The sequence below is a fragment of the Chiloscyllium plagiosum genome, unplaced genomic scaffold (assembly GCF_037043375.1).
Source record: "Chiloscyllium plagiosum isolate Xiang-an unplaced genomic scaffold, Cpla_swu_hap1 HiC_scaffold_4, whole genome shotgun sequence".
NCBI lineage: Eukaryota > Metazoa > Chordata > Chondrichthyes > Orectolobiformes > Hemiscylliidae > Chiloscyllium > Chiloscyllium plagiosum.
The window spans coordinates 18,436,730-18,580,908 of NW_028270142.1; the positions used below are offsets into that span (position 1 = coordinate 18,436,730).

General features: G+C 39.7%; 2 protein-coding genes across 4 annotated transcripts in view; both read right to left on the bottom strand.

The window, feature by feature from the left end:
- Positions 1-13,189: 13,189 nt before the first annotated feature.
- mrps28 (mitochondrial ribosomal protein S28) lies at positions 13,190-93,529 on the bottom strand. The gene is made up of 4 exons (XM_043689102.2): positions 93,463-93,529; positions 90,762-91,048; positions 72,832-73,013; positions 13,190-13,432 (listed from the first exon to the last, which is right to left on the bottom strand). The coding sequence occupies exons 1-4, from the start codon at positions 93,527-93,529 to the stop codon at positions 13,279-13,281; spliced, it is 690 nt and encodes a 229-aa protein (XP_043545037.2). The 3' UTR covers positions 13,190-13,278.
- Positions 93,530-98,538: 5,009 nt separating this feature from the next.
- tpd52 (tumor protein D52) overlaps positions 98,539-144,179 on the bottom strand; it is a 60,285-nt gene continuing 14,644 nt past the window's right edge. The window contains exons 2-8 of one of the 3 annotated variants that reach the window (XM_043689099.2): positions 127,702-127,817; positions 123,163-123,311; positions 117,636-117,737; positions 102,359-102,385; positions 102,046-102,087; positions 100,376-100,424; positions 98,539-99,636 (exon numbers count right to left, since the gene is read on the bottom strand). In XM_043689099.2, the coding sequence (XP_043545034.1) occupies positions 99,514-99,636; positions 100,376-100,424; positions 102,046-102,087; positions 102,359-102,385; positions 117,636-117,737; positions 123,163-123,311; positions 127,702-127,817 (608 nt within the window). In that variant the 3' untranslated portion in view covers positions 98,539-99,513. The remainder of the gene's footprint in view (positions 99,637-100,375; positions 100,425-102,045; positions 102,088-102,358; positions 102,386-117,635; positions 117,738-123,162; positions 123,312-127,701; positions 127,818-144,179) is intronic. The other 2 variants (XM_043689100.2, XM_043689101.2) reach the window with 2 other exon arrangements.

Below are 144,179 nucleotides of genomic sequence, written 5' to 3' on the forward strand. Positions count from 1 at the left end.
AAGGCCAGCAAAGGGAGAACCTGAAACATATGAGAATAGGAGGAGACAAGGGCAGCATGGGAAAGATTAGAGAGAGCGTAGAGGGCCAGTGGAGGAGGCACTGAGGTTGACTTCTAGGAATTTACCCAAATTGCCTCCAGTAAAATAATCCCACGAGTACCTGCGGGTTAGCTGGGAATCTGCCTTTGGATGCCGACAGATGATTGACAGTTGCTTTCACCAATCACACTCCTAGTTTGAAGATGTAACTAGACACTGTCCATTAGTATCCCACCAATCAGCACTGAGCAAAATGGCAGACAATCTTGATCAAGCCATGACAGGGTGAACTAACTTTCTGATTGAAAGATCATGTGCCTTCCTGTTTGCGATTCTGGGTGTAAACAACATCATTCACATGTGCTAATTTAAGATCCAGTTCCTGGTTGAAAATGTCTCTTTTTAGAAACCAGTGCGCAAATGGGAATAAATGCAGCTTTCAAAAGATGGGCCTTACCATTTGTTCATTGCACAGTACAGTTAAAGGAGAATAGAAGGTTCTGGGATAATATGGCAAACACAAATTGAAATTTTAAAAGATGCTGGTCGTAACATTTCTGTTATCCCCTCCACTCCCACATGGTTAGAAAGCTCTGTTCATTCGTGATCCAGTGTCACCGTGTTTGGAAAATGTCTGACTCAATCCCTGCAGGAAGGCCACCACTTACCTGTTCAACCTTCAAATGAACATGTGAATGCGACAGGATTTGTGTATTTCCAGTACTCAATATTATTTTTTTTGCAATGAGCCAAGCAGATGACCTGTGTTGATGTGTTTTGCCTCTGCCCTTCCCATAGGAACTTGCTGCCATTTGATGTGTCAAGGTGCCACATAATAATCCCACGAGTACCTCTTATCACCTGGACTGCTCAGTACTGTACTGGGTCTGGGACACAGGAGGAGGAGGAGTAGGTAGCTAGGAAGAAAGGAGATAATTGTTCCAGCGTGATTTAAGCATACTCACAGCACTTTACATGTCATCTGCAGGCATTTCCCCTTGTGACTGGATAAGGTTGCAAATATGTGATTTAAGTTAGAAAGAGCTCAAAGGCAATGTGAGTTGACGCGACCTTGCTAATTTATTTAAATATGATAAGGACTTTCAATCGGTGGAACCTTAGACGACTTTTCAAATATATGCTGTAAATCGGTCAGTTTTAGCTGCATTTACACTGCTAGTTAATTACATGCACATTTTTGCATAAAGAAAATAGAAAATCTAATAAAATATAACACAGTTACAACTACCTTATCCAAAATAAATGATTACACATTTACCACTGTATTACTGATTGCAGCGATAGCTTGCATTTTTACAGCACTTCCAACATAGAGAAATAGCTCAAAGTGTTTTACAGAAGCATAAATTGTTGTAAAAGGTAATGGTTCTGAAGGAGTTAATGTTCATAATACATTGAGTCCACACATTCTAATAATGACAGTGTGTGGGTGGAGGCAAGGAGTACTACTCTGGCCTTTGGAGTGAGCATATGTACCTCTACTAGCTCCCGAATGGCCCTGTAATTAAGCCAAACCAAATGTAGTTGTATTTATTGCTATCAGGCATGGTGATGGGGATAGCAGAAGAAACAGCTACCTGATAAGTCTAATGGAAGGGTGAGTCGGAGTTTGTTGGCTTGAAGCAATTTAACACTGATAAATAGGAACAAAAACAGAAATAACTAGAAAAGATCAACAGGTCTGGCAGCATCTGTGGAGAGAAATCAGAGCGAACATTTCAGAATGAGTGACCTTCACTTGACCCGAAACCTTCACAGACCTGCTGAGCTTTTCCAGTAATATCTGCTTTTGTTTATGATTTACAGCATCCACTGTTCTTTTGCTTTTTTTTATACAGATAAGTAGGGATGGGAATTTTACAGTAGATTGGGGTATCAGGAGAAATGTAAGTTCTCAAGGTTCACAGGTCAGAAAGTAATGGGTGAGCAAGACTTGGTGTGAAATAAATTCTAGACATTTGATCTCATTCTCAGAAAATTTGCAAATATGTACAACTTAGTCTTCAAAGTACATTCCTTGTGTAAAAAACCTGAATGCTACAATAATTTGAATTAAGTGATAAATAATACAAAAATGATTGTACTAAAGAATTTGAACTTTCTTGTAAGTTAATTAATTTTGGTGAAAAGTGAAAGATTTACATAAATCAAAACAGGAACAGATTATTTTGTTCAACTTTTGTCTGTAACATACACAATCAATACTATATATTTCCATCCAGTTAATAAGCAGAAAAACTATGTAATACAATCAAAATCTTCCAATAATATAATTTTAGTGTCTTGAAACACCAAGAAGGGAGTTTTAACAAATTGGCTAATCAGTCAAATTTCTAAGAATCCATTTTACAGGTTATTATCCAACATCTCGCTTCTGGTGAAGCACTTAGTCATTGATAAACTATATCTGAAATCTTTCTGGATTAGTGGTGCTGGAAGAGCACAGCAGTTCAGGCATCATCCAAGGAGCAGCGAAATCGACGTTTCGGGCAAAAGCCCTTCATCAGGAATAAAGGCATTTTACCTCTTATGTCTGAAATCTTGCTTTGTATTGCTCTATTTCTTTCTATTCAAGGTATAGGGTATTCAAAGATTTTATATGTGCTTCTCATGAACAATTACCTTACAAATCTTTGATCATCATGTTTATTTCACTTCTTCACACAGCAAAGAGTAACAGATATCCCACACAAGTCTTGTTTGTAAGTCTCCGATACCTAGTATCACTGATGTGAAACTGATCTCTTGTTGTTTAACTTCCTTTGAAGTTAATGGAATTATATTTGTACATTGTTCAGGAAAAACAAAGTATACAGGAACTGTGCTGATAAAGATGGCTGCGCCAGTACCATGTGAGAGGAAGTACATCCTGAACATGGTTACTCTTTTAATAATTCAACAACCAGCATCAAGTTTCTGGAATCCCCTGGAGAGGTTTTATCAAAAGAGCGCTGGAGTACTAATGGTTGCAAAACTAATTAAAATACTGAGAAGACGTTAACATTTTCAATTGTAAATCTCTTCAGATCGGTGGCACAGTGGTTAGTACTGCTGCCTCACAGCGCCAGAGACCCTGGTTCAATTCCCACCTCAGGTGACTGTCTATGTGGACTTTGCACATTCTTCCCGTGTCTGCGTGGGTTTCCTCCCACAATCCAAAAATGTGCAGGTTAGGTGAATTGGCCATGCTAAATTGCCCATAGTGTTAGGTGAAGGGGTAAATGTAAGGGAATGGGTCTGCGTGGGTTGTGCTTCGGCGGGTCGGTGTGGACTTGTTGGGCCGAAGGGCCTGTTTCCACACTGTAAGTAATCTAAAAAAAAGTTACACACTGCTTTGCAAATATATGGTTGCAACTCTGTAATAAGATAGTGACGATAACCAACAATCTGTCCTAGATCTCCCATAGATTCCATTGATGCGATGGTCAAGAAGGCACAACAATGCCTCTTCTTCCTCAGGCAGCTCAGGAAATTTGGGATGTCCACAAGGACCCTCACCAACTTCTATAGATACACCATACGAAACATTCTATCTGGGTGCCTAAGGGCTTGGTATGGCAACTGAAGCAGACAAACAGGAGGCTGGGAGTACACAGCAATCCAGGCAGCACAGGAGGTGGAGAAGTCAACATTTTGGGTATAACCCTTCTTCAGGACTGCTTGGGGCTATGGGGGAGGGTGGGGTTAGGGTGTGGAGAATAACAGAATGGCGAGGTAGCGGTAGGTGAACACAAGTAGTGGATACAACCTGGTTAGTCGATGGAAGGGATGAATCCGGTTGGTAGCTTGAAGGAGGATCGGTAGGCAGAAACAAAGGGGGGATGTCCAGGACTGTAAGAAACTACAGAAAGTTGTGTGCACAGCCCAGACCATCACAGAAGTCAACCTTCCACCCATGGACTCCTTTTACACTTCATATTACAGCAGAACAACTGCTAACATCATCAAAGACCCAACCCACCCCAGTAATACTCTCTTCCATCTGGCAGAAGATACAGAAGCCTGAATACACACAGGTTCAAGAACAGCTTCTTCCTGGCTGTTATTAGACTGCTGAATGCACCTCTCTAATTTCAAATATAATGTTGATCTTGCTTTTGTGCCTCCCCTGTGCAGCTGTAACCTTGTATGCCTCACTCTGTCTAAGCACTCAGTGATCTGTATGCCCTCGTTTGTTATAATTTGCCTGTACTGCTTGCAAAACAAAACCTTTCACTGTGTTTAGGTACATAGAGTCATACAGATATACAGAACGGAAACAGACCATTCATTCCAACTCATCCATACCGACCAGATATCCTATATTAATCTTTTCCCATTTGCCAGCATTTGGCCTAAATCCTTCTAAACCCTACCTACACAAATGCTTTTTAAATGTTGTAATGGTACGAGCCTCCATCACTTCCTCTGGCAGCTCATTCCATACACGCGCCACCCCTGTGTGAAAAAGTTGCTTCTTCAGTCCCTGTTAAATCTATCTCCTCTCACCTTAAACTTATGTGTCCCCCCCACCTAGTTTTGGACTCCCCCACCCCAGGGAAAAGACCTTGTCTATTTACTCTATCCATGCCCATGACTGTATAAACCTTGATAAGGTCACCCCACAGCCTCCAATGGTCGAGGGAAAATAGCACCAGCCTATTCAGCCTCTGCCTATAGCTCAAACCCTCCAACCCTAGCAATATCCTTGTAAATTTTTTCATAAATTTCACAACATCCTTCCCTTGGAGGGAGACCAGAATTGCACACAGTATTCCAATAGTGGCCTAACCAATGTCCTGTATAGCCGCAACATGACCTCCCTACACTCAATACTCTGGCCAATAAAGGAAAGCATTCCAAACACTTTCTTCACTATCCTATCTACCTGTGATGCCACTTTCAAGGAAATATGAACCTGCACTCCAAGATCTTTTTGCTTAGCAACACTCCCCAGTACCTTACTAAAAAGTGGATAAGTCCTGCCTCATTCGCCTTTCCAAAATGTAGGACTTCTCACGTATTTAAACTTCATCTGCCATTCCTCAGCCCATTAACCCATCTGATCAAGATCCCATTGTATTCTGAGGTAATCTCCGCTTTTCACTACACCTCCAATTTTGGTGTCATCTGCAAACTTATTAACCATACCTCCTCTATTCACATCCAAATCATTTGTATAAATGATGAAAAACAGTCGACCCAGCATCAATCCTTGTGGCACACCACTGGTCACAGGCCTCCAGTCTGAAAAGCAACCCTCCACTACCACCCACTGTCTTCTACCTTCAATCCAGTTCTATATCCAAATCTCTATTTCTTATGATCTAATCTTGCTAATGAGTCTCCCAAGAGGAACCTTGTCGAATGCCTTACTGAAATCCATATATATCATGTCCCCACAATCCTCTTTGTTACTTCTTCAAAAACTCCATCAAGTTTGTGAGACATGATTTCCCACACACAAAGCCATGTTAACTAACCTTAATCAGTCCTTGCCTTTCCAATTACATGTACATCCTGTCCCTCAGGATTCCCTCCAACAAACGGCCCACTACCGATATCAGGCTCACCAGTCTATAGTTCCCTGCCTTTTCCTTACCACCTTCCTTAAATGGTGGCACCACATTAGCCAACCTCCAGTCTTCCGGCACCTCACTCGTGGCTACCGACGATACAAATATCTCAGCAAGGAGCCGAGCAATCACTTTCCCACCTTCCCACAGAGTTATAGGGTACATATGACGACAATAAATCAAATCAAATAAATTAAATGGGTAAATTAAGGATGCATTTGCGTAACTGAGTTTTGGTGAGTGGTGGTTTTACTTTGCACCAAATTGCCCTAATTTTGCAGTACTGAGAAGTGAGAAATCTGGAGTGGTTAATACCACTCTAAATTCACCTCAGTTAAAGACCTGATAACCCATTTACTTTCCAAATAACACTAATGAAGGGTTTATGCCCGGAACATTGATTCTCTTGCTCCTCAGATGCTGCCTGACCTGCTGTACTTTTCCAGCACCATACATTTCAGCATAGAATACAAAATGAGGGAAACTATGAAGAACCTTTACAGAAGACTGACTTGGCTTCAACAAGAGCATTGTGTCAAATTGTGAGCTCCCAATATTAGGATATCCAGATGTTGGAATAGGTGCACGAAGATTTATGGTCTGGGCTTGAGGGGAAAAAAATGAATCTTCTTGACCTTAGCAAAGGTTGAGAGGAGACTTGATGGAGGTATTTAAAATCAGGAGCAGTTTAGACAGAGCAGATAGAGAAAAAAAATGGTTCCCATTTGTGGAACGATCAAGAAGTAAAGGACACAAATTTAAACTGATTAGCAAAAGACCCAAAGGTAACGAAGGAAAGAAAAATCTAAGACAGCTAATCTTTCAGATTTGGAATGCACTGCCTGCCAGTGTGGTTGAGGTAGATTAAATTGTGGCTTTCAATTAAGAATTGGATAAACACCTGAAAATCTTGTAAGATTACAGCAAAAGGGCGAGAGTGGGGCTAGCTTAGTTTCTCCAGCAGAACGGATAAGTATCAATGTAACTAGCTGGATGGCTTTCTCTTGTTTTGATTCATAATTGTATGAAAAGGTCAATGTCTTCTGATGTTGCTTTTATCTATCATTCATTAGTTATTTTCTCATGTCCATTTAATTCATTAAATATAACAGCCCAAAGGATTGCCAAGCTTTAAGAGGGCCACAAAATATTTAACTCTCTGCATCGACAAGTGAATGTTTGGAGATGGATGGGTGGACAGAACCATTTTGCTTTTTAAAAGATAGAGGTATATCTCAAACGTCAAGGCTTCCCCAGAAAATGTGTCTTTGACAATTTAATCACTATCTTGTCTGTTCTTTGATTAAGTTTTCTTTTCATTCTTTATGTTGATTAGATTTTCTATGTCAGATAAAGCAACCAAAACACAGTATTTACAGGGAAACAATTACAAAACCATAGAATCCCTCCTCCCTGCCCACCAAAATTGGTTTTAATTTTATTCTTGCCTCAAATGCTCATCATTCTTTCTATTCTGGTAATAAGATTGGTTACTACACGGGAGAACTTTATTTCTTATTAAACAATTATATTGGCTTGGTTAGATAAAGCCTAAATAGAGTTTTAAAAATTTAAAATGTACTCTATGATGGAAAATTTGATGCACGTGTAAAGAAGAAACACTGAAAAGTAAAAGTCGAGATTCTAATTGTTCTATAAATAGAGCTGGCACTGTTTGAAGCAGAATACATACACACTTTGCTGTTTGTTCTTTAATTTATGAACTGTCACCAATTTACCACCAGATTTCTCACATGGAACTGTCCGTCTCTCATTCAGCACACCACTTTCCCAGTGGACACTCCATGCCAGCTGTCTAGGCAGCAGTAAATGTCTTTTCCCAAGCCCCAACCTGTGGGAAAATCTTGACTGGCCAGTAATTGATTCCGCCCTGCCAGCTCCATTACTGACTGTGCAATGAAACTGCCAGAACGCTGCAGACTCCTCCAGCTCGATTATTTACCCTGCACTCTGTAACTGTCATAAAATATGCTGTTGGGCCACAGGCTTGATTACTCAACCTGTGCTAAAATGATTGGTGCTCAGTTAATTAGTCTGTGCTGTACAACGTACCTAAGCTCACAGGCCAAAGTAAAATATTAAGAGCACTGGTATAGTTTTTTAAGTTAGTGACAACAGATTAGTAGAATTGCACCTTATTATCCAATACTTGGAATATCTGACTAGTACAATGCATTTTAAAACTTTAAAATTATATTTAACACATTAGTTGTTGTGTTACGTTAAAAATGTATCCTTGGAGCTATCCATTATACTAAAGAAGAAACTGTTATAATGTTAAACAGCTACTTCATTTTAACATTTGGCATCTCACTCCATATAATTATGATGAATAAATATGACATTTTGTTTTTGGAATAATTCTAAGTTATTAACTCACACCAGCCCAGCATTTGCCGATTAATAATTGACTGTTCATCTGTTTCTCCCCAGTTAAATGAAGCTAAGACCTACCACCCACCATATGCTTAATTGCAGGTGGACACTTGCTGATTTTTCATCAGTTCAGATCAGGTCGCAATCAATTTTAATTTGAGAATGGGAAATCACTTTGATTACACCACACATTTAATCAACAGTTGGTCATATGATAGTATTATTGTCAGCTTTCCATATAATGGTTACGTGATTTTGGCTGGGTTAACAATGGGCTCAGGAAGGAAGTAAACAAGGACAGCAATATAAACAAAACATTCTGAAAATATTTAGGTCTTCCATATCATTCTTTCCGAGGCGATTGCGGGAAAGTATTAATAGGATTAATATTCATGGCTCTTGTTTAGATTATCAAGTAGTTCATGAATATCCTTAGGTAAATTCAAATACAATGTCAACAGCCTTCAGGAACACATTTCTGTTTGTCCAGATGATTTCTGTCCTTCTGGAGAAGTAGCTTGATTATACATGGCTGCAAACTGTTTTAACAGTGCAACTGAGTCGACAGTCTACCTTTGAACTCTGATCAGGTCTCAAGTGTAACTCTCCAGTCTTTTAAAAATGCAGTACAAGTTACAGCCTTTTCAGATGAAAGTCATAGAACATTGGTGGTCAAGCAGGTTAACTGGAATCCTGCTCGAAGACCACAGCTGGATGGGTTAGTGAGAGCAGTTAAAAATTATAAGGCTTCCAATTATATCATTGCTCATTTGGGAAGCTAAGCTTTTCCATGTGTATGAAACTGACTAGCATGAAAATTTGAGCATTAAAAATTAAGATTGAAATTTTACTGGAATCAAGATGCATTGTATGGCAACCCCCAAATTTTGGAACAACTTAACCTGCCCAACTTTCCCTTTCTTGCACAAATGGAAGACTATTAAAATAGAAATTTGGTGTTCTATAACCATTACTTCTCCAAATAGTTTTTAAAATTCGTTTTATCTCTTGGTGGATGGATCCTTTACAGGTACTGTAGATGAAAAATCTCATCGTTCTATTGTAGCACTGTGTTCTCAAATTAGCTGTACAATGAATCCTGCACACTCTTTTTAAAGTAGTTCTGTATTAACTTGCTGTTTCAAAACCTTATATAATAAATTAACAAATACCTTTCAGCAACCGTTGTCTTTGTAGCCATTGTTTTCTAGAATTGTTTTATTAATATACTTTGTTTATAGTCACACAGGACTGGAATAAAACAAAATTTATACTGTAAACCATTACACTTCAGCAGATCTCTTCAGAAAATCAGAAAACAGACGTTTCGACAAAGTTTAAAACAGTCAACTTAGACCACATATTACAAATCTTAGATCAACATGTCACAAGAATCAAGATTGCCAAAAAATATTCTGGACTTAGCGAGATTTTTTAAAAACGATAGGATAAGCATGTAGCAAATTGCTTATTTTCTTTGAAAACAATAAATAGCCACAATAATTTTGCACTATGGTTAATCACAGCAAACACACCCAGAAAAGCATTTTTTCCAATTAAGCAGCTCGCTAGACCAGCTGACAGAGAGGGTAGGAGGAGAGATGTTAAACTACATTCTTTTATCAACATTTCTCATGACTGCAACAGCCTTTATATAACTAACAGCTGAGGAGTGCACTTTCCCATGCCGTCAGGGGTGAGGAGGTTAGGATTTAAGCATTGTGGCAGTTGTTTTTCACACAAGAATCAAGCCCACTGTAGCTGAACTGAAAGAACCCAGCACCATGAAAGAGAAGAACCTCTTCCTTTTATGAAATGGTACGCCCACCACTTGAGTGGGCAGCTCAGTTTAACCCACCATTGATCTGTACAACTTGCAACACTAATTAGGAACAGGGACTTTTTTCAAAGTTGTTGAATCGGTAAATGAAACTGCTGCTCCCCTGTGATCTAGCGTGTGCATGGATGCTCCAGACCAGAGACCAAAGGGCAAGGGAGAAATATTCCAAACAATTGCTGCTCTTTAACAGCTCACTTTATTTTTTCCTACCACTTATTTCATCCTGCATTTGACACAGCACCATGTCTATTTAATGCAAAAGAAACAATTTGGGGAAATAGATGTGGTAATGAAGAAAGATAGTAAATAATGACTATAGTTAAGAAATAGCACTATATACAGTGCAATAGCTAAAGTAAATTAATCAATTTCCATGAAAACTGTGAAATGTTCAAAACAAAGTGTAATATTTTTCCAATTTAGGAACCCAATAAAGAACTCAAAAATGTTGCAGTATCCAAAAAAAATTTAATAATCAAAGATTATGGAAAGAAAACATGTCAATTGAATTCACTATTAACAGCAATGACATGTGGAACCTAACTTTAAACTAATCAGAAGTCAAGGTGGACATTCCAAACAGGAATAAATATTGTACTGTCACAGGTGCCATCCTTCAGTTAGAAAGTTAAAGTCTCAATTGCCTGACTTGGTGGAGTTAAAGTATTTCAGGGCAATATGTCAAAGAACAGAGGGGCTAGCCCCACTGCCCTGGTCAATATTTATCCATTAATTAAAATCACAAAAAAATTACCTACTCATCCCACATTTCTGCACTTCCTACATTACAATCATGACTAAGACTCAAAATGTACTTCAATGGCTGCAAAGGTTTTTGTGATGTCCAGTGGTCTTGAAAATGTCTATATAATTTTGTCTTTTTTGCCTTTTTCTGCTGATAATAAATCTTAAGCATTCATTAAAAATATTAAAGTTCACTTCTTGATTAAATCATCAACACATTTGATATCTCTCGCTGACTTCCTATCACAATTGTTTTCATTTTTTTAAACTACTCAAATTATTAAATAAAACAAGACTGCTTTCTAGCCAGCATAGAATGCAAAAAATTCCTTTACTGCTTCGACTGAACAGAATAAGATAACATTTAACTGTGATGCCCATGAAGTCAAATAGCTTGCTAACATAGCAGACTTCTGTATGAGAAATGGCCATGGGTGAGGGACTTTAGAGTGACTGAGATACTTTGCAACACAGCTCACATTTTGGAATAATTAATTTAGGTGAGATGGAGGTGAGAAAGAACTAGCATTTCTAAAAGAAAATTCAGTTTCCAAACGTCAATTTGTAACAAAGTGCTTTGGGGCAAAATGTTAAGTACTGCTTTTTTTCCCCTCAAAGACTAATTATAAGCAAATATTTTGACAAGTCTGTCAGGCACTTTAAAATGCACTTCATGAGATCTCACACAAATCAGGGTTATCACTTGTGCCATCTTTCAAAAGTTTTTTTTTAAAATGGAGTCGATTTTAATTATCAGTAGGAAATTTTGATTTGAAATAAAAACAGTAGCTAAAGTGGTAAAAACTAACAATCTGCACTTCAGTTGATTAAATATTTCTTTGCATCTTCCTGTAACTTCATAACAGATGATTCAACGCAGAAATAGCCAAACTAAATCATGCTCATTATCATTGAAGTTAACCAAACTTTCAGGACAACAGTTATCAGACACCAAGTTTATAACTTAAACAAAAAGTAACTATTATTAATACTGTAACTTTAGTAGAATAAACCTATATAAGATAATCTAATTAATGTTTGTGATTTAAAACCAATCTTCTTTGCACGTAACCCTGACTCACTCTCAGGCATATACAGTTAAAGGATAAATCAAAAGAGAATAAGTGTTGTAATTTGCCAGTTTGGAAACCGTTTCAATGATGAGCACCCAGTTTTTATGGAATCCTTAAACAATGCATTGTGTTACATGGAATTGGGTCTTGCTTGAATTCTGAAATCACCAGACAACGAAAACAGCTTTAGCAGGATCTAAGGAATATTTACTTTTTTTTTATAAACTGGGATTTTGTTTTCAGAACATTTATCAATTCTTTAGTTGAATATAATACTACAGGTACATCTTAAGCACAGTGTTACAGTTCAGTAGCTTGAGCATACCACCTTCTACCAAAGATCCAGTCAAAAACAGTTCAATATATGGTTTCTTGTTTTTCTGCATTCTCTATGGTTGGCTGATCTACATTAGCCTTCTCTTGGTTGACCAATGCAACATCCTAACAACATCTTAGAATGACCCTGTAATTATCTTTCCAGGTCTGCTCCCATTTGCAAACATCAATTTGTTTATTCTCTTTTTTTGAAATAAACTGCTATTCAAAGTTTGATTTTCAACTCCAGCTCACAGTTCCAAAACATAAAGGAGAAAAAAAAGAAAAAAAAAAGTGATGGTCTCACTGCAGATTTTTTCCACTATAATTTTCATTGTGTAACTATTTCTTGGAATGAAGCGTTTGTCAAATCCTTAGCATTTTGCAATACGTATTCGAAAACACAGTCCATGTCACAAAACCAGACAGTAACGTCATATGTGATAATAATCCAACAGCAAACAATACAACCTACCTCAACAGAATGCAAATAGAATAAGTTACCAACATATTGACTAGGTCAATGACAATTTCACATACAGTACCAACATCAGTTTCTAGATACAGTTTTGGTAGATACACTGTACATTAAAAGACTGTTTGGTTATTATTCCTGCCAATTGTCATTGGATTATTGGATATATGTTACTTTACCATCAATCCCTTCAGTGACAAAGAATAAACTGTTTAAGTGCATCATTTAAGAGATGGAAATACATTTGCTCAAACCTAAACATTGTAGATTTTTTCAGAGATATTAAATGAAAGCATCAATCTGAAATGTTAATAATATTTATCTCTCCACAGACTGTCAAACATGTCGGGTATTTACAGAATTTTGTGTTTTCATTAAAGCAAAACCATTTCAGGTAATGGGCTAACCTCAGTCTAATGGCATGTCCAAGAACATTTCTAAACAGTGGCAGTGTTAGAAAATGCACTTGTATTATTAGCTGTTGTGGAGATGAACAGCCTTTGAATGCAGGAACTTAGAAAAGCTGACCTCTGTGGAGACCAGTGATTTAGGGGGACAATAAGAATTGGTAAGTTTGTTTGAATGAAAGTTACAACAGTGTGTAGATAACAAGGGGATTGTTCCAGAGTGAGTAGGAAAAAGAGAAGGGAAAGTTTTTTCACATTTGCTGTTTCGAAGCAGTATCAATAAAAATAATGTGCAATGTTTGAATTGATTAACACAAACAAGCTCACCCTACAAAAGTTTATTTCTTATAAAATAGTAAAGCAAGAATACATATTCTTTACAGAACCAAAATCACATCATTGCTTATGATTTTCAATCTCTTTGATTTGTATCCTTAACGTCCAACAAACCCAGGAGTGCAGCTTCTGCCTCTAGCAGTGTTGTGTCTGTTTTGGCTCCAAGGAAACGTGATGTCAGCTCCAGATCAACAAGTTTCAAACGCACTCTCACTTCCCTCTGATATTTCCTAGACCAAGAAAAATATAACCTGTATGAATAATGTTTAAAAAACAAACTTCATGGAAATGCTGAGATTTAGATGTAAAATACATGAAGCATGTGCGCAATTTCTAGAAGTTGTCTATTTCATTGGATAGAATGTATAAAAACCAAAGTTATCAACAGTTTTTAACCTTGATGCCAGAATCAAATTTTGTTCCTTTATCATCAGAAACAATAAACATACTCATTTTATACTTGTGCCAATTTGATGAGTGAAAATCTCACATTTTTACAGAAGCAATCACATTTGCTGTAATAAACGTACAGCATCCAGAGATTAGAAAGTAACCAACATAATTATCTACAGTATAACCCTTATCACATCAAAAGGTATCACATTCCTGACATACAACAATAAACAAACATACCAACTTAACATCTTCATCCACAATAGAGTCGACAAATTTCACACATACTCTGGAGTTTTGATAGGGTCATTGGAAATATATTTTGTAACCTGTATTTCACTATGGTAACTCAGCTGAACTATCAGAGTCATCATTACTCTGCTGAAACTGACAGCAACTTTGAGAGTTTAGACATCCTAAGAATAATGCCGTTATTGCTGTAGTTGCTGTCAGTATGTCTAGCTCCTTCACGGGATTTGCTGCAGAGGTTCCCACGCCCTACAATCTGCATTACAGTCATATTTTGATGAAAAATTCAACTTCTACAGTGTCAGTCACATTCTAATAATCCTTGAAGTTACATATTCTTAAACAAGGAGCAACTGGGTTGTTACCAGTTCACCAGCCTAATTGGTTCTGGTAAGCTAGTTTTTATTTGTGGAATATCAAATTTTGTCACAATGAAAAAAGACACATACTTAACAAATTTTTGCCAGCTTTATAAATGGGTTTCACTGTTTGAAAATTTGAAGTAAAAGTGAATGATCTTTAGTGCTTTTAACTTTGAGCTGTTGCACATGAACATTTCAATTTGATTTGTCATATATCTACTTGCTGACACTGTTGTTGCATGCCAAGACATCACTTTGACTTGACACCAGATTTAAACTACCAATAAGAATGTAGAGCCTGCACTGACCACAAGTTTTGGTCAATGTACCCATTGGATAGTGAATTCAGATTGGAAATTTATAAAGTACCCTAATTATGTATTTTTCAAAACTCTGACTTCCAAATATAATGGTAAATAAGTCTCATCATGCACTTTAACTTACTCAGTTACGGAAGATTTGTAATTTTTGTCAAAATTTCAATCTACACTTGCACTACACTGTTCATTATGCAGTCCAGGCTTTCATAAAAGTTGCATACTGTAGCAGCTAATAATATTGTCCTATTACTCCAGTTCTCTGCGGAGTGCTCTCCCTGAGACAAAAACATTAAACACAGAAGTGACCACTGTAGCTTTCCTCAAGTGTATCATGTGCACTCATAATTACGAGGTGGCTGCAGTGCAGACAGGTTTGAGCAAGTTTTTGCAAGATGGACACAGGGAGCACAAAAATTCAACAGAAGTAGAAACAGATTTAAGATAATCTGGTATATAATCACATGAAATTCGCTGTAAGAATATCAGTGACATCAAAATTGATGTTGATCCAGCGAAACACTTTGCATAGACACTATACTTACACGAGATTGCCTTTAACACATTAGTTTCCAGCAGTCATGCTGCTCTGACGACACTAAACTTAGTTTTCATGCCTGTAGGCTTCAGATGGGGCGGCGGATATCAGTGGGTGAAGAGGAGTCAGGAAGAAAACGAGCTTGGTTCCTACTTCTGATTATGGCTTCTGCTGAAAAGTGCGCCTTTGGGCGTAAGTATAGATAAACCAGTTTCATTTTGATACCACTTCAAAGTCAAACAGCTGGACCAACAAGTATTGCCTTATAGCTTACAAACAGCCCAGGGGGGAGGAGAGAGAGAGTCAGAAAAGGATGCTGATAGCTCAAATCAGAAATATATTACTTTAAGAATGTCAGAGATGTGAAGAACAATAAAAAGTTCCTGTGTCTCTGAAACATCTCCATATGCTTCACACAGATGGAATTACTGTGAAGTGTTTATGTTCTAACTCTTTGTGGTTGAAGGATGTCTGAGCACTAACAAAATCATCAGATCAGACAAAAGGGCAATAGTCTAACACAGAGCAATACCTGTTAGAATTTAGCAACCTTTTAGCATCACAATGAAATATTAACCTAGATTATCTGCTCCAGACTGGTGTAGCTTTCTACTTTATAGGATTATAATGTTACCAACGATAGAAAAAAAATGGTTTTACTGGAACTGGATTCTATGGCAAACCTCAGTTTTATTAATGATACATTAATGTGCAAATTTCTGAAAGAAACGCGAGTCGCTGTGTAAGCTTTGAATAAAATAAACTTTTCTAAAATGCAGAGAAGTCTGACCATCTGCTACTACTGATCAAATGTAAAGATCTCTCGAGTGGAACCTTTGTGTGAAGATTAGAGTGGTGCTGGAAAAGCACAGCAGGTCAGGCAGCATCCGAGGAGCAGGAAAATCGATGTTTTGGGCAAAAGTCCTTCATCAGAAATTTCTGAAGGGCTTTTGCCCAAAACATCAATTTTCCTGCTCCTCTGATGCTACCTGATCTGTGCTTTTCCAGCACCACTTTAATCTTGACTCTAATCTCCAAATCTGCAGTACCCAACTCCGCCAAGTGGTATCTTTGTAACTTATGATTATGATCTGAATATTTTTGCTTAGCATTGGTGCTCATATCTTTTTGGATCATTTCAGGGCCACAATTTTTGTTGCCCTTTCATTTAGGCCATGCGATGTATATTTCACTTGTCAGTTAATTGCTATCATCCAGTTGCTGACACTTGGGCATTCGGATATAGGACCAATTCTGGGTACTGGCCCCACACCAAGCTGGCACATAGAGTCACAGAAATGTACAGCATGGAAACAGACCCTTCGATCCAACCCGTCCATGCCGACCAGATATCCCAACCCAATCTAGTCCCACCTGCCAGCACCCGGTCCACATCCCTCCAAACCCTTCCTATTCATATACCCATCCAAATGCCTCTTAAATGTTGCAATTGTACCAGGCTCCACTACTTCCTCTGGCAGCTCATTCCATACATATACCACCCTCTGAATGAAAAAGTTGCCCCTTAGGTCTCTTTTATATCTTTCCCCTTTCACCCTAAATCTATGCCCTCTAGTTCTGGACTCCTTGACCCCAGGGAAAAGAATTTGTCTATTTAACCTATCCATGCCCCTCATAATTTTGTAAACCTCTGTAAGATCATCCCTCAGCCTATAACACTCCAGGGAAAACAGCCCCAGCCAGTTCAGCCTCTCCCTATCCTCTAACCCTGGCAACATCCTTGTAAATCTTTTCTGAATCCTTTCAAGTTTCACAACACCTTTCCGATAGGAAGGAGACCAGAATTGCACGCAATATTCCAACAGTGGCCTAACCAAAGTCCAGTACAGCCACAACATGACCTCTCAACTCCTGTACTCAATACTCTGACCAAGAAAAGTATACCAAATGCCTTCTTCACTATCCTATCTACCTGCACTCCAAGGTCTCTTTGTTCAGCATCACTCTCTAGGACGGTACCATTACGTGTATAAGTCTTGCTAAGATTTGCTTTCCCAAAATGCATGACCAATGATTTTCAATATGTAGGCCAAATCATAGTCAGACGATGCATTTCCTGTTCAATTAGAGATAGCAGACTCTGATTTGGCAATTTAAAGGATGAACCTAAGGGGCAATCATTAATGTGGGAACAGAGAGAGTGAAGGATAGAGGAGGGTATCAAGCCATCAGCAGGGAAGCCTCACAAGCAAAGGCAGACTGACAATTTTCACTCATCTCTCTTTACATTCTTTTGGCGATTGTGTCATAACAGTGAAGCATGCATTTCCCAGAACGCTGCAAGCTCAACCAAGCTGGCCCGGTGTGAAGTGGACTGCAAAGTAAGCAGTTACAGTACAGCCACACATGGACTGTACAGACATACCAGACAGTACAGACATGGACACACTGCTGCAAGGATTTCAGTGTTCTTCTGAGGGCTGACAAGATGACCCCAGTGGCATAGAGCATGACATGAAGTGGCACCAGCACTACAACAACCAACCTACTCACAAGCTGAATTGCTTCAGATTATTAAAAAGATGTGCACCAGAGAGCTATGCAGCCAGGGGCAAATGTCATTTCACGATCACTTGTGGAGGAATTAGCACTGACATCACATGTCTAAGTAACTGGAAGTGGAAAAGGAAAGCAAAATGACCTTAATTCCCTGTTCAGGAAACAAGCTTTTAAATCCCAGGTTGAGGGCTTTACCAAATAGTGGAGTACACCATCTTGCAGTTTTTGGGATGGATGCAGGGAGTGTTTGGGCTTCTGAGCTGTATGCTCGAGGCTGGCCACATCCTTCCTTCTGTCTCTCTCTTTCCTTTTCTCTCTCTTTTCTTTCATCTTCTGACATCTTGTGGAAGCCAGAGTGGAGCTGGAGTGTCATCAACAGCAGCATGGCTGTGCCCAGATTGAGGACTGGCTAGGTAGGCCTGAAGCTTCGACTCAGGAACCTGGTGGTCCGTCATCTGTGGTGGAGCTTGGTATGCAGAGCACGGGTGCAATAGGCCCCTTGCAGCAACAGTTGGGTTATGGACTGTGGCGGTGCTCGATGCTTAGCAGATTGCTGCCTGTGGTGGAGCTTGGTGCCCGTAGCGGGGCTGCATCCTTTGTGGGGCATAAGGTTAAGTTCGATGTGGACTAAAGGCGAGGTCCCAGCATGGTCTGCTTGAAGGACTGTAATGCAGAAATTTTTATTTCTTCATTTTTCTAATTTATTCCTAAGATCCTGTACCTAGGTACCTTTGTATCGAAGATGGCAGCATAAGTCGTGACTTTGTAAATTTTTAACTGCATTCATGTGGGTACATGTGACAATAAACCGAATTCTAATTCTAATAACAATGCACATGTAACATCATTATGCAGTCCCTCAGGAAGTGAGTGATGGTGAGGTGGGAGAACTGCCAAGGTAAACTGAAATGATCTTAGCATCACCACGTGACACAGAAGTAGCAATTGCACCAAAATGTCAGATGGACTTTTTCATAATTTTTGCACTGAAGTGGAAAACGAAAATGGCAAAATTGACCAGCATCAAAATATCGGCAAGTCTTTTTTTAATGCAGAAAAAAACCACTGTTGGTTTTAGTGGTATTTTCATTCGAGAGAGCTTTGCAACTGTCCTTTCATTTAAAAGTTTATATCAAAATCGTGTTTTTTTTTCCCTTCTTAAATGCAGAGAGATACAGTACTTACCGTATACTGGCACTGGGTTTATAGCCTGCATTCTTGGTAGTCATACTTTAATTTTGTTCATAGTTGTAACTTCAGCTCTGAACGCACGTAGCTAATAGGGAATTATGACTGTTAGGAAAAAGACTTTTCAGAATGCCACAGTGCTGTCATCTTTCAACCTTTAGTATCCACTTGTTATCATTAATTAGCTATCACCACTAACTTTTAGTGTACACTTACTTTCACCATTTTTTAGTACCCACATACTGCTTTCTTACTACCATTTGTAATTCAGTGTACTTGTTAGTTCACATAAGATAAATCACAGAGCATGGATTCTTCTTGGGATATGCATCTAAAGTTTATTTACATCACTAACTATTTGCAAGGCTGTATTACACACAGCCTGAATTCTGTGCTTACTGCTGTTATTGACTACATCATGTAGACAGTGTGACTGAAGGTGAGGTGGGTAATTTGGTACCCGAACATCACATCATAATGTCGTGAAACTGTCTTAAAGATAGCGCATATAAAATCAAGTTGCCCAGCTTTAAACAAAAAAAGTAGATTGGTGAGCCACTAACAAAAAAACACTACTTTGCTTGTCAACCAATACTTCCAATTTGAAATCAGAAGGCAGAGTGTGCACATTAAGCTTTGCATCCTTTTCACCACCCTAAAACTCTGGGTGGGATATGGTTGAAAGTAAATATAGATCATGCAAGAGAGAGAGCGAGAGAGAGAGAGCGAGAGCGAGAGCGGTGAAACAAATATTCACAACAGAACTAAGATCTTTACCAGCATTTATAAAGATTCAACACTGAATCGTAAATTTGTCTGTCTTTTCAACAAACATAACCAATATGTTCCAGTGTTTCATGTTTTGTTTTACATTTCTACAATCTGCTCTATTTTGCTTTCATTTATCCTAGCACAGTGCATGACTTTCCTTATGCTATCGAATAAAAGCAGCATTTGATACAAGATAAGGACCTAAGTCTCAGGAATGTGAACGTGCATCAATCAAGTGAGTTTCACAATCAAGTTTTATCTAAATTTAGGCAAAACATCAAAACAGAATTGCTGGCAGCTGACTTTTATGTTTTTTTTCATAATTGCTAGCTAGTTGTGGAGGAATATTGTCATCAATAGCTGTGCAACCATTCTCTCGGATTGAACGGGCCAAACGACCAGTTTTCTTGACATAATTATTTTAAGACTCGTGCTTACAGACGGCAACGATGCACTGCCAACACAGAGACTAAAAGTGGAGACGATGTTTTTACATTTGTTTCCTTTAAAGAACTGTAACTTTATCATAGTGACTGCAAATAGAAGCTATCTCTGCAGATCATCATTTGAAGCAAACAACATAATAATCAGTGGCCCTGTCCAGCACTCCTTCTGGCACCAGAAGGATATCCTTTATATACGAGGATCAACACACCAAAACATAGATAAAGTTTTGTTTCTTCCCATCAACAAGATTTATAGGGAGAGGCAAATGATAGGTTGCTGTTGGCATAGTAATCTTATCTAATGTCCCATCATTACAGTCAGGCACCAAATCCTTAATCTCCTAAACAACCAGAGCTCCCTACGTTTAAAGGTTAAACAGTTGAACGCCTCCCAGTCAAACATACATGGGATTAAACTGTCGACTGCGTCTGGCGTATGGTTCAAACTTCAAGTACTTTGCTTTTGAACAATTTCTGTGAACTCTAAATCAAACACATTGAGGGAAGCTCTTATCTTAACTGCTCTTATGAACCGCATTCTCATAGTACCTGCTGCACAAAACCAGCTTGCTGTTCGAGCTCTTAGGCTGCTTTCAGGCATCAAGCAAAAGGCAATTAGGTATGTTTCTACAACTGAGAATGAATTTGCACAATAAACTGTTTTCTTGAAAGGGGGTTTACCATCACTTCCAGAAATTCTATAAACAGCTCCGGAATGCTCAGTGAGGGGGGGAAGCAACACAGTGGGAAACGACAGCAAAATATTTATAACAAATCAATCAAACTATGTAGTCACTTTCTCTATATGTGAACAATTTGTTTGCCTACAACACTGCTGCACTCTTTATTCTATTGCCAAATACCATACAACTTCCAGAGGTTCAGTGCAGCTAGTTGTGGAGAATCACTTCACAGTGCAAAGAGATGCATAATTATATTACTAGCCTGGTGTTTCTTGCATTCCTATTAGCTGGTGTTACCACCTGCACTTGAATTTACTGGATGTGAACAGATATGTAGGTCAATTAGAGAACAAACTCCACTGTCCTGTAGTATTTTATGCTTAATGATTCAGAAGGCAGTTTACAGTTTTCCCAGGGTATAGGATTACAGGTGCACAATGTCCGGATGATAACTTACTTAAATATAAACTACTGCTTTTATAAACTTTTTCAAAACATTGCTTTATGTGTTTTTAGATACCTAATGAAATTCCATCCACCTCTATGATTAAAAGAACACAAAGCATATTTGTTTTAATTGAAAAATTTCAGACACGTATGAAAATAAGATATACAAGAACAAAGAAATGCATTTCAACATTCTCAGAGGTCCCCCTTAGACAGTTACCCATACCCAAACCCCTCCACCCAGGTTAGGCATTGCTACAAAGCATACAGCAGGACTAGTCTTTGGAAAGAGTGGAGAGCTCTTCGGTCATTTAAATTAACATTTGCTTCATTTATCAGTTGTCCAGTTGACAATTTAAACAAGTAGGAAGTTTAAATTAAGCAAAGCAGTTTCTCTGATGAATAAATGTAATTCATGCTGTGATACAAAGACGTGTATGGAATGAGCTGCCAGAGGAAGTGGTGGAGGCTTGAACAATTGCAACATTTAAGAGGCATTTGGATGGGTATATGAATAGGAAGGGTTTGGAGGGATATGGGCCGGGTGGTGGAGGATGGGACTAGGTTAGGTTGGGATATCTGGTCGGCATGGACAGGTTGAACCGAAGGGTCTGTTCCCCTGCTGTACATCTCTATGACTATGACTCTATACAGCAATGGTGCTACAACCGCCTATTGGTAAGTTTAGATCGGGAGGAAGAGAAAATAAAACGTACTTACAATGCTTTCACTCATGAATACAGCCCAGTTACTGGTGAGAAACACGTGTGGGTGCTAAGTGAAATATTGAATCAGGCTCAATGAGAAGTTGAGAAAATAGCAAAAGCAGTGAAAGAGTATTGGGGAAAGCTTAAGCTTTCAAATTAGAACAATTGGGAAGGCTCCCCTTCAGCTCCCCTAAGCTGAAGTGAGCTTATTTTAAAAAAAAAAAATTGGTTCTTTAAGATTTCAGTCCAGTTGTAAAAAAAGGTTGTTACGCCATCTAACCCTCATCCCTCAAAAACACATTTGACCCCCTTGCATCATCATAGCCGTATCACCTCCATGCTCCCTTATAGCCACCTGCATAATCACTCACGCAGTATCCACTTTGAGCAATTCTTAGAAGCTGGATAGAGAAGAAGAAAGAATTTAACAATCTAAAAGAGCTCACATGCAAATACACTTTATATTTTCAAAAATTCCATTATTAGTGAACTCCATTCAAAACATAATCCCCTTAGCTGGTCAATCGGTTTTAAAAACTCCTATCCAGCAAACACATCAAATGTAGTTAATCCTTGAATAGCTTCTTAAAACTGTCAAGCATAATGTGAGCTCAGGACCAGCTTGCTGAGGTAAGTGGCTCTGGAGCTTCTGAAACACAGTCATGCATTCAGAATACATTCAGCTGTAAGAACAATCATTGGAAAATGGCTATTGACTTTTTCTAAGTTACACAAGATGGGGGCTTAAATGATATCAAACCATGACATTTAAAGCACTGAAGCACCAATCAACAGCATTTAGAACTCCTGCAGAAATCTTTGAGGCTTCCATTACAGGTGTAGATGTATCTATCGTAAAACAAAAATTGGGTCTGTTGGAACTCAGCATTAATGTCAAGTCTGGAATTCCCACCAGTGGATTCACACCCTGCTCCTTTCCCTGTGCTAATAAAAATGGGATTTGCCAGAAATAGGGGTGGGATTTGCCAGAAATAGGGGTGGGATTTCTGCATCATCTTTTTATCTGTCATTTTTAAAGATCTCCACATTTGGACCTGTTCCATGAAAATTTAGCCCATAATCTCAGCAGTCTAACAAAATCCGACTCAGTGAAACAGGAAACCCTAGGATATAAAGCTAATGTACGAATAACGTATGAACCAAAAAGTTAATAAAATGAACAGCAATACAAATGTAACTTACAATTTGTAAGTGTCTCAGATGCATAGGAAAACAGTACAATGTGCTCAATTTTTTTCCAATTGAGATACGGTGGGCTGTGGACTCTAATACAGTTTGAAAAATATGTTCCTGGTGATTCTCAAATTTATTACAATTCCATTCTCTCGTAAACTGGATATGATGCAACAAAATCTTTTTTCAAAAATCTCACAGGAGTGTTACAATACATTTAAGTGAGCAGAATTGAGTTTTGAAAATTCAGTTGAAAAAACTAAGATTGGGATCTTCAAAAACTACATCAGATGTATCTTCAACAAATTTTGAGAATGTTCCTCCTTGAAACGTAAGAACCTAAAGAACACAATACAGTAACAAACTTCTACAACTGGTTCAGCAATACGGAACCAATACACAAGGGTATGTGGTCTAACATTACATCATTCTCTGTCTGTTAACATCACCAATTTCTTTGTCTTATTCATATTTGACTAGAATATATTGTGAAGAACACTGAAGAGATTTTTGTCTTCCCCTAAGCACAAGGCATAATTCAAACATGAATTCAGACCATCTGCAGTGTACTTATTAGCATATAATTTTTAAATGCAAAGCAATAAAAATCATGTCAAAATTATTTATGTTCTTTAAGAAAATATGCTTCCTGAAGGTTAAGGGGTGTACTAGAGGGCACTGAAGCCACAATTAACTATACAGTGGTTTTAGATTGAAGTTGTTGTAAAGGAAAACCATGTGCAGTGGCCATTTGGATAATGTGCGGCTGATTTGCAATTGCCAATTTTGTGCCCCCACTGAAATGGAATTTCTTCCATGATTCATTCCAGATTGAGGAGAACTGTTACTTACCTTTGTTATTAATTTAATACTACAGTGGTCTGCATTTCTGATTTCCTTTTATTTTCAAATGGAAAAGATTTGTTGGAAACGGATAAATGGCTCAGCATTGAGTCTCAGTCTTAGGGTCATGGATTTTGTATCAATCAGAACTCGTCACAACTCATGATTGATTATAACGCATGCCAAACCATCTCACTAATGACATCCATTAAGACTGTATTGAAGTGATCAGCATCAATAACTACAACAAAATCGGTGTAGACAATTTTGAAGTTTCTTTCCAGAAATCGCCTGCTTAGAGAATAATCACATCATTTGCCAAATTAAATTAAAGCATATTTTCATAACTTATGCTTGTTTGAATGGTTTCAACAAATATTGACACAGCCCAAAGACCTAAATCCTAAAACGTTGTCAGGAACCCAAAGGAAACAATGATACTATTTTCTTATTACCCCCATTAATAAACAAAGCCAATCAGAAATTTGTTGAGTTTGGGAATTTGTTGAGATACTTTTGCAGACCTTTTAATATCCTGGGATTCCAGCTGGAAAACCTAAGTCTTGCAAACATTTCCTTACATCTCAAGTACAACAACCAGTACAATGCAACAGACTTTGTTCACAGTAACTTGTGGGTGGATTAAAAAAAGCATGTTTCAAAACATATGGCCAAAGTTTCATGCAGCAGTAAAAGAAAACTCCAAACTTAATTAATTTCCGCATGACTATGAGCCATAATATTGGAGTTGAACTTAACACTATCATGATTTTTTGCACCGTTACAAAATGCTATTTCCTATTCTGAGAAAATACCTTTAGATTGAACTACAGTATACTGAAGAGGTACTCTCCCCCTACAAACAACACTTAGAATACATATTGAAATAAAAGCAATGGCTATTTGATAATTTTCTTACATATCTTACATCAACTTTAAGTTTAGATTTTTTTACGAAAATTAATAAAGTTCACAAATATAATTTTTGGAAACCGTTCTCTGGAAAGTTTCTCTGTTGCATCTCCGTCTATCAGGTCATGTAGGTAAAATATCTTAAACAATGCAACAAATTCATCTGGTACAGTGTGCAATGAGAAGAAGATGGAAATAGCTTTACTTGTTCAGCTCTCAAGCTGTTCTCTTCCCTGATACTCCAATGCAAAAAGTAGCTCTTTCATCAGTGCATAAAAATATCACTGAAGTTTGAGCTACATAATGATGGAGATTAAGGAGCCAAAAAAGCTAGTCTTAAACAAAAACAAGTAACGTTTTGAAAATGAAAAGATGTGGGCTCATTACTACACTTTGCTTCTTCATTGAACTAACTCACAAAGTCTAAACAGCTTAGAAGTTCAGCTTAATGTCACACACGACTGATGCACAGTTTAGAAGTTATGCATCCCACTTTGAGGCTTTGAAGTAATCCTTTTCTTCTCTGTTCTAAATCCTACAGCCTGGCAACCAACATGAAGAAACCAATGATGGATAAAGCTTCCCAAATAGGTTTTTGTGTTAGTTGCAACTATCCAGGACTAATTTTAATGCAGTTTATCTCATTTTCTTTTTCATTTGAAAACGAAGGCTCCCTGTTCAAAAAGAAGCTCTTTAGTAACTGTAGTTAATGAAAAAAGTGGGGGCATGTTTAAAATTTTGTTCTTGTGGCTTCAGTACCATTAAGATGGTAAAAGTTTCTGTTCCATGTGATTTATGAATAAAAGTAAAAGTCTCTCTGTCTTCCTAATTGTCCTTTCCCTTTTTAAAACTTTATTTATGTTTTAGTTATATTCCTTTATGGTTGCTCAGGCATTAAACTTTCAAACATTTTCACTACTTGATGTCTGCATCTCTGTGCAACTTTACCCTTCTTCTCACTTTCTCTTTATCGTTAAATCTTTTTTTTCCTTCTGACTATTTGATTAGATTCCCTATAGTGTGGAAACAGGCCCTTCGGCCCAACAAGTCCACAATGACCCTTCGAAGAGCAACCCAACCAGTCCCATTCCCCTACGTTTACCCCTGACTAATGCACCTAGTACTACAGACAATTCAGCATCGCTAATTCACCTGACCTCCACATCTTTGGTATGTGGGAGTAAACCGGAGCACCCGGAGAAAACCCACACAGACACTTGCCCGAGGTGGGAATTGAACCCGGGTCCCTGGCGCTGTGAAGCAGCAGTTCTAACCACTGAGCCACCGTGCCGCCCCGAATTGGAACCGATATTAGTACTGAAGCATGTGAATTGCCCAGGTCTCATTAGCATTTCTCCACACTGTCTCCTGTTCTAAACCAATGGGTATAATGTGGGGTCTTGCAAACAGGCGAGAGTGGAAAAGCACCAACCAAGGCAAAAGTAAATGCAAACTAAGTCAGACAGGTTGGAAGTTTGAACCAGTCACCACTGGAGGGGTGTGACTGGTATCTTATTGGAGGCTCTTATTCTCTTCCTCTAGAACAGTAAACATGCTTCAAAAGTACTTCATTGATGGTAGAGTGTGGCTTGGCAAACTGCAGGAGAAAAGTATGTAGAAATGAGTTAGCTGATCTACAGTAAGGGCATGGTGGGTCCTGGAGACAAAAACAAGGCTTACAACAGATCACTAACATTCAGCACAGGGCTGCGTCCATGTTATACGAAAGAAGAAATAGATGTTATATTATGAATGCCTCTATAATTCTTCCAAAACAAATTATTACACAAAAACAGTCAAGAAGGAATGGCGCTGGAGACTATTATAGGAATTGAGAGGGGTGTGTAAGGTATGAAAGCATGAAGTAGATCCCAGGGATAAACTGTGGGTCAACAGAAGCATAGATTTAAAGTGTAAGCCCACTGGACAGAAGTGACACTGGCATGACATGGGAATAGTAAGAAAGTGCTGAAGAATGTCACTGACATATGTATAATGGAAATGGTTTGTACTGGGAAACAGAAAGAAATGTAACAGCATCCAGCACAGGGAAAAGGAATATCAAAAGGAAGAGGCAGTAGAGCTTAGGATGATGCCAGGATTGTGAAAGGCAATAGAGTAAGGGCTGGTAAATTGCAGTAGGAAGATCAAGAAGCATAAAGTATAAGGGAAGCAAGGTTAGAGAAACATTTGCTCCAAAGCAACTTTCCAGAACTGACCTGAGGAAATGCGCATTATGTAAAATAGATATTACTGTGTATGGATTTGAATTATGACAAACATTAATCACTAAACAATGAACCTTACAAAAAATGTCTATTTTCACCACACAATATCATCTGCTCCTGCACATCCTAGCTGTACCATCATTAAAACTTGAACCATATTTCTGTCATCTTTTGGTTTGATTATTTCATTGTGCCCCTTGTACATCCTTAAAGAACTCAAACTTAGCAAAACACTGCAGTGTTTGATGATCTGGATTGGTTCCTTGACTTCAATATAGTGAAGTTAAACTGACTGTCAAATGTCTTTGTTCAGCCAATCTCTGTAAAATCTTCCAATTCTACATTGTAGTCATGCCCTCACCAGATAGTTTTGTATTTTGTATCCCTCTTCCTTTACCAAATCAGAAATTAGAACCATCTTTGCCCAATCCTCTGGGACTCATTCAGCAAACTCTGCACTCCTCAAAATAAATATCTTATCTTCATGAGGGTTTTGGAGAAAGTGAGGACTGCAGATGCTACAGATCAGAGTCAAGAGCATGGTGCTGGAAAAGCACAGATCAGGCAGCATCCAAGGAGCAGGAGAATCGACGTTTTGGTCAACATGGACCCACGCCAAAAAAAATCTCAAACTCTTGGCAGTATATTATAGCAATTGGCCATTCAGCCCTAATTTGATGTGCTAAGTAACATCATCATGTTGAAAGTGCTGTGTAGCTGCAACTTTTGTTGAATAAAAAGATCAATTGATTTGGGGATCAAATGACCCATCTGTGGTTTACTAGAGAAGTTAAAAATAGTATTAAATTTAAAGAGGCTGAAATGTTACAAAGAATAGCTGTAAGTCGAAAGATTGGGTGGGGGGGGGGGGGGTATTAGAAACCAGAAAAGACAGTTTAAAAATTCACCAAAAAAATTGAAAAAATTGAATAGGTCAGCAGTTTACCAATCACATTTTTTTTTAAATTGCAAGAATTTTTACACGTATATAAAATGAAGGAGAATAGCTAAGTAAATGTTGGCATCTTAGAGGCAGAGCTGCATTAAAGTGATGGGGGAATTAAGAAATAGAAGAAACCTTGAGGGGTCTTGTGGTGTACTGACCCTACCTCTAGACCACGTGGGTTCAATCCTGCCTACTCCACAGGTGTGCAATAACATCCCAGAATAGGCTCATATAAAAATATCCAGCAGAAACCTCAGACACAAGTGTTATGTCTGGCTTTGTAGGAGACAGTAGAAATTACAAACCAGAATAAACATGAGGCTAATATGAATGACGGACCTCAAGGTAATTAGTATCAGCAAGGGTAGAAAAATACTGAGAATCTTCAAGGACAAGGGGCAAAAGGTCTCCATGACCTACAGAGTTCTGGAGGTTGCACAGTTTATGATCTAAATTCCCAAGATTCTTGAGTGGCCCCAGCAGGTTGAAAGTTACCAAGTGTAAAACCACAATGAAAGAAAATGAGGTGAGATTAAAACAAGTCAATTGATTGTCGGGAAAATGCTGGAATTGATTAGTAAGGAATATTTAGAAAATAGATATTACTGTGTATGGATTTGAATTATGACATTAATCACTAAACAATGAACCTTACAAAAAATGCGTGATCAGACAAAGTCAATGTGGTATTACAGAGGGAAATTTTGTTTGACAAATTTTAGAGGTCTTTTTTGAGGAAAGAATGAGTAGGGTTGATAAAGACAAAACCAGCATATGTTGCTAGCTTCAATTCCAAAAAGACCTTTGATTAGGTGCAACAAAAAGGTTAAACTGCAAGATAAGAGCTTTTGGAATTCCAAGTAACATATTGCTATGGAGTGAAAACTGGTTCACAGACAGAAAGCTGAGACCAAAATAAATGAAACATTTCAAGCTGGCAAACTGCAACTAGTGGATTGTGCAAAGATCAGTGTTGGGACTGGAGCTATTTTCAATCTAAATTAATGACTTAAGAGATTGGGACTAATGTACTTCAAGTTTGCTGCCAATACAAAGTGAGGTGGAAATGTAAACTGCAAGTACACAAAGAGGTTCCAAAGAAGTACCGATAGGTTAAGTTAGTGGACCATAATGTAGCAGATAGAGTAAATGTGCTGTTCCCTCAGTGTCACTGGGTCAGAACCCTGAAACTCTATCTCTAATACCACTGTGGGTGTCTTTACACCAAACAGACTATAGCAGTTTAAAAAGACAGTCCCATCACTTTATCAAGATCAGTTAGGGATGGGTAACACATGCAAGCCAAGCCAGTGAAGTCCACATCTTCCAAAATTAATAAAGAAAAGTAAATGCCAAACTAGAAACCTTGTAAGATTGTGGAAATACAACATGTCGTTACTGCATATTTTTGTGCTTTATAACTGTTTGCACTACATAATCCACTTTCCCTTATGTGTAATTTATTGATTTGGATTCATATAAATTATTGGATAATTTCAATCAAATGCCTTTGAATTATCTAAAATTGTTGGTGTGACAGAATAAAGGGTATTTAAGGAAAAAAACCATTGGAACTCATTATGGTGTTGATGCAAAGTTGAAATGCAGTGCCTTATTTATGAAAAGTAAACAGTGCATTTTGCAAAAAACAGAAGTATTTGATGGCAAGAGCTTACAAATTGCTTAGGAGTTTGCTAGCTTTCACTAATCAGATATTACTTTGCCTTTTCCTTTACTCAACATTTTTCCTCATCTTCTCCTGAAGAAAAGGGAATGACTGTGAAATACAGTATCCTGCATGTTGAGTGCCCTTTGATGTCAGACCAAAGTGCCCACTCTTCTTGTGCACATTTTGCTAGTGTCTGCAGTCTATTTGACTTTGAATGTATCTCAATCACATTGAAATCCATACTCATGCAACTTCCACAGAAAAATACATTCAATCCAGTTCTCTGAAGAGTAACTGGGAGTGAAAAACTAATTTAAGTTTTCCCTCCCTAGGCCAGGATGGTGAGCAAAATGTTAGTGCCTTGAACAACATGCAACACATTCTAATCAAATTGATGTTAGGAGATGGGTGTGTCAATTCCATCCATTCCGCCTTATGACAATATGCCTGAACTCTGCTTGACAATGAAACCTTGATATTTGGCTAAGATTTGTCCAGTATAAAATGTTCCAACAATCAGTTCACATGATAGTGAATTGGAGAATAATTACTCATGGCCCAATCTGCCTTCTGCGTGAACACGTGTTCACAATATGCAGGACAATAAAATATCTATGAATGGGATAAATTACTCTGTAATGAATAAATTACAATTAGTCCTCAAACTTCTCTTTTATTGAAGGAGCATGCTGTGATTGTCATTATATAGCATCTCTAAAATGTAAAAATGACAAATGACTTTGGAAAAATCTTCCTTAATTAGCTAGGTGTTTTCAAATATTTGAATCTCATGCTAAATTTTAAGGCAGATGGTAAGTATGAATGGTAATTATTTTTAAAGCATTCTTTAGATATTGAAAGGCTAAAAGAATCTCTAAAAATCAGGGCAGGGCACTGTGATATACTTGAACAAATCAGCGTATAGAAAGGGGAGACATTTGTAGTTTTACCAAGTTTGAAAATGGATAAACATCCAGGACCAGATTAAATGTATCCCTTGCTGCTGTCACATTCAAGCATGGAGATTTCAGGAGCTCAATTTGATTTGATTTGATTGGATTTATTATTATCACATGTACCAAAATACAGTGAAAGGTATTGCTTTCATGAAATCCAATCAAATCATACCTTACACTAGGGTAATAGAACAGAATGCAGAATATAGTGTTACAGATAAAGTGCAGAGAAAGATCAACTCTAACAGATGATATGCCAATAACAGTGGAGAAGAAGTTGTTCTTAAATCTGTTGGTATGTGTTTTTAAACTTTTGTACCTCCTGCACTATGGAAGAGGGTGGAAGAGAGTATTATCAGGCTGGGGGCAGTCTTTGATTACGTTGACTGCTTTCAAGAGGCAGCGGAAAGTAAAGACAGAGTCAATGCAAAGAAGGCAGGCTTTCATGATGGACTGCATGCACAACTCTGTAATTTCTTGCGGTCTTGGGCAAAGCAGTTACCATTCCAAGTGATAATACATCCAGATAGAATGCCTTTTATGGCTCTAATATAATTTCTCAAATTTTCTCTGGCCACAGGACAGATGTAGGACAGTTAATGTCATAATATTATTCAATAATGTTTGTATAGGTAAACCATGAAACTATAGGCCAGTTAGTATGAAAGCAATGGTAGGGAAACTACTGGAAAAATTTGTGAAGGACAAAATTAATCTCCTCTTGGTAAGGCAGGGATGAATTTAGGATGGTCAGCATGGTTTTGTCAGGGGGAGGTTACATCCAACAAACTTAACTGAATTTTTCAAGGAGATGCATAGGTAGTGTCGATGAAGACAGTGCAGTTGATGTAGCCTACATGAATTTTACTCAGGCTTTTGACACAGGCTCATATGAGAAACTAGTCAAGAAGTCAAGGACCCATAAGATCCCAGACAATTTCGCAAATTGGATCTAAAATTGGTTTGGTGGTGAGAGGCAGGAAGTCGTGGTTGAAGGATGTTTTAAGTGACTGGAAATCTGTATCCAGTAGCATACTCGAGGGTTCAGTCCTGAGTCCCTTACTGTTTGTAGTGTTATTAATGATCTAGAGATGAATGAAAGTTCACAGACAACATGAAAATTGGGGTAAATAGTGATGAAGGAAGCCTTAGTCCACAGGATTACATAGACAGGCTGGTTAGATGGGCAAAACAGTAGCAAATGGAATTTAATCTTGAAAAGTGTGAGGGGATACATTTTGGGAGGACTAACGAGGCAAGAAAGTACACGATCAATGGTCGTACCCTGGGGAGGGGGGGTACAGAGAATCCGAAGGACCTTGGTGGGCATGTCCATAGATCCTTAATGATTGCAGGATGGGTAGATAAGGTGGTTAAGGCGGCATCATGAATATTTGTCTTTATTAGTCGAGACAATGAATACAACAGCAGGGAGGATATGATGGAGCTGTATACAAAGTAAGTTATGAGTACAGCTGGAATATTGTGTGTAGCTCTGGTTGCCACATTATAGAAACAATATGATTGCACTAGAAAGGATGCAGAGGACATCCACTAGGAGCTGTATGGACAGAAGCTTTGCAGCTAGAAAGACAGAACTGATAGGCTGGGATTGCTTCTCTGAGAACTTAAAAGCATGGTGGGTTGCTGCTGATCAAGGTGTACAAAATTATGAGGGCATAGACAAGGTACTTTAGAATAATCACTTCCCCTTAGTAGAATGGTCAACAAGGGGGCAAAGATTTAAACTAAGCAACAATAATTTTAGAGGAATCTTGAGGAAATTGTTTTTATCCAGAGGATGGGGAATATCTGAAATTCATTGCCCAGGAACCCTCAAAACATTTGAGCAGTATTCAAGTGAACACTTAAAATAACATAGCATACAAGGCTCGATATCAAGTGTTGGAAGATGGGATTAGAATAAATAGGTTTTTGAAAGGCTAAAGGGACTCTTTTTAAGCTATATGATTATGATTCTATGATGTTAAAAACTTTGCGTGATTAAACCCATTGTTAATGGACCTATTGTGGTTATATTTTCTAGAATCTATCTCGCATCAAAACTGAAGTGCCTGCTGAAACTTTGCCCTTTCTGCTTCTACATAATAATATCCATCGTCTGCAGCTCTGCTTACTTTTGGTATTCTTCAGTTGCAGGATTGCATTTCGTTGCCGATGTTATGCTGTGATTTAGTGGACAAGAGGCACACATGCTAAAAATGTAGATCAAATGTCAGTCCTTTCCCTGGGATGGGTGTCCCCAAGACATTCCCAGCAAATAGTCCTGCTGGGAACTGACAAAACCCCTCAGACATCAGACATATCAACTCAAATGTCTGCCACCACCCACAAAGGACATTGCTGTGAAGCCTGCTCCTTAACCTCTACACCACAAGATCTTTTCAGCCATCATACCTTCTTTACTGCTATTAGTTGACAAGTTCATCAACATGGTGACAAATAGCAGTCAGAGTTTGCCTAAAATCATTCAGAATTTGATTTGATCCGGTCATAAATTCTCACCAACTACAAACTCTTGGACGAATCCTATTGGGAATACGCATGTGCAATGTGAATAAATGCAGTATCTATCATTTGGTTTTTAAATTCACACAATTACTGTATGAAGGGTCTAGGTGACAAGGTTCTTTAACCTCTGGATCCAGATCACAAATCAAGATCTGGTTGATAAGGTAAAAATATTTACTTTTTAAACAGTTTTACTTGTCCTGATTGAATATGACTGGATGATTTCAAATTATTTCTAGTCAGCCAAAGTTCTGGGGGAGAAACACTTTCTGAAATATGGTGCAAAATGCCCAAATATATGGAATCGCATCATCAATAGTTGTATGCAAAATTAATTTCAAGACATTGGCTGTTCTTAAGCAGCTGAGATTAAGATATTTTTAAAATGTACTACAGGATATTTCACTCTATGTTACTCCATTCTATAATACTCCTGACCTGGATCTGCTTCTGGCTGACACTGGTCTATTCCTCTCCTGTCTTTGAAAAACAAGGAACTATTTTGAGATCAATAAATTAAACCACTTAGGCGAATTTTCCATTTGCCAGAACCCCATTAATTTTTTTTTGCATTACACTGACTGCAGTGTCCACATAATTGTGTAACATGAATAAAAAATATAAACTCAATTTTGAAAACAGCAAAAGGTACAGCACACATTTCCAAATGAAGGGATGGTTAATTAAATTAATCACTGAACTGATGAGTGTAGACTGTTTTCTTCTAATTCGAGGTCAAAGCCAAATTGTTAGATCTGCCTTTGGAGTATGGAATAATTTGCCAGATGGAGTATTTGAGGCAGAGACTATTGCGCTTTAAGAGAAATTTGGACACATGTTTAAAGATGTGAGAGATTCCAAGCCATGGAAAGAGAGCAGAGGACTGGGACTGGGATTAGTTATAGTTTGTTCCAGCAAAGATCTAATACTAATGCAACAGCCTCTTTCGGTGCTGCAAACTTGCTCTTGAAGATTAAACTACAGGAAGCAACATTCCACAGCCAATAGTTCGAGCCACTTGGCTGAAGTGAGACACCAATAAAAAGGGAAGGCTGAGAATAATTTAAAAAAGAAATCAAATCCTTGAAGCGTGAAAACGGGGTAAATGGTCTGCTGTCTGAAATGTCAAAGAATGCATTTTAAATTTTTACCAGAAGGCTGTAATTTGGTTTAAAGTTTAAAGGTTGACAAAATTTAAGGATAACAAGTTAGCAGATGATATTTTTTCATCCAATCTTCCAGATGCTTATCAATTTGGTAGTAGGTGAAAGTATAGGTTAATTGGACTGACATCAATCCTGCATATTTTAACTGAAAAATACAATTGAATAATTTAGTTTAAAATGTTACTTTGCTTTGTATTTTACCTTTTATTCCATCTTTTTACTTCACATGACCCACAGGCACAAATTTAGGCAGATTGGTTCTTTTTATTCAGTTCTCTAATCTCCTGGTGGGAAAGTGCCTTTGGCAATGAACTGCAGTCTCGAGGGGTTTTGGGCAGAGTGAAACTACGAAACTGCAGATAATATCTTTTGCATGACCATGAAATCTGATGAGTGTTAGCAAATTTTACTCAAACAGTGCCTCCATCTCTCCTACTGAGTGAACCTATCTGAATAGTGAGAGCGACTATCAACATCCACGCTTAAAATAGAATATTGGAAGGCACTGTACCTTTTACAAGTTAATACAGTATGCTCATGATGATGAAACTACTTTAGCCATTTCTGATCTTTCCCACTTGTTTAAACAACCAAATTCATTTTAGAGAAGGCCAAAAGATATCATAGACACTTTTCACCTGCTGAATACCTTGAATGTAGCTATTATTTACATATGATTCGATCAATTAGGGTTTTTTGTTAATTGGGACTATCTTGCCTTTGAAGTTGTCTACTTTTGAAAGAAAAGTGATAAAAATGTTAGATGATAAATAAATTTTTCAAATTAAATATGTTGTAAAAATAGACAGAACAAAAGTATCAAAGAACTAAACTTCAAGGTAATTTTTTAAAAAGAGGAAAATAGAAGGCAGCATCAGTAAACTGCTTATCTTCTATAATAAATAAAGTGCTGGAAATGATTGGCTGGGTCTGGTAGTTTTTGTGAGCTGTTGCAAGTTGAACATGGCTTTTTCAGAATGTGAACCTTGTTTCTCTCTTCACTGATGCTCTCATATTTGTTGAGTATTTTTAGTACTTTGTTTTTACTTCAGATTTCTAGCACTTTGCTTTTGTATTATATACACTTATTACATTATGTATTGTTCTGGGTGTAGGTTTTCTCACTGAGCTGAAAGGTTCGTTTTCAGATGTCTTGTCACCATACCGGGTAACATCATCAGTGAGCCTCTGGATGAAGCACTGGTGGTATGGCCTGCTTTTTATTTGTGTGTTTAGGTTTCCTTAGTTGGTGATGTCATTTCCTGTTTTTTTTCTCAGGGGATGGCAAATGGGATCGAAGCCAATGTGTTTGTTGATAGAGTTCCAGTTGCAACGTCGTGCTTCCAGGAATTCTCACGTAACTCTGTCTGGCTTGTCCTAGGATAGATGTGTTGTCCCAGTCAAAGTGGTGTCCTTCCTTATCTATACGTAAAGATACTAGTGAGAGCGGGTCATGTCTTTTTGTGGCTAGATGATATTGATGTATGCTGGTGGCGAGTTTTCTGTCTTTTGTCCAATGTAGTGTTTGTTACAGTTCTTGCAAGGTATTTTGTAAATGACATTAGTTTTGCTTGTTGTCTGGATATGGTCTTTCAAGTTCATTAGCTGCTGTTTTAGTGTGTTGGGCTACCATGATGCCAAAAGGTCTGAGTAGTCTGGCAGTCATTTCAGAGATGTCTTTGATGTAGGGGAGAGCGGCTCAGGTTTCTGGATGTGTTTTGTCGGTTTGTTGCCGAGGGATGGGACAACACATCCATTCTAGGACAAGCCATCAGATACATGCACGAGAATTCCTGGAAGCATGGCATTCCAACCAGAACTCTATCAACAAAAACATTGACTTGGACCCCATTTACCACCCCCTCAGAAAAAGAACAGGAAATGATAACACCACAGGAAATGACATCAATCTAAGGAACTCTAAACACACAAATGAAAAGCGGACTATACAACCAGTGCTTCATCTGGAGGCTCACTGAAGATGTTACCTAGTATAGTGTCAAAATGTATGAAAATGAACCTTCCAGCTCAGCGAGCAAACCTACATCCAGAACCTCAACCTGAGCTACAAATCTTCTCAAAACTCATTATGTATTGTGTTTCACTGTTTAATTTAATATTTTAGGTTCACCATAGCAATAAGATGGTCTTGAGATTTCAGAAGCTTTTGATTGTGATATGCATATTCTAAGAACTATAATAAATAAGCTGGAAACAAACCAAGGAAGGTAGCTAGGGGCACATATTCACAGACCTTCAAATCATGAATTCACTCAAACTGGAATGCACGTTCCTAAAGTTGGGGCTGAAAATAATCTGTTAAATTCTACAAATGCCTACATCAAAAGCAAAACTCTGCAGATACTAAAAATCCAAAATAACAAAAATGTTGGTAAACAGCATCAGGGAGAAACAAAAGTTAACATTTGATCCACTCTGCATTCTGTACATAAAGAACTGCAGTTAACCAATGAAGCTCATAGCAAGCTTGATCAACAGCACAACGTTATTCATTTGGCCCTCTATTCTCTCAAAATTGAGTTCAACACTTCTGATCATAACCACGGTTGCTATCTTGTTTTTTTTTTTGCTGAGCAGCTGGACATTCACTTCAGCTCCCCTCATCAGGTACCAACACAGGTCTTAGGTTGTTTTCTGCCAGTCCTCCTCCCCCAGCTTCAGCCTACCACTTGTGATCTCCGGTTCAGGTACCAGAAGCTTGCTAAAGTAACCGTTCCTCTCCTGAAGAGACCAACAAGAGCTGAAATATCTCCTTATTTGATGCTCTACCCTGCCACATGCTGCTGGGGGCCAGGGCTCAAACGGCAACTAAAAAACATAGCACAAGTTCGGCACGCAGAGCAATTTCACTATTATGCATCTTTGCCCATGAGTTGCTGTCCCAACAACTTTATATGAGAAACAACTTAGGTTTACTCAGCAATTGCATTCTTAACAAGTATAATTAAGGTACCATGGCTCAAAAATTCAGAACACCACAAAGAAGTCTTCCCCTTGTTAATCAGCAAGCTGAGCGAGTGTTGAGGGTTTGAATGATATTCAGTTGCTTGAGATGATCTTTCTAGTCAACATCTTTGTGGGTATTTTCAACTGAAGTTGTGGGAGCATTCACAATATCGGAAACACCATCAGCTTCTTTTCAATTAACCCTGAGCTAGAAACTCCACAAAGTGACCAACTGTAATTTAAAATGGGTACAGTTCAAAGAATGAAAGAAAACGGGTATCAGGGTGTGGTGTACGTCCATTGCAGAATACTCTATATTATGAAGAGGCAAACAGTCTTGCTGATAACTGCAACAATGTCATTAAACCAAATGAATGTCCTATAAGGATTATAATAATCCACTCACCCAGAAATGTTGGCAACTATTGTTCAGTTCAACTGGTGCATATTATGGATGGCGTGATCAAGAAAATTGTTTTGTTGTGAGTTAAAAATCACAACACCAGGTTATAGTCTAACAGATTTAATTAGAAGCACACTAGCTTTCGGAGTGCCAGTCCATTATCAGGTGGTTGACAACTCATCCAGAAAGTGAAGATGATTTTATCACCGTTTTGACTTTTATCTTGTGGGAGTCTGTACAATAGACCTTGGAGGTGAGTTGCTCATCCATGCCTGCTCTTCCTCTAATCACTGATTTCCTCCCTATTCTACTCATTGCTCTTCCAATCATGGATTCCCTTTCTCTCACACATGCCACTCCGCTAATCTTAGATTGCCTTTCTCTCATTGCTCCTCCAAACAGATTTCTTAAATTCTTTCATGGGATGTATTACTGGCTGCAGTGTTCCCTTTTACTTCCTTACCAGCTGCAAGGACATCGGAGGCCTGTATGCAGCAACGACTTTCAGAACTGGAAGTCAATGCCATGATCATTGTGCTGATGCCAATTGTCCTGGAACAGCAGAGTAGTGCAATGTGGAGGGAACGTTGCTGGGATTTCTTAACTATCCCTAAATACCCTCAACTTCACTATGGAGACACAGTCCCTGTACAATACCATCCGCTATGGTGAAGGCCTCCAAGCTCTCCACGTCTTCTTCTCCCACCGACCCACCGAGTAACACTCCACTGACACACACATTCGATTGGCTGAACTGGTCCGCACTCTCAACAACCTCTCCTTTGAATCCTCCCACTTTGAATCCTTCAGACCAAAGGGATAGCCATTGGCACCCACATAGACCCCCAGCTTTGCCTGCCTCTTCGTCGGGTACGTGGAACCCTTCCATAGTTACGCTGGCACCATTCGCTTTTTCCTCCGCTACATTGATGACTGTATCGGCACCACTTCGTGCTCCGATGAGGAGATTGAACAATTCATCAACTTCACAAACACCTTCCACCATGACCTCAAGTTCACCTGGAGTATCTCGGACACCTCCCTCCGCTTCCTAGACCTCTCAGCAACCTAGGTAAAAACAATGACTGCAGATGCTGGAAACCAGATTCTGGATCAGTGGTGCTGGAAGAGCACAGCAATTCAGGCAGCATCCGAAGACAGGCAAAATCGACGTTTCGGGCAAAAGCCCTTCATCAGGAATAAAGGCAGAGAGCCTGAAGCGTGGAGAGATAAGCTAGAGGAGGGTGGGGGTGGGGAGAGAGTGGCATAGAGTACAATAGGTCAGTGGGGAAGGAGATGAAGGTGATAGGTCAGGGAGGAGAGGGTGGAGTGGATAGGTGGAAAAGGAGCTGGGCAGGTCGGACAAGTCCGGACAGGTCAGGGGATCGAGTTGCTGGAGGTTAGAAGCTAGGATGAGGTGGGGGAAGGGGAAATGAGGAAACTGTTGAAATCCACATTGATGCCCTGGGGTTGAAGTGTTCCGAGGCGGAAGATGAGGCGTTCTTCCTCCAGGCGTCTGGTGGTGAGGGAGCGGCGGTGGAGGAGGCCCAGCACCTCCATATCCTCGGCAGAGTGGGAGGGGGAGTTGAAATGTTGAGCCACTGGGCGATTTGGTTGATTGGTGCGGGTGTCTCGGAAATGTTCCCTAAAGCGCTCTGCTAGGAGGCGCCCAGTCTCCCCAATGTAGAGGAGACCGCATCGGGAGCAACGGATACAATAGATGATATTAGTGGATGTGCAGGTAAAACTTTGATGGATGTGGAAAGCTCCTTTGGGGCCTTGGATAGAGGTGAGGGAGGAGGTGTGGGCGCAGGTTTTACAGTTCCTGCGGTGGCAGGGGAAAGTGCCAGGATGGGAGGGTGGGTCGTAGGGGGGTGTGGACCTGACCAGGTAGTCACGGAGGGAACGGTCTTTGCGGAAGGCGGAGAGGGGTGGGGAGGGAAATATATCCCTGGTGGTGGGGTCTGTTTGGAGGTGGCGGAAATGTCGGCGGATGATTTGGTTTATGCGAAGGTTGGTAGGGTGGAAGGTGAGCACCAGGGGCGTTCTGTCCTTGTTGCGGTTGGAGGGGTTGGGTCTGAGGGCGGAGGTGTGGGATGTGGATGAGATGCGTTGGAGGGCATCTTTAACCACGTGGGAAAGGAAATTGCGGTCTCTAAAGAAGGAGGCCATATGGTGTGTTCTATGGTGGAACCGCTCCTCCTGGGAGCAGATACGGCGGAGGAGGAGGAATTGGGAATACGGGATGGCGTTTTTGCAAGAGGTAGGGTGGGAAGAGGTGTAATCCAGGTAGCTGTGGGAGTCGGTGGGTTTGTAGAAGATGTCAGTGTCAAGTTGGTCGTCACTGATGGAGATGGAGAGGTCCAGGAAGGGGAGGGAGGTGTCAGAGATGGTCCAGGTAAATTTAAGGTCAGGGTGGAATGTGTTGGTGAAGTTGATGAATTGCTCAACCTCCTCGCGGGAGCACGAGGTGGCACCAATGCAGTCATCAATGTAGCGGAGGAAGAGGTGGGGAGTGGTGCCGGTGTAATTACGGAAGATCAACTGCTCTACGTAGCCAACAAAGAGACAGGCATAGCTGGGGCCCATACGTGTGCCCATGGCTACCCCTTTGGTCTGGAGGAAGTGGGAGGATTCAAAGGAGAAATTGTTAAGGGTGAGGACCAGTTCGGCCAAACGAATGAGAGTGTCGGTGGAGGGGTACTGTTGGGAACGTCTGGAGAGGAAAAAACGGAGGGCTTGGAGGCCCTGGTCATGGCGGATGGAGGTGTAGAGGGATTGGATATCCATGGTGAAGATGAGGCGTTGGGGGCCGGGGAAACGGAAGTCTTGGAGGAGGTGGAGGGCGTGGGTGGTGTCTCGAACATATGTGGGGGGTTCCTGGACTAGGGGGGATAGGACAGTGTCGAGGTAGGTAGAGATGAGTTCAGTGGGGCAGGAGCATGCTGAGACAATGGGTCGGCCAGGGTGGTCAGGCTTATGGATCTTGGGAAGGAGGTAGAACCGGGCAGTGCGGGGTTCCCGGACTATGAGGTTGGAAGCTGTGGGTGGGAGATCTCCTGAGGTGATGAGGTTCTGTATGGTCTGGGAGATGATGGTTTGGTGATGGGGGGTGGGGTCATGGTCAAGGGGGCGGTAGGAAGAGGTGTCCTCGAGTTGGCGTTTGGCTTCAGCGATGTAGAGGTCAGTGCGCCAGACTACCACTGCGCCCCCTTTATCCGCTGGCTTGATGGTGAGGTCAGGATTGGAGCAGAGGGATTGGAGGGCTGCGCGTTGTGAGGGTGAGAGGTTGGAGTGGGGGAGGGGGGTCGACAGGTTGAGGCGGTTAATGTCCCGGCGGCAGTTGGAAATGAAGAGGTCGAGAGCAGGTAATAGGCCAGCGCGGGGTGTCCAGGTGGATGCAGTGTGTTGGAGGTGGGCGAAGGGGTCCTCGGAAGGTGGGCGGGAGTCCTGATTATGAAAGTAAGCTCGGAGGCGGAGGCGACGGAAGAATTGTTCGATGTCACGGCGTGTATTAAATTCATTGATGCGTGGACGGAGGGGGACGAAGGTTAGTCCTTTGCTGAGGACTGATCGTTCATCCTCAGTGAGGGGGAGGTCTGGGGGGATGGTGAAAACTCGGCAGGGCTGGGAGCTGGTGTGGGTGTAGAGCTGGGAGTGGGGTTGGAGCCAGTACCTGGAGTGGGTGTGATGGTGGGGGGAATGGGGGTAGAGTCATGAGCAGGGGTAGTGTTCCCCTCGGGGTTCTGGGGGGTGGGGATAGTGACAGTGGGGTCTGTGGGGGGCGTGTCAGCAGAATGCAGGTGAGTGGCGCTGGTGGGGGCGAAAGTGGTGGCAGACACGGCAGTAGGGGTGGCGGAAGTCACTGAGCGTGTGGCATCGGCAATGATGTGAGGGCCGGAAGTGGCTGTGGGAGTGGCCATGATGGGGGCAGAAGTGACATCATCAATCAGCGTGGGGGTGGTAGCTGCATCAGCCGCATGGCTAATGGTGTTTCCGAGGCCAGGGGAATCTTCTGGAATGTTCAAGGAGCGCTGGTTATGGAGCTGGGTAGATAAAAGTTTGTTGTACTTACAGTTTTTGATGTTTGAGATGGAATTGAAATACTGTTTGTTGAGTATGAATTCTCCTGAGGATGTAGTACAGAGTGGGTCCTTTGCAATTCTGAGAGAGTGTGGCCCTCAGCCGAGGCAGGGCAGACTGTAGAGAGGTTAGGTACCGGCGCATTGCTGCAAGCGTGAAGCGGAGGATCTTGATGGAGAACCGTTGCTGGTGTTTTTGAATCTGTAACATACCAGACAGCCTCCTATTTCAAGGATCGCAATTTCCCCTCCCATAGGGTCAACAATGCCCTCCAGTGCATCACCTCCACTTCCCGCACTGTTGCCTTTGAACCTCACTCCTCCAACCGGAACAATTATGGAAACCCCCGGTCCTCAGCTTCCACCCCACCAATCTCCTGATACCTACAGTCAGACCCCACCACCAAAGAGACATTTCCCTCCCCACCTCTATCAGCATTCCACAAGGATCATCCCCTCCATGACTCCCTCGTTAGTTCCACACCTCCAACCAACCCACTGTCCACTCCCGGCACCTTCCCTTGTCATCACAAGAGATGTAAAACCTGTGCCCACACCTCACCCCTCACCTCCACCCAAGGCCCCAAAGGATCCTTCCACAGCCAGCAGAAATTTTCCTACACATCCAAACACCTCATCTACTGCATCCGTTGCTCTCGATGTGGCCTCGAGATTGGGGAGAGAGGATGCCAATTCGCGGAACATTTCAGAGAACATCTCTAGGATACACACACTAAACAACTCCACTGCCCTGTGGCCAACCACTTCAATCCGCCCCCCACCCCTCCAAACTCAGTCAAGGACTTGCAAGTCGTGGGCCTCCTTCACCACCAAATCCTTGCCATCTAACACCTGGAGGAAGAACCTCTCATCTTTCACCTTGGGACACTCCAATCACATGGCATCAATGTTAATTTCACCAGTTTCCTCATCTCCCCTCCTCTCCATTTCATCCTAGATCCAACCCTCCAACTCGGTACTGCCCTCTTGAATTGTCCTACCTGTCCATCTTTTTTCCCACCTATCCGCTCCACCCTCTGCTCTGAACTATCACCATCACCCCCCCACCTGCATCGACCTATAGTCTGCCCAGCTATCTTCCCCCATTCCTCCCCCCACCCCTCACAACCAAAATTCCTGATGACGGGCTTATGCCCGAAACGTCGATTCTCCTGCTCCTTGGATGTGCTGCCTGACCTGTTTTGTTTTCCCAGCACCACACTTTTTGACTCTGATCTCCACATCTGCAGTCCTCACTTTGTCCTAAATATCCTCAACCAATTGCGTGCTTGGAGATTTCAGAGGGCAGTTAACAGTCAAGTACATAGAGTCATATTTAGGCCTGGCCAGGTCAGCAGATTTCTTTCCATCGAGTCCCTCTTGCACTCTGTGCTCCTCCATTCTCTCTCCATCTGCCCTTGGGATTGGATGCTCAACTCCATCTTTTCCTTGAGCATATTATTGAGTGACCTTACAGTACACTAAGCATATCAAGTAGTTACACAGCTCAGAGTGCACTGGTGTCTATTAGTGCCCAAAAAAAGTACTATTTGAAAATTCCTCCCACATCAAATTAATCAGTGGAGTCTCACAATTTAGATGGGTCTTTGAACATTTGACAAAGGTAGTGGAAAATACAAGGTCAAGTGATTTTCGCAGTAACTACGCCATGTTTTAAACTTTCTGACCTTTTGTAGCATAATTTGAGAGCAAAACAAAGATTTTTTTTCTGTAATTCACAATAGTTGCTCGTAACTACTCTTCAATTTTCTGTTTTGCATCAGTGCATTTTCTGATTAAGCCAAAACAATAAGCAGGAAGCAAACAAACACTACAATTTCCTCACTTAACTTACGTTCCAGTTATTTCATTTTAACAGGAAGTGCCACCTAGTGGTCTCAAGAAGATCTAAATGCTCATCACGTACCATTCACTGGCAAGAACAACCAGTTTCAAGACTTACAGTCGTACATCTATAATCATGGAAAGCAAGAGATGAAAACTCACCTTCATAAAGCAAATCCGAAAGTTTCACATGCATTTGTAAAGCTGAAAAGCATATTACACCAAAATCAGTGAATTTTGATTATTTCCTATGTGCGTTTTTGATTAACGTGGAATAATTTCCACATACTGGACAAATACAATTAAACGATTTGCAAAGATTGTTAACAACCAATCAGTTTGCGACATTAGAACAATAATGACTGACTGAAGAAAGTATGAAACTAAAAGCTTCTGTGTTTTTATTCGCGAATTTTCAGTAATATGCAGGCACATAGGTTAAGGCAGGAAAATCAATAACATTGAATAAAATTATAGAAACATTAAAATTATAGAATCTAAAAAATACAACTGCCACATTGATTGGAAGTTTTCTTTCTATTTTAGAAGCAGCAAATATGCCTGGACAAAATCCATTAATCATTTGTCTAACACTTAGTAGTCACCATGAAGTAGAAAGGAACTGTATATGTTCAATAAATTTCAAAGTGATGATAATGCTGTTAAAAAGTTAAAATTAGATATTAAATGAACACCTGATTTGGACCAGCAGAATTAATAAAATACTTGAGGCCCACTTACATTTTGCACATATCGGCCATTTAATTACAGACTTGCAAATCTTGATTCTTCAATTTTATATATACTGGATATATACGAGAAATGGTGGGATCACATTGGAAGTATTAAGAATTGGCAAGCATTGCTTTAGGCTTTAGTAAATTGCTTTTCAATTCTCTTGACAAAGTTTACTTATCTTCTGGATAAGAGCAAAGACGTGGCCATTATTTACTGACATTTTGCAAGAGCACAATTCAACATAAATGGCAAAACTTCTTGTACATTGAAGAGATTAAACTAGCAACTTGAAATAAATGAAGACATATTTATCTTGCACCTGTATAATAGAGCATTCCAAAGTACTTAAAAGGAAAACCATAAATTATGCATGATGAGTTGACTCAGGAAGCTGATATAGTCAAGAATTAATTTATGACCTTACTTTTGAAGGCAATGCAAATGAAGTTGGGAGATACTGCAGAAAGTGTGCCCAAAATGGTTGAAAAAGTTGAAAAGATGGTTGAATCAGAAACTCTTTGAACACTTAAGACATATTTAGATATTCATCTGTTTTGCCACAGTCTCTATGGACATGGGCCAAGAGCCAGAAAAAGTGATTACTGTCGTCAGATTTTTATTGACCACCACAACCAAGAGGAGAAAATGGTCACCTTCCATGGTATAAACATCTGAGTCACGTGACTGAAACTGAATAAGTGACAGGAAGAATCAGACAAGTTCATAACTTACTCAGAAAACTGAAGGAGATGACTGACAAAGGAAAGCGCAAGTCCAGGAGATGAGAAAAATAACAATTGATGCACTGAGCAATGCAAAACCAATGAAAGGTGACAAGAAGAAAGAGACACAAGCAGAAAATTAATGCAGCACACAATGCAGGTGATGAGCTCTTAAGTTCAAATTTATATCAAGGTTATGTAGGAATTCTGGTATTTTGCATTTATCTCCATTGTATTGTTGTTGAAAAATGTGGTGCTGGCCAAAACACAGCAGGCCAGGTTGTCTCAGCTAAAACACTTTAGACCAGAACTAAGAAGGAATTCCTGTTTTACCACCTTCCATGCAATTTAAATTGAGGCAAGAGAATAACAAAGTAAAGCATTTAATCACAGGAGCGGATGTGAAATAAAACATACCTGGAACAATAACCTTTTGAGAAGCACGCTTAAGTAAGTCAGGTCCAATTTAAACATACATGGAATTAGTATGCAAGTAGTCAAAGTTCTTTTTCAGAATACTATTTTGGTAGATTCCTGAAATTTAAGCTTATTTGAATTAATTAATTAAATGTTTTCATTTTTAGATGCACAGTACACCATCTCAAATTACACTTTTCAAGACGAGTTATTACATGAAATGTGTGAATCTAAAAATCACATTGTTAGAATAGAATAGTAGATGCTAGTTTTTGACCAGCATAACTTAATGGTTTGAAGGGCCTTTTTCTGCATGAGAGACTTCCATGATGCTAGAGCTAGGAACAAACAACTGAAGACTGAGGTATTTACCTTGTTGAACTGTTTGGTGTATACTTTACAAGAAATGGCTTCACAGACAGACAAAAAAATTCCACTGTTGTATACCAGGGATTGCCTGCATAACTTTAACAGGAACAATCATGGTGCTGGAGTATGGTGTGGGCCATTTCCTAAGCTGACTAGCAAAACATCCAATCATCTGGGCAGAGACAAGTCAGTACACAAGCACTGGGACAATGGGATTATTTTTATGAAAGGAATTTGTTTAGCACTGCACCTGAAATCCACTAGAGGAAACTCGATTATCCAAACGTCGATTATTGAATTTCAGATTCTCTGAACAAGATCGCAAGGTCCCGAAGCTTGGCTAAACTGTGTTATTCTGCATTTGATTATACAAACTATAATCCAAACAAAATATTTCCCGCCCTTTGTCATTGGAATAATCGAGGATCCTCTGTATAGTGCAACCATTTATTAATAACTGAGCAAATTGGAGATAGGTCATGTGACAAGCTAAACCTACTAGCGTTTAGCCACTGTTTCTCTGCAGATTGATCAAGTACATGACTTCTCTGAGGGCTTTTGAGATACAGTGGTATTGTCCCTACCTCCAGCAGGAGGCCGGGGTTCAAGTTCCACCTATTCTGGAGGAATTCAATAACATCTCTAAACAAGTTGATTAAAAGACCTCTACGTGGGCATCTGAAGAAGCAAGATTTGTGTATGAGTCTCTCTATCGAGACAAAAGCAAAGCAGTGCAGATGCTGGAAATCATCTGCACTAAAACAGAAAATGATGGAGAAACTCAGCAAGAACTGGAGAAAGAAACAGAGTTAATATTTCAAGTCTGGTATGACTCTTCTTTGGAAGTTTAAGCAAAATGATTGACACTCAGCCTCTGCAAAGTAGAGGCTGGCACGTCAGACAACAATAGCACCACCCTATCAGCATGTTTGATAACAAGACCAGAGTGGAGTGCAGAACGTTCAGAGAGAGGCAGGTTAGAGTGGGTGAGGAGAGCAGAAAAAATAAGGGAGCTGATGGCAGGCCAGCAGTTCTCAGTAAAGACATCAAGTGCAGACAAAAGACCAGAGGGAAGGTTCCAGGAGAAGAGGGTGGTTTGGAGAGATGAAAGGGTACATGGAAGAGGGACAGGACTTTTGTCCAAAGAAACAGGCATGAGGTGAAGACAATGGAAAAAGAGTTCAATGTTATGTCATATCAATGTCTTCAAATTCATTGAGATGGGGGGCATAAAGGAATTTTTAAGAAGTCCTTTGCTGAGCACAGATTGTTCAGCATTCGAGAGAAAATTAAAGCATATGGTGAATATCAAGCAATGAGTGGAATTAGAAAAGCAAGAGTCAGAAGTAAGGGGAAGGGATGAGGAATCCAGAGCAACATTGGTATCTGAGAGCTTTTGGAGCTTACATTCCTTAACACGGGAAAGGGAGAGAAAGGTTTCTTGGTAGAATGTAGAATGTGAAGAAGAATGAAATGCAACGAGGTTCGGACAGCTTTAAAATCATGCGTGGTGGCACTGATGGTCAATTTGAAGAATCATCCTATTGGACTCCAAACTTCAATTCTTCTTTCTCCACAGATGTTGCCAGACCTACTGAGTTTCTCCAGCATTTCCTGTTTTTACCTTTCTCTACAGACAACTGGCAAGTTTCAAATTCTGTCTACTGTGTCCTGACTGTATGTGCTGCAGTCAGAGATGTTTACAAAGAGCTCAACAGAATAGCTGCTACCTGCAGAATTACAGATAAATCATCTACTTACATCTTTAAATTGCTTCAATACCCAAGTCAGAAGACCACTGAGTTGAGTCTGATCCAAAACACCAACCTTCAGGAGTTGTAAACCTTTCAGTTTTACTGGGTTTCAAATTCATTAACTTGGTTTCCCACTTTCTAATCTATTTTGCATGCCTGAACGTTGTGTGTCCATAAACATTGAAGTGATTTTATTCTTTTTCTTCGGACTGGTTAAGTATCACAAACACCACTTTCTTGTTTTAAATTAAAAAAAAGAAAACTGGGCTTTACAGTTACAGCAGTTAAACAGTCACTGAATTAGCAAGCATACCCTTTCACAAAAGGATTAAAAAGAAGTTGCTGTCAAATAAGGCAGCCATTCCAGTTATAACCAGGTAGGGAAATGTAAGAGGAGGACAACAAGATGGCAAATGGAATCTGATGTGAGAAAATGTGTAGTTACTCACTTTGGTTGTAAGAATGGAAAAATACAATACTTAAAACGTTTTGGAGAAACATTTGCCTTGTTGCATCAGGAATACAAAGTTAGCATGCAATGAAGATTTATTGCAAGGGGATTGTAGCACAGAAATAAAGACATCTTGCTACAGTTATTTAGGTATTTGTACACATGATTTATATTTGGAACAATTTGGGATAAGTCTCCATACTTAAGGCAAGACATACTTACATTGAAAGAGATACAACGAATGGTCGCTAAATTCATCCTGGGAAAAGGGGACTTCCCCTATGATAGAGGTTAAATAAATTGGACGAATTTGTTTTAGGAGTTTTGAAAAATGAGGGGCAATCTTATTGAAACAAGATTCTTAAGGGGCTTGATAGGTTAGATGTTTTGATTGGGGAGATGATGTGAGATTGTTTCCATTGGTCAGGGAATCTAAAAGCTGAGGGCCAACCTCAGAAAAAGGAACAAATCATTTAGGACTGAGATGTAAAATTACTTTGCTCAGTGGGTTAAGAGTCTATGAAATTTTTTCCAAGCTAGAGTGGTGAATACTCTAAGGCTAGTAAATAGCTTTTCAGTGTCTCAGGGAACTAAGAGACATGAGGATTGGGCAAGAATGTGGAGCTGAAGCCCAAATGCCCACAGTGTGGCCACAATTGGATTGAATGGCAGAACAAAGCTGATGAGTGTTATGAACTACTCCTTCTATTTCTCATGTTCTTGTGAAAACGCAAGTGGAATTGTAAAATCGCTACAGTGCAGAAGTAGGCCATTTGGTCCCACCACCCTCTGAAGAGCATTCCACCCAGACCAGCCACTCCCCCACCCCTCTCCCAACAACCCTATCGCTGTAACCCTACATTCCCCATGACTAATCCACCAAACCTACACCTCCCTGGATACTATGGGCAATTTAACCTGGACAACCTGCCTACCTGCACATCTCTGAACTGTGAGAGAAAGCCAGAGAAACTCCATGCAGACAAGGGGAAAATGTGCAAACCTCACACAGATAATTGCCCAAGGGTGGAATCGAACCTGGCTCCCTAGTGCTGTGAGGCAGCAATGCTAACCACTGAGCCACCATGCTCCTCTAAGAAGGAGGTTAAAAATCATATAGCACCAGACATTAGTCCAACAGGTTTATTTGGAAGGTTCCTGATGAAGGGCTCCAGCCCAAAAACATTGATTTTCCTGCTCTTCGGATGCTGCCCAACCTGCTGTGCTTTTCTAGCAACACACTCAACTCTGATCTCCAGCACCTGTAGACCTCACTGTCTCAAGATTTATTTGGAACCATTAGCTTTTGGAGCACTACACCCAGTGAAGGAGCAGTGTTCCGAAAGCTAGTGCTTCCAAATAAACCTGTTGGACTATAACGTGGTGTTGTGTGATTTTTAACTTTGTACACCCCAGTCCAACACCAGCACTTCCAAATCACCCTGAAGAGGAGTTAAACTTGTATGAACTTTGGTTCAACTATGTTTGGAGCACTGTGCATTGTTTAGGTATTCATACTATCTAAAGAAAATACAACATCAAAAGTGTGCAAAAAAGGTTCACAAGGATAATACTAGATAAGAAGGCTGGTGTCTTTTTCCTAGAACAGAAATGTGTCTTTAAGATAATGAAAAGGCTTGATAGGGCAAACATGAAGGTGGTGTTTACATTTGTGGAGGCATCTAAATCTAAAGGTCAAAAACAAAAGTCAAACACCTAAAAATCCAACAGGGTCTTCAGGAGAAGCCTCTCCTCCCAAACAAAGACAAGAATGCGGAGTTAGAAACAATGACCCAATCTGGGTTGTAGAGTTTCTAAATAGAGTGCATTTTGTAAATCGATAAAAAAAACTAGTACTTAGAATAGTAAACAACAGTAACATTTGAAAGAAACAGATTGTCAGCAATTTCATTACTGATATCAAAAGCATCACAATGTCAAAGAAATATTATGACAGATTCAGAGACCCTCACTGCTGATTAATTATAGTCAGCAGACCTGAGAGTCATCAACATATGAATGAGAGGAGTATTTTTCATGCACTTCGCAAATTACTCTTCTCGATTACTAACAGTTTGAATGAGAGTGGGTGAGATCTTGGAAGTTCATAGTTTGGATCTTCAGAATGCATTTTAAGTAGAGAATAGTCTATTCTACATAGCTCATATCTATAAGGTCAGCTGCTAAACATTAGTACACAGTCATAATTACAGACAAATTGCAGACATGATTTGGAGATGCCTGTGTTAGGCTGGGGTGTACAAGATTAAACATCACACAACACCAGGTTATAGGCCAATAGATTTAATTGGAAGCACTAGCTTTCAGAGCGCCACTCATTCATCAGGTGGTTCTGCCACAAGCTAGTGCTTCCATTCAAACCGGTTGGACTAAAACCTGGCGTTGTGTGATTTTTAACTTTGTACAAATTGCAGAGCTTTTGATGGACATGCCAAAGGGTGGTGACCAGCCTGGTGTACATAACAAAATTATTACTTTGTGGTTTGCTGCATCCACACACGTATGTGCTGCACAGGACACACAAAACCTTCATACCCTATTTTATCTGAGTGGTTCTGATCAAATGAATGGACCAAATGGTTGAGTGAGCTGCTGCAACAGGTTCGAAGTGAGTTTTCCACTCACATTATGAAGGATTCTCTCACTTTCACAAGGACTATGCAAGACCTACATGTCAATAGCAACATATGTCCATGTTCTCATTGGACATTTGTAGCCCATTCAATCATGCATCCCTCAAGGAAACAACTGACATTTTCACTAGGTCACTATATCATGGCAGGAGAAAGTGAGGACTGCAGATGCTGAAAATCAGAGCTTAAAAATGTGTTGCTGGAAAAGCGCAGCAGGTCAGACAGCATTAAAGGAGAAGGAGAAGGGCTTATGCCCGAAACGTCGATTCTCCTTCTCCTTTGATGCTGTCTGACCTGCTGCGCTTTTCCAGCAACACATTTTTAAGCTCACTATATCATGGCAATCTAGCTATGCCATACCAATATTGGAATCTGTTTTCATCTAACTCTTAAATTTTGCATCTCATGATTGAATTCAATTTCAACACCATGTATTCCCAATACATCAGTGTTGCCATGGGATCCCTTTTAGAACAAGTTCGTGCTAACATCTTTGCTGGTTTCGATCAGAAGCGTATCTTTAATGGAATGACCACTAGCCACTTACTTTTTCCATACTTCCGATATATAGATGACATATTTATGATATTTGAATCTACAGCTACAACTAAAAATTCTTTTAAACGCCATAAGACATAGGGACAGATGTAGGCCATTTGGCCTATCTAGTATGCTTTGATAATCTTCAGCTCCACGGTCCTGCTTTTTTCCCCATAACCCTAGATTGCCTTATTTCAGTTTTGGGTCACTATAATCAGTATCAACAGGAACCTATGGTAAAGTAGTCCACAGATTCACAACCCCCAGAAAAGAAACTCTTCCCCATTTCTGTCCTCAATCTGCAACCCCTTACTCTGAGATTATGTCCTCTAATCTAAGCCCTGTCCCACAAGGGGAACTAACCTTTCCGCATCTACTCCTTCAAGTCCCATAAGAATCTTGTATGTTTCAAAAAGCTTGCCTCTTACTGTTCTATTTTCCAACAAGAAAGGCCCAATCTACTCTACTTCTCCTGAGATAGTCCCTCCATATCTGGTATCAGCCTAGTGAATCTGCTCTGGACTGCCTCCAATGCCAGTGCATATTTCCTTAGATAAAGGGCCCAAAATTGTTCACAGTATTCCAGCAGTGATCTGAATTTTGTCTTGTATAGTTTTAGCTTATGCTCCATTCTATTTGAAATAAAGTTCAACATTCCATTTCCTTCCCTATTATTCACTGAACTTGGATGCTACCTTTTTGCGATCCATGGATAAGGACTCTCAAATCCCTCTGTTCTGAAGCATTCTGCAGTCTTTTATTATTTAAGTAACATTTAGCTCCTCCATTCTTCTTGCCAAAATGCACAACCTCACATTTTCCAACATTATACTCCACAGCAATGTGGTTGACTCTTAAATGCCCTCTGGCCAATTAGGAATGGGCAATAAGTGCTGACCTAGCCAGCGATGCTATCTTCTGTGACTGAATAAAGAAAAAAAGTGTCAAATTTCTACTCAAATCGCTTAACGCGTCTATATCCCACTGCAAACTCTGAATTACACTCACCACTTGCCTATGTCCTCTTTGTGTGACCTCCTCAAACTTGGCTATGGTGCATCCGCTTTTCCCATCCAAGTCATTAATATATATTCTAAATGACTGTGGTCCCAGCACTGATTGACACATTACGCAATATTCTTTGGCATTTTGAAAATGCACTCTTTTTCTTAACTCTGTCTTCTATTAATTGCTTGCAACACAAATTCAGGCTAATATATGTGTTGTCTTATTAAGTCACCTAAGGTCTAGGACTTTTATCCAAATATATTATATCATCTGGTTAGCCTTTTATTTTTCCTCCTTGTTACCTCCTTAAAGAATGCCAGTAAATTTGTTCGGCATGATTGCCCTTCAAGAAGCCACGTTTACTCACACTATGCACACCTAAATGCTTTATTACATCCTTTATGACTCCATAAATGCTAACATTTTTCTAACAACAGATGTTAAGCTAATTGGCCTATAGTTACCTGATTATCTTTCTTTTCCTATCTAAATAAAAGTGCTATATTATCAGTTTTCCAATTTTCTGGGACTTTTCCAGAATCTAAGGATTCCTGAAAGATTAAGTGCATCCATTATGTCGATTTGGAGATGCCGGTGTTGGACTGGGGTGCACAAAGTCAAAAATCACAAAACACCAGGTTAAAGTCCAACAGGTTTAATTGGAAGCACACTAGCTTTCGGAGCGAGGTACGGAAGGATCTGGTTGTCCTGCTGCATGAATCACAAAGGTGGTCTGCAGGTGCAGCAATTGATTGAGAAGCAAAAGGGAATACTGTATATTACAAGGGAGCGGTGTTGCGAGAGTGGTACAGGGTGTTGGTGAGACCACGTCTGGAATACTGTATACAGTTTTCGTCTTCTTAATTAAAAGAGGATATGAATGTGTTGGAAGCAGTTCAGAGAAGGCTTACTCGGTTAATTCTTCAGAGTCAGAGTTATGCAGTACAGAAACAGACCCTTCAGTTCAACTCATCCATGCCATGCCAACCAGATATCTTAAATTGCCCTAGTCCCATATACCAGAATTTGGTCCATTTCCGCCTTAATCTTTCCTATTCATGTACCTATCCAGGTGCCTTTCAAATATTGTAACTGTACCCACTTCATCACCTCCTCTAGCAGTGCGGTCCATGGATGAATCAGCTGTGTGAAAAGGTTGTCCCTCAAGTCCCTTTTAAATCTATCCTTTCTCACCTTAAACCTGCACCCTCGAGTTTTGGACACCCAACTCTGGAAAAAAGACCTCGGCTATTCACCCTACCCATGCCCCTCATGATTTTATCAACCTCTACAAGGTCATCCCTCAGCCTCTGACACTGAGGGGATGATGTATATTTTATTAGCAAAGGTTGAACTAACTGGGACTCTATCCATTAGAGTTTAGAAGAAGGAAAGGGATCTTATTGAAACTCATAAGATCCTGAAGGGACGAGACAGGGTGGATACTGAAAGAATATTTTCTCTTGTGCGAGAGGCTAGAACAACGGGACAGGGTAAAACATAAAGGTCTTCTATTTATGATGGATATGGGGAGATTATTTTTCTCTCAGAGGGTTGAGTTTCTTTACACTTCCTCAGAGAGGAGAGGTAGAGTCATTGTATATGTGGAGGTAGAAAGATTCTGGACTAACAAGGGAGACAAAAGTCATCAGGAATGTAGGGTAGAGGCCACAGTCGTATCAGCCAACAGGTGAAATGAAAGAGCAGTCTTGAAGGACTGAGTCTCCTCTTTCTGTTCCTAACTATATTTCTGTGTACACACACACACACACACAAACAATCACAGACATACACGTATGCACACACACTCATACACTCTCAACTATGGCTTGTGGACAATAAAGAGGGTGAATATTCAGTTTGGCCAGCTATATTCCTGGGGTGCCACAAATTTCACGGTTAAACATACAGCTATTTACAATTTATATCAATAAGTTAAGGGATTGGAACAAGTGTGATGTCTCCAGGTTCACTAAGAATACCACATTAGATAGGATATAAAGCTGTGAGAAGGACCAAAGAGGCTGCACAGGGAAATGGACGTTTGACTGAATGGGCAAGGAATTGGCAAATAGAATGTAATGTGGAAAAATGTGAATCACAGTGGTCAAAAAATAGGAAGACATTGCTGTGCTTTATATATTGATAAGTCACACAATCTTGTAATGACAGTCTGAAAAAATTACAACCAACCAGGTGAGAATTTCCATTTGCAGAAGAGATTTAGAACCATCACACAGACAGATTAAAATCCTCATTCCCTGCCTTGTCCACACATTCAGATGCAGAGATGTTTTGCCGCTGTGTCAGTTTTCTGACTGGATATTATAACATTGTAACGTGAAGATGCTAACTCTAACAGTGTTTGCGTAACACCATATACTTGGTGTTTTATATTTAAAACATTGGCAGATAGAATATATGGCAAAATGTGATTTACATTTGTAGTGACAAAAGAAAAGCAGAATGATTGTTTCAAATGGTGAAAAGTTATTAAATATTATTGTGCAGGACGATTAGCGTGCCCTTGTCCATAAATCACAGAAAGTTAATGTGCTGCTGCAGCCAAATATGAGGAGGTCAAATAATGCGTAGCCAGTTACTGCCAAAAGATTGTATTAGGAAATTGAGGAAGTCTTATTGTGATTACACAGGGGTTTTGTGAGAAAATGACTACTATGGAACAGGAAGGCACGCACATGGTGACAAAGGGTCAGAGAGGGACTAAAAGGCATCAGATCAGGTCAACTTTGAATTGAAAATTTCAAAATTGACTCTAATCAACTGCCATTTGCTGAACCGGTTCCAAATTTCTATGCCTCTGTGTTCAGAATTATTCAACTGCACTGTTTCTGTGACTCCATACTTGACTGTATTGAAATCCCACTACTACAAATTTTCCCATTCACTGAAGATATTAATATCACTTTGAAATTTAATGCTATCCTGCTTATAATACTGTCAATATGGCATTGTGTCAGATCATCTTAAATCATTAGTAACTGAGAACACACACGCGTGCACACACACACACACTCTGCAGGTTAGATGGGAGTTACTCAGACAAATACAATTTGAAGTCGCACTTAGGCAGGACAAATAGATGTGCAGAATACTTCTTGAATGGTAAGAAGTTTGAAAGTGTACAAAAATGAACCTAGGTGCTAAAATGTAGATGCAGCAAGCTATTAGGAAGGGTAATGGAATTTTTCGCCTACATTGCAAGAAGATTCGAGTACAGGCGTAGTGAAGCCTTGCTTCATTGGAAAGGAGCTTGGTTAGAATGTACCTGGAGCACTGTGTGCAGTTTTGGTCTCCTTATCTCAGGAAGGATATAACTGCCATGGAGAGAGTGAAACAAAGGTTCACCAGACTGGTTCTCTGGCTGATAGGACTCTCCTATGAAAAGAGATTGGCGAACTGGGCCTGTATTCTCAACAGTTCTGAAGAATGAGAGATGATCTCATTGAAACTTACAAAATATTGAAAGATAGAGGTGAGGTGCATTCTCTGTCTAGAACCAGGGGGCTCAATTTGAAATTAAAGAGGCTGTCACTTGGATTCAAAATGAACAGATTTTTTCCTTTGTTGAGAAGATTGTGAATCTTTGGAATTCTCTACCAGAGTGGGCTGTGGACTCAGTCATTGAATATGTTTGAGGTGGACATTGAAGGATTACTGATTTCCAGTGGCGTACAGGTTATGCTGAATAAAAGTAATTGAAATGTTCAATCAATCATGTTTATGCTTAATGACAGGATAGCTTTATAGAACCACTCCTTGTAGTTCTTCTATTTTCCATTGTCTTTCTCCAACAGCACCATGAAACCCCAGTTTAAGATGACATCTCAAAGAGCATTGTGCTCATGCTCATACTGCATCAAGTTCAGCTTAAATCATTTTCTCAAGTTTGTGGAGTACGGCTTGAACATTCAACCTTAACAGAAATGAGAATGTTGCCACTAATCAAAGCTGAACAATGTGTTTAAATTATGATTAAATTAAACCAAAGGATAACAGCTGACTATTAAGGTATTTAACTTTCTTATGTGGAAATAAGATTGCTGAGTTATTGGGTAATCTACCTTTGAATCAACCTTATCCATTTTGGCTTGAAAATAGTTATGGTATTTACAAGCTATTTTAGCGTGATCCACATATGCAAATATTAGAGAATGCGCCTCAAAGTATGCACTCTGAACCACCATTACATTACATCTTGTGCTAATTAAGTCTAAATTACTTATGCTTCCTCTCACAAACTAAACTGCATTTAAACTAGACAGCTAGAAACAACCCAATGGGGGTGCAATTAAAACTATGGATGCTATTGGGGTCCTAATACATAAGCACAAATACCTCAGAGGGAGGTATCCACCGTAGAATAACATGGAAGGATTTGAAAACAGGATGGGAATTTTAAAATCAAAACTTTGGATGTCTCAGAGTCAATATCAGAGAGCACAGGATTAATAGACAAACAGGAGTTGGTGTCAATGAGGATACAGGCAACAGAGTTTTGGATACCCTCAAGTGTTTGGGGGGTTATAATATGAAAGACCTGCTAGGATAATTTGGAAAAGACATGTCTGGAAGGAACAACAATGTGGCTAAGGTTTTCAGCAGGTGGTGAGTTGAGACAGGGTGAAGTAGAGGGATAGTATGATGGTGGGGTACAAATAGGCTTAGTTGGAATTGTGCGGCCGGAAATTCATCTTGAAGTTCAAGTGTGATGAACAAAAATATAGAAGAAAAATGTGCATTTATATAGTATTTTTCACAACCTCCAGACATCTTAAAGTGCAACTGAGCTCACAAAGTACTTCTGAATTATAATCACTGTGGTAATGTAGGAAACATGATAGCCAATTTTGCACTCAGCAAAATTGGACAAATTGCAATATGATAAGGACCGAATATCCCTTTGCATGATGTTGACTGAGGCAGGGAAGCAGGGACAGCTCTTCTTCATATCCACCAGATCAGGAACCTTGAGGACTCAATGTAATGCATGTAATGCAATCACTGTGTGCTGCACTGGCAAAGACAAAGTACTGCAGTAGAATGTCTGCCTTAATTTTTGAGCCTAAATCCTCAACTTGAAGCCAAAACTGTCACAAAGGCAAAAATGCTATGAACTGAATCACTGCTTTTAGTCTCAAACCATGGTAGGCAGGAAAATGGAGTCAGTAGTAAGGGGTATGAAAATACTGGTTTCTGCCTTCTCAATATTGTAATTGGAAGTAATTTTTTGCTCCATCGGTAGTAGATGCCAGAGAAACAGTCTGAATTTAGTGGCAGTCGAGGAGTTGACAGAGGTGATAGTAAGGTGGAATGGGTATCGTTAATACACATATGAAAATGAATTCTGTACTTTTGGATGATGTCACCAAAGGGCAGCGTGTAGATGATAAATATGATGAGGCCAAGGATTGAAAGCTCCAGATGTAATGATTCAACAGCAAGAGGGCAAACTACTGCAGGCGATAATCTGGAAATGATTAGAAACATAGGACTGAAACAAAGGTGACATTAGTCCTCCCAGATGTAAGGCAGTAGAGGGGCGTTAAAAAGGATGAATGATCAACTGCATACAAAGCTGTCAAAAAAGACAGAGGGATAGTTTACCTTTGTTACAGTCAGAACAATATAATCAATAAACTCTTATTAAACCGAGGAAGAAGTAGCATAGACCAGAAAGTGTAGATTGGAAGACATTATAATGAAACTTCCATTACATACCATAAATAGATTTGTTGTTACTGGTTTTCATTTACTCTTTTTAAACCTATTCCACACATTTGTGGTGGAGAATAATTTGGTAATTTCCTTTTTGCTAAATTTGAAGTTTGTCCCAGCTCTTAAACCCAATCAGTGGCTTTGGTTACAAGTTAATTATCCCTTTTATCTAGGAATATCAAAAATATGCAAGGCCAATTTTTTTTTATAAATGTTTCATCTCTAATTAGTTTTTGTTGTGGCATTGCCATTTAATCACCACCACCCCCTCCACAAAAAACGCTTCAGTAAAAATAACGAAGCAAATTGCTCAAAATGAAAAAAAAGTCAGGTGACGGCACGAACACATGAAACACAGCTCAAACTTAATTCCATTAGAGACAGACTGCCTCCACAGAATTGAGGTTAGTAGCACTGAACAAGACATCATTTCATTTGCTGTGGTCTTCCTGCTAGCCTTGACATTCTTTCCCAGGCTAAAACAATGCAGGCTGGTGCCCTGAACACCATACACCCCCAGTTTCACATTTCTTTCAGGCCTAGAACCTGTTTGTTCTTTTCCTTTCACTCAACTGAATTTTAGTCTGAATCAGTCAGTCACTGCCATCTGGTAGATCCCTATAGCAGCTGATCAAGAGACCAAATTGATATTCTCACAAGGAGGATCTGTGCACATGCCATGGGCCTTAATTGACATCAACAAATGGTGAAAAGAACAATAACTTACTGAATTAGAAATTGTTGCAGGATCATATAATCAACGCCATTTTTATTCTGAGTTCCTCGCAATCACTGTCATCATGTAACACACATAATCCTGATTTACAACTATATTTTTGTTAGTTAATCAAAAACCTGGAACTTCCTTCCTACAGATGCATCTACACCAGATGAACTACAGGGGTTCATCACCACGCTCTCAAAAACAATTAAGGATGGGCAACAAATGCTGGCCTTGCCAATAATGTCCATACCCATGAAAGAATAAACAACAAACACAGGAAGCAGCATTCAGTCCTTCATCCCTGTTCCAGTCTTAAATGAACAACAATTGACACTTACGATCAGGAAAACTGTTGACACAGAGAATGACGTGGAGGTGCCGGTTTTGGACTGGGATGGACAAAGCTAAAAAATCACAAATACCAGATTGTAATCCAACGGGTTTATTTGGAAATACAAGCTTTCGGAGTGCTGCTCCTTCGTCAGGCAGCAAATGGAGTAGGATCATAGGACACAGAATTTATAACAAAAGTATCATACAATTAATGCAATATATTGAACAAACCTAGATTGCTTGTTAAGTCTTACCATCTTTTAGAATGGCTTGCAGGTTTCGATTCATTAATATGTAAATTCCAGAACTTCTTTCAAGTCACATTCCGAGATAACTTAAAGTTTTATAACAAAAAGGTGACATCGTCGCTCAGCTCAAACAATGCATTAAAGGTGCGAGATTAAAGTCTGTACATATTCCAATCTTGAGTCAGACTGGTTCTACTTCCAAAGTAGGAATTTATAAAATGTCACATAGATTATAAAAAAAATTGACTGCTGACAGATTGTGTGTTTTTTGAACAAAATAATGTATCTGCAAAAGCAATTATGCAAATGCAAATTCACCCCCGAGACTTATATGTGTGCATGCCTGGGAGGGAGGGAGGGAGGGAGGGAGAGAGAGAGAGAGAGAGAGAGAGAGAGAGAGAGAGAGAGAGAGAAAAAGAGAGAGAGAGAGAGAGAGAGAGAGAGAGAGAGAGAGAGAGAGAGAGAGAGAGCGAAGCTTGTTCTCATGTTTGCATGGGTGCGAGTATATGCCTGTCTGTGAGAGGGTGCGTGCATGGGAATGATTGCCATCCAACATTACCATTTTCCTTTTTGGTTAGTATCAGTCCAAATAGTTTCCTGCTGATCCCATTAACGTCAGTTTTGCCAGTGGGGATCCTTGGCACCCAACTGGTCAAATATTTCCTTATATAAAAGGAAGCAGCAAAACAGGAGAAGGTGAACTAAAGAGTAGGTCTATGATGAGGCGGAAGCCTGGAGAGAACAAAAGCAAATCAGCTGAAATATGAGACAAAAGGAGATGGCTATGGACAAAGAAACAAAAAACAAAACTGAAGATATAAATAAGACAGAATTATTAATAATAGATGCTGTATAAACAGATGAGGACGTTATAATCAGAATTTGTTGGACTTCATGTTTAGTCTGAAAGGTGTATAGTGCCTGATTAAAACAAAGTTAAAAAGTACATAACACCAGGTTACAGTCCAACAAGTTTATTTGAAAGCATTAGCTTTCAGAGTGCTGTTCCTTCATCAGGTAGCTGTGGAACAGGATCATAAGACAGAATTAATAGCAAAAGATTATAGTGTCATGCAACTGAAATGATATATTAAACAAACCTATATTGCTAAGTCTTTCATTTTTTTTATATAATGGGTTGAAGGTTTTGGTTCATTAATATGTAAATCCCAGAACTTCTTTTAAGTCACATTCTCGAGATAACTTAGTTTTATAAAGAAAGTGACATGTCAGCTCAGACAATGCATTAAGGGTGTGAGGTTAGAGTCTCTCTGTATCACAATCTTGAGTCAGACTGGTTCTATTTACAAAGTAGGAATTGATAAAATATTACATGGGTTGACTGCAGATTGTGCACTTTTTGACCAAAATAGAATACAAACTCACCTCATAGACTTGTGTGCAAACATGAGAGACAGAGACAGACAGACAACATGTGAGTGCACATCAGAAAGTGTATGTTTGTGTATGTGCATGCTTAGTAAAGTGTATCAGAGTGTGATTGAGTATAAGCCTGTGAAACAGTATGTGTGTGGGTGGGAGTGCGGGAGAGGTGTGTGTGTATATGCGTGCGTGTGTTATTTTCAGCAGGTATAAAGTGGATATTCCAGGAGTGAAGCTGGTCAAAACTCCTCGGTTTTAAACAAAACAGAACTTATTCAGAGTACCAAATGGAGCACACATAAAAGAGAACAGAATACAGAATAATTTAACCTATCCGAAAACCCAACAGACTACCCCAACTTAATGATGCTGTACTAAATATGTGCACGTCCCCATACCATAAAAAAGGTAAAATCAAACACAGGAGCTTACAGGAGAAGTGGAGATGGCAGAGAGGTTCAGCATGGAACACCTTATTCCAAATAGCTCTTTCTTTGACCAGCAGCCTCAAAGCACTGACTGACTGCTTGCTTGCTCTGAGCAACCAGACTGCTAAAACCAAAGCCAAACCAAACCAGAGAAAAGTTGGGCTGGGAGAACTAGCTACTTCCCTTTCATTCTAAGAGTTTTTTTTTAAAACTTAAAAGCTTCTTCTAGTAGATCAACCCAGACATTTTGGCAACTCTGCCTTGTACAACACTTTTGAAAAAGCCAAGGACAACGTAACTTTGTTAATGGAGCAGCATCATCACAATAAGGTAGCAAATAGAGTCAGTGGACTTATTGCAAATTCCACAGCAAGTCTTTCACTTTGAGCTTCCAATACACCTTATACCCAATTTATGAAACCCCAGGCTCTTTAAACCCTTCCATTTCATTTGGCAGAATGCTATGCCTCTCACGATTTTATTTCAATATAAAGCACCCACTAATTCAATAGGAATTATTTCTCCACCCTAAAGTTTAAGTTGACAGTTTTCTTCGACTCCACTAGTTCAAGATGAAACACTTTCCAAATTCATTCATGGGATGTGGATGCCATGGCAGTTCCCTATTGCACTTCCCTAGTTGCAATCAAGAGGCTGGTGGCTGCCTTCTTGAACCTCTGCAATCCATTAGGGAGTGAGTTCCAAATCTTTGACCCAGTGACACTGAAGAAACGGCAAAGTATTTACAAGTCAGGACGGTTATAGGTGTGGTATTCCCATGTATCTGCTGTTCTTGTCATTCTAGATAGTAGTGGTTGTAGGTTTGGAAAGTGCAGTCTAAGGAGTCTTGGTGAATTTCTGTAGTGCACCTTGCAGATGGTACATACTGCTGCTGCTGAGCATTGGTGTTGAAGGGTATGAACATTTGTGGATGCGCTGACAATCAAGTGGACTGCATTATCACGGATGGTGTCAAACTTCTTGAGTGTTTTTGGAACTGCAGTCATCCAGGAAATTTGGCAGTATTCCTTTATAATCTTGAGTTGGACAAATTTTGAATTGTCAGGAGAGTTACTTATTGCAGAATTCCTAGCCTCTGTCATGCCCTTGTGGCTACAGTATTTATTTAAGTAGTCCAGTTTAGTAGATAGTAATGCCATTGAATGTCAAGGGGAGATGGTTGAGTTCTCTCTGAAGATCACCAATGTCTGCCACTTATGTGGCACAAATGTTACTTGCCACTTGTCGGCACAAACGAACATTTTGTTTAAGCCTCACTGCTTTTGAAGATGGAGCACTTCAGTATCTGAGTCATCCTGAATGTCATTGAACACTGTACAATTTTCACTGTCATGATCCACTCGGGAGTGTGTTGACTCTCAGGCTCAACTATTTCCAGATTGTCACAAAAGTTAAAATCAAATTATTCAAAGTCCCCATTTTACCTCCCTCACAAACTCAGGTAAACAGAATACACTGACCAGGTTTTTCTATTTATCAAGAAACTATTGTTCATTACAAATAAATCAGTTCTAACCACAAATATAACATCAACTTATAACTCTTTGTATTAAACTCTACACCTTCTCAAATCCCTACATATATATGCAGAGTGATGCAAACAATGAAAATAAAAGTGTTTTGGGGAGAAAAAATAAGGAATGCAGCTCAATAACTCCAGTCCACAGGATTCAGTTACATATCCTTTTGCTTGATCAAAGTCCTTCTGATCTCTGATTATCTTCATTCCAAGTTTTCTCAATTCACCAATTGTTCAGGCATTGGTTAGGGGCAGTGGAAAAATGGTGAACGAAAATAGCTAGCTACCTTCCAATTCTTCATTATATCACTGCAAGGAGAGAGAGGTTGCCACCTTTTTAGAGTCTGGAGGCATTCTTCTGGTGAATTGTTCACACACTGGCTGTCCACCTGCCCAGGGGTCGACCAGAAAGTTGTTGTCATGCTGAGCACCTCTGACCCACACAACCAGTCCTGTTTGAAAATCCAATCAATAAACTCCCCCTGGGGAAAAACTGCCTTAAATACATACCCATGGTACCATTAAGTCTAGTAATCACCCCCAACTGCTTAAACAAGGCAACATTATAAATGTAACTTGAAAATGCTTTCCACAAAATTGTTTTAAACCTACAATAACTTCTTCTAGTTCCCACAGCTTAAATTAGCATCCTTTTCTCCTTTTGATCCACAATCCAAAATAAAGAAAAATAAAATGATGTGAGCTTTACATCAGTGAATACACTCAATTCTGACGTTTTGATTGAGGGAAGGTCCTTTATGAAACAGATGAAGATGGTTGGGACAGGACACTACCATGAGGAACACTAGTTGCAATGTCCTGGAGCTGTGAAGAATGAACTTTAACAACCACAACAACCTTCCCTTGTCCCTTGATGTCACACTCAGTCACATGTGGGTGGACCTCTGAAATTGTGCACGTTTGAATTAAGGCTATGGTGAGGTCAGGAACTGAGCAGATCTGCTGGGACCCAAACTGCGCATCACTTAAGCAAGTGTTTTTTGACAGCTCTGTTAATGACCTCTTTAATCACTTTGCTGATGAACAAGAGTAGACTGATGGGGCAGTAATTGGCTAAGTTGGATCTGGCCTGCTCAAGGTGTCGAGCACACACCTGGGCAATTTTCTACATTGTTGTAGATGTTAGTTATAGCTGTACTTGAAGAATATGGCAGGGAATTCATACGTAGAGCATATGAATTCAACATTATTTGCTGAATTTTGTCCGAGTCTACAGCCTTTGTGATATCCAATGCCCCCTACTGTTTCTTGATCTCACATGGGGAGAATCAAATTTTCTGAAGACTGACATCTGTGATATCAGGGACCTCTGGAGGAGGCAGAAATGGATCATCCATTTGGCACTTCTGGATGAAGATTGTTGCAAATGGTTTAGTCTTGCCTTTTGCATTGATATGACAAGCTCTCTAATCATGGATGATGGAGATATTTGTGAAGCCTCTGCCCAGGTAAATAGTGCGGTGAGGAAGGCATATGGCGTACTGGCTTTTATTGGTAGAGGAATTGAGTTCCGGAGTCCTGAGGTCATGATGCAGTTGTATAAGACTCTGGTACGGCCGCATCTGGAATATTGTGTGCAGTTTTGGTCGCCATACTATAGGAAGGATGTGGAGGCATTGGAACAGGTGCAGAGGAGGTTTACCAGGATGTTGCCTGGTATGGAAGGAAAATCGTATGAGGAAAGACTGAGGCACTTGGGGCTGTTTTCACTAGAGAAAAGAAGGTTTAGGGGTGACTTGATTGAGGTGTACAAGATGATTAGGGGGTTAGATAGGGTCGACAGTATGAACCTTTTCCCGCGTATTGAGTCGGGTATTACAAGGGGGCATAGCTTTAAATTAAGGGGGGGTAGATATAGGACTGATGTTAGGGGTAGGTTCTTCACTCAGCGAGTCGTTAGTTCATGGAATGCCCTGCCAGTAACAGTGGTGGACTCTCCCTCTTTATGGGCATTTAAGAGGGCATTGGATAGGTATATGGAGGATAGTGGGTTAGTGTAGTTTAGGTGGGCTTGGATCGGCGCAACATCGAGGGCCCAAGGGCCTGTACTGCGCTGTATTCTTCTATGTTCTATGTTCTATGTTCTCCAGGGAGTTGTTTCATTAATCATTCTTGACTGGATATGGTAAGATTGCAGACCTTAGATCTAAGTTGAAACTTTATTGCTGGAACAGCACAGCAGGTCAGGCAGCATCCAGGGAACAGGAGATTCGACGTTTCGGGCACAGGCCCTTCTTCAGGAAGGCCTGTGCCCGAAACGTCGAATCTCCTGTTCCCTGGATGCTGCCTGACCTGCTGTGCTGTTCCAGCAATAAAGTTTCAACTTTGATCTCCAGCATCTGCAGACCTCACTTTCTCCTCGACCTTAGATCTAACCCACCTTACCCCAGTTCAAAGCATAATTTCTTCCCTCATGCTGACACTGTCTCATTGTAGCCAGTTCATGTTGGTATGCTTCAGTCATCCCCTCAGTTCTGCCCTTTTCTTTACTCTTGGCTTCCTGTTACACCTTTTAAAACTCTTCTACGACTGAACTTATCAGATTGAGAGGGAGGCATTGGCCTAGTGGTATTATCATTGGACTGCTAATCCAAAGACCCAGGTCACACTCTGGGGACCCGGGTTCAAAACCACCACTGCAGATGGTGGAAATCGAATTCATTAAAAATCTAGAATTAAGAGTCAAATGATTATTATGAATCCATTGCTGATTGTCAGAAAAACCCATCTGGTTCACTAATGTCCTTTAGGGAAGGACATGTGACTCCACACCCACAACAATGTGGTTGAATCTCAACTACTTTACCTGCCTCTGGGCAATGAGGCATGGGCAATGAATGCTGGCCGAACCAGCATGTTCCATTAGGAAATATTTCTGCTCAGACAGTAGTGGCTGCTGATCAAGCAGATGAAGGGACCATCATGTTAAAATGTTTAGAAATTCATCATGATCAAGTTAGCTAACAAAAATCCCTTTTTCCTCAACAGCACTTTCCAAACCTGAATTTTCTACATAGAAGGACAATGACTGCAGACACATAGGAACACCATTTTCTGTAAGGTCCCATCCAGACTACATATAATCTTGAACTATATCACCATCCATTCAAAGTTGCTGGGTCAAAGCCCTGAAACTGTCTTCCTTATGATTTGGAGATGCCAGTGTTGGACTGGGGTGTACAAAGTTAAAAATCACACAACACCAGGTTATAGTCCAACAGGTTTAATTGGAAGCACACTAGCTTTCGGAGTGCCCCTCCTTCATCAGGTGGTTGTGGAAGACACAATTGTAAGACACAGAATTTATAGCAAAAGTTTACAGTGTGATGTAACTGAAATTAGACATTGAAAAATACCTTGACAGACAATCAAGGTATTTTTCAATGTGTAATTTCAGTTACATCACACTATAAACCTTTGCTATAAATTCTGAGCCTTACAATTGTGTCCTCCACAAACACCTGATGAAGGAGCGGTGCTCCGAAAGCTAGTGCTTTCAATTAAACCTGTTGGACTATAACCTGGTGTTATGTGATTTTTAACTTTGTCTTCCTCATGGAATGTAGGTATGCCCACAATACTAAGGACTGCAATGGTTCAACAAGGCAGTTTGCCACTATTTTCTCAACAGCAATTAGACATTGACAACAATGCTGATCTAACCAATATCCCATTAACAAATTATAAAAAAAGCTTCATGAAACTAGTCCACTAAAAGTTTAAAAATAAACAAGAAATTTATTTGACATGCAAGATATAATGGTAACAGAACTTTTGAATTACTGTCTCAAATAGCATTGAAAGGCAAAGTTGAAAGGCAAAGTTCTACAATGGAAAATTCTAAAAATACTTAAAATTAAAACATGAAAAACTGCATGCTTTTCCAATTTTGCTAAAACATCTATTTGCTTTTGCTCATTCTTTAACAAATGTAAAGATTAAATTATACCAAACAAACTAGTCAGTTTCTTTGAAACAGAAGTTAATAGATTTTCACTGCAGAGAATTATACTTGATGCCGTTGATTATTTGGCAATGTGGAGAGACAGCAACAGGTTTATACAATCTTCAGAGGTGAAAATCCTCAACCTTTTGTATGGAATGTGTAGTTTCCCGCTACTTGGTACTGACCAGCTGCAAACTTTAGGAAAATTGACTGTAATTGTGTGGTAAGTGTAGTGAATCACTACAAAGCTACACCTTTGACAGAGACCTTCAACACAACTGGAAAGCCTGATGGGAGAAATGCCATGTTTTGTTTAGTGTTCGGGTTGGTTTGTTCTTTCCCAGAAAGGTAGGAAAGGCCACAAGCATTGCTAAGTATACAGCCAAGATGCATAAAGCCACAAGAATTCTCGCAGTTGAATCTAAAACCAATATGAACAGACTTTGGCACTCAGCCAAGGTCAAGTACAGTTAGTAAGAAAGTCAGATTAACTACTGAATTTATACCATTGAAGACAATATAAAAAATACTAACATTTTAATTATAAATATAATAATTTCTAAAAAGTTTCCATGCTTCTGACTTGCCACAAAACTCATTGTCTATTTCCTGGCAATATCATTAGTACTAACAAAGAAAACTGACATACCAAACCACAAGGTAAATCTTTTTAAAAAGTAATTATCAGATGTCAAAAGACATTATTGTGTACTGCAGCTGTGACTATGTAATTACCTGCTTGCATTACTGCAAACCGTAGTTCAGATTTAATAGTTCAGTTGAGAGTACTCTGAAATGCATTTGGTCCACTATTACCCTTTCCAAATATTCTTTCACTCACAGGTCCAACCCTGGGAACATTACAAGCTGAGACATAGGTCAATAAGAAACATTGGCAAACACAATAGCCATTGCCTCAAACAGTGCTGTTGACAGACACTAGCACAAAGGCACTGAATAGAGTCCCCCTCAGTTCTCACACACAGCGAAGAATGAGTCAGTGTACTGCTGCTTTGGTGCTCTGTTTGTACAGTGTATACAGCTTTTGTCTGCAGCCACTGTTCTCTTCTGAATGCGGACTAAATAGTCTAGGAAGTGCAATCATAAGAAAAGCCTTTTACTCCTACCTCCAGCCAGCACAACGTTCAGTGCGTGTGATAGGCCAGCAAAGAAGTCTAAAGTCATCTCTTTAAGTATAAAGCCACTTTTACTTGCCTGAGTTAACTGCTAATTTGAATCCTTCAGCTCAACCATAGATTGTAACCCTTTCCTATCTGCTTAATAGCTGGCCATAAATCAATGTTACTAACTAATCATAACAAAAATTGTACTGTAATAATCTGCAAAATTCAAAAACCTATGATTAGAAAGTGAAATTTCTTAAAACACCTTTAGACAAGGTAGAAGGTTCTGCATATACTAGTGCTGCTCCGAACTGCCCCTTAGTAGATAGGAACTGAAATCAGCTCAAAAGTAGACGCATTCGACTAAAAAAGATGCTTGGTTACAAAATCTATGAGAAACTTATTTTTCGATGCTTTAATTGCAGAAAAATCTCATGCTTACAATGTGCTGTGTCAAAGTGGAGGGTATGAAGTAATCTAAACACGAATTAAAGAATTTTAAACTTGAGGTGTTGGAAACTACAAAACCAAGTAATTCAGCAATGTCAGCGTAACGGGTTAGTTGGATTGGGCATGCAACAGGGTATAATGTAGCAAATTTTGGATAAATTTGTAGTACTTAGAATGTTTTTTAATTATATTATTCTCTTCGGCACTGAAATGTCTAATACACAAAACAATTATATAATTGTTTATCTTATCTCATAATTTCATTGAACGTATTTGATGAACTTCTTTAATGTCGTGGAAGGGCATAAGAATTTTTTTTCCCATTCATTAATTCACTGCATGAGGGTGCTAGGCCCACTTATTGCTCAGTGAGCAGTTAAGTGTCAACAACAACATTGCTGAGGGTCTGGAGTCACATTTGGTCAGACCAGTTTTTCTTTTTTAAAGGACATTAGTGAACCAGATTTCTTCTAAGTTGGTAATGGTTGCATGGCCAATATTATGTGCCAAGGAGTGATTTTAACTCAAGTGCCCAGAAAAGTACCTGGATCTCTGGATTAACAGCCTAGTGATAACACTACTACGCATCACCTCCTCATACCACATACTAATTTAGGTCGTAAGGAGAACCTTTTTGGTAAATAGATGAGTGCTAAGCAACTGAGAAAAATCATGAGGGTGCTGGTGAGGTAACCATGTAATAAGTTGCAGGCAGGTTGAGAAAGATGAGAGATTTGTTTATCACAGTCACACATTTTGAGACACCAATAACAGTTTTCGCAATGCTAGGGTGATGAACTGTAACATGATTGGATGTATGCATTACAATTCAGATGCCTTTAGGAACTGGACAAATTCCTGGATTCAAATTGCTAACACAGTATTTCAAAAGAGAGGTAGGATTTTGTGAGATGTACTCCAGAATTAGTTTTGATTATCTTTAAGGGTCAAGGTGAAAGTTTCCAGAATTGCATTTCTCTCAAACTGGTCCGGCATTTATACATGCATTTATAACAATTGATCAGATGAACTGAGAGCAGCTGATAGCAGACTAGAAAGTCTGGGTCTTTGGTTAGTGTGGGAGTTGGGTGAAGTGAGGGAAAGAGATATTGCATTCCCTAATCTATTTGGAGAGCACCATTTTAGCCTGACATCTTAGAAGTCCAGTAATGACTTAGGTATAAGCTAAGAGAGGCAGATCTTTTTCCCTTCTCTGCTATCATTTACTCTGAGCTTAAAATTGATTAATTTGGCAGCATCTCATTTCCAGGAGCCAGAATTTATTTGCATTGATTACTTTGCACCGTGACTTTCATGGTGCTTGGTACTAGTCAATATCATCAGATTCCAAAAACTGGTTCACTGATGTCCTTTAAGGAAGAAAACAGCCATCCTTACCTATTCTGGACTATATGTGACTCCAGAACTACAACAATGTGGTTAACTCTTAACTGTCCTCTGGGATGGGCAGTGATGCCCTCAGCCTGCGAATTAATATGAATAAAATGCCTGTATGGCAGTAAACTACATTTTGCCTTAAGCATTTTTTTAGTGGAAATAACTGTACAATTAGGGTTATTCTATTTATGGTGGTCACTATGTTCTGAACTAGTTTTGATGGCCGTCAGAAGTAGATGGAGAATTCAGAAAAGAATTTCACAGAATATGTTATTTCTCAAATTGGCCCAAGTGTTTTTCTAAACGTGTATTTTTGCATTTACCATGTGATTATAAGGCTGCTGACAAATGAGGAGTATGATGTCTAATTGTAACATGACTATGACACAGATGCACCAAACGAATTGAGAGCAGCTAATATAGACTGGACAGTTTGCAAGTTTGGTTTGTATGAAAATTTGGTGAAGTGGTGGATTAAAATGTGCTTTTACTTTCCCTAACTTATTTGGACAGCACCACTTCAACTGCTGGGGGTCAGAATTTTTAAAAAGTGCCATTTCAGAGTCCATTAAGCTGACCAGCCTGCATGTGTTTAGAATAAGTATCTGTGTAAATAGCTTGTTTAAGGACATTAGAGTTAGGGAGGGTCTAAAACTTTACTATCAAACTGAAGACAGTTTCCTGTTTAATTATAGAGTGTATAATTTTCAGTTTTAAGTGATAATAACATTTAATAGACACAGAAAAATGGTAAGAAAAGCAATTAGTATCATGCGAGTGTATAAATTAATTATATTTAACAAATAACACACAGACAGTAATGGGACAGGTTTAGTGTTGCAGCCGTGGTATGTGAGGGATTTTGGACCTGGAAGTGGTCCAGGGCAAACACAACTAGAGCAAATGGCTAAAATTCCAGGAACTTTATATCAGAATTATTGAATTTGAAGCAGAGTTGAAAACATGTCAGGAAGGAGGAGAAACTGAGAGATACTTTGCTCCAGAAGGCAGTCATGTCCCTTAATATAGTTAAGTCCAATTCTGCCTACAGGGTGCCACAGTGAGGCAAAGTTGGACAATAATCTACTGCCGGAGCCTCTGCCAGTGCAAGTTTGAGGGGTTTACCTGTGCGAATACAAACAAGTTTTGTAGGGATGAGGAGCAGGCTGAGCAGGGCATATTGTTTCAGGATGCCTTTTAAGTGGCATCGGTAGGGGGTTGCAAGTAAACAGTAAATAGTTAATGAGGAGAAAGTGAGGTCTGCAGATGCTGGAGATCAGAGCTGGAAATGCGCAGCAGGTCAGGCAGCATCCAGGGAACAGGAGAATCGACGTTTCGGGCATAAGCCCTTCCTGAAGAAGTGCTTATGCCCGAAACGTCGATTCTCATGTTCCCTGGATGCTGCCTGACCTGCTGCGCTTTTCCAGCAACACATTTCCAGCAGTAAATAGTTAATGTACTAGTTGAAGATAGTATAACGATGGAGATGAACAATCTTCTGATTTTGCCTGTCCTCGGATGCTGCCTGAATTGCTGTGCTCTTCCAGCACCACTAATCCAGAATCTTCTGTACAGGCCAGACTATGAGTCCAGAACACTATAATGTCAACTAAAAGTAAGGGTTCAAGTCTCCTGCTCAGGGCTGGACAGGAACTTAGAGGTGGTATTTTGGAATGTGAGTGGTGCACCCAGTTATTATGATCTATCTAGATACTAATGCCAGAGATAGGACCAAGAAAGGGGTTATGCTTAGACAGCGTGAGGAACTAAGTATCAAACTGAAGAGTAGAACACCATGGATAATTAGAATCAGATTATTACCTGCGCAACATGTTATTTGGCAGAAGGCACATAAGATTAGTGAAATGAATACATGATTCAAATGCTGGTATGGGAGAAATGGGTTCCAGTTTGTGAGGTATTGGCACCAGTGCTAGGAAAAATGAGGACTGTACAGTTGGGGCAGTTTGCACCTGGACTATGCTAGTACCAGCATTCTAGCAAACCATATAACTTGATAAGTAGGAAGAATTTAATCTAAACAATGGTGGTGAGAGATTAATCTTGTAGTTGTTGCAGTTCAAGGGCACAAGTAAAGGCAACAGAACAAATTAGTAAAACAGGAAATGAGAGTCAGAGAACAGCAAAGATGTGCAGAAAATAAACCTAAGAATGCACCAACAGTCAAGACTATATGTGACAAAGATAACAAAAAGATAAAACCAACGACTCTGAATCAGAATGCACATAGCATTTGCAACAGAGTAAAGGAATTGATTGCACTTGGATTAAACAAATATGATCTGACAGCTACTACAAAGATGCATGATGGGAAGGATTGCGACCTGAAAATTGAGGGATATAGGACCTTCTCAGTTTCTCCACCACTTCTAGTTTTCGTTTGTTTTTGTTAAGAGGAAGTTGGGGCTCTGTGTATTCCAGTGTGCTCTCTTCTGTAATAATGAGCTGTGTGAACAGAAGACAGGACCAAAGAATATTTTAAGTGTTTTGGGCAGAACTGGCATCGGTAAATGGAGGTGATTGAAATCAGTTGTCCATTCACGTCTGCCTGGAATGCAGAAGAGGTTGGGTAAATATTCTACTGGGGACCAGGACTCAAGGATGCAATTTGTGAATAGGAGTTAATCAATAGCTACAAAATTATTAGAGTGATCAAAGGTCAAGGCTAAGCAATTGGCATTTTGAAAGTACAGTTATAATTTGCTCTTTCAAGGATAGAGGCAGAAGCAAGTAGAATTGGGATATGGAAAGACGATGTGAGCAGAAATGAAACATAAAAGTTATCAGAAATGGCTTTTGCAATGTAATACAAAAGGAGTAATTAGACCACTTGAGATGGCAATGGAAAAAGGGCAGCCATGGATATGAAATCGGGAGTTTATGAAAGGAGAGAGTAAGAGAGGATAAGAGCCAGTCAACCCAGATGAGAGAGCATGGCAAAATGAGATGGAGAATGAAATTATCAAATGGGAAACTACTCACTGCAAAGACTTAGGGAAGAAACAAGCAAAGATATCTTACACATTGCTGATAACGAGAGATATTGTTAAAACTTTTCTTCTTGCACTTAACCAAACATAACGAAAATGCCACATATGAAGAGAGTAACAAATATACTTACCAGAAAAGGGTGCTGATGAGTGGTAATTGACCCAGATTGGACTAAGGTAACCATATAATTAGAACTGTATCTTAAACGTGTGCATTAGTTTAAAATCAACCAATATACTTTCAGTACTTTGCTCAAAGCTACTTACTCTCCATCAACTGCTGGTCTTCTGCACACACAATGAAACTTGCCACCGAAGTCAATATAAAGATCATCACCCACAATATGGAAAATTTTACCAATGACTATTTTGTCTTTGGTCGGGCCCATCTGCATTAGAGGAGAGCGTCTCAATAATGATGCAAATGAGTCACTTTTCTGGGCCGTCACCTAAAAGAAAAACATTAAGACATTATAAAAATAAATACATTGAAAATATTAATAATTAATATAATTTCAATTGAATTTACTCTTTCAGGTCATATTTAACAATATTTTGTCCATGAAATCAATTTCAACAAAAATTAGCCCTGACATTGTGGTAGGTGTAGCAATTATGAAACTGACACCTCACGTTTTCACGACTCCTCTGAATCTACCATTATCTGGAATCTCTAAATACCCAGTCAAATGCAGAAATCCAGCAGTTCCTGTCAGTGATTCTACATTTCTCCAAAGGATATTCTGAAGTCCCACAGATTTGAACTGATGAGAACTTGCCTTTTTATGCTATTAAACTTGCTGTTAAAGCCTTTGAGCAGTTAGACCTGTTGAATGGGGTGCAACAGAGTTCTTAATGATATAAGGTGTTAAGAACTTTAAGCAGGAGGAAGCAACTCAGCTCCTTGAGCCTGACCGCCATTTAATAGGTGGTTGATCGAATCTCATCCTCAACTTCACTTTCCGACCATACTTAAGGTCATAATTAGAATGAAACAGCTTCACCGGCTGTGAAAGCAAACTGTATATTTGCAGAAATTAAGATAGTTTCATTATGGGAGAAAATAATTTTGAATTTTTTAAAGCTTGATTTCAGCTTCTACATTAATCCGGTGTCTAAATCTCAATAACTTATCCTGATGTCTGCCAATTTTTTTTCATAAAGTGAAGATATGCAGTGGATTTTATCTCCTGCTTTGTTAAAAATGGTTCTGTTTCATAGTTGGGTTGTTTGTCTTGCTTCACAACGTCACTATTGCAAGGTTCCTGAAGATCCCCTTAGCTGGTCGTTGGATTCAAACTGGACATCAGGTAAGGAGAAATCGTTGCAAAAGAGACAGATTGGGTCCCTGTGAAGAGTGTTCTTTGAGATCAATGGTGAACGCCATCGATTCACTGTTGACCACAAATTCTAGGCCAAAGTTGTAACTAAAGATCTAAATAAAGTCCATAATTCCTACTGTCAACTAGTTAAGTACCAAGACCTATAATTTTCAAATCTTTTGAGTGAATATTCTAGTCCATCTACAGGAAAAGGACACAGAAATAACATTGCAGAATGGTTTCCTTCAGTGCTGAAACCATTCTATGGTTTTTTAATAGACTCCTGAGACTTTCTATCCTAACTTCCAAATACATGCTAGGAAGACAACTTATTGGAATACAGAATGCGAAACATATATTATTAGTCTGTAATTGTAGAAAGTCAAGGTTTGATAACATACTGACTAAAACTCAACAGTCTTGGAGTGTCTTTTTGAAAATTCTGTCATGGCTTCCTTTGGAATCAAGATGACTTATGTATTAGCTAGGGAAACCAAGTCTTCTGCAAATCTTCACGCAAAAATAATTCCAATAAAATGTATCACAATTCTTTATGTTGTGTGTGAAAAAAAAAGCACTTTGGTAGGAGCCAAAGTGACATCTAATTGTTAGGGAGGAGAAATCTATTTGGCCCATCTTAATTGCACCAGCTCACCAAATTAATAATATGCCTTAGCACTATCCTTCTGCCTTTCTCTGTAGCCCTTACATTGTTTTAACTCAAATAACCATCTAACGTCCTCTTGAATGCTTTAATTGAAAATGCCTCCACCATACTTTCAAGGCAGTGTATTCCAGACCCAAACTACTTACGCGAAAAAGCTTTCCTCTTGCCTCACATTTGCTTCTTCTGCAAGTTACCTTAAATTGGTGCCAGTTCTCAATCATTTTACAAATGGGAAGAGTTTCTCCCTACCTACAGAGTTTAGACCATTGTGATTTTGAAATCTTCTATCATATCTAACGTAACTTTTCTCCTCTGCAAGGAAAATATTCTCTAAGCCTTCATATGTGTCATAAGAACCACCTAGAGATCTCTTCAATCTCTTATACACTCATATCCTTCCTGAAATCAGGCCCCCAAAAATGTACACAAATGTGCAGCTGAGATCTATGTAGGGTCTTTTACAAGTTCAGTATAACTTCCTTCTCTCATTCCTTATGTTCCCATTAATGAAGGCTAAAAAGTTGTATGTTTTTATTAACTGCTCTCTCCACCTGTCCCGTCCCTTTCATGACTTATGCACATAAACACATAGGTCTCTCCTCCTCTTGCAAAACACTTAGTTTAGTGCTCTTTATTTTATACTATCTTTCCATGTTCTGTAAGAATATATCACCTCATACCACTCCACACTGACCATCATCTGCCATCTATCTGCCCACTCCACTAATGGCTACATTCTTTTGAAGGTCTACACACATTCTCCTCTCAGTTTACATGCTTCTAAGTTTTGTAACATCTGCAAACTTTGAAACTGTTTTCTTGTACACAAGATCCAGATCATTAATATGCATCAAGAAAAGCATGGGTCCAATCCCAACCTTTGGGGAGCTCCACTAACAACAAGAACAAAAGAGAAGTACAGCATGGAAACAGGCCCTTCAGCCCTCCAAGCCTGTGCCAAACATCATGCCATAACTAAACTAAGAAAACAAACCTTCTGCCCTTATTAGGTCCATATTCCTCTACTCCCTGCCTATTCATGTAATTATCCAGAAGCCTCTTATATGTCATGAACGTGCCTGCATCCACCACCTGTTCTGGCAATGCGTTCCAGGTTCCCACCACCCTCTGCATGAAAAACTTCCCTTGCACATTTTCCCACCTATGCCTCGCATAATTGTGTAGACCTCTACCAGGTCTCCTCTCAGCCACCAGCTTTCCAGTGAATTACAACACCTTCATTCGATCCAAAACATATGCATTAACCATTACTCTGTTTCCTATTATTCAGCCAGATTTTATATCCATGTAGTTACTGTCCCCTTTTATTCCAAGAGCTCTCACTTTTCTTGCAAGTTTATTCTGTGACACTATATCTATTGCCTTTTGGAAGTCCATGTACACATCAATCCTCACAATTAATTCGTCACTGAATTTCCAGTAAGTCAGTTAAATACAATTTTCCCACAAGAAATCCATGCTGGCATGCCCTAATGCATTTTTACCTGTGACTGTTAATTCTATTCTGAATTATTGTTTGATTTTAAGAAGTTACCGCTTTATCAAAGATAAACTGGGAGGCGATTGCTAGGCTTATCCTAGTAAACTTTTTTGAACAAGGGAGTAACATTTGAAATTCACCACCTGAGTTTTCCTTAAGACTGAAAATATATGGCCAGCGCTTCTGCAATTTCTAATTATACAGCTTATCATGAGCAAGGTTTTGATGAGTTACAGGCACAAGCTGCCAGTTAAAATGATGACGTTATACATTAACGTAGCATAGACCTGGCTCAAGTAAGAGCAGGATTAGGTGATACATATTTCTGGCTACAACATGTTCAGACAATTAGGAAAGGTCAAAAAAAAAGGCTTTGCAGATAATTAGTTAAAGAAAGGGAGAACAATCCAGAGGGTTCAAGGTCAGAATTTATTGGCTGAAGTGAAGGAACAAAAAGATGCAATTACATTGCTTGGTGCAATCTATAGGCCACCAGATAGTTTCAAAAATGTAGAAATCTGCCTTGTTTTAAATCACAATGCCTATTTTTTTTTTAAGATTGCATTCAATTTATAGTGTAACATGATAACAAGTTCTAGAGCTGTCTGTTATTCTTTATTGGGAAATGTACACCTTCTAATACAATAATTTCAAAGGATAATCTGAATTAAACAAGTGGATTAAAAATTCAGCAGCATTAGGTACTGGGCTTTCTGCAGCTCTGAACCACTGAACATATGTGATTTATCAGTGTTGTATAATTAAAAGGATTGTTTTTATACTGTCTTTTTACAATGCAACTGGAACTACTGAGAAACTCCATGAATATCAAATTTCATGCATAAATTTGCATTAATATTATACTGACAGAACTCTGGATATTTCAAATATGTTTCAAAAGCTTCTGTAAACTAAGTGACAAGCTCTGTAATTTATCTATTCACAATTGCTTTATTTTTGTTTTTTTTATATAGATGTTCCTATCCTGCAGAACATTTCTGCTTCCTGAGACATCGGAAAGAACTCTTCCATTCCAGTTTGGAGCATTATAAATTGTTGTAAAATACATAATTCATAAACCATGAAATTTTTCACATTCACATGAAAGACAGATGCTCAAAATGCAGCAGACCTCAATACAGCACTGAAATGTCAGCCTAGATTAGTGGCTAAAAACATAAATAGAATAAATCTACAATTTTTCAAGTCAGTAACAGTGCTATGACTGAACCATGGCAAAAACTACATTTGCAGATAATATCGAGGTCAGACCACACTACATGTTTGACAAAACATTAGAGATAGATAATTAAAATTAACATACAATATGTCACAATGGTGTATAAACAACTATAGATTTAGAAAGCAGGAGCAAACTACTGCAGATGTTGGAATATGTACTGAAAACACAAAATGCTAAAACTCACAGTGGGTCAGGCAGCATCCATGGAGAGAGAGGAAGTTAATGTTTCGATTCTGACGCACGGAGATTTATAGATTTAGAAATTTGAACATCGTACAGAACAAACTATATTAGTTTTCACATAGAATAATAAATAAAACATTGAGCAACAGAAGAGAATATGAGAGTTGATTTTTTTTTACGTCTTTCCCACCCTGAGGCAGTATTCTGGTTTAGTGCATCATCCAGCCCTTATAAAGCTCACATGGTTGGTATTCCAGGGATTTTAATGGAATGAGAATCAGGAAAGTTCTATGAAGAGCAGATGATCCACTATTGCAGATTTCCATGCAGTGAAGACGACAGAATTTAGTCCAACGTTTCCGAAGTAAGTAGCACAGGAGGCAAGTTGCTTGCACCCAAGCTCACTCTTCTTGTTTTAAAGAAAGGAATTCTCTTGCCAGGACAAGCAGAATGGGAATAAGGGTCAGGGCTGATACTAAATTTTAAGAAAAAATCAAAATGTAAAGCTTGGAGTCAAAGTATGCTCATTACTCCTAAAATAGCAGGCACAAGAATTACAAGTTTTTTCTTCTTAATGCTTTGTCCAATGCTGCAATATCTACATGTCAAATAAATGTTTGATGCGCATTGTTGTATTGCAACCTAAAAGGAAAAGAGAAGCATTTCATCCACATAAAACAGTAAAATATCCTTTGAGACATCATGTTTCTCTTAATTTTATTTTAGAATACAGATTAAGAGGCAATGAAGAAACTCTTGTCCTGAAGTGCTATACCACAGCCTAATAGCATGTGTGTTTGTGGCAATGGTTCCCCACACTGATCTCCTCCCAATCATGAATATGTTGCCAGCAAAAACCATCAGAGACTGAGAAACCTTCTGTTTTTTTGGGGAGTGGGGTATATAATGCAGTGTAAAGCATATAAAGTGACGCTGTATATAAGTTTTTTTTAATTTTTCCAGTTAAAATGTATTTTTGTACATAAAGATTATTGATTTGACTCCTTCACTGTCGATGATAACAAAGGGATTAACAAACTTGATTCATAAACAAAATGGCCAGTCGATTCAAAAAGGCTTCATAAGAGTTTCTCAGCATGTGAGCAATACAAGTAATATAGCAAATGTTTCAAGAATTAAAAAGAAACATTTGGCATGGAAATCAGACATGGTTTGAATAGGTGTCAAAACAAAATTGCATATATAATAGGGATATGTCCTGGTTTCAGTTAAAACAAAATATTTAACATGCAACATAATTGTCTAGAGTGATATTTAATTGCACCTATTGTGTGGTAACCTCAATGATCAGATGAGGGCTGTACAACTGTCAATAATTCTGACTTCATAATGGATGGAACGTTATGTTGAAGCAGCTAAATATGGTTTGGCTGGGAATATTTCAATGTTGCTTTCAGCAACTGACTTCTACTGCATCAGCAGTGATTCTAGCAATTGGAAAATTTTGCACTTGACACTTACCGACATTAGCTTCACTGTCATCTTTGATGTTATAATTGATTCATTATCACCCTGACATCCTCTGCTTTGATTCTGTTTTTCCATTCAGGTCTGGAATAAGCTTGCGTCAAGGCCTGCAGCCAAGTGGTTCTGGAGGAACCCAAACTGAGCATTAGGAAGCAAATTATTGGTGTTGCTGGATAGCATTGTTGAATACCCTGTCCATGAATTTCCTGATGAGAAGACCACCAGTAGGGTAGTAATTGATGGATTAAATTTACTCTGTTTTTTGTACAGAAGACATATCTGAGCAATTTTGCACATCAATGTCATAGCTACACTACAAATTTGGCTTAAGACACAACTAGTTCTACTGTAAAGATCTATAGTATTATAGATACACATACCTCAGAATAGAATCTTTACAGTATGGAAACAGGCCCTTTGGCCCAACAAGTCCACACCGACCCTCCGAAGAGCATCCCACCCAAACCCACATCCCGACCCCGATCCCATTACTCGACACTTACCCCTTCTACACATCCCTGAACATCCTGAGCAATTTAGCACAGCCAATTCACCTAACCTGCACATCTTTGGATTGTGGGATGAAATCGGAGCACCCAGAGGAAACCCATGCAGACAGAGGGAGAATGTACAAATTCCACATAGACAGTAACCTGAGGCTGAAATCAAACCTTGGTCCCTGGAGCCTGTGAGGCAGCAGTGTAAACACATTAAAGGAAAAGCAATATTGTGGACACTGGAAATTGGAAACAAACATTAGAATACTGGAGAAACACAACTGGTCTAGCAATATCTATGGGAAGAGAAAACCAGTTTTCAAATTGACATAGGTATGACTTTATCAAAACTGAAAGGAGTTGGAAATTTTTTCAATGTAGAGTGTGTACACTTTTGACAGAGGTGGAGAAGGAGCAAGGGAAACATAGTGTAGAGGCCCAGTGCAAAAAAGGGGTTGCTAACAGTGGTGAAAGAGAAAGATTAGAACAATGAAGAATTGAGATGTGAAAGGGAGACAGTGGGCCATCACGACTGAGAACAAAGTTGTCTGTGGGTGTGGAAAGCGAAAGTGTAAGAAAAGTCAAGATCAAATAGCATACAGTCAGGCTCTGAAATTGTGAAATTCAATATTTGAGACTCAGACACAATAAAATGCCCAAGCAGAAAGTGTTCCTCATGCTTGTGTAGTGCTTTATTGGAACACTGCAGCAGGCTTAGGACAGAAATGGTAGCATGACAGCAAGGTGGTTTATTACAAATGACAAGGATTGGAAAGTCTCAGTCATTCCTACAGAGAAAGTAAAGGTTTTCACCAAATTGCATTTAAACTCACAATTATAAAGGAGACCACATGGTGAGCAGCAAATATAATAGACTAGATTGAAATAAGTAGAGAAGCTGGAAGAACACAATAAACCAGGCAACATCAGAGGTTGGAGAAGTCAACATTTCAGGTATAATCCTTCTTCAGCAACGGAGGTGGGGGTAGGGGGAGGTAGTTCTTCCAGCCTCCTGCTTGTCTACTTTTAAATTCCAGCATCTCCAGCAGGATGCTACCATGAAACACATCTCTCTTGATCCATGTCAGCATTCTGCAGGGACCATTCCCTCTGTAATATCCTAATCCACTCCACTATCACTCCCAACCATTCTTCACTCCCCTATGTCCCCTTTCCATGCAATTACAGAAGGACAAAATCAGAAGTCACACAACACCAAGTTATAATCTAACAGGTTCATTTGAAATCGCAAGCTTTCGGGGCTGGTACTTCGCTACTCTTTCCACACTTCACCTGACGATGCAGCAGTGTTCCGAAAGCTTGTGATTTCAAATAAACCTGTTGGACTATAACTTGATGACATGTTCCGATGTTGTCCCCCCTAGTTCAACACTGGCACCTCCACATCAATGAAGAACTAATTGCTCATTCAGCACCTCCCTCTTCATTGTTCAAGACCACAAACATACCTTCCAAGCAAAGATGCACTTTGTTTCAACTTTTTACAATATAGTCTATTATCTATGCTTTATAACCTAAATCTTAGATTGCACATTAAATCCACCTTCAAAAGACAAAGGCGGCAACAAAAAATATCTTCCAGCGAGATGATGTATACGATAAAGGTTCTCTGTTCCATCTCTAAACCTAAACTGTGAGCATTTTAACACGTACTATGGATTATGGGAGAGACTTTCAACATTTACAGGAGTAGTTAATGATGAAAAGCCTAAGCTTGAGCAGGGTACATAACAAATTTATATTTAAAATTTTTAACATAATTATTAAATAGTATTACTATTGGTTCTGTAAGCTTCTATATATTTAATGTTAATAAAGTAAGCAATAATTATGTTACTTTATGCTATATATTGCTTGAGTATTTTTGACATAATGACACACTGCTTAGGCAGCATTGGAACTGTGGCAAATGTTACAAATCATAGTCATAGCAATCAGCATTAAAATCAGCACCGTTTACTGCTAATGGAATTAGTTTTAATCTAGGCATTTCATTTATGCTCTTCCCTCTCCTAATTAAAGACTGAAAACATCAATTTTTGAAAGTATATTAGAAGTTTGCCAGCACTCCAATGGCTAAACATTTTGTTTGAGATGAATGACACAAATTTCAATTTTATTTGATTGAAAAGGATACTGTCACTAAGGATCACTGAACTAGTGCCTGAAATGAACAGTTAAAAAACTATGATCTTGAAGTTAGCAACATTACCAGGAAATGGAACACTTGCCTTTATTTCAAAGGAACAGAGTATAAAAGCAAAAATGCTTTTCTAAAACTATACAAGTCACTTGTCAGACCAGAGTTTGAATACTGTAAACAGTTTTGGAACCCTTATCTAAGCAAAGATTTACTGACATTGAAGGCAGTCCAGAAAACATTCATGGGTATGGAGGGACTGTTTTAAAGACCAGTAAAGCAGGTTGGCCCTGTACTCTTTGGAGTTTAGAAGAATGAAAGGTAACCTTTTTGAAACATACTTGATTCTTGGGGTACTTGCCAAGGTTGCCATGGAAAAGTTATTTCTACTTGTGGGAGAGTCTAGGACAAGGAAGAATAATCTGAAAATTGGGAGTTACCCATTTAGAGCAAAGATAAAAAGGAATTTGTTCTCTCAGAAGGTACTGAATCTGTGGAATGTTTTTGTAACCACAGACGGCTGCCAATGCTGTGCCATTAAATATATTCAAGTCTCAGATAGACAGATTTTTAATCAGTAAGGCTATGGGGAAAAGGCAGGAAAAGTGAAATTAGGGTTATTAGATCAGCTATGATCTCACTGAATGGTGGAGCAGACTCGAATGACCTACTTCTGCTCCTATGTCTTATGGTCTCGTAACTTAGTCAAACAATAAAATGAGGAAATAAATAACCAAACAGAGAATACAAATCGGCCAACTCCAATACTGAAGCAGTCCACCAACAAACAGGATCAAATAGACACAGGAAATAAAGGATGAATGGCTTAACATTTTCTTCCAAAGTGTTCAGAAAACCATTTCTATTTGTGTTAGTACAGTTGCCCATTAAAAATCAGTCTCAGATTAGATTAGATTCCCTACAGTATGGAAACAGGCCCTTCGGCCCAACAAGTCCATACCGACCCTCCGAAGAGTAACCCACCCAGACCCATTCCCCATATTCACCCCTGACTGTGAGCAATTTAGTATGACCAATTCACCTAACAAGCACATCTTTGGATTGTGGGAGGAAACTGGAGCACCCGGAGGAACCCCATGCAGACATGGGCAGAATGTGCCAAGTCCACACAGACAGACAGTCATCTGAGGGTGGAATCGAATTTGGGTCCCTGGCACTGTGAGGCAGCAGTGCTAACCACTGAGTCACCGTGCCGCCCATCTTACTCTTCTTTTTTGACAGTCCTTCAGGATTGAGGATGGCTTGCTTAGACTCCAAGTTCAATACAATAGCTGTAAGGCTAATACATAATTATACACATGGGGCAGGAGGTGTTGGAAGGACAGGGTGGACACCCTGTTAGTTTTTATGCTCCCTCTGATGCTTTAGTAATACCTTTACATATTCCTAAATGAGGCTTTGATGCGTTTGGTGCCCTTTCTAATAGAGTAAGTTGTAAGTCAGAACCTCCCATGAATTGAAAGGTATGCTCGACCACTTCAGAAGTGCCTTGAATACTATTCTTAAAAGGTTGCTGCTGTCTACCGAAACGTCTCAAGCTGCAACCAAACTCTGAATAGTGTGATTGCACCAGGAGTTTGCTGTTTGGCTTTAAGAGCTGCGTTTTCATGATTAACACTGCAAAGCTGGGCACGTTGGCCTGGGTAAGAACATTGCTGCTGGAACATCTGTCTTATCACCGGATTTGGAGGATTTTATAAAGGCACCACAGTGACATTTCTTCACTGTTTTGACTTGTGCAAGTCTTCAAACCATGTAGGGTCACACAGATTACTGCTACCTGGTAAACCATGATCTTAGCGTCAGGTTTGAGATCCTGATTGTGGTACGTAAGTGCAAATCTTTCTTTCTTTACCTATAGAGAAGCTAAATAAAGGTAAAGTCACCATAACTTTACCAGACCATATGGCTGCCCCCTCGGTTGGACCAAAGGGTCTGTTTCCAAGTTGCATGACACTATGGCTATGTCTCTATAACTGGTGGTGGTTTAACCCCAGTGTCACCATGTTTGGTTAGAGAAGAGGCTGACACAAACAGTCCTTAACGGTAATCTCAGCCGGTGTGGGAACTGAACCCATGTTGCTAGCATCACTCTATATTGTAAACCAGTCAACTGAGCTAACCATCCCCAAAAGGAGGGTTCCATCTCCTGATCCTTGTCTAGTTGCATGGTGCAAGTATGCAGAATGGACTCTGTTCAGAAGTAAAATTTAATTGTGCAAATTGCAATGCCGACTGGGCTGCAAACATTCACTGTTTACATATGAAGAGAATCAAATAGGAAAAGACAAAATATGCATCAGTGCTTTGGCTAAAATGATAACCTAGTGTACCATAATGTAAACTTCAGGATACCTGGACATGGAAGATGTTTTTAACAAGACAACTTGAGACTATAAAACTACATTGAAAATTGTTTGACAGTAGAAGATCGGAGAACAAGACTCCCTCTAGTGTTCCAACTATTGCTCTACAATTGGCAATTTATGCACTTTTGCTCAGATTTGCCACTATGGGTACTGCAGCTGTTGGAGATTAGAGTTAGGATTAGAATGGTGCTGGAAAAGCACAGTAGGTCAGGCAGCATCCGAGGAGGAGGAAAATCGACGTTTTGGACAAAAGCTGAAGGCTTTGCCCGAAACCCCAATTTTCCTGCTCCTTGGATGCTGCCTGACCTGCTGTGTTTTTCCAGCACCACACTAGAGTCACAGCATGGAAACAGACCCTTCAGTCCAACCCATCCATGCCGACCAGATACCCCAACCCAACCTAGTCCCACCTGCCAGCACCTGGCCCATATCCCTCCAAACCCTTCCCATTCATATACCCATCCAAATGCTTCTTAAATGTTGCAATTGTACCAGCCTCCACCACTTCCTCTGGCAGCTCATTCATACACATACCACCCTCTGTGTGAAAAAGTTGCCTTGTAGCCTCTTTTATATCGTTCCCCTCTCACTCTAAACATATGCCCTCTAGTTCTGAACTCCCTGACCCCTCTTGACTGTGCAAGTAGTGTTAGGAACAGTAGTAAAACTGTCACATTTCTACAGTATTGTTCTTAATGTGTTCACAAAGGCAAGTAAAGGTGAAGTCTTCTAGTTCTAATGTGCTCATAATTCCACAGAAATTCAAACACACCCAACATCAGAATACTTCGCTGCCTTTTGAATGAATCCCTGTTTTAATATAAACAATTATGATTAGAATTAGAATTCCAACAGTGTGGAAACAGGTCCTTCGACCCAACAAGTCCACACCGCCCCTCTGCAGAGTATTCCTCAGAGCCATTACCCTACGTTATCTACACATCCCTGAGCACTATGGGCAATTTAGCATGACTAATTCACCTAACCTGCACATCTTTGGATTGTGGGAGGAAACCAGAGAAGGCGATATAGGCCAAGTGCAGGCAGGTAGGACTAGTTTAGTTTGGGATCATGGTCGGCATGGACTGGTTGGAATGAAGGATCTGTTTCTGTGCTGAATGACTCCATGTCACTATGACTACACAAATTAACACTGAATAAAAATTTAATATCATAAACACAATCATACAAAAATAACAAAATCTTTGAATACACAAAATTTGTGAATTTCCCCAATTTCTGCAATGCTACCCTGAGCAGCATTCCTGATTTTAGTAGCACAGCGGTAAAGTGCCGGAGGCAGGTGTTCACTAGCATGAACTTAAATCCTTTCTATCTGTAGGTCAGCAGAACAACTAATTCATCTGTAGGAGTACAGATGTTTCGAGATATTTGTGCTAATTGAGAAGAAACAGAGATTTGTGAAAGGCAGATCATGTTTGTCCGCTCTAACTGAATTTTTGATGAATGAATAAAGATCAGTGAGAAGAATATGGTTGAATGCTGTTTGCATGGGTTTTAGGAAGAATGAACCTAGGTATCACACATGTGGCTGATTAACAAAACTGAAGCTTAAGGAAATGAGAAGTAAAAATGTTTATGTCCAAATTGGATTTTAAAAAATGGCTCAAAGATAGAAAACAGTAAGTGATCAGTTCTGATGAAAGGTCACTCAACCTGAAATGTTAATTCTGATTTCTCTGCACAGATGCTGCCAGAGATGCTGAGTTTTTCTAGCAACTTCTGTTTTTGTTTCGGATTTGCAGCATCTACAGTTTTATCGGTTTTTAAACAGTAAGTCATGATTGTTTTCTGGATTAGACATTGTCAACATGGTGCACTCAAGTTCTAGGACAATCACTTTCTCATTTTGCTAATGGTTTGAATCTTGGAATAGAGGGATTTTCAAAAGTCGAGATTATACCAACTTGCCTGCAATGGACAGATAGGCTAGGACCACTGAATCTGCATTAACTGGCCACATCAAATTCTCCTTTTAATCTTCCTTATTTTTACTGGTGATTGGGATAAAAAATTCTGCGATTCTCTCCATTTTTCCATTAGTGGCTTTCGTTATAGTTTCTTTGCCATTATAAATTGTAGTGCTTTCTTGTTTCAAATCGTGCAGTAACAGGGAGATAATGTTGGCATTGTGGATGTGGCACAATTGCAGAAAGTGATCTGAATGTTCAAAAAGTACAGATAATGGGATTATGAGTTAAACTGAAAGACAATTTTAAAGCGAAATTAACCAAGAGATCAGAAAGGGGATTTAAAATAGAATATCAACCACTCATAAGTGGGGTGTCCTCGGCTTCTGAATTTAACCACTTTTTATTCAAATGGCAAACGGTGTGTTGGATCAACTTAAAAGAGGGGCAACAGGTTAGAACCAGATTTGGGTAGATTTGTGAAGGTGGCCTCAAAATCAGAAAATATCCTCTTAAATGCATAAGAGCGCATTTGTGTGTACAGCTTTGCACATTAAAGTTATAGAGTCTTACAGCACAGAAAAGGTCCTTCGGTGTATCAGGTCTGTCGTCATGAGCAACCTAAACTAATCATTTTCCAGCAGTTAAGCGTCAGATGTACAGCATGGAAACAGACTCTTCGGTCCAAATCGTCCATGACAACCAGATATCCTAAATTAATCTAGTCCCATTTGCCAGCATTTGGCCCATATCCCTCTAAACCCTTCCTATTCATATACCCAAGCAGGTGCCTTTTAAATGTTGTAATTGTACCAGCTTCCACCATTTCCTCAGGCAGCTCATTCCACACATGCACCATCCTCAGCATAGAAAGGTTGCCCCTTGGGTCCCTTTTAAATCATTCCCCTCTCCCCTTAAACGTTCTAGTTTTGGACTCCTCCACCGCAGGGAAAAGACCTTGTCTATTTCAAGTTTCACAATAACCCTATAGCTTTGAAAGTTAGATATATCATTGGAATATTATGAATATTACTGGAACTGAATAGCTGTTGGCTAAAGATTAGTTAAGAGGGAAAATGATTTGGTAGGAATCACTTATCGCTCACTCAAAGCTCAAGCTCAAGTGTCATTAGGCCGCAACCAAAGCAAACAAGAGACCTGGGCATGAGTTGCATTTACCAAATAACTAATTACAACACTTTATGCAATTTATATTCACCTTTGGCAACACTCTATTTGACATACTATGCACAGTTTATGCTGAGGAAGAATACTTTCACACTGGAGAGAGTACAGAGAAAGCCAACAAAGGCAATAGCAATGAAGTAAAAGGAAGGTCGCAATGCTCCTGTGAAGTGACTTTTATATGTTCATGGCACAATATGAACGCAAGTAAAATGTAACATAGAACAGCACAGCACAGGAACAGACCCTGCGGCCCACAATGTTGTGCTAAACATGACGACAAACTAAACTAATCGCTTCTGCCAGTCCATGGACCATATCCCTCCATTCCTTGCAAATTCACACACTAATCTAAAAGCCCCTTAAACACCCCTAATGTACGTGACTCCACCACCATCCCTGACAGAGCCAGACTCTACCATTTTCTGTAAAAAAAAGCTTGTCCATCACATCTCCTTTGAACTTTCCTCCTGACCTTAAATGCATGCCCCCAAGTATTAGACATTTCAACTCTGGGAAAAAGATTCTGAACGTCAATCCTATCTATACATCACATAATTTTGTTTATTTCTATCAAGATTCTCCTCAGCCTCTGCCGCTCCAAAGAAAACAACCTGAGTTTATCTAGCCTCTCCTTATAGTTCATACTCTCTAATCCAGGTAGCATCATGGTAAACCTCTTCTACATCCTCTCCAAAGCCTCTACATGCTTTCAACCAGAATTGAAAGTAGTATTCTAATTGTTGCCTAACCAAAGTCTTATAAAGTTATAACATATAATCCTAACTCTTCTACTCAATCAGAACCCCACTGGTCCTCACCTATCACCCCACCAACCTGCATATACATCGTGTCATCCGTCGTCATTTCCGCCACCTCCAAACGGACCCCACCACCAGGGATATATTTCCGTCCCCTCCCCATCAGTATTCCGAAAAGACCACTCCCTCCGTGACTCCCTCGTCAGGTCCACACCCCCCACCAATCCAACCTCCACTCCCGGCACCTTCCCCTGCAACCGCAAGAAATGCCAAACCTGCGCCCACACCTCCCCCCTTACTTCCCTCCAAGGCCCCAAGGGATCCTTCCATATCTGCCACAAATTCACCTGCACGTCACACACATCATTTACCGCATCCGCTACACCCGATGTGGCCTCCTCTATATTGGGGAAATAGGCCGCCTACTTGCGGAACGTTTCAGAGAACACCTCTGGGACACCCGGACCAACCAACCCAACCACCCGTGGCTCAACATTTCAACTCCCCCTCCCACTCCACCAAGAACATGCAGGTCCTTGGACTCCTCCATCGCCAGACCATAGCAACACGACGACTGGAGGAAGAGCGCCTCATCTTCCGCCTAGGAACCCTCCAACCACAAGGGATGAACTCAGATTTCTCCAGTTTTCTCATTTCCCCTCCCCCCACCTTGTCTCAGTCCCAACCCTCGAACTCAGCACCACCTTCCTAACCTGCAATCTTCTTCCTGACCTCTCCGTTCCCACTCCGGCCTATCACCCTCACCTTAACCTCCTTCCACCTATCGCATTTCCAACGCCCCTCTCCCAAGTCCCTCCTCCCTACCTTTTATCTTAGCCTGCTTGGCACACTTTCCTCATTCCTGAAGAAGGGCTCATGCCCAAAACATCGATTCTCCTGCCTGACCTGCTGCGCTTTTCCAGCAACACATTTTCAGCTCTTCTACTCAATTCCCCACCCAATAAAGGCAAGCATGCCATATGCCTTCTCTATCACCTTGAACACAAAGATCCCTGTGTACATCAAACCTGTTCGTGTCTTGCCATTCACTGTATACTTTTCCCTACCATTTGATCTCCCAAAGCACAGCAAGCATCCCAATTCAGATCTCTGTGGAACACCAATAGTCATGGACCTCCAGCCAGTAAAACACCCTTCCACCACTACTATGGGCAAGCCACACTTCTATGGGCAAGCCAATTCTGAATCCTAGCAGCCAAGTCACCATGGATCCCATGCATCTTAATCCTGTGGATGAGCCTACCATGAGGGTTTTTGTCGAAAGCCTTTCCAAGGCTTACTAGACGACATTCACTGACTTACCCTCATCGACCACCTTTGTCACCTCCTTGAAAAATTCAATCAAGTTAGTAAGACATGACCTGCCCCACACAAAGCTATGCTGACTGTCCCAACTAGGACATGCTTTTCCAAATGCACGAAGTAGTAGTTGATGATTCAAACAGCAGCTATGTGTTAATTTCTTTCTGACATTACAAAGTTGGTCAAGGTCAACTACATCTAAAGAGTGCAATTAACTTTCTTCCCCTTATCAATGTAATTCTTGCCATACTTCATGAGATGTGATTCAGTTGTCCTAGCTGCAAGGTCAACGGCTCAAATGTTCACACTGGAGATTACAGGGCACCAATGTCTTAAACTGTAAAAGGTCAACAGAGTAAGTATTCGCTGAGAAAGGTTAAATTAGGCAGTAACAGACAGCAAGGCTAAATTTGAAAGGTCATGAGTAAATAACAAGTTGTAATAAATTAATCCATCCAACACAGTTTAAGTATCCTAAGAATTCTCTGTATTGTGTTTTCTTGATAAATTAACCCAAATACTGTCGCTGACTGTGCACTTTAATTTCATTGTTATACTTAATTATAGTTCTCATAAGCTATGCACTCTGGGTAAAAGCAGTTTAAATAAGACTTAATGGGAATTGTTACTTGGACATTCATTGATCTGAAAGGTGCAAAATGGCTCAAAGACAAACTATAGCAGAAATCTAGCAGAACTACTCAATTCAAATTACTTGCTCTGTGGGAAAAGGGATATTAAAAAAATCCCAGAAGACAGAGATAAACAATATGCCTTGAATCCTGTATAAAACAATTGGGTTTCAAGGTCACCATGCTCTCAATGCTTGGCATGGGAATGCTGACTTCATGTTCTAGAAATGGAGCTTGGGAAGCCATTTACTGGACAGTGACATGACTTCAGCAAGCACAGGTGGTTCAATGACATCTTCTGGAAGTAGGAGAAAGTGAGGACTGCAAATGCTGGAGATCAGAACTGAAAATGTGTTGCTGGAAAAGCGCAGGTCAGGCAGCATCCAAGGAGCAGGAGAATCGACGTTTCGGGCATTAGCCTGAAGAAGGCAGCGGGGGGGGCAGGCAGCGGGGGGGCAGGCAGCGGGGGGGGCAGCGGGGGGGGGGGGCAGCGGGGGCAGGGGGGGGGCAGCGGGGGGGGGGGGGCAAGCGGGGGGGGGGGGGCAGCGGGGGGGGGGGCAGCGGGGGGGGGGGGGACGGGGGGGGGGGGCAGCGGGGGGGGGCAGCGGGGGGGGGCAGCGGGGGGGGGCGCCAGCGGGGGGGGGGTAGCGGGGGGGGGTAGCGGGGGGGGGCAGCGGGAGGGGGCAGCGGGGAGGGGGGCAGCGGGGAGGGGGGCAGCGGGGAGGGGGCAGCGGGGAGGGGGCAGCGGGGAGGGGGCAGCGGGGGGAGCAGCGGGGGGGAGCAGTGGGGGGGGCAGCGGGTGGGCAGCGGGGGGGGCAGCGGGGGGGGGGGGGGCAGCGGGGGGGGGGCAGCGGGGGGGGGGGGGCCAATGGGACTGTGGGGGGGATGGGGGTCCCTCCCCCAAGTTACTGACCTTCCTCCCGCCCAGGTCTGGGATCTCCGCCTCTCTCTGTCGCTGCAGGTCCGCATGCCGCTCGAAGGCGGCCGCAAAGCCGCTCTGCTTCTCGGCATCCGACGAGGAGAACCTGGGTTCGGATATCCCGCGGGGATCAGCCGTCCTCCCAGGACAGCCGCCTGTTTTGACGCGGGGCCCAGGCCGCTCCACACCGTCGCCATGACACCGGCCGTTCTTCCCAGACTTCAGCCAAGAGGATTCCTGTGGACTGGACCTGGTGGTCTCCAGAGACAGCGCCACGCAGGCTAGTCACTGTAATTGCCAAGTTCAGCAAATGGTCTTTGCGACCTTGCCACCTCGGTGGGCAGATCATTGCTGTTTTGCAGAGGCAAACCAGACCGTACTTTCAGTGTGCATCAAATAGTTGTCTCAGTCATTCACCTAATAAATATATTTCCAAATATGTGGGTAGCACAGTGGTTAGCACTGCTGCCTGACAGCGCCAGAGACCGGGGTTCAATTCCAGCCTCGGGTGACTGTCGTGTGGGGTTTGTACATTCTCCCCGTGTCTGCGTGGGTTTCCTCCCACAGTCCAAAGATGTGCAGGTCAGGTGAATTGGCTATGCTAAATTGCCCATCATATGAGGTGTAGGGGTATGGGTAGGTTGCGCTTCAGCAGGTCGGTGTGGACTTGTTGGGCCAAAGGGCCTCTTTCCACACTGTAAGTCATCTAAAAATCTAATCTAAGAAATCTAAAAAATGTGTATCCGCAAACTACTGCAGATGCTGGAAATCTGAAATAAAAACAAGAATATTTCATTGTAAAATGGCACTGCTGCCTCACAGTGCTAGAAACCCAGGTTCAATTCCCGCTTCGGGCAACTGTCTATGTGGAGTTTGCACATCCTCCCCATGTCTGCATGGGTTTCCTCCCACAATCCAAAGATGTGCAGGTTAGGTGAGTTGGCCATGCTATATTGCCCATAGTGTTAGGTGCATTAGTCAGTGGTAAATATAGGGGAGTGGTTGCTCTTCGAAGGGTCAGTGTGGACTTGTTGGGCCGAAGGGCTGTTCCCACACTGTACAGAATCTAATCTTCATCTTCAAAATAACAATAAACGGTAAAAACATTCCTGGAGTAACTTCGCAAGTCTGACAGCATCTGTGCAACGGGAAGCAAAGTTTCTGGTTCCAGTTCTGAAGAAGGGTCACTGGACCCGAAATATTAATTCTATTTTCTCTCTACATACCTGAGGAGTTTCTCCAGCAATTTCTGCTTTCTAGATCAGTCTGACTCCTCTTCGGAATACCTTATTCAAATGCAGGCATGTATTTCAAATGCTGTGAGAGTTTTACTACTGAACAGAGCAGCATTTGGTTCAGGGAGGACAACATGGGGCTGAACAGGATGGTGCACCAAAGAAGATCATAGGATTGTTGGCAATAAATCATAGATAAACACAAAGCAGCAGACTGTGAAGGACAGAAGCAGAAGGCTGAGGAGAGGACAGAAGGGATAGTTACAGCAGAAGAGATGGGAAGCGCAAGTGAACTATGAAAGAGAAAGCTGGGAAAGAAGAAAATGGAAAGTTTGAGGGCTCTCAAATGGAAAGAAAGAGGAGGCAGATGTAACCGTAAGCGAGTGAAGGGCAACAGGAACAAGCAAGGGCCAGAAAGATAAGGAAGAACATGACAGCCATGATGGGCTGAATAGCCTCATTCTGTGCTGTAACAATTCACATTTCAATGACAAGATAAAGGAAATAATTGCTGGAAGGAACATTTTAAAAAAGGTACAAAGCACATGACTGGGACATAAAAGTTTGAAAACACATACAAATTTAAGAAGTGTTATCCAACCTACGTACTGACCTCTCATATTAAAATTGATCTTTCTCTGCACGTTCTTTGTAGCTGTAATACTATATTCTTTATTCTGCTCTCATACCCTGACGTACTTACGTAAGGTATGATCTAGGAGAAAGTGAGAACTGCAGATACCAGAGCATCAGTGTCGAAACGTGTGGCGCTGGCAAAGCACAGCAGGTCAGGCAGATTCAGAGGAGCAGGAGAGTTGACGATTCCGGGGTTGATGCCCGAAGCAAGGACTCTGCTGCTCCAGGGGTGCTGCCTGGCCTGCTGTGCTTTTCTTGTGCCACACCTTTCAACTCCGTACGGTTGTGATCAGTCCAGTTAGCACACAAAACAATATTTTTCACTGTATCTCGGTACGTGAGCCAATAATAAATCAAATTAAATCAAACAAAGAGTGAAGATGGATTATGACAACAGGTGGTACATTAAGGGAGAAAGAAATTAAAGCTGGGAGAGATAAACATGATATTGTGAAACACTGGGGAACAGAGATTTGCAGCTCTGCAGGGAAATAGACTGAAATAAATATTAACTCAAAATGTTTAATATCATTTCTATGCAGTGGCTGTACATTAAGATTATGTGTATAAAAGTTTGGCCATGAATGTGTTGGTTCTATAAGTTGCAAAGTATGTACGATTGTCATTGGGAAACAATATAGGAAAGAGAAATTTTGTTCCACGGCTCCTGGGGAAACATCGACCTCTAGTGGTAGCGCAGTTGAGCTCTAGGTAAGGGGTGAGATTCGGTAAAATGGGGTAAATAATTAAGAATTTTACTGAAGACTCCAGCATAAACATGGGAATTAAAGTGGACGGGACTGAGATGTCAGGTCTCTATATACAACGGCAGGTAGAATTTAACTTGGACACCGAGGTGTGAGGAGTTGGAATGGTTTCATGTTGCGTCATCGGACATAGCAGTAATCTTACGCATTTGATGTATTTTTCAAAATGCAGATGAACTATCAAGTTCAATGTATCAAGAGTGATTCGGTACGTGGAGAACAGCCTGCTGTGGCAGGAAGATTAATTGGTTTAACAGTTGTTATCAACTTAGAACCAGAATGGGCTCGTGGGAGATACTCTAAACAGTACGTGACGTGTATGACAAAAGAAGTTAGCAAGTCTTTTTTTTCTTGGTACATTGCTACTTGTGAGTTAAAGTTCTGCGATCAGGCTGTATTCCCCTTGGTGACACAGTGAAATGGAATGTATCAGCTCCATGCAGCAGGATGATGTATCGAAAACTGCCCAGTGTCCAGAACTTTAAAAACTTGCGGCAGCTGACCACTGTCTCTTGGGATCTTTTCTCTGCATTTTCAACACCACTGAAAAGCAATTATATTGTTTTTTTTGGGGGGGGGGGGGGGAATCTCCATTTTTGCAATTATCCTGCATTTCAGTTATTGCAATCTCCTGTTGTTCACCATTAAGAAACTGTGGTCATTTCCCCATACAAATGGTGCTACCAGAAGCAAAGACCTCTGGCGACAACAGCACCTTGCACTTTTTGCAGCAAGTGTAGGAGAAGAGGGAGGTCCTCTGTCCGCAACAAAACCATAGGGTCAGGAAGGTAATGAATGTTCAAAGCATTAGCAGAGAGCTCGGACTACATTGCCAGAAAAAAAATTCAACAACCTCACCGAGTGGAAAAGTAGTTGAGATTATAGAGGACATTGAGGCCTCTTCTGGAGTGTACAATTCTGATTGTCCTGCTACAGAAAGGACATTATTAAATTGTAGAAGGTTCAGAAAAGATTTACCATGACGTTGCCAGGAATTGAAGGTTTGAGTTATAAAAACAAAAGCTGGATAAGCCATGACTTTTTTCCACTGGAGTGTAAGAGGTTGAGGGATGATCTTATATAGGTTTATAAAATCATGAAAGGAATAGATAAAGTTAATAGCAAGGGTCTTTTCCCCAAGGGTCGAGGGAGTTCAAACACCAGGCATATTTTTAAGAGGAGGAAGTTTTACAAAAGACCTAAGGACAACCTTTTTTAAAAAAAAAGTGGTTAGTGTGTGGAATGAGGAAGTGGTGGTTACAGTAGTTAGACCGTTGGAGAGACATTTGGATCAGAACATGAATAGAAAAGGTTTGGAGGGATATGGACTAATGCACACAGGTGGGACTAGTTTAATTTGGGAATGGTCAGCATGGACTAGTTGGACCAAAGATGTGTTCTATGCTGCATGACTTTGACTAGAATTATTTTTGTTTCCCAACTCCACTTCTAAGGCTTGGCTTTAATTTGTATGTCTGCCCAGCCTAGAATGCCTATTAATAGAATTTATTTCATTACCTACTCTTTGCCCTTTAATATCTCAAAGTTTGATCAAACCACCTTTCAACTTTCTAAACATCAAGGAATACAACTAAAATTTGTGCAACCTCATTTTAAATCAAGGTCATCAGGTAAAATGTTGGCAAAACTGGACTTAATTTCCTTCAAAACTACTAAAGGTGTGATGTCCAGAACTGTATTCCAGGTATGGTTTAGCTAGGGTTTTGTATTCCTGGAGCATTACTCTGCAATCTTGGAATAAATCTTCAGACAGGTCCACGTTATTTAATTTTAAAAAATGAAATGAAAACTACGGATGCTGAAAATGAGAAACAAAACAAATTGCTGGAAAAAGCTCAGGTCTGGCAGTACCAGTGGAGAGAAATCAGACCCAATATTTCAGGTCCAGTGACCCTTAAGATTTTATTTGACTTTTAGACAATTTTCATTTTGCGGCCATAATGTTTCAATGATCAGTGTACTTTAATCCTCAAGTCTGTTTGGACACATGTTGAAATGCTATTAACAAGTGTAAAAGAGTCCTATTTATCCTTTCAAGGTTCAAGGTAGGCAGTGTCACAGCTGTTAATATTGTAACCTGCCAATTTAACCCATCTATTCAGTCCTCAATCTCTCACCAATTTTATGGTGTCAATGACACCTACACCTAAGGCCTCCAAGTCCTTGCATGTAACAACTATAAGTCTGGCAACATGTATAATGAAGGAAACAGATTATTTAAATCAGAACATTCATATTAATCTGAAATATTAATTGCTTTCTCTCCAAAGATGTCAGATCTGCTGAGTAATTCCAGCATTTACTATTTTATTTCAGATGTCTCTCCTCTGCCATCTTTTGCTTGTCATAGAAATTCTTATCATAGTGGTGTACCGCAAGGGTCAGTGTTGGGTCCACTGCTGTTTGTCATTTTTATAAACGACCTGGATGAGGGCATAGAAGGGTGGGTTAGTAAATTTGCAGATGACACTAAGGTCGGTGGAGTTGTGGATAGTGACAAAGGATGTTGTAGGTTACAGAGAGACACAGATAAGCTGCAGAGCTGGGCTGAGAGGTAGCAAATGGAGTTTAATGCGGACAAGTGTGAGGTGATTCACTTTGATCGGGGAAACCGGAATGCAAAATACTGGGCTAATGGCAAGATTCTTGGTAGTGTAGATGAGCAGAAGATCTCAGTGTCCATGTACACAGATCCTTGAAAGTTGCCACCCAGGTTGACAGGGTTGTTAAGAAGGCATAGTGTTTTAGCTTTTATGAATAGAGGGATCGAGTTCTGGAACCATGAGGTTATGCTGCAGCTGTACAATACTCTGGTGCGGCCGCACGTGGAGTATTGTGTACAGTTCTGGTCACTGCATTATGAGGCGGATGTGGAAGCTTTGGAAAGGGTGCAGAGGAGATTTACTAGGATATTGCCTGGTATGGAGGGAAGGTCTTACGAGGAAAGGCTGAGGGACTTGAGGCTGTTTTCGATAGAGAGAAGGTTGAGACATGACTTTACTAGGTTAGACGGGCTTCAGATTTTGGTATGACAGGTCGGCACAATATCGAGGGCCGAAGGGCCTGTACTGCACTGTAATGTAATGTTCTATGTCTATGCTAAAAAGGTCCTTTGCCCTATCAAATCTGCATCAGACAAAAATAAGTACCTAACTACTGCATCCAACTTTCCAACAGCTGGCTCATGGCTTTGTATGCCTTGGCATTACAAATGCATATTGTACAAGTGTAATTTGTAAATTTGGATAGGTGGTTCTCAAAATCCTCATTTCAGCAAGTTACTAGCTAGTCTGTCACTTAGAATACCTGATCACCATCCCTATCTTCTACCTCCTGCTCCCAAGCCTGTTACCTAACCAAGTCACTAATTTTAATGCCATGAGCTTTAACTTTAGATAGCAATTGAATTGCTTCTGAAAGTCAAAATAAGTGGCATCAATTTTTGTCCACTACTTTAGTCACCACCTCAAAAGTTGATCAAGTTCACCAAGCATGTCCTTGCTGATTCTCTGATCAAATCAAAATTTAAAGTGTATCGTCACTTTATTATTAATCATAGACACTAGCAATTTCCTAACAATAGATGTTAGACAAACTGATGCATAATTTTCATTGTTAAATAGTGGAATGGTATGTAGTTTTTTTCCCCCAATTTAAAGTGAAGAAAGAACCAAAGTCCTGGAGGATTTCACTTGGTGATCTCCTGCCATTATTTTCTTCATTGTTATTTTGCTCAATTTATGGGTGTATCTACAAAAAGAAATGCACTGCAGTGATTCAAGACAGCTCAGCACCATTATCTCAAGGGCAGCTAAGCATGGGCAATAAATGCTGGCTCAGCCAATACTCATCACATGGATTAAAAATAGATCTGTTTACACCTCCCCCACCCACTCCCCCCCCCCCCAGCCAATATAAAAGGCACTACGATTAACACGTCGTTGCTTTGGAGCTATTTATCGACCGCATTTATTTGCACGATAAAACTACGCCATTTGTATGTTAGTCTTCTGTAACTCAAACTTTTACACTTGAATCATGTACAAATTGAAGCTGGTTTCACTAAGTGACTCATTTGTGTCAGCTAAGCATAAGATTAAAGATTAAGTCTTACCATTTTTGTGAAAACAAGGTATAAATCTTTATGCAGTGGTTAGTCCTCAACTAGTGTGTTCACTTCTGGGCACCAATATCAAGATGTCAAGGTCTGCAGTAAGTGTAGTAGATCTTTACTACAAGTGGTACAGGGATAAAAGGGTTTCAGTTACATAACATGACTAGCAAAGCTAAGATGTTTCGAATTTATATTTTTTCCACATAAGCCAGCCTTCCAGGTCATATTAATGCAATTTCATCAAATGCAATATTGCAGATTTAAAAATCTTTCATTGATGTTTACAGAAATGCTTTAGTTCTGTAAAACTCCTGCAAGAGGGAAGTTGAGATGAGGAAAAAGGCTTCATGGATTATCTTTATAAGATCTCCTCCAGATTTTGTCACTGACCAAAACTAGTACTCAAGAAGCAATGTGACCGGTACCTTAAACACTTAACCCAATTTAAATGAAAAAAAATTATTTGTAATCCCAGAGTTTCTACACATTCAATTGTCATCTGGAATGATTAATTGGCTCACTTTCCTAGTCTGAGATTCCCACTGAATTTCTATTGAATCCTTAATACACAGTTGCAAAACATTCTTTCATGTGTCTTTCCTCCATCACTCAAAGATAAACTGATAAAGTTAAAACATTTCTTGGCTCTTTAAACTGTTTTGATTCTAAATAAAGTTAATGCCCCCGAGGGGTACCGGTCATTTAAATGTGCTGTATTTAACCCATTGGATTGCATTTCCTTGTGCCAGATCACCCCGATTACTTGCAGCAAATGAGATGACAACCAATGTAGAAATTGTAGAACACTTACTCAGGGCTTAATTGTTTAGTGTGGGAAGCTTGCATATTGAAATGTGGTCATTTTTGATGAAGTTTAAAATAAAACTGCTTTATATCTTCATTAAGACAACTTTACATATAAGCAATACGTGAAATATTGCTTTAATACAGTGGGTTAAGTTCCAATCAATTCTAGTGAGACAAAACATTTCACAATGAACATTTTACCATCAGCAATCTTTATTAAAAGTTTTTTTAAAACATATCAAGACAGCTGGGACTGTACAGCATTTCATCCAGCCAAGTGAACAAAACCAAAATTACCCTTGTACAATGTTAACATTAAACTCTAACCTCAAATATTTCAAATATGCACTAATGCGACATCTTTTAATCAATGCCATCCATTCATTTGGTCAAACTCAGACCCCAAAATTCTGAACCTTAAATGCTGCTAACTGTCAACATGCATTAAAATGAGGAGTGACTGTACATTTACAACCACCTCTCAGATATGAACAGATTTAAATCACAGAACTGAGCACTTGTGCAAGAAAATACTTCGCCAGGTACTAAAGTGAAAATCAGATGAGTAGGTCGCTATTTGAGCCAAAAAAGAATACTGAATTCCACATCTGAAGAGAATGCCATTCAGACTGTGGCATTTCCTACAAAGGTGTCTTGTTACCTTATAGCTTGAACAAATAACATTTCCAAAAAGTAAAGAAAAAGCTTTCACATTGTATTTAATCGGCATCTAATTTTAGAGTAACCTAACAAAAAATACACATTCACTTTGAGCTGAGTCATTGCTTGCATGTCTGTCAACAAACTAATGCTATCCATTTCAACAGTTTGAAATAATTTTCTTTGGAAAAACAGGAATGGAAGTTTAATGCATCTCAATTTAATATTCCAATCAAGACCGTTTCATTGGTATAACTTGGAGCAAGAGTTTGGGACAGTCATTAAGCCAAGTATTTTCACCATAACATTTTTTTGCTTTTGAGGACCAAAGTAGTTTTACATTAAATCCAAATTTAAAGTGTAGTAATCCAGGGGCTGACCAGATCTTGTAAGCTGTTAAATACAAGACACAATGTCATGAGACAGAGACACAATTAATGGGAAAAAAGCCATTATTTGCAACGAGTACCATTTGCTTGATTTATACTGTGTCAAAGAAGAGCATTTTAATGAGCTTCTTGAACATCTGAAACCTCTTCTGTAATGGCCTCTGTGGCACTTGCATTTGCTGCAGAGTTTAGAACATTCCCAAAATCGCCACCTCCTTCCTTGTTGCCTGCAACCTTAGACTGAGAAAAATCAAATGAATATAGATTATTAAAAAGATGAAATATAATCTACAATTAAACAAAAACACGTACAAAACACTGAAGTAATGCTTTGACAATTTACTAAAGTGTACTCATGTTAAAAATACAATCCTATAAAATTCAAAATGAATAGTTTTGTTGAAAATCACCAAACGGAAAGTTCATATCTATTCTCCCTTTACAATTAGCTTGCATAATAGAATACCCACAAAATCTATTTTCCCATCTCGCCACAAAAAAATTGCTTTTTTGACCACTGACTCATTAGCAGTACAGGTCTGCAAGATTTGTAGATGATTTTTTAACATGGTGAGAACCAGATATCAATTGTCCTCATCACTGAAGCATCACAGTAGGTGCCTTTCCACTCAAACAGCGCAAAATATATTCTCAGTTGCTAAACCCAAATAAAAACGTGAGCTGTTCTCGGTCATAACCATCTTCCCAGTGACCAATATTCAGGGAAAAATCTGAAGCAGAAGGTCTCCAAATATTAGTTAGTCAGAAGATTTTGAAAAAAATAAAATAGACCATATATACATGTACAAAACCTCTGGGTTTCCAAAGAGATGTGGAGGAGTGGTCACACGCAGAAAGGAACCGGAAAGATCTGACATTCTAAATTTTAACTGCCCAAAGCTATACTTTTTAATCTTTGTATTAAAGATTTTATTCACCAACCCAAGCAAAGTTTCAAAAATGTGAACATACACACTACCTTTAAGCTTTCAACTCTATCTTCAAATGACTTGAAAGTTGGTGAATTTCTGTAAGAATAGATAGATAAAGATTTAAACAAGTGTTTGTTACCAAAAATGACATATTTCGACAGCCATAATATTTTAAAAGTAATCAAATTTAGCTTTGTTTTCTAAAACTATTGCGGAATGACAGATCTATCTTGAATTACTTTTTAAACGAGCATTTGATAACAGTCTAGATCTAGGATATTTACAGCAAAGCCAACAGGAAAAAAGATACCAAACAGAAAAACGGATACAGAACAACATAAAATCAACTTTGGTAGCATTATAGGACAGAAATCTATGCTATGATGTCCTTGAATCATTTGAAAATGTATTAGGAAATCACAAACGATACTGTAGTGCAATGCAAAAATTGTTCAGGCAAAGTAAACAAAACATATACTCTAAAAAGATCATTTTTAACCTGGTCATACTTCAGTAATACTAGGGGTAAAGAACATTTGGCAAAACTTAAAGGCATATTCCTCTGGTCTTTTCTTGAAACTGCCACGTCCCATACTAGCTCCTGCTGGAAAAATAGTATGCTGCAATATTTGCAAAAGGAGTAACAAAATCAACATTGCTATGGCATCCAGGAACAGCAGTGCGAAACTTGGGTCTGAATGTTTTTTCTTCCACACAGTGGAAGACTTAACTTCAGTTGAGCATCTACCTAGACCTGAAGAAAGTGAGGACCGCAGATGCTGAAGGTCGGAGTTAACAAGTATATGGCGCTGGCAAAGCACAATGTCAGTCCAAGGAGCAGGGGAGTCGATGTTTCAGACATGAGCCCTTCATCAGCCCTTATGCCCGAAACGTTGACTCCTCTGCTCCTCGGATGCTGCCTTTGTGCTTCTCCAGCGCCACACTTTGACATCTACCTGGATCTTGCCACTCAATTGCACTGTACGGCTGAAGCTTTGCACAAGTGCAGTGTCGTCGGGTCATCCAACTGTCCCATTATCAAAAGTAAAACTTGTCCCCTCTCCCATCCATGAAAAACCATGCCAAAAAAAAATCTAGAAGCTGCACATAAATTGATTATCTGGCAGGGCCTAAGAATGGGATAATGCTGGTTAATCAAATCTACCAATTAAGGGAAGTTATATTCCTCTGGATAAAAGGCAACATGCTGCTCTGTCCTCAAAGCAAGGGGCAACATCCAGACACCACATTAAAAGTATCATAAATGAAGACCAAGCTAACAACACAACCTTCAGACAGAAAAAAATTGTCAGCTTCACTGACAGTTGCTCTGAACACAACATTTTTGTTCAAAATAACCAAAACTGACCCAATAATGTCAATGCAAAGCCAAGAACCTTTGTTCATTCTACAACATTAATATCTCAACACTGAAAATAACCAGTTGTTAAAAGGAAAAAAAAACTCAAATTCCCATGACGAGAAAGTCCATTTGTATATCGCTCAATACCAAAAGTTCATCTCTACCATTCCCACAATGAAACCACAAATTTCAAATCAGCAAAAACCACGAGAACATGACCAAGTCAACATTCAAATTGGAAAACAAAGTTCAAAGTTCAAATATCATTCCATAGAGTCTGATAACTATAATGTGCTAACAAAACTTAGACAATGAATTAGCCATTAAAATTTTATTTCAATGCATATACAGTACCTCATAGCAGGCATGCTAATTGAGTGTCGTAGGGAGTGAATGCTAATCGGCCAGCATTAAGGAAACAGCAAAAGGTTAGTTTAAAAACATGTAATACTTGATTTATGACAAACAGAATAATAGGAAAGTATGTTGCCAAAGCACTCTTCCATTTTAAGCATTAAAAGGAACAATTTTTCATTTGTGGCTCAGCAGACCACTCTTCTACACACAGTACATCAATTCATGCATTTCTACTCCCAAGTAATATTTAATTTCATGAAGTGAACAGATTGATTTTGTGCTTCATTATCATAAAGTACACCTTCCTTACCTAAAAGAATGTGAAAAAGCATGTAATCTGCAGGATGTCATCGTGATACGGTGAGCATTAACAAGAAAATTGAACACAAAACAAGTCACTACCACTGTAAATTTAATTGATTTTGAACATTTCAAACTTGGCTATCCTTAGTTATAGTAAAACAATTCTAAAGTAGCCAGACTTTTCAGAAATGGTTTGCATTAACATAAGTTCCTAAACAGGTAATTCTCTAACCATTAGGGTGCAGGTATCTATTTTTGTAGAGGTGACTTTTAAAAAAAAAAGTTTACACGAATAAATATATCTGCAAGATATTATATCTCCTCGCAATGTTCACAACGTAATCTTGCAAATTTATAAAAGTCAGCCCAAATACTTCTAGGCTCAAGACGGTGTTAGATACAGCAACTCTAGCCTACTGCTTCAAGGCTCAAGCAAACAAACAGCAGTTCAAATTAACTATTCTTTTACTACAAAATTATGGCTTCACTTCCAAAAGCAAAAGAAATACATCATAAAAACAATACTTTTACTACTTCAGTTTAAAATAGGATCAGATATTCAGAACATGCATCAAAAACCCTCAGATTTAAAACCAAGGTTTTGAATCAAAACCATGAGAAATAAGAATGGCATTAAAGTATAACTAGGGGAGCAATAGCAAACAAGTAGAAATTCAAATTCGCTCCAATTTAAAATGTTAGGCAAAATAGAAAAAGAAAATGCTGGAAATACTCTGGGCTGGTAGCATATGTATGGAAATGGTTTCCCCCTCCACAGATGCTGTCTGACCTTGCTGAAAATTTCACATTTCCTGCATCAGCCTTGTTCTGTTTTTGTATTAAAACCTCTCACATATTGCTCCCATTTAGAAATCACAATCAATGCATGTGTTGCTGAGTAGTAAAGCATTCACTCAGCTCAGAGGTTAAGTGACTTTTACTTCGGTTAAGGGCAGGACCAGCTGCCAAAATCAGAATCTGAAAGTTCTTGACATTTAATAGAATTTCTCAAGTTACACAATGCATTTTATGCTTCAGCATTGGTAGTGAGTATAACCTCCAAAAGCCATAGTTCTCTAAATTATGACAAAGTTCTGCTCTAGCATCATTGAGAGTAGCGTTTGTAGCCCACAATCCATTCACTTTATCATACTGAGAAACAGTTTTGTTTGCCAGGTGCTTCTAATCAGTTTCTTTCCCTAATTGCTACCACCCCTGTTCCTCCAAAATTTCTTCCTCCCTCATGACTAACTCAAGATGGGGCAGAGTGATAATGTCAGCAGCCCTTCAATATGCCATAAGGGTGAATATTCTGGGCACACAAACCGGAGGTCATAATTGTAAAGTCAATCAACTTGTGAAGGGCACCTTCACATCCTGTCCTTATCACTCTCAGGGTGGGAATCAAGAGTCACAGAGTCATAGAGATGTACAGCATGGAAACAGACCCTTCGGTCCAACACGTCCATGCCAACCAGATATCCCAATCCAATCCAGTCCCACCCTCCCCCACCCGGCCCATATCCCTCCAAACCCTTCCTATTCATATACCCATCCAAATGCCTCTTAAATGGTGAATTGTACCAGCCTCCACCACTTCCTCTGGCAGCTCATTCCATACATGTACCACCCTGTGTGAAAAAGTCATGAATCCTAAATGATTTTGTTATCCAATTTCATTAATTCAAGCTAATTGCTACAATCTTACTCTTAATCAACTAGCACTTAGGATTTCATGATGCTTAGTACCTATAACATGTGGTATATAATAACAAATCTACAGCATAAAATAGAAGCAAAGAAATTTTAATAACTTACATCAGATTCCAACAGAATTCAGTTAAGTATCCAAAGCTTTAGACTGAACCAAACCTCTCCATAAGTTTGAATAAAATCACAGAAGGAGCTGATTACTAACTCTAGTTGTTGTGAGAGATGACAATATTTTTTTAAAAAATCAAAGTAATTCATCTCCATTAAGTTTCTTTACAAGGGTGGACTGGCTCAAAGTTGCAGAGCATACAAGTGCACACTTTCATCAAAGCTCTTCAGGCAAACATAATTAAAACATGATTTGGAGATGCCGGTGTTGGACTGGGATGTACAAAGTTAAAAATCACACAACCTGGTGTGTAAAATAATTAAAACAGTGATTATATTCTATTGAAGTAAACCTATATAGTTTAATTTCACAATATGTACTACAGGAGAAAGGATGCCAATTCATGGATATGATTGGTCAAGGTATGACAAGGCAAAAGAAAAGGCTACCATAGACTACTATCCATTAAAAATGTACAAGGTTTGAAAATACTCCTTTAGTTTGTAGAGGATGGATCTTCACGTGTCACTTGTAGCAAATTTAACTGAGCCACATTACCTCAAATTGGTTGCTAATCAACTATTAGTGTGCCCACATTAAGTGTTGCCTAATGACAGAATCACAACAGCAGATGTTTTGCTTTGAGTTTTGTGTACAGGCTGGATGAAGACAGTCTTTATCATACATGCACCCAAAGAAACATGTTTGACTCAATCAGCTAATCTTTGGGACATTTGGGATCCTTGTATGGTGTAACATCAGCACTGAAATCCATACATGCTGCTGCTCAATTGTGGGGTAGTCTGCTGGTGAAAAATATAACTTTGCTTCTAGTCAGTGGCTGCACATATAAAACAGGTTCTTAACATGTGTTTCAAACTGGAAATACTGCTATTTTCCAGGGTGCTTTTAGATATGCCAGGGGCTTTAAGTGAAAGTAGTGCCAGCCTTTGGCATATTTGCAAAGTTGATTGATACAGCAAACAATATTCTAATCAGAATAGCCATAATCCCACAAAGCTTGCAAGTGAGCAAACAGATCAATCACTAATAGCTACACTAAAGATAGTCGGATCTTACAAGGTAGTTCATTTACATTTGCGGGAAGCAAACTACACATGTAGAGACCCCTTCTCTGCAAATAATGGAACATATTCAAGTAACACTCGAACCATACAAGGACCACCTCCAACATGAGAAAATCTAACTATCACCCTTTAACATTCAAGGTAATACAATTGCTGCATCCTCCACTATTAACATCCTGGGGTTGTCAGTGACTAGGAACTGAACTAGCCATATAAAACTTGTGACTACAAAAGTTAGACTGAGGTTAGTAATGCTACATAGAATAATTCACTTCTTGACTCCCCAAAACCTGTCCACCATCTATATGGCACAAGTTAGGAGTGTGATGGGATATCCTCCATTTGCTTGGATGAATACAGCTCCAATAATATCCGTGAAGCTTGACATCACCCAGGACAAAGCAGCCCATCTGAGTGGCAGCATATCCACCTCATTCACCTGTTCCATCATCAATGCACAGTAACAGCAGTGTGTACCATCTACAAGAATGCAATAAATCCAAAAGTTCCTTAGAAAAACCCATGACCACGGCCATCTAGAAGGCTAAGGACATCTGATCTATGGAAACACCATTGTCTGAAAGTTCTGTTCTGAGCCACTCACCATCTTGATTTGGAAATATTTCATCATGCCTTCAGTACAGATGGGTTGAAATCCTAGAACGCATCCCATGGTAATGTCAGTGTACTTAAACCTAGAGACTGCAGCTCTAGAATTACCTTCAAGGGCAACTAAGGATGGTAATAAATGCTAGCCCAGCTAGGAATGTCCACATCCCATAAATGAAGTTTAAAAATTCTTGATAGCTTTCAATTACCCAGGAGTTTGAGTTGTACAGGTAGGGCACAATCAATGGAACACAAATGGCGGCATGCTGGCTTAGTGATTAGCACTGCTGCCTCACAGTACCAGGGCCCTGGACTAGATTCCCACCTCAGGCGACTGTCTGTGTGGAGTTTGCACATTCACCCATCGTCTGCATAGATTTCCTCCGGGTGTTCCAGTTTCCTCGCACAATTCAAAAAGACGTGCACGTTCGGCCATGCTAAATTGCCCATAGTGTTAGGTGCATTAGTCAGAGGGAAATAGGTCTGGGTGGGTTACTGTTCAGAGGGTCAGTGTGGACTTGTCTGGCCAAAAGGCTGGTGTTTCCACAATGTAGGGATTTCAATCTAATCTAAATAGATGGGGGAAAAGACTTCAAATGTATACTTACATATGTGGAAGTATGTGAAAATCCAAACAAAATTTTGTGGAATCAATGTGATCAGTTCTGTTGTACAACAGGTTAGCAAAAGAACACTTTTCTGGTAATATTTCTTGCTATACTAGCAATGCCACAAAATAGGAACAGTTATCATGTTAAATTCAGAACTAGGGTCCTTTCTTACTTCAGAAAGACCAATAAGCACTATTGAATGAGCTATTATTTGAGAGAATTTGTCAGCGATTGCAGCAAAACTCACTTCATATTCAACTGCTGTTGAGTCTTGAAAAATATTAAACTGCAGCAGTACTAATCCATATTATATTCAGAACAGGAAAAGCATGACCTCTTTAACAAATCACAAGGTCAAAATGACTGCAAACTCTTACAAAGCCTTTGAGTTTTGAGAAAATTCAATGCAAAATTGTACATGCAGGAATAATTTGAACTAACTACTTATAGACATTGTTATTTTCAATTAGAAAAAGATGTCCAGAAGCTGCAAGCTACTGCACTGTGGGATATTCTTATGGGGGTGGGGGAAAGAGAAAGGATAGAACACTACAGGGTTTTATGACAAATAAAGCAGTAAGTGAACCAACTGCATTACTTGCCTTTAAATGGAAGCACCCTCTATGTACTGGAAAAGGAAGTGAGTCGATGAGAGATAAAGTGAGGTTACTCCAAGACGCTTCAACATCATTCAAGCATATTTTCCCCTCTGGTACTGCACAGAGATGCTCTTTTGCAAGAAGGCCTCAGTTCTTTCCCAGATGTGGTAAAATGCAGCAAAAAATTCAACTATTTATAAATATTTACATCCTCCAACATGTCAAGTGGGGTGTTGATTTGTAGAGGATACTTCCATTCAAGAAATGAAGACAAAGAAAGTTTAGATTGCCTACCTTTGCTCTTCATTCCAGCATCTTCCACAGGTCACACTGTCAGTAGTATTTAAGAGGAGGGGATGGTTGTGGGAGAAAAGGCAACCTTCTCAATCTAGACGAAACACCTTCCTCCAGAACAGACCTGCCAAAGTGCACGTCATTCTTAACCAACAAACCCAAGGAATAATGCTAAGAAAAACTATATGGGTTTTCCAAGTCACACCCTTTCATGTGTAGTTTACAAATAAGCTAAAAGGTTAGCCTATGATGCGAATATAGTTGAATGATGACTGAACTTCTATCTGAAGACTTACATATGGTATGTTTAACAAAGAATAAATTGCAGATGTTTCTTCAGTTAATTCTGCTGATGTAAAATTGAAAGTAAGTGTTAATCTGGTACACGTTGGCTTCTAGTTTCAAACCTCAATAAGCTAAAATCCTATTCGTAGCTATGAAATAGAACTTATACTCTAGCATAAGTTCCTTAGAAGGAGCACAAGGAAAATAGTTTTACAACATAAACACGTTAAGTACAAAGTTTTCAGACTGCATCAGAAAATCTACCTTGCCAGAAAAGATTCAATTATTTAAGTACAAATCTTATATTCATCTTGGCAACTGAAAATCACCATAAAAAAATGGGAACAGAAGAATTTTTTTGAAATGTAGAAACTTAAGGAAAATATGCTCCATAAAGTTACAAAACAAAAAAGACAAAAATCCTGAAGAAATATCAGAAATCTGAATTAACTTTGCTCAAAGTTCTTTCACAAAACAAGATACAAAGTGAGTTCTAATAAGTGAACATCTTGGGGAAAGTTGGCAAAGACTGCATCACTGGCATCATTTGCACTCACCCACAAGTCTAGGTTATAGACTTAGCCTTTAAAAAAAGTTACATCTTCTGTAATTGTACTATTTTAAAGTTTGTTTCTTCTACACTTGGGTGGTGCCAATCAAGCTTACTGAAGATAAGGTGAGATCAGTTAAGTAGGGGCCCTGACCTGGTTCTATAACTGTCAAATGGCGGATTCATTGGAATCTCTGTTATATAAATAATCTCAGTGCCTTACTCAGACTGCAGTGGGAGTGAAACCACAAAGGGAGTTCAATAAGGACAGGAGGAAGGTTCACTGTTTCTTGTTCACTCTACACCAGTCTTTGATCAGGAGTTGTCAAACTGCACAAGTGAACATAGTTTGAAGTATAAAACAGTAACTTCACAAAAGAACAAATTCAGTAATCTCAACTTCAGTCTACAGTAAATTATACAAATGCAAGCTTACATTACAGCAGGGCAGCTCAGCCATGCGGAATAGCATCCTGTGACACGTTGGAAAAAGTAAAAACTCCATGGGACCTAAATGTATCACTGGTTGCAGAAATGCCAGCTCCTAGTTTCAGAGCTTGAGTAGTGGAGGCCTCAACTGCGATGGACCCACAAAGCTGAGTTACACAAAATGTTGAGGGGTGGTCATACCCCAGCTTAAGGGCATGCAGAGAGAGTTCAAGAAACCAAGGAGATATTACAGAAGCCCCAAAGTCCTCCTGAAGATTTGATTTTCCAATTCTGGATACTGTGAGGGCAATGGTTCCTCAAAGGAATGCCAAAAAACAGAGAGGAAGAGTAGTAGGGATGGTGATTTGTTTATTAGGGGAACAGAAAGGTATATGTTCAGCCATAAATGCAACTCCAATCACACATTCTCAACCCTGGCATCAGGGAGACAATGAAACAGTGGCTGCAGAATATTTGTCTGAGGGAAGTCATGGAACATATTGGTTAACATGAATGTAGGTTGGAAGGGCAACTGCGGTTCTGCAGTCAGAATTTTGACAGCTAAGTTGAAAATTAGCAAGCTGGGACAGCAAAAGAACCTCTGCATTACTCACAGCCCTAGGTGAAAGGGGATTGGATAAAAGAGACAAGAGAACACAAACGCATACTTGGAAAAATAACAGCAGAGAGGGCTTCAAATTCCTGGGACTCGAGAAAGGGCCTTGCTCCAGAGGAGACAGCAGCCTGAACAAGCTGGACGGATTGCATCAGAATATAGTTGAACTGAGTTCCTTGTAGTGCTTTGGTAGTCTTGCTGGAAAAGCTTTAAAATTAACTCTGCAGAGATGGGAGAACCAGGAAAGTACACTAAGATAGTAAAATACTGGAAGAGATGGTTGGGCAAAGAATAGAGAGTATCACTTTCATAGGTGGGGTTGAAGCAAAGGCTGCAGGGCAATGGACAGAGACAAAGGGGACATTCGGGGGTGGAGGGTGCAGACAGAGAGGGAAGGTCATGTTAGTTTTACTTTCAGTCTTGGCTAGTTCTGCAGAAGTCTCCGTGGAAGTAGACTGATGCATAAAGCAGTTCTTGAGAAAGTGGAACAATAGTTTGATTGATTAATACTTATCTTAGAATAATGGGTAAGGGGTTTAATGCTTGGCCCAGACCAGAAGTATCCAGATCATTTGAACTCAAGTATATAAAAGCTCCAGGAAGAAGCTATCGATCTTCCAGACAGGGAGATGAAGTCATAGTTAAATCTATCAAGAATTTAAGGAAGAGATCCTCAAGTCAGAGGGGACCTTTTGGGAGCTGGAGAAGTTGTTCTGTGAAGATTGTTTAGTTAGTTATGTTTTATCTCCATTTCTTTTAGTTAATAAACTTTTACTGGTGAAACAAAATCTGCAACATTCCTCCACAATGTTTCAGAAAATCCATCCCCTGCACCAAATCATGATCAATCAAGCCGGATTTCTCTCTGGGATCGGATTTGTCCAGTAATAACATTAGCTAGAATCAGAACACTATGATGCAAAATGTGTGCTGAATCCCACAAGGTGTGAAAAGTAGACTTTGCTGCCAAGGATTGGAGACCAAGTTTTACAACAATGTGTCTTCATTCTGTTGAATAAGTTATTTGGTCAGTGAGTTTTTGCTGCAAGGATTTTTTTGAAAAAAAGTGATAACCTTGGTCCATCCTTCTTTCAGATAGAAATTCCTTGTGATTTATTGAAAAACAGCTGTTTATAACAATGATACCAGCATGGTAAAATAAAAAATGCAGATACAGTCTACTATGGTCATCACATCCCAATTTTACCAAGACAAAGGCAGAGCAAACGAAGGAACGTCAATGTACAAGAAAATGCTCAAATCATCCATCAGCTAGCAAGCCATTTTTGTACCGTGCACTTCACAAGTAACTTTAAGAAAAATATATATTTGATAAATGAATAGTAGATCAAAAATATCGAGCTTGCACTTCGGCTTGAAGACCATTGGGGTTTAAAAATCACCAAACTTCATTCTTGCTAATTTATGTACAAACAGTGGTACAGAGGGAGTGGTTTAGAATTTACAAGTGAAGTAAACCATGCTAAATCTAAAGTTTGACATTAATCTCTGACTTGAAGGTAAAGATTTGGCCTTTGAATTAAGCTTGAATCAATGCAAAATTTAAGTACACATTTTATCATGTACAAACGGAAACTTAGTATGTGGCAAATGCTACTGTGAAGTTAAGGTGCAATCAGAAGAGTTCTGCTCCTGACATACATTGACAAGAGGACAAATTTGCAGACAACTTTAGGGTGTAATTGCTCTCTCTTCTGATGGCATACAAGTGAGTAATTGAATTTGTATGTGAAAGTCATATAGCAAAATTGTATTAATAAAATATTATAGTACAACTGCACCCAATTTCACTAGTTATCAGCATCTTTGAAAGCCAAAAGAGTATACCATAGGCAGATTCATCAGGTTCACAAAGGTGAGCTTCTATTTTTTGTCAAAATACCTTCTGAAATGCTTTTGGCCAAAATGCTGATATTTAAAATAGTGCAGCATTTTAAAAGAAGAGATAGAAGCACTATGTAAGGAACCAATGTCAATTTTGTTACAGTCAGTATTTTTGAATATTGTAATGTTGCACTTCAAAAGCATACCATTTCAAATTGAATGCAGTATTTCTATGGCAATTCTTTAGTAATCAAATGCTATTGGCAACACTGGACATGCATAAATTTTGGTCAATGCAGTATTCCTAAATACATTTTGAAAATTGAAACAAATTGTCAAGTAAATAACTATATTGCTACTAACTTCAAGGTAAAAGAAAAAAAAAGACCATTTGACTATAAATGCCAATCTACAATATAAAATATTCAAACTAAATGTTTAACTAAAACAATTTAGCAAATAGGTTTTTAAAATAGGTTGTCATTCAGTTCAATGTATAAATAAAATGGATTTGAAATATGATGGAGAAACCAAGACAGTACTAACTTCAGTCTACAAACTTCATCAGAATGCAGGTTTTGAGCAAACTATGCGTACTCATGAAGCTCAGGTTTTTCATTATTCAGACAAAATCCAATAGCACTGCGCATTCCCATCCTTTAGGATACTGTTAATAATTATTTGCACAAATACATAAATACAATGAGTCAGATCAAATAGTTACATAAGAACATTTATGATTTACTCAGCTTTATAAAAATTCATGAGATGTGGGCATCAGTGCTAGTGCCAACATTGGTGCCATACCACTGATTTGCAATACAGCAGAAAATAAATTTTCTAGTCAGCATATTGAAAAATCTAGTCACAAATCCAGTATTTGGTCTCCATTTGCTGTTATAGAATATAATGTGGAGATGCTGGCGTTGGACTGGGATGGAGAAGATTAGAAGTCAGACAACATCAGCTTATAGTATTTGAAAATCACAGGCTTTCAGAGCGTTGCCCCTCTGTCAGGTGAAGTGAGAGAGGCATACAGGCACAATTTCTAGGCAGACAGATCAAAAGGTCACTCAAATGGTGTAAGGTGGAGTGTCATCAGGCTGAATAATAGATCTCGGCAGGTGATCAAGATTGTCAGACAATGTGAGCAAAGTGTCAACAGCTGAATAACAAGCGAAGGGATAACCTATAACCAGATTAAATGAGACAGATAACTGCAAAAGATTCAAAATATGGTGATGCTGGAGAAAAACCAAATACAGGGGAATCTCGATTATCCGCAAGTGATGGGTGGGCACTATTTCATTCGGATAATCAATTATTTGGTTAACCGATTAAATGACATTCCTCTGGGGTTCGGAATTTTTAAAGTCTGTTCCCCATTCAGGAGACTGCAGCAGCACACAGCTTGAGGCCTTGCCCCCACCCTGCAACACCGTCCAACACCGCCCCTCTCTCCGGGGCAGCTGGACTGTATACCAAGACTGCTGCAGTTGCCTTTGTGGGTAAGTCTCCAAATAGCACGTGCGCGTGCGCACACACAGCCACAGCGCTCCCCACAACTTGTAACTGCAACTTTTTGACAGGTTCCACCGTTGCCCTGTTCAGGACAATGTTGGAGATATTATCTGGGGAAGGGGGGTTTAGGGTACACCCGTGTAGAACTCCATGGAAAGTGTGGGGAGAGAGAGTACGGGCAGCTATTTAGATTAGATTAGATTACTTACAGTGTGGAAACAGGCCCTTCGGCCCAACAAGTCCACACTGTCCCGCCGAAACGCAACCCACCCATTCCCCTACATTTACCCCTTACCTAACACTACATGGCCAATTCACCTGACCTGCACATCTTTGGACTGTGGGAGGAAACCGGAGCACCCGGAGGAAACCCACGCAGACACGGGGAGAACGTGCAAACTCCACACAGTCAGTCGCCTGAGGCGGGAATTGAACCCAGGTCTCTGGCGCTGTGAGGCAGCAGTGCTAACCAGTGTGCCACCGTGCCTGTTTAATCACTGTTAAAAACACATCTTTGATGCAATGTTTCCATCAGGACCTTGAGCCCTCCTTGGCATTATCCGATTTTCGGATAATTGGTATTCGAATAATCAAGGTTCCTCTGTAACTGGAATAATGTAATAGACGAGGTGCATTTCAAAGGTCTAACCAAAGCATTCCCAAACCTGTACAAACTAATTCAGGTAGAGACACCATAATTCATCAAGGTGATAGTGTCAAAACAGAACAATAAGGAAAATTTTACAGAAACAGAACAACATGGATAGGGTGCACAAATAAACCCAATATAACAGAACTTGGCCAGTGTCTGCTCAGTAATTTGCGCTATTTTGTGTATCTCGAAGTCAGTCTTGGAGGACTGTTATCTGAAGATCAGACGCTGAATGTCCTTGACCACTGAAATATTCCGACTGGGAGGAAATGCCCCTGCCACCTCTTTGTAATTATCCCTCTGCCTCATTTGATTGAATAATCAGTCATCCCCCTCACTTGTTATTCAACTGTCAACACTTTACTCATTCTAACCTGCAGAAAATTATTTGACACTCCACTCACTAGTTGTATGATCTTTCAGTCTCTGCCTTTAAATCACTCTGCCAACAAATTTTGTTTCTGTGGGCTCTTCTGTATCACTTCTCCTGACAAAGGGGCTGCGTTCCGAAAACTTCGGATTTCAAATAAACCTGTTGGACTATAACCTGGTGTTGAGACTTCTGATAATAGAACCTTCAAGTGAATTATCATCATGCTTTCTAAAATTTATCAAGATGAGCATGAACTTGTCAGTACAGAATACAATTAAACTTCTGGATCAGCCAATTTATTGGAAGCATAATAAGTTGATTAAACTTGAACCATTGAGATTATTTGCCAAAACCAAATTAATTTTACTTTAACTTTGACTCCAGAAAAAAAAGTGTTTCTTTTTAAATCATGCATAGTAACTCAAACGTACTTGAGAAATTAGAAGTTTAACAAGAGCACGAAATATCCTGAGGAAAGAAAATTTTCATCTGTGTTAGGATAATTGCAATGATGTAAAAATTAGACAAGATGACATACTAATAAGTATTTAAACTTTTATTTTTATGCAGTTATGCCACCTGCTTTAAACAGAAGAGTTATTGCATAAAACAAAAATTTCACTTATTGGAGCATACTTCTAATTAGAAAAGAATCTTGTGCGACTCATTCCATCAAGTTTTATTTATCTTCATATGCAACATAGAAGTTAACTTTCCGCCCATCTGTGATGCAAACAATGAACTTTGTATTCAGAAACAAATATTTATCTATCAAAAGCACTGGAAGTAGCAAATGTACTCAAGATTGGCAGCCAATGCTCAAGTTGTGCATTAGACCCACTAGATCTTTTGACTTGCAATTGCATGTCTGGTAGGTGTGAGGAGCACTGCTCCCACTAAAGCCATGCCATAAAAGACCAACATGGTTAGAGACAAAAAAAAAGATGTTGGAATCCAAAATACACAGGCAGGAAGCTGGAAGAACAAGCCAGGCAGCATCAGGAAGTGGAGAATGCTTCAGGTGTAACCCTTCTTCAGGACTGGGGGTGCTGCAGATAAAAAGGATGGCTGGGGCAGGGTGTTGAACTGGAGTAGGTGTAGACAAGTGGATGGTATGATCTGGTTGGTCAATGGGAGGAATGAATCAGATTGGTTGCAGGGAGGAGTGGAAGGAGAGGGAGGGAAGAGAGTCAGGGGATGGGAAGGGAGGGAATTGGAAACTAGAGAACTCAACGTTGAGTCCTCTGGCTGTAGGCTGCCCAAGCGGGAGATGAAGTGTCGTTCCTCCAATGTGCTGTGAGACTTGTTGTGGCAGCAGAGGAGGCCAAGGATGGTCATGTCAGAAAGGGAGTAGGAAGGGGAATTAAAATGGGCAGTGACTAGGAGGTCCAGTCGACCCATTTGGGCCTGGCTATGAAAAGACCAGCAGCCTTTCAGCTAAGAACTAAAATGGTGCATCACTGCTTTTGAACCTGGCATCAATGTCCTTATTCTCTTATGAGCAAAGTGTGCAGTATAAAACAAGTAGCTCGTCAAATTATGCACTCCTGATGTTCTTGCTGCATCACAAGAGGAACGTCTGCACACAACTCATGCACATACTCAAACTTCCCATTATCCCAGGTGGCCAGTCCACATGGGCCATGACATCAGGGCCAAGACACTCAAAGGGATAAGGTTTGGCAACATCTATACTCAGCTCCTCTTAGTTCCATGGTTTTGACCAGGTTAAAATAGTCAAGCCTAATCACTGCATAATCAACTGCATAAATTTAAATCTCATTACAAAAGAAGGCCCACAACACACTTTTGCCTTCTCAAAACAGATTCAAACCCATTGCACCTCATGAAGCAGAAATCACATCAATGAAGCAATATATCCAATGTTTTGGAACAGGTGCCTTAAGCCATCATGAAAAAGAATTAAGTAGATTTCTCAAATATCCCCAGTGCCATGTACAAAATCCAAACACGTCTCATTAAAATGTTATATCTTGCCATACAAAATCCAATCTTCACATGTAAGAAATCTAAGCGCAGTAATAAAACCAGTGACAAAAACAAAACAAAACAAAAAACAAACATATTTTACTCTTTCTAACTGCCTCGAAAACTGCTTGTTTGCATTCTTTTCTGCAATTGGGTCTTGTGCACAAAGAATTGCTCTTCACTATCCCGCATTTCATAAAGTGAAACTAAACTTCATGGGTTTTGAAGCTTATTGTTGATTAGGAGTAGGCCATTTAGTCCTTCAAGCAGGTTGTGTAGTTTATCATGGCTGAGCTGATTGTGACCTCAACTTCACTTCTCTGTCTCATCTCTTCTCCTTTGACACTCTTGTCAATCAAGAAACCTGCTAATTCAGTCTTAAAAATATTCAACGACAGCATCTCAAACACACTCTGGGAAAGACAATCATTAGTCTATGGGATTGTAAGAAGTTTTTGTTCTCAGCTGTCTTAAATAGGAGATCCGTTGTTTTTAAACTACATCCTCTAGTTCTGTTGTCGTCTTTAAAGGTGAAAACATCCTTTTGACATCCACCCTGCCATGTCCTTCAAATCACCTCTCATTCTTAAACTCTTAACAGATAGGCCCAAGCTGATATCCCTTCACCCCAGCAAATCAGTTGAGTGAACCTTGTCTGCACTATACCCTCGAGGCTCTGACCCAGTGGCCTCACCAATACCCGCACAATTGTAGCAGAATGCCCCTTGTAATAAGTATTTCATGTGCCTTCCCAATTACTTGCTGTACCTGTATACCAACATTGAGATTTGTTTAACAGATCAAGAATTCTACAGTCTGAATTTAAATATAATGCTGTTTTACTATACTTCCTGTTGAATTAGACAAGTTCTTGCCTTCCCACATTATACTTCATCTGTCAAACTTTTGCCCACGTACTTGAGTCAGCAAAGGGATAGAAGGATGTATTTTACACATCTTATTTTCTCTACTTACTTTGGCATCAGATAGTTCAAAAACATTGCTTTTAATACATTTAATACATTTAAAAAGCAGCTTTTTAAATACCTCAGTGTGGAGGTACTTTTAAATCTCAAAGCCCACGCTGTTTGAACCAAGGGAAGCATTTGCTGCACACAAACAGGAACGAATTGTAGATTTGCAAGCTACATGTTGAACACTGCTGCAATAGCAGGTTATAGAGAAGAAACCTTGTAGCAATCAAACTGAACATGCAAACTGATGCTGCATAACCAGAGAGAAAAAAAATAGGACCAACATGGGGGAGGAAAATTACAACACCACAAAATAGACGCAAGCTTGAGAACAGATTTTAAAGAGCAATATACAAACAACGGAAGGGTAGAAAAGAATAAGTTATGAATATGCTCGAAAGATAACCAAGGGAGAGCTTCACAAGCAATTTAATATTTGGAGACTAGTAACTATTTTGTTCAGTGTATAAGCGAAGCAGAAAGCAATAAAACAAAAAAAAACACCAAATGGAATGGGGAGGGGGTAAAAACAGAATATTCTGTATGAACGATTTTTTTTGCATTGGAGGGGCCATAAATGTTATCACACAGCAAATTCTTCAAAAATTACAGGATCCATATAGCTCATCACAAGAACACAGTTGAGAAAGGGAAAGTGAAGGAAGAACGCATACAAAAATATAATAAATTTTATCTGGGCAAGGTGAGCAACAATTACCTGAAACCCTTGATATAGCAAACATTAATTCACAATGGCATCATTTATATTAGTTCAAATTCTATGGTACAGCAACATACGTAAATGTTCCAAATTGTCAAAATCAGATAATCCAAGTGGACTTGAGCAGCTAGGACATTTATAAAGGAATAGACTCAGAACTGTGAACTGGTCTTATAATTTCAGCTTGTACTGAAACATGGGAGGAAACTTAAAATATTAAAGTGCAAGATTACAATCTTTCTAAACAGTTTGAAGCAAAAGTGAGCTACAAGTTATTACTATTAGAAAAAGCAACTTAAGACATACCTAACATCTTCAAATTTTTTGGTAATAGCAGAACCAAAATTAGTAAATGCAGATGAAGCCTTCTGACCAGCCTGAGAGAGGGTTTCAGATGTCTTTTTAAACCTGCAGAATTGAAATAGTTTTTTGGAAATTAAAACACAAGCACAAAAAAGGTATATAGTTTTCAACTGTTTTCATCTGGACTAGCTTTACGTTCGTTTCATTATGCAAGTACATTTCAAATTATTTCCAAATCCTAGGGTTACTTCCCCTCCTAGATATTTCATATTTCCTATATCGCGTCTGTACAGAATTGACACCATATTTTGCAACGCACCCTTAAAAATCATGAAAGATACATGATAGTACAAGCTAATCTACTTTAGTGAAACACCCAAGCAACCAAGACCTTGTGTAGTCTTTGAATGAAGCAGGTTAGAGGACAATAGCAAACTGCAATGTGCACAAATGCCAGTGAGTTGCTATTTCAACAAGGAGTTGGGAAAGCTAAATTGAGATATATCAGCATCACCAGCAGGAAAGTTTAATTACATCACAACAAAACTGCACCATCAATTAATTTCACATGTAGACAGAGGAACATGAAAATTTGATCGGAAGTTCGAGGTGCTATATTGTGTAAAAGGTTCTGCATTATAGCACGTACCTCAAAATGTATATCACTGAAAATTCGACAAACGCAAAATGCTGGAAATACTCCACAGAACTTAAGTATCTCCTGCTTATGCACAATTTTTTGATTTAGTATAACACAAGTGTACCCGTAAAATCGAAGTATGAAAGGCAATAAAACAAAGTAAAAACATTACAATTCTACCCTTTTTTTAAAAACAAATGCCAAGAGATACTGACACATTCCAAAACACACACCTGAAGTTTTAATTTGTTTGGATAACGAAAATACTGTCATCCAGCTGGATTAAACTGCACTTGTTAGATTCCAGTGATATTCAATTGTAACCATAGTTTCACTTGCACTGCTTTCTCTCCCTCTCCTACGGCAGAACCTCCAGGGTCCTTTAATGGACCATCATTTGTTCCCTCCTATTCAGCACTTAGTCTACCCCTTCATGTCATCAACTGCAAGTCCAGCATTAGTTTTCATGCGTACTGACAACACCTAATTCAATCAACCCTTTCACTGTCAAGTTAGGAGTACTTACCACCTGACATTGTCATGGATAAGGATAAATATCCTTTAATCAAATACGGGATATGCTCACTTAAAAGTTGCAGTTCTATTTCAGAAAATTGAAAACTTTGAGAAAAAAAAGCAAAGCATTGAATTTCCTAAAAACTCAATTATAAAACAGGAGTCCATTCCTGTAGGACCTGCCTCAAGAATACAAATCATATCTGCAGGTGAGGTTGAAGTGGAATATCATATATTTGAAGTGACTGAATTCCAACATCTGGAAATGAAGTAACTTAAAAATGAAATACATTTAAATATGAATGAAAATGAAACTCTCTCATCACACTACCTCTTATAGGCTCAGAATAGAACCCGGGAGCCACTGGTCTGAGAGACATTGCTCACTGAGCTCTGGGCCCCTGCACTGCAGTTGATCCTTGCTGCATTATCATCACTGCCTACACTATCTCACTGAAGGCTGTAAGCCATGTAGCCCAGCTTTGCGGGAGTATGCAGATCCTGGTAGGCAGCAACAGCCAATGCTATTAGGTAGCAGCTCCAGCATGGCCAGGGGCAAGCAGCTATTCCAGCAGGTGATCAATGGTCAGGTCAGTGAAACTCCCTGTTGAAGACTTCAGGCAGACGTGCCGCAGTGAGACCACGAGTCAGAAGGCTGGGAAGCATCATCCAGTCTGAGAAAGGGAATGGTTGCTTCAGTGGTACCAATCGGGTCAGATAACATACAGCTGCCAAGAAACGTTGAAGTAATAATTTCCTGTCCAAATAACAATGTTAAAGAAAAACAATGCTCAAAAGGGATATTACTTGTGGACTCCCTATTCTGCTAAGTGTTAAGCTGCCATTATTTTCAGTCCATGCTCAAAATCATTTCCGAGCTACCCATTCCATTCCTCTCCCTGCTAACTGATCTAGACTGGTAAAGCAGATGCAATTTATCGAAAGTCATCTTAGGTAGGGTGCCTTATAATAAACTAATGGATAACATTAGGAAATGTGGACGCAGTGGACAAATGGCATATTGGATTATTAGTTGGCTTCAAGACATAACCCAGACACGAAAAAAGATGAGAAGTGATGTTCTACAAATATCAGTGCAGCAAATACTGCTGGTCACAGTTTATATCCATGATTTAGGCTTTAGAATTGAAGCGTGATGAAACTTTTGAGGGAGGGGTGTCAGTCACTGCGGAGTGCAACAAAATAACAAGTCATTAATCAACTTGCAGCGTGAGCATACAAATCAAAGAATAACTTAACTGGCATTCACAGCTCAGTACGCAAGTGTAAGGTATTAAATTTTGGTGAGAAGAATGAGGAGGTCACTTATTATTTGGAAAGTGGAAATCTAAAAGGTACAGGAACAAAGGGATCTCAAAGGTCAAGCATACTAACCACTAAGTCATGATTTGGAGATGCCAGTGTTGGATTGGGGTGTACAAAGTTAAAAATCACAACACCAGGTTATATATAGTCCAACAGGTTTAATTGGAAGCACACTAGCTTTCGGAGCAACGCTCTTTCATCAGGTGGTAGTGGAGGATTGAGCCCTCCTCTACCACCTGATGAAGGAGCGTCGCTTCCAATTAAACCTGTTGGACTCTAACCTGGTGTTGTGATTTTTAACTAACCACTAAGTATTATGCCACAGCTGAGCAAATTAATGCAGGAAGGACAAAACAAGCCCTCTATTTCCAGAGATAGAATTGAAAAGTAAGGACATTATACTACACTTATCAAATCATATCTTAAAAGTATATATGGAATGACAGGCTGGGAGCGATTGATGCAAGTAACAAATGCATTTATATGGAAGCTAGACAAATAGGAGAGGATAAAGGAGGAAAGCAACTTACGATGGCAAATACAAATGAGCATAGATGGGAGCAGCAAAGTGGAGCCCAAATGCAGTCATGAATTATTTGGGTCAAATGGCTTGTTTTGTGCCATATTAACAATGAAGCCAGATTATTGACAATTACATCATGGTTAACTCATGTTCATGACCACTCAGCTGCAGGTCCAGAAGCACTTCACGTTTCCCATTTAAGCTCATCCACTGCTCAAACTCTTAAAAGCCCCTTTGTTAACTCTTGGCTTGCCTGCTCTAATGTGCTCCCAGATGTCTTCCTGGGTTCTAACCTTTATAAACTTGAGGTTACTTAACTGCTGTTTATGTTACTACACCACTGCCCAAGACCTTCCTTGCACTAGATCCTGTTCATTTAAATCCCTTGCTAAAACTGGAGACCCCATAGGTTTTAAGGAACATCTTAAACAAAACTATCTTTTTGACCAAATTTTTGGTCATCACTTTAGAGGGTTCAAAGTCTAATTTTACTATTCAACACTTGAGTATCTGGGATGCGTTATCACATTTAAAAACACTATTCAAATGTCTCTCGGGACACAAATTGAAAAACGAAAGCAGGTCAGTGAACTCAAAATAAGCTTACACAAATGTCACCACTTTCATAATGTGAATGAAACTGATTCATCATGTCTTCAATTGCATTGAATAGTCTGAAACTGAGGAGGTAGAGAATAGCGCTTCCTTGCTCCCACAGCTCAACTCTGCTTACTGGTTTGGATTTATCCAAATTATTCTGGGTTTTCTTTCAATTAGCTCAAGATTTGCTCATCTGTAGCTGCCCTCTATTGGCCAATAGAATTTCCCTATTCTATTCAGATGTAGAGGCACCCATTCTTTATAAGCATCTAATTTAACCCAAGATCGATAGTGCTGTGATAAACTTTAAACATACTGTTTAAGTTCACAAAATGGGCTTGATCTCAAGCTTTTACATAAAAGCAGTGATAACTAACTGCAAATGTAATAGCAAAATTTCTATGGAGCAATTTCAACACTATGATGGCATAACAAATTGCAAGAAAAGACACGGGAGAAATCTCAAGCAAAATTCAAAATTTGGGCCAGTATGAATTTAAACCCGAATGTTTATCTCCCATTATTTTCTCCTAGTTGCTAATGATATTAATTTTCAGACGTTTGAACAAAAAAAAGGTGGCAGTTGGATCTTTTATGAAAACAAAAAATCATTTATGGAATGGAATTGCTTGCTAAATTACTTCCCATAGGGGCAAGCATGAATCATTTTGGTCTTTTATGCTGGACAAGCCTTGCAGTCATATTTATTCAAAGTTTGTCTGAAGATTTGTAGCTCGGGTGCTTGTTGTTGTGGTTCTGTTCGCCGAGCTGGGAATTTCTGGTGCAGATGTTTCGTCCCCTGTCTAGGTGCTTATTCAATCAATAAGCACATTGACCTGGACCCTATATACCGACCACTGCAGCGGACAGCTGGAACTGATAACTGGAAGCGGCAGATTCAAACCACTACAAATGCCGGAGGAAAGATCACAGAAGCGCTTCACAGGAGGCTCCCAAGCGCTGAGGATATCACCTAGACAGGGGATGAAACGTCTGCACCAGAAATTCCCAGCTCGGCGAACAGAACCACAACAGTCATATTTATTACAGAGCAATTTGAGAGAATGAATGTTTAGATCTGAAATCACAACTAGTGACTAGTCCAGTGCCATAACTAGTATGCCAGCTTTCATAGAGTTTCTCAATTTACCATTTTCCCCACCATCGGTCTTAAGCACCAGACCTAAAGGATATCAGGATAGATGGCCAAAGTCCTCAACACAATGCTAGGTTTGATAGGTCTCAAAAGGAAGAAAGTGAGCTGGTCAGCTACCAGGAAACTGTGGAATGCCATGCGTGGCACTAAACCCCATTTACTGTGACCACAGTTTTTTTTAAAATTAGGTTGCCACTGCACAGAATAGAACAGAGCTTGATTCTTAGTAATCTGGTTCTTCATTACTTGAGCAGAAGGGGAAAAACGCAACAAAACAGAAGCTTGCAAAACCCTTTGGGTGCAGATTCTTTTTCCCTATTCTATTCAGATGTAGAGGCACCCATTCTTTATAAGCATCTAATTTAACCCAAGATCGATAGTGCTGTGATAAACTTTAAACATACTGTTTAAGTTCACAAAATGGGCTTGATCTCAAGCTTTTACATAAAAGCAGTGATAACTAACTGCAAATGTAATAGCAAAATTTCTATGGAGCAATTTCAACACTATGATGGCATAACAAATTGCAAGAAAAGACACGGGAGAAATCTCAAGCAAAATTCAAAATTTGGGCCAGTATGAATTTAAACCCGAATGTTTATCTCCCATTATTTTCTCCTAGTTGCTAATGATATTAATTTTCAGACGTTTGAACAAAAAAAAAGAACAAACTGTCTACCAGTCCCTTTTATAAACCAAAAGATAGACAAATCTTTATAAATTTATTCAATTCACAATTCTATTGGCCATTGCTATACTATGCACTTACGCTGTGGAGGATTGTACATCTAACCAGCTTTTTGACAAATTCTGTTTAAGTTCATGTAGTGGAGTCAATCCTAGCTTCTTCTTTAATTCAGCAACATGTCTTTCTTTAGCTGCAAGCACTTGAGAAAGTGTTTGGATTTCCTCCTCCACCTAAGATATAAAACAGATGAAAGTTCAACACTGCAGAGTAAAGATATTAAAAAACTTTTAATAATATGCGACTTCCCCTGAGGTCCCCTGAAAGATAGCAAAAAAAATTCTAATCATCAAAATTTCAATCAAAATTGGAACTCATTGATCCTGTTGACTACAGATTGTTATTTGATCTGTGAAAAAAAATACAATTTAGACCCAGATATTTCAATACTGGATTGGTGGTGGTGGGGGCGCACAAACTTTCTAGTCATTATCACATTGCTATAAAGCACAAGTCAATCGTCTGTTGGAATACTCTCTGCAAACTGGATGAATTCAGCTCTAATATTTAGAAAGCTTGGCACATCCATGACAAAGCAGCAGTTTGACTGGCACCTGATCTCCCATCTTCAAGATTCACTTTCTGCACCAAAAAGATGCCCTGCAGTATCCCACCAAGACAGCCCTTTGCAAACTTGACATCTATGTTAGAATTTGCAAGAGCAACAGATACATTGAAACACCATCTGCAAGTTCACCTCCAAGCCACTCACCATCCTGACTTGAAATGATACTATTCCTTCAATATTAGTGGTTCAAAATTCTGGAACTCTCCCTGTAACAGAAGAGAGATCCTATAGATGTCAGCTGTCATCCTTGAGAATTGCCGGATATAAAAATCCCTTGGTACAGTCATCACGACTGCCCTCGTCAGTTGTCCATCCAATATTTCTACCTTGGGTCTTCCTCCAAAAGGATGCAGAATTGTGCTATCTACTGAACAAGTCAAATCTTCAGAAGCAATACTTCAAGCCATACGTCTAGCTGTACTCTCAGTTGGTGAGACCGCCCTGATGGAAATTGACACAGAGGGATTGTGCATCCATGGAAATTTTGAAATACACGAAAGCATCAGCAGAATGGTGGAAGTAAGTGGAAAGAGACTGGATCATGGAGAAAAATAAAAATAAAGTCAGGATGGAGAAAAGTTCTGTGGGGCAGGATTAGATAGAGTCACCAGATGAGATGAGGTTAGTGACAGCCATAGGCAATAGCCTGACTTCAAAAATGGGGTCATTATCGAGGAGCAAACATGAAGATATATCAGAGAGCTGGCATTCAGCCTCTGTAGAGGTCAGTGTGCCAGATAATGACTGCAGCACACTTAATGGCAGGTTTGATTACAAAATCAGGGTTGGATCTGACAGCACTGTGCAGTCAGTTCAGAGGCAATAGGTCAGAAATGGCTGTGTTCGATCCCACGAGAATGATGATCCCCCCTCATTATTCCATCTAAAGATCAGAGATATAGTAAATAAGATTGCACCCGTATTTTAGAAGTAGGATTTGACTTAAAGGTTTTACGTCAAGGAGTTCAAATGTATTGCAAGCATGAACTTGCTGAGAGCTGGTGTGAGGCTGATAACACAACAAACACACCTGATTTTATTTCTCTATCTCCACCTGCCATCAGAAAAATCAAGATTTTTCTATATTTTCTAAAGGATCAATACCTTCACAGCAAGTCCTCTACCATCACCTGTTCTCCTGCCTTGACACCCTCCCTTGCAAATGGGGATAGATTTAAAAAGGGACTTAAGGGGCAACTTGTTCATGCAGCGAGTAGCGCACGTATGGAATGCGCTGCCAGACGAAGTGGAGGAGGCTGGTATAATTACAACATGTAAAAGGCATCAGAATGGGTTTAGAAGGATATGGGCCAAATGCTGGCAAATGGGACTAGATTAATTCAAGATATCTGGTTGGCATGGACGAGTTGGACTGAAGGGTCTCTTTCCATTCTGTGAGAAACAAAAACTCAATGTAACCTTGGAAGGTGTATTTAGGGTCTTGGCTTTTCATGTGCAGAAGTGGGTCATTGGCTCATGAGCATCTTGGCCAAACACAAATATGATAATAACTAGGAAATTAATAGTATTCTTGTGTGGGGTTGTGGCTTTAAGTTTAATGCAGATACTGTCAAATTATTCCAATTCTGCTCTATGTCCAAACATCCCATGGGTCAATACAAACAGATGGTACTGTTACTATGTGACAGAGTCACCTGATAAGTGAGCTAGAGAGAATAAAAAAAAAATTTAAATAGTAGCACCCAAAATCCAGAATGCAGCCACAGAACTCAGAACTCTCAAGAAAAATTCAAGAGGAGCCCATGAACACAAAATTTTGGCTCCTGCAAAGTGCCAATCCCACTCTGGCTCCTGAGGTAGAGCAGTGCATACCAAGGAATAGTTATGGAAGTTGTACAAGGCTGATAGTGGATAGGACCAAAACAAAACCTTTTGGACTTTGCTGGACTTGTGGGATCACAGCAAATCCATTTTTAATTAGGACTTCTCATGTTAGGTACTGTCAGAATCTGGTTCTGTAAATTTCAGTCATTCATGGATACACAATCTGATTTCTCTTACAGATGCGTCCCATAGCGATATTCTGCTAGGCTGCTTCAAAACTAACTATGTTCTTCCTGAAATTTACTTGCCCTGAAGACTGCTGGTGCTGTACATCCAGCCTAACCAGCAGGATTAGAAAAGTGTTTCAAATTTGTCTTTATAAAAAGGTTGAATATGGAGCTAAAGACCAATGTTCAGCTCAACTCTCTCCCAAATCACCAGAAGGACACTGCTGGCAGGTAGTGACCAGAAATTCAGATATTTATTAGTGAGCTATTATGTAATGAGGGCCAAGCATGTTGATCAGTTCTGCTTCAAACTCACCTGGTAGACCACAAATCTCAGTATTTGCTCATTTAAAAATTCCTGGACAGTGGCAATTTCTAGACAGAGTCCAATACTATGGGGCTGGGTTAAAAATAACATTTACGTCATCAGCTGAAAGTATTGAAACATTCTTAAAATAGGCCAATTTCGCTCACTTTCTTCCACTCAGAAGACTTTTCTGCAGCATCATGTCATCTTATAACAAGAATGAAAAATTTATCCAGTTACAAGAGATCCAATCAGGTCAATTCCCCTATTCAGCCTGAAGTTCAAGCTTTTCAGCCAATTGCAAAATTCAAAAGCAAGTTGACCTAACTTATTTCCACTTCGACAACGTTGCTGTATGCACACTGGCAGCTGCTTTGTCAATGCACAATAGTTCACTTTTTAAGTGTAATTACTAAGTTTTGAGCACTGTCAGACATTGATAAAAAGAAAGATGCCATTTAAAAGCAAGCTGATTCTTCATGCAATCATACCTCAATGGAAAGACCTGCCTGCCTAGCACTACTCTACACCAACTCACGTTGACAAGGAAGTGTTGACACACCCTCTGAGAAATGAAACATTCTTGCAAGGAATAATTTAATAGCCTACTGCAAAATCACTAGCTCTGAAATGAATTTTCAGACCGGCTAAATATGGATCCCAAAACTGATATCCTTATGAATATTTTACGAAAGAAGAAAGCAGTTCTATTTTAATTATTTTACCAAATTCACAATTGCGCAGGAAGCAACGCAGAATTTTTTTTTTAAACATTATATCAAATGCTAGGATCAGTCATTGCTCATGAGGATTCAGTGCTTAACAATTCTACAACCAAGAGTCATCTTTTGTGCTTTGATAAATGGCTGCTCAAGTATACAGTTAACTGCACAAGGATTTTATATTAAGAATTTGAGAGAAATGCATTCTATATTTTGAGCCTTTGCTGTTGACCCTTTTTCTCCAGATATTACTGCTACCATGATGATTGTATGAATGCTCTTTTTCAAAATAAAACCAAAATCTACTGTGAATTGCAAAACAAATTGTCTTGCTTTTCGTCCACCAGCTAATGGGTTATCTCTGGTCTTTCGCCCGAGCTCAGGCTCCAACCACTTGAGCTCTTTCACTCCATTTCTGGCTCCTTCACTTCTTATATCCTCTAAATTTATTGTTCAAAACTTCAGCTTTTAAAAACAACTGGAAAAAAATACTCCACACTGATCTCGTTTTAACAAACACAGACATAACAAAACACTCCAGAAACAATATTACCTTATATTTTGTCAGCCATCGGAGTCTAAAGGTACCTTAGGCAGATGATTAATCTCTCTAGTTTCTTAGCTGCTGTTTGACAGTGACAACTTCGCCACTTAGCACTTTCTTGGCAAGAGGGGAAACCTCTGCATTTCACTACTGTTGTAATACAGCACGTGAACACCCACGCATCGATCCTACTTTAAGGAAGAGGGCACCATACAATTTGGATTTACAATATAGATTATACATTGAAAGATCTAAAATCAAATGAGAATGCACTTAACATTTTTTCAGAACTTGGAATATGATCGTTTGACAAATCTAAATGATGAAATTAAACAACTGCAATTTGGGGGTGGGGAGGGGAAATAAACTTCCAGAAGAGACTGTCAGCTCCAAAACTTGTCATTCCTTACTTTAGCAAGTTCATTTGTCAGTTCTTCTCGTTCATCATCTGTCATTCCACCTCCAAGGTCAGAAGTTGCAACTGCATCTTCTCCTACTTCAGGTGCTGGGTCACCTTGCAGCAGGCCTGTAACAAGCAAAATAAATATTGTTATATTTTGATAATTGACAAAGGATGAAAATAGAGCCAACCTTTATTTGGAATAGATGTATGTAACTTGAAAGATGACAAGTATAACTCCCAACTTCAATCTCCCACGTCAATAAGTACCTCTGTGCTCAAATAACCACTCAAATCAAAGCTTCACATCTAGGACAACCACAATTGAAACAATTAATACATTGCAGTTGTCCATACTACATCAAACCTACAGAAGAGAAATGGAAAACGTTCAACTATTTGTTCAAGAGTTCTTTTTAAAGAACTACAAAACTATAAAACACACATGTTCTGCTTAATATTACCACAAATATTAACCCAAAACATGCAGCCTTAGAAGCATTCCTGTAAAACTCATTTAAACTCATTAACTCCAATCACTATATGCAGTCATGTACTGAAAAACCCAGTCTACGCACAATTTTTAAACTTTGTGCAGTTAGACCCAGACCAAAAGTTAATATTAATTCAGTAGCAATATTAATTCCTCAATATTTTAACACTCAATTGCCTCAGGAAACTTAAAATGCATTGCACCCAGAATGATGCTATTCAGGGAAATGTAAACTTTTACCATTATCCCCATTTTACCCTACCCAATTTCTCTAGAACCTTTTCCTTCACTGACTTTGCACAAATATCTATTGAAGAGGAAGTACCCAAAGATTACATTCGGTACCTCCACTCTGCCTTCACGTGAAGGTCTGTGTTTTGGTCCTTTGTGATTCAGTCAAAAGGGACATTGAGTTGAGAGAATACAAAATTACATTAGCCGTGAAACTTTCCAATCAACTCTTCACTCAATTCCAAGCTAAATTCTCAATAAGAACATGCAACATAACTTGAATTTGTTCATAACAGTTTTGTCCTTTGATATAAAGCGAAAGCTGCCCAAAGAACAGAAAAGGAAATAAATTCCAAATTTGAACAAATCTTAACTCGAATATAATTTCATGTTGATTTTTTTTAACAATGATAACCCTGTTCATTGTACTCCCTCTACAATGAAAACTGACAAGGCAGATTTTGAAGTGACAAAACATTTCAAACCATAAGTGCGAAAAATATATAAGTACATGAAACTAAAATAGATCACTGCAAGAGTCATCTCTAAGCATGTTAAACTTGATTTAAAATTAAGATGGGCAAAATCAAATGAAACTATTATAATACGGAATCACAATTAAAAAAACTAGAACTTAATTTCATAAGCTAGTTTTAAAAGTAGACTGCTAAAGTAAATACAAGTATCAGAACTATATTTGTAGGGTACTTTGGGTTTGTTTTAAATATATGTCTAGCTCATGTTTCAAGTTATTCAACTACATATCAACTAAATGGAACTCAAGCCTCTACAAGCAATAAGCCAATTTCATCCATCAAAAAGATTGAATTCAAACGATGTGATCACACAATGAGATTAAAACTACAAATATATGCAGCAGTGAAGTTTGGCAGAGATTTAATGCAAGTCTGCATAACAAATTTGCTTCAAAATGGCAAACCAAGCTTATGAACAAATAGTACTTTTGTGCTCAGATTTAAATTACAGAAAAATACATTTCAGGATACAAGTGGCTTTTCATTAAAAAAAAAAGCAGTCAGATGAACTTCGTTCAATCACGAGTGTTAATTTAGTTTCCAGGGCTCAGCAATTCTGTGCACAAATTAAGTCTTCAAATGTTTTAATGCAAAACATCAGATTTCAGGTACAAACAGCATTCGTTACCAGAGGCTTTAAAGAATTGTAATTCACCCCTTAATCTGTTCAGCAAGCAAACCAAACTGACAAACAGAACTTAAGTCTTGTTACTTTGCATATTTAGCGGTTATGGACAGAATAGTCATTAGTGACTAACCTTGCCATGTCATTTATTAATTATGGTACCTATCATCTGGTTAATCCCAATTTCCTGTGCTTTTCTCCGTACCCTTTAATATTCTAATCACTTGAAGTTATTCTCATTATTAAAGTCACAATTTTGAACTTTGGACCTTCTGTATTAAAGTCGATTTCCTGAATCTGATTTTAACCAGCTTAATGTGTAATGTTTCTTTCCTGTAGATACTATTTACAGGAATGTGCTTCTCTGAACTGATGAGTGACCTTACCCTCCTCTAAACCTAGCACAGAATACATTTTACTTTTGGCTCAAATCCAGGTCTTTGGTGCCAAGATGATTCACCACATACTGTTCTCAAGCCTCCAAGGTAAGAGCAGTCAGGTATCTAGTCAGGTGACAAGGGGTGTGCCAGAAGGATCAGTGCTGGGTCCACTGCGTTTGCCGTTTATGTGATGTGAACGTCGAAGGTCTTGTTACTAAGTTTGCAAAGGACACCAAAATCAGAGGTGTAAAGGACAGTGAAAAAGGTTACCTCAGAGTACAACGGAAGCTTGATCAGATGGACCAGATGGCTGAGGAGCAGCAAGTTGAGTTTAATTTAGATATATGAGAGGTGCTGCATTTTGGCAAGGCAAACCATGGCAGGACTCATACACTGAATGGGAAGGTCCTTGGGAGTTTTGCTAAACAAAAAACCTTGGAGTGCAGGTTCATATTTCCTTGAAAGTAGAGTCTCAGATAGATTAGATTAGATTACTTACAGTGTGGAAACAGGCCCTTCGGCCCAACAAGTCGACACCGCCCCGCCGAAGCGCAACCCACCCATACCCCTACATTTACCCCTTACCTAACACTACGGGTAATTTAGCATGGCCAATTCACCTGACCTGCACATCTTTGGACTGTGGGAGGAAACCGGAGCACCCGGAGGAAACCCACGCAGACACGGGGAGAACGTGCAAACTCAACACAGTCAGTCGCCTGAGGCGGGAATTGAACCCGGGTCTCTGGCGCTGTGAGGCAGCAGTGCTAACCACTGTGCCACCGTGCCGCCCCAAATAGCGAAGGATAGGATAGCGAAGGCGGCATTTGATATGCTTTCCTTTATTGGTTAGAGCATTGAGTATAGAATTCGGAAGGTCATGTCGCAACTGTAGTGAACAATTCTGGCCTCCCTCCTCTTGTAAATGTTGTGAAATTTGCAAGGGTTCAGAAAAGATTTACAAGGATGTTGCCAGGGTTGAAGGATTTGAGCTATAGGGAGAGGCTGAACAGGTGGAGGCTGTTTTCCCTGGAGCGTTACAGGCTGAGGAGTGACCTTAGAGGCTTATACAATCATGAGGGAGATGGATAGGGTAAATAGACAAAGCCTTTTCACTGGGTTGGGTAAGTTCATAACTAGAGGGCATAAGCAGAGGGCGAGAGGGGAAAGATTTAAAAAGGGACCTGATGGGCAACTTTATCATGCAGAGGGTGGTACATGTATAGAATGAGCTTTCAGAGTTAGGTACATGTATAGAATGAGCTAGTACAACTGCATTTAAAAGGCATCTGGATGGGTAACTGAATAGGAAGGGCTTAAGAGGGATATGGGCAAAGTACCGGTAAACGGGACGAGATTAGATTAATTTAGGATATCTGGTCGGCATGGACGAGTTGGACAGAAGGGTCTGTTTCTGTGCTATACGTCTTTAGGAGGGCGTAATCAGTGATGAGACTATATCTCAATCTGTTTAGTTCCTCCTAAGGCTTCTGTGGCTGGGCAAGTGACAGCTTATGGGTGTCACCTAGTAGGAACTCAAAAGGGGTATTTGCCTTTGTGCATGTCAGGAGTTGGGAGAGGGGTGGAGAGAAGAACATAAGGGGGAAATAGGATTTTTTAAAAAAACTCATCCATGATCATGCCATCATGACTTTATCATGCCAGGTAACAGAATGAGGTTGTGCTAGGAATTAAGTAGGGGCAGAATGCAAAAACATGCACACACACTCCAATGTTCCCAGACAGATCACAAAATGGTTCCATGATGCAAATGGTCATCAATTCCATAGAACTCATATGCACATCCTTGCTTCCACCACTCTGATCTATTCCCTTGTATTGTGTGCCACCTTGCCCTTCAAGGAGGCACAAAATTACTGCCCATCAAGCACAATCAAAAGTCAGACGACACCAGGTTATAGTCCAACAGGTTCATGTGAAATCACACCAGCATTTGGAGTGCAAGAAACTGTGCCATGTTCTTTACAACCTTCAATACATAAGACCATAAGACATAGGAGTGGAAGTAAGGCCATTCGGCCCATCGAGTCCACTCCGCCATTCAATCATGGCTGATGCGCATTTCAGCTCCACTTACCAGCGTTCTCCCCGTAGCCCTTAATTCCTCTAGACAACAAGAATCTATCAATCTCGGCCTTGAAGACATTTAGCGTCCTGGCTTCCACTGCACTCCGTGGCAATGAATTCCACAGGCCCACCACTCTCTGGCTGAAGAAATGTCTCCGCATTTCTGTTCTGAAATGACCCCCTCTAATTCTAAGGCTGTGTCCACGGGTCCTAGTCTCCTCGTCCAACGGAAACAATTTCCTAGCATCCACCTTTTCCAAGCCATGTATTATTTTGTACGTCTCTATTAAGTCTCCCCTTAATCTTCTAAACTCCAACGAATACAATCCCAGTATCCTCAGCTGTTCCTCATATGTTAGACCTGTCATTCCAGGGATCATCCGTGTGAATCTCCACAAGACACATTCCAGTGCCAGTATGTCCTTCCTGAGGTGTGGGGACCAAAACTGGACACAGTACTCCAAATGGTGCCTAACCAGAACTTTATAAAATCTTAGTAGTACATCTCTGCTTTTATATTCCAACCCTCTTGAGATAAGAGACAACATTGCATTCGCTAAATGTCGTCTTACATCATCAATAACGATGAGCATCTCACCAAGATCATCCATTTCTCACCTTCAAACAACTGCCAAACCTTAAACAGATCATGGCTCCCACCAAACTGTCTCGTCTTGAGCACAACATCAACACTCCCACACAACCCTACCATGGCAATCTCTGCAAGACATGGCTGTTCACTGATATATTGAAGGTTGTAAAGAACGTGGCACAGTTTCTCTGCTCCAGGGAAGTACTGGACATTGATTTTGTAAATACTTTACACACCATCTAACACAATTGGTCACCTGCAGAGGTGTATTATCTGACAGTTCACTCACACCAGTTGTATGATTTTTTGATCTCACTGCCCATCACACATGGAACACCACCCACCATGTTCTTGGCAGATACTCGTGTGACTCTGCCAATGTCATCTCTCATACACTGCAAGCAAGGATGCCTCAGGCATGGTATATTGGCAAGATCATGCAGACACTACGACAACAGATGAATGGACATGGCACAACAATCACCAGTTGGGGAACACTTCAGCGGTCAAGGACATTCAATCTCCAATCTTCAGGTAAACGTCTAAGGTGTACTCAGATTCATAACAATGCAGAATTGCTGAGAAGAGACTGATAGCCAAGTTTTGTACCAATGAAGACAGTCTCAACTGTAATCTTGGATTCATGTCATGCAACAGGTGACCCTACCACACACTTTGGTATCTGTAAAATCTTCCTTACTTTCCTATTTTGACACCATCACCTTGATGACCCCAACATTTGTACAGTTTTGAATTACTCTCGCCCCATCACACATATGCATAAATCTAGAAGGTGAATCATTTCATCCAAAATGTTTGTTCATTTGTAGATGCATTCTACTTTGTTCAAAAAACAATTTGTAGTCACAGTCAATGTGGCATCTTATAAATTCCATCTTTTGAAATAAAACCAACCTGATTCCAGATTAAAACTCAAGACAGATTCTTAAAGTCTCACACCGACAATTCAGTGTCTGACCAGAGATGTCTCTTTTTGTATGTTGCTATCACTCTGTCTGATTGTCATGACAACACATCAGAGACATTTCCTTTATCAACTTTGCACAGAGTCTAATACACTTGGTTACCTTCAAACACATCTGACACTCCACTCACCAGTTGTAGGATCACTCGTTTGATCTCTCTGCCAATAAACTCTGGATCGTGTTCACTGCTCTCTCTCTCTGCACCTGGCAAAGGGAGCTTTGAAAGCTTACAAGATTTCAAATAAACCTTTTGGATCATGACCTGGTATCGTGTAACTTCGAACTTTGTCCACCCCAGTTCAACACCAGCACCTTCACGTTATGAAGCAGAGTGGTTGAGTGACGCGCCTATCAAAGCTGAACAGCTTCAAGTATGTCAAAGCCGTAAGAGCTGTAAAGAGATTGCCAGCATTGGTAAGCATGCAAATATGAGGTAAAGCATCTGGGTTTTTGCACATGCCTGAACAGCAAAGGATGGATGCTTGCTAAGTGACAGGAGTGCAATGCATAGAGCAATGGAAGAGGCTGTGATGTAGTGGGCAAAATCAATGTCTTGTGAAAATGCATTCTCTGGGATTAATCACTACCAGTCATTAAAACTCTGTGGCACTGCTGCCATGTCTTGGGGTCCCACACTCTAGGAGCTGATTTTCCTGGACATCTGCTGCTCCCAGTCCCTTATTTAGATTACATTACAGTATGGAAACAGGCCCTTCGGCCCAACAAGTCCACACCGATCCGCCGAAGCGCAACCCACCCATACCCCTACATTTACCCCTTACCTAACACTACGGGCAATTTAGCATGGCCAATTCACCTGACCTGCACATCTTTGGACTGTGGGAGGAAACCGGAGCACCCAGAGGAAACCCACGCAGACACGGGGAGAATGTGCAAACTCCACACAGACAGTCGCCTGAGTCGGGAATTGAACCCAGGTCTCTGGCACTGTGAGGCAGCAGTGCTAACCACTGTGCCATCGTGCTGCCCGTAGTGTTAGGTAAGGGGTAAAGGGGTGAAGTACTTCAGAATTTCCTGCCCCAGCCTGATTCCTGCACCTCATTAATGATATTCACCTCACCTTAATCACCTCAATGTTCAGGCTAGCATCAACACAGCAGTTTTCACTCCAGCTCTGAGGAAAAGAAATTTATTTATAGACTGCTCCACGCAATTTAAAAAAAAAGATTTGATAATGGTACACCTCCCTCTTCTGTGCAGAGATCAACAGCAACCAAGAATAGAGAGTAGTTTGAGTGCTATTCTGCCAGGCACTGCAAAAAGAAAATTAACAATTCAAAAGGTGAACAAATCAAATCTGCACTTGGCCCAAATTAATGTGACATTTGTTCCCTTACCTTGTGCTGTTACCACACAGCACAGCAATATCTTTAGTCTATAAATAATATGCCCACAAATTCTTCATTGTTTTAACATCCAGGCTACTCACCATCCTGACTTAGGAATGCAATATATATTTTTCGGTGTTGCCAGTCAAAGTCCTGAAACTCCATTCCAAAAAAAGTATTGGGTTTATTTCACTGAATGGACTCGGGTGGTTCAAGGCAACAGCTCACTAACATCTTCTCAAAGGCAATTAGAGATACATTAAATGTTGACCTAGCCAGCAAGAACCAAATCTCGTGAATGGATAAAACCAAGATTTAAATTATCAACACATCACAGGTGCTTTCATTTCCCACTTCAAATGTGTAACTTGGGTGCCTACTGGATTATTTTGGTATATTAACATCTGACAATAATCCAACCACTGTTTGGAGACAAGATTGAGCCCCTAAGTTTTGAATATGTTTAAGATGCCTCCTTCAGAGAAATTTTTTTTTTTTTTAAACTTACGTTTTTGTCAGCTTCCTCTTATCTGTTGGCATCATAAATATGAAGTCAACGAGCTAAGAGACAAAGAGGACATGATAACGTCTCACATGAAGTGAATTTAATACTCCAAGGCTAACACTCCCAGACATGCAACGGCAAATCAACATTTCATAGTGATGCCATACAACGATGGGATCTATCCTGCCTTATAGCCAAGCTCAACGAAAACTTATTTCACAAGCAGTAACTGCGAAAAAAATACTGCAATTAAATTCTCTACAGAAGGATTAGTCACTAGGCAAGGTGACATTCCTCCAATCAGCTATCAGAAGTATGTCAAAGAGCAAACGGTGTAAAGATCCATTAGGAAGATATCCATAACCTTCATTAAAGGAAGGTACCTTGATGAGCAAGATCAGGAAAGTGAGCAGAGTGTGAAAAAAGCTGCTACATACAATAGAGAAAGTATGTATAATAGTTGAGATAAGAATGAAGTCACATTTGAAACTTCAGTTCGAAAATCAAAAACCGAAAGCAACAGAGACTTCTCTGTCCTATGCTAGGATTAGAGGCAATGCATGGCCCAAATGTTTCAAAATAAAACACCAATTTGAGTGCAGTTATTTCAATTTTGTATATTGTATTCACTGCTCAATATAGCCTTGTTTATTAATATAATTGAAAATTATGTATACACAGATGGAGGACATTGATTGCATGGTTCCTAAAACATAGTATGCCTCGTAACACAGCACTCCTGGTTCCAAGCCAGAAGCTCTGGGTTAAAACCCCACTCAAAAGGCCATGCACAGCAGTGGACAATGGCTCAATCAAGTTTATTAAAAAAAATGATACTTCAAGATGATATTGTGGAACAATGGTAGGGTTCCTACCTCAGGGCCAGAAAGTCTGGATTCAATTGCTGCTTGCGCTGGAGTGGTGCCACAACATGGCTGAACAGATTGTTTAGAAAAACGAGAAGACCTTACTGACAAAAAAAAATACAAGTGGAATGAAGGGGACACATGTTATTTTCTTCCACCCACTCAGACTGAAGATATTTCAAATGACCGACCAGTTTTGATTTCTTTCACCAACTGGCTATCAGAAGTACAAAAGGACAATACCCTCACCCATCCAACCATTACCGCAGATACAAACCTGATGTTCAGCACAGTTGCAGGTTTGAAAGTTACTGTAAGACTTGAATTTTCTCCAGTCAGCCATGTAGGCTAGGACCATAAGTCTAGTTCTCTCAAGTCTTGTTATTTTCACTGAAATAGTTTTGAATCTATCCACTTCACGGACACATTTTTGTGGCTGTCTGATGAATTACTGAAAACTGGTAATGTGTGCAGAGGTCTTTTGGTTGTATGAGTGTCTCTTGATTTTCTGCTGTAACACTAACCTTGTTTTTAAAACAACTAACTGTTGCTTGATGATCTTGACCGCACTCAAGTTTAATTTGACCTATTAGGTGCATTGATACACATGGCATTTCTGGTGCTGACAAAACCATTCTGATCCACTGTGATACATGCTTCTTAATATTAGGTCAGTGGATGGTTTTCATTTTCATAGCACATTTACTCTTGGACATTTTCAGAGCAAATTCCTTCCTCTTTCATTCTCAAACAAATTGTTTACAAAAGCCAAAATTATTTCACTGCACCAGTTATTGCCCAAGCTAGTAAATTTTAGGACTCAGTTTGAAACCAGCTTTGTACCTAATGCGTCTTGTTGGAATCCTCATGTCTGTCATTTATCAGATGGGATCTGCTCTGTTTGAGCAGATCTTAAACATCTGTAGATCTTCACAATATAGCCAACACCTCCAGCACAATCTCATGCATGCAGCATTAAGATAAGAACATGCATTGGTGGAACAGAAAACTGAAACTGACATTGTGCCTGAAAAATAGGAAGAGGGAGAATCAAATTACGCTGTGTAGAAAAGTATGATTTTTGCATAATAGGGAATTGTTGCATAATTTTGGAAAATGTGGTAATCCGATATACCTGAAAATGTGTTGCTGGAAAAGCGCAGGTCAGGCAGCATCCAAGGAGCGGGAGAATCGACGTTTCGAGCATGAGCCCTTCTTCAGGAAATTCCTGAAGAAGGGCTCATGCCCGAAACGTCGATTCTCCTGCTCCTTGGATGCTGCCTGACCTGCTGCGCTTTTCCAGCAACACATTTTCAGTTCTGATCTCCAGCATCTGCAATCCTCACTTTCTCCTAATCTGATATACCGTTAATTTGAGATATTAAATGATCAACTGTGATTGATTTTGGGGGAAGATATTGCAAATAGGTCTTGTGCACTCAAGGTGGAACACATCAAGTCTAAGCCATGCTGACAAGGTTTTCTTGCCCTACAGCCAAAGAAAATGACCCAAGACGCACTGGCTGGAAGACTTGGATCTTTGTTTTGAGACAAACTCTATGCTCTCTTTCCATTCATCTGTGTGCTGAGCTTGCTTTTGCCAGGAATGGATGATTTCATTATCCAACTGAGGGTTGGTAAAGAGGACACCCTCAAGACAAAAGAACTTTAGACTGATTGGAGTTTCTGGCAATGCCAGTCATAAATACATGCGACTTGAAAATTACTTACCACTCAGCCGCAGCCTAGATATTGTTCATGTCTAGCTGCATGTACACATCATTAAAGATATCATAACAGGACTTTTTTTTCCAAAATGGTAATCAGGAAGTCAACTTGGTTGTACAAAAGCAAAATCAAGTTTAACCAGTTTGTTGGGGTCCTTTGAGTGTGAAGAGAAATTCAAGTGCACCATAGTTAGATTTCCAGAAGACATTATGATGATGCAACTTCTAAGGTACGGAGAGAGAAAATAAAAATCAGTGACATGGTGGTAACATACTGGGAAAGGGAATTGACTAGTTAACAGCCAACAGTAGATATAAATGGGTCACTTCTGCTCAGTAAGATTTTAGGATCTAAGGATATTAGAAGCGATGAATCAGATTGCAGTTGCATTGGTTATCATCTTTCAAAATTCCTTGGACACCGAAAGGTCCCAATGGCTTGGAAAACAGACACAGAGTCAGAGTTTTACAGCACAGAAACAGACCTTTCAGTCCAACTTGTCCATGCCGACCAGATATCCTAACCTAATCTAGTTCCATTTGCCAGCATTTGGCCCATACCCCTCTAACCCCTTCCTAATCATATACCCATCCAAATGCCTTTCAAATGTTGTAATTGTACCACCCTCCACCACTTCCTCTGGCAGCTTATTTCATACACACTCAACCCTCTGCTTGAAAAAGTTGTCCCTTAGATCCCTTTTAAATCTTTTATTTCTCACCCTAAACCTATGCCCACTAGTTCTGAACTACTCCACCCCAGGGAAAAAAACTTGTCTATTTATCCTATCCATGCCCTTCATGATTTTATAAACCTCTAATAAAAAGGTCACCCCTCAGCCTCCAATGCTCGAGGGAAAACAGCGCCAACCTATTCAGCCAATCTATAGCTCAAACCCGCCAACCCTGGCAACATCCTTGTAAATCTTTTCTGAACACTTTCAAGTTTCACATCTTTCCTATTGGAAACAGACCAGAACTGCACACAATATAAAATATTTATTCGAGAAAGGAGATGATGGAAACCAGGCAGCTTTGGCCAGTTAGCTTAAAATCTGTAATGGGAAGGTGACCAAATTCAGAGTTAAGGTTATAACAGGATACTTAAAATCACAATACGATCTGACAAAGGCGACATGGCTTTGCAAAAGAAGACAGTGTTTAAAACGGTAACTTTCACAATAGATAAAGGGAAGCCAATAAGGTGCCAGTTCAAAGGCTGCTGCACAAGCCAACAGAGCATGGGGTAGGGAGTAATATATTAGCACAAATAAAAGGGTTTGTTGGCTTACAGGAAGTCAGAAGTAGAGATAAATGGGTCTCTTGGGTTTGCAAACTAATTTGAAAGTACTACAGGGAGTAATGCTAGGTCCTAGATTATTTACCATCTGTATCAACGATTTGGATGTGAGGAACAAACGTATGGTGACTAAATTTGTTGATGACTCAAAAGATAACTGGGAAATTATGTTGTCAAGAACAGGTGGAGAATAAAAGGGATAGAAGCAGGTTAAATGACTGGGCAAAAATTGATAGATGGCACGATTTGAAAATAAATGCGAACTTTTGCATTTTGGTAGGAAGAACAGAAAAGCAGTGTGCCATTTAAAAAGAGAGATTGCAGGACTTTGATTACAGAGAGACACAGGTATTGTGGTAAATGAATTACCAAAAGCCAGTATGTGGAAATAGCAAGCTATTAGGAAGGCAATTGGAACGTTTTGTTTATTGCAAGGGGAATGAGATAGACAAGTAGGAAGGTTTAACTATTACTGTAGATGAGATCATAACTGGAATGTTTTGGTTTCCTCATTTGAGAAAGAACACAATTGCTTTAGAAACAGTTCAAAGAAAAATTCACAACTCATTCCTGGGAACAAAAAACAATTTTTGGGACAGAGGTTGGATCATTAGGCCTATATTCATTGGAGTTTAGAGAAGTGAGAAGTGATTTATTAAAACATGATTTTAACGAAACTGAATAGGGTAGATACTAGGAGAGGATTCCCTAAAGTGTCAAGACGAAAACTAGGGGACATGGTTTAAAGATTTAATGTCCTCAGTGCAATCATCTTCAGCTGCATGATAAATAGTGTTTCCTGTCAAGGTCAGAAGTAACTATGTTCACCAATGATTGCAATGTCCAACACCTTTCAGAATTCCATAGATCTAAAGCAGTCCAGATCCAAATACAGCAAGAACTGGACAATACCCAGTCTTGGGCTGACAAGTGGCAAAATCATGTTTATGCCAGCCAATGCCTTCCTCGCATTTGGAGCAAACAATCTAATGATCAACCCATGACATTCAATTACATGACCATCAGAAAATATCCCATCATAAACATTGAGGGGTGGTCATTGACCAGAAATATAATAGGATTAGCCATGTAAATAGAGTAGCTACAAGTACAAGTTAGATACCATGAATCCTGGAACAAGTACCTCACCTCCTGACTCAAAACCTACCCATTATTTTTAAGGCGCACATCAGGAGTATGATGAAATACTCCCAACTTGCTTGAATACATGCAACTTCAACGCAAAAGTCTTGACACTTCACAAAGTAGTTTCCTTGATTGGCACCACATCCAGGGCATCTACCACTTATGCACAGTAGCATCTATGCATACCATCTATAAAATGAACTGTAGAAAATCACCAAGTTTCCTTAGATAGCACTTTGTAACTCCATGACCGCTTCCATCTAAAAAGAGAGGGGGCAAGTACATGGTTTCCCTCTGAGCCGTGTACCATCCTGACTTGGAAATATATCACCATTCTTTCAACATCACTGGGTCAAGACCCTAACATTCACTCCCTGTCAGCATTGAGAGTCTACCTCCAGTAGATAGACTGAAACAGTTCAAGGCGGCAGCCTACCACCACCATGAAGGACAACTGGGGACAGAATAAATCCTGACCAGACAGCGATGCCTACATCCCCCCCGAGTGAATTTTTAAAAAGGCACAGGAGAATTTTGATCTTGTCAGAGTGTGGATTTCCTTTCTCAGAAAAGAGTGGGGACTGGGTCCATAAAGATTTATTCAAGGCCGAATCAGGTAGATGTTTGGTGGGCAAAGGATTCAGGGGTAATGATAAGCAGACAGGAAAGTGGCACTGAGAATATAACCTGATCAACCAGGAGCTTACCATATGGTCGTGGAAGCTGAAAAGGCCAAATGACCTACTCCTGCACCTATTTCTTATGTTCCCAGGTTCTCCAGAACAGTCAGGAATGCACTAAAAAAAAATTGGGAAGGCAATGTTTTCTAAGTATTTCGCATTAAATACCATCGCTCCAAGTGGCCACCTATCCTGGCCATGTCTATCTCAGAATCTATTAATTGCCTGCTCACAGTTCACAACCATCTCACATTTAATGCTTTCTGCAAATTTTTAATATTGTGCCCAATTCCAGGCCCCTTCAGTTAAATAAAGGAAAGCAGTAGCCCAGGGAAACAACCATCCACCACTATTTTGTCACTTGAGTAGTTTTTAAAAAAAATAAAATCACCGGTTGAGGGAACCACTGGCGAGGACGGCATTTATTGCCCAGAAGATAGCAATGCAATTGACTCCTGACTATGGGTCTGGATTCACACGTAGGCCAGGCTAGGTAAGGATGGCAGATTTCCTTCCCAAAAAAGGACAGCAGCAAGCAAGATGAGTTTTTGGCAACTGAGACAACTGTTGTAATGAGCCAACAGTTGACTCAGTTGGGCATTTCAGCATTGGGCCGAATTCAAATTTCACCATCTGCCATAGGATTCGTATCCATATCTCCAGTATATTTACTGGGTGACTAATCCAGTGACATTACCACAACACCACCACCACTTGTGCAATTTACTGCTACGTGCACATTTTTGTCCCATAGACAAGCCTGCTGGGCAAGGCAATTATGCAGCGCATTGTCAAGCCCTGTTGAAGTTCATTTATATCTTAACAGCATTCCCCTCATCAGCTTTCTCGATTTGTTAAAAGCAAATGATTACAATACACTATTATGTTAATTAACCCATATTTGGCTAAGATGATAGTATTTTCACTACAAAATGTTCAAGTGACTCTTGGAGTTGCTGGGTTTATCCTTCCAGCCTCTTGAAGAACAAACCTGTAAGTGGCTCATCCGTCCTATAGTAGCATTGGTAGGTGAGTTCTTTTGATATTTACTGTTTTATTCAGCTGTGTAAGTTAAAGCATGTTTGACTATATTGTATGACGGACATCAGAATCTGCATATTGTCAACAATCAATTGGTGCGTGCATGCAATTTAGCGAGGTTGAATCTGGTGTACTTCCTGATTGAAGTGCGCATCATCGTGATTTTAAAAAAAACTTGGTGCCAGATTCCTTTAAATTATAAAGGGATGAGCAGACAATTGAGTTTTTTTGTACCATAGATAATTCCCAGAAATTATTAGGTATATATAGAGAATAACTAATATTAAATTCAACATTTTTTGCACCATGGGCATGTAAACACACAATAGCTAGGGCAAAGAGAGAAGGTATGCATCTGAGAACAAAAATATTTTTAAGTACAAACCTTATCTACCAATACTTAATAGTTGTGAAATCTTAACTGTGTGTAAATTACAACAAAACAGTGGCTACTTTCAACAATACTTCAGGATATCTGAGATCATGAAAAGGTTCTGCATAGCAAATGCAAGATTTTTTTCCCCAGATGTGAAATTTGGTGAATTAATCTGAGAGGGGCTTTTTGCTGAATATAGAGAAATCCAGGAAGTAAGGAACATGCACGTACCAGATAAAGGAGAGGCACAAGCAAAAATCCAAAGCTTAAACTTCCAAATGATGGAGAGCAGGAAGGTGTACAAAGTGCCAGCCATTATAGTTGCAAACAAAACACAGGAGTAGGATTGGAACAGTGTTATAGGTTTCGCGATCGAAAATGGAACATAATTCATCAATAGGTTTAGAGTAATTCTAAATAAGGACAAGGGAAATCAATAAAATTGAAGGACATAATTTCATTGTGTTGGCAGAACATCTGCCCAGGTGGATTGCATTTGAAAATGACAGAAATATCTCATTTCGATGCCCTCTTCTGGTGCAGTGGTAATGTCCCTGACCTGGAACCCAGAGGCGCCTAGGTTCAAGATCCAGAGGAGTGTAATAACATGTCCTAACAGGTTGATTTGAAAAACAGGCTAAAAAAACAAAAATATCTCATTTCAGGGTCCTCTTGTGCGCAGAGGTAGTGTCCCCACCCCCAGACCAAGTGACGTGGGTTCAAGTCCCACCTGGTCCAGATGTGTCTGAACATCTCTGAACAGGTTGATCAGAAAATATTCTCAAGTACAGTGCTTTTGATGGTCACTAGACATGTCAAAGTGCTTTTCCAGCCTTTTGAAGTACTTCTTTTTTGAAGGGTAATCACTTTTGTATGTGATGAAACATGCACAGTCAACACCCACAAACAGCAAATGGGAGGCCTTCAAAGAGAAGCAGTTAGGTATAAAGAAGCTAGGGTTCCTTGGATGACTGCAGAAGTGAAGTATGCAATTCACAGGTTACAAAAGGCAATTTGCATTGCACAGCACTATCAAATGGCTGATCCAGCATTCGATGAGGTGTGAGTGCCCACTAGGTGCTGTTTTAAGTTAATAGAAAGGAATTTTCTCAGCTGTACTCTAGAAGGCTTTATTTTTGAGTGCTCCTGCATTTCTCAAGAGTTGCTATCTTCAAAGATTACAATGGATTATGTCACCGGCACACTTAAAAGATGCAAAAGGTCTAACAAACACTGATTTTTCCTTTGGGTCTGTACCATGACAAGGAGCTGGAGCAGACTGTAAAGAGAAATGAATGTAAATTAATAAAGTTTGTGTTCAAGAATGATACTATTATCATCTTCGGATACTTTATTCTTCTAGACTGGATGAAGAACAACAATAGGCTTGATGATTGACCAGAGCACATTCAGGACACTTGCTTAAAACAACATATTTGGGGAAGCCAAAATATATAATGTTCAATGTGGAAATGAATAATGAGTCAGGGTGATTCATGTCTTCATAGCAAGGAACCCTATATGCAGGAGGAACACATGACAATTTCAGTTCCAGGGCAAAGATGTA

Bases quoted from the DNA above. Each gene is read 5' to 3' on its own strand.
- mrps28 (XM_043689102.2), bottom strand. From the start codon at position 93,529: ATGACGCAACATGAAACCATTCCAACTCCTCACACCTCGGTGTCCAAG. The intron at 73,014-90,761 runs GTCAGTAACTTG...TTTTTCTTTTAG, and splicing joins CAGACCTGGGCGGGAGGAAG to GTGACGGCCCAGAAAAGTGA. The intron at 13,433-72,831 runs GTAAGTAGCTTT...TTCTTGGTCTAG, and splicing joins AGACCAGCAGTTGATGGAGA to GAAATATCAGAGGGAAGTGA.